The sequence below is a fragment of the Loxodonta africana genome, chromosome 4, assembly GCF_030014295.1.
Source record: "Loxodonta africana isolate mLoxAfr1 chromosome 4, mLoxAfr1.hap2, whole genome shotgun sequence".
NCBI lineage: Eukaryota > Metazoa > Chordata > Mammalia > Proboscidea > Elephantidae > Loxodonta > Loxodonta africana.
Window position 1 is genome coordinate 10,880,277 of NC_087345.1, and position 120,829 is coordinate 11,001,105.

Sequence of the window (120,829 nt, forward strand, 5' to 3'; positions counted from 1 at the left end):
AAAGGAACAAATTAATGATACACGCAACAACCTGGATGAGCCTCAAGAGAATTATGCTGAGTGAAAAATCCTATCCCAAAAGGTTACATACTATATGACTGCATTTATATAATATTGTTGAAATGACAAAATTATAGAAATAAAGACTAGATTAGTGGTTGTCAGGGGCTAAGGAGGGGAGGGGCAGGAGGGACGTGGGTGTCACTATAAAAGGGCAGCATGAGGGATGCCTGTGGTGATAAAAATGGTCTGTATCTTGATTGTATTAATTCAGTATCTTGGCTGGATACTGTACTATAGTTTTAGAAGATCTCACCACTGGGGGAAACTGGGTAAAGGATACACCTGACTTCTCTGTATTATTTCTTAAAACTGCATGTGAGTCTACAATTATCTTAAACAATCTATTTTCTGTTTCTATGGATTTGCCTACTCTGGACATTTCACATAAATGGAATTATATAATATCTGTTCTTTTGTCTGGCTTCTTTCACTGAATATAATGTTTTCAAGATTCATCCACGTTGTAGCATGTATCAGTACTTCATTGCTTTTTACTGCTGGGTAATATTCCATTTTATTTATCCACATTTTATTTATCCATTCATAAGTCGATGGCCACATTTTGGCTATCATGGATAATGCTGCTATGAACGTTTGTGTAGGAGTCTCTGTGTGAACAAATGTTTTTATTTCCCCTGAGTAGATACCTAGCAGTGGCATTGCTGGCTTACATTGTAAGTCTATGTTTAACTTTGAAAGAAACTGCTGAACTGTTTTCCATAGTGACTGCACTGTTTTACATCCCCACCAGCAATGTCCGAGGTTTCCAGTTTCTTCGCATTCTCATCAACACTTACTATCATCCTTTTTACTATAGCCTTTCTAGTGGGTGAAAAATGGTATCTCATTGTGGTTTTGATTTGCATTCCACTAATGACTTTTTTTTTTAATGACTTATGAGATGTTTCAACAAACAGATGCAGCTCTGAAAGTGCTCACTTGTCTATGCTAAGAAATTTGGAAGACAGCTACCTGGCCAACTGACTGGAAGAGATCCATATTTATGCCTACTCCAAAGAAAGGTGATCCGACCGAATGCAGACATTATCAAACAATATCACTAATATCACACGCAACTAAAACTTTGCTAAAGATCATTCAAAAGCAGCTACAGCAGCATACCAACAGGGAACTGCCAGAAATTCAAACTCGATTCAGAAGAGGACGTGGAACCAGAGGGATCCAGGCTGAAAGGAGAGAATACCAAAAAGATGTTTAAAAAAAAAAAAAAAGATGTTTACGTGTGTTTTATTGATGCAAAAGCATTCGGCTGTGTGGATCTTTACAAATGAATAACATTGTGAAGCATGGGAATTCTGGAACACTTAATTGTGCTCATGAGGAACCTGTACATAGATCAAGAGGCAACTGTTTGGACAGAACAAGAGGCTACCTTGTGGGTTAAAGTCAGGAAAGGTGTATGTGAGGGTTGTATCCTTTCACCATACCTATCCAATCTGTATGTTGAGCAAATAATCCCAGAAGCTGGACTACATGAAGAAGAACGGGGCATCGGGGTTGGAGGAAGACTCATTAACAACCTGCGTTATGCAGATGACACAACCCTGCTTGCTGACAGTGAAGAGGACTTGAAGCACTTACTGATGAAGATCAAAGACCACAGCCTTCAGTATGGATTGCACCTCAACATAAAGAAAACAAAAATCCTCACAACTGGACCAGTAAGCAACAGCATGATAAACGGAGAAAAGATTGAAGTTGTCAAGGATTTCATTTTACTTGGATCCACAATGGACACCCACGGAAGCAGCAGTCAGGAAACCGAAAGACACATTGCTTTGGGTAAATCTGCTGCAAAGGCCCTCTTTTAAGCGAAGATGTCACCCTGAAGACTAAGGTGCGCCTGACCCAAGCCGTGGTGTCTCCATCAGCTCACAGGCATGGGAAAGCTGGGCGACGACCACGGAAGCCATCTGTTGGGGCTACCCAAGACGTGGTTTGCAGGAACGAAGAACAGCTGGCACCAAGGCCGCGCAGGGCCGTGTCAACGCGGCGGCGGCGGCGGCCGAGGCGCCATTATTTGCCTCAGCCGCCGCCTCGGGGCCCACAGCCCGCGCCCGGGGAGGTGACCGAGGAAGCTCTTCGCGGCCTGCGCGCCCACCGCCGCTACCAAAGGGAACGCTGCGCGAAGTTCGGCGGCCGAACGTGGCGGAGGCCGCGCGGAAGCTCGCGGCCCAGGGCGCCACCGCCCTCAGACCCGCCGCCAGCGTAGGGCCCGCGCGCCCCCTGGCGGCGGCGGCGGCCTCCCGGCCCTACGGTTAGGACGTACCACAGTGGAGCCTGTGTTTCTGCGGGTGAGCATGCGCAGCCTCCACCAGCTGTTCGCCCGCTAGAGCGGACCCTTCTAGCCAATCAGAGAGCCCGAGAGCCGTCCTTCCGCCCACCTGTGAATTTAGGGGCGTGACGGTCAATTTTAGCCAATGAGAAAAGACTATTGCCCTTCGGCAGCGCTCCAGGTCGAAAAGGGGCGGGGTTAGGTGGTGTTTCTTTAGCAAGATGGCGGCGGGCAGCGTTCAACGGGCTGCTGCGGCGGCCAGCACGTCCGTGAGACCGATCTTCAGCCGGGACCTGAACGAGGCCAAGCGGAGGGTGCGCGAGCTCTACCGTGCCTGGTATCGGGAGGTGCCGAACGCTGGTGAGAGGCAGCGGGTCACTTGGGTCCCTGAAGGCAGCTGCCCAAGGTCGCAGGCGCCGGGCCTCGGGTTTCTCCCGGGCGTAGCTGAGGTCACCAGCTCGGGCAGGGGCGACTCCGGGTGCGTCAGGGAAGGCAGGCCACCTAGGCTTATGGCGGACTCGACCTGCGGTAGCGCCGCAGTCAGGCCAGCCGTGCCCAGCATCCGTCCGGCGCTTCTAGGCGCCCTTGGCGCTTTGTCTGCTTTTATCCCTGGGAGGAAGGGCAGGAAGGGTCAGGAACATGCGCGGTATATAGGTGAGGCAGCTGAGGTCCCTAGAGGCGAAGTGACACTCTCAGATCTAGCCCGTGGGGGATGTGGAACGCACAGCCAACTCTACAACCCCAGAAACATTTGCAGATGATCGTTAGATTACAAAACCACAGTGGCTGTAGGAGCTCCCTCACCTCCCGCAGGAAAAGAACCTGAACCAGAGAAGGGAAATGACTTTTCCAAGGTCATCCAGTAAAGTTAGTGTGCCCTTTCCAGTCATCCAGGCAGAACGGCCTCCCCAATCCCCCTATCCTGTACAGCCTCCTGGGCCGTGCTCACTAGCTCTCTGTTGCTGTGTGTTGGCAAGTCGATTCCGACTCATACCCGACCCATAGGGCAAAGTAGAACTGCCCCATAGGGTTTCGAAAGCTGTAAATTTTTGCAGAAGTGGACTGCCACATCTTTCTCCCGTGGAGTGGCCGGTGGGTAAGAATCGCCTACCTTTTGGCTAGCAGCTGAGCACTTAATCAGTGCAGGACCAGGGCTCCTTCTCTAGTTCTGCCTGCAGCTAATATTCCTTGGAACTCTTCCCTAAGCCCTGCTGCTTCCGCTTTCCCTACCTCCCTCTTCTGGACTGCTCCTTTCTACCTCAGAACCCCTGCCTTCACTTAGATGTCAGAGAACCAATCAGCTTACCTGGAGAAGTAACAGGTAAGCTGCTCCCAGAGTGCAAAGACTTTTCTTATCTTGGCGTCCCTTCAGTGCTGCCCAGTGTACCTGATGAAAGAAGGGTTGCTATCTAAACTATCGAGGGACTGTCAGTATTTTGTTATTTTGTTTATTCGATTTAATGTGTTTTAAGGTGGGTCTTCACTGCTAATGTGAGAGGGAGGCTGCCACCTCTTTACCTGTGTGTGAGAAGCAGTGGAATGTTGTGGTTAGGAACAGAGACTTTTTCCAGGCTCTGCCTCTTACTAGCTGTGTGACCTTGGGCAAGTTATTTCATTTCTCTGTGCCTCCTTTCCTCATTCTCTAGAGTGTACCTGTATGAAAAAAAAAAAAAAACCTGTATGAAATAGGTTATATTCCCAAGTGCTTAGAACGGGCCGGGCACTTAGTATTCATTAAATGTTGCCAGTTGCTGCTGTTATTGTTATTATTTATAGGGCTTACCATAGCTGGAGCCTTCTTGCAAAACCTACTTCTTTGATATATGGGGACTGTGGGACTGTGTCTGCTTCAAAGTTCCCATACTCGAGAAGCTGACTTTTTGTAAGGTTGCTAATGACCAGAATGTAAATCTGCAGTATACTAGGGACGAGGATCTTGAGCTATCAGCTGGTTCAAAAAAAAAAAACCAAACCTTTCGCCGTCGAATCAATTCTGACTCATAGCGACCCTATAGAACAGAGTAGAACGGCCCCATAGGGTTTCCTTGGAGTGCCTGGTGGATTTGAACTGCCAACCTTTTGGTTAACAGCATAGCCCTTAACCACTATGCCACCAGGGTTTCCTCAGCTGGTTCAGGGGCTGCAAGTTCAAATGCCTTCAGGGAACAGGCGAACAATAGATGTAGAGGGGGACAGTAGGAAGTGGGGTATGTGTGCATTCCAGTTCAGGTGTTTAGAAACATAATGTTCCTGGCAGAGTACTTCTGTGAGTGCCAGAACCTCTGTGTTTCAGGAGGAAGGTGTGGGGGTAAGTCAGGAATGGTGGTTGCCCAGGGTCAGAGTTAATGGTTGAGCTGGGGTAGAACCCAGGTACCCTCACTCCCAGCATCCAGCTGTTTGTTTCTAAACCATCCCTCAATCACTGCCAGGACCTTCTAAAATACTGTTTGGGAAGATAATCCCGGAGTGAGAAGGGCCCTGAGAGGAAGAAGAGAAGGCCGGGGCTCACAGGAGCGTAGACAGCAGGGGGAACAAAGGGAAAAAAGGAGCCTAGGAGGTGTACCCCCTTATGCTGAGAATGGGTGATCTGTAGTTGTCCAAGTGCTCAGCCCTGTGGCTACACTGGTCTCATACTATCCATCACTGGGGCTGTAGCTGAAGAACCAACCAAGGATTGCTAAAAAGTCATAGATAGTAATAATAACTAACATTTATTGAAATGCTTACTTATGGCCCTGCAGTATACTAAATGCTTTATATTGCTTTATTGTAGGGTGCATTCCAATTGTTTCCGTCCTACACGTGAGGAAACTGAGGTACATAACTTGTCGCAGGTCATACTGCTAGTAAGTGGAAGAGCCAGACTTTAGACCCTGACTGTCCAGCTCTAGTACCTGGCTCTCAGATCCCACTCTAGTTCCATGAATCTTTCCCACCCAGTTACGCTGTGGTCTGCAGAGTAGAGCACTGTTTGTCTGGTGGGATTCTGCCTTTGAAAAAATGTGACATGCCATTTGCTGGCCACAAGATAGCAGGAGACTTTTCTATCCCTGTTCATTCAGTTTCCATTCATTGATTTAATTCTCGTTGGATTGGACCCCTCTTACATAACAGTCAGTACCAGATGCCTAGTGGGATATAAAAGTGAATAAAACATGGCCTTACCTTTAAGGGTTTTTATGGTCTAGACAGGGCTGTAGACATGTAAGCAGAAAATTAAACCCCCAGTGTAACTGACGTATGGAAAAGAGTACTGAAATTTTTAACAGCACTCGTTCGCACTTTACCATCTACAGAGGTTGTCGTTGCTTCTGACCACATCCCTGTAAGAGAGTCAGGTCAGAGGTGAGTCACGTCAGAGGTTATTTTCTTTCCCGTTGTTTCAGAAGAGGAACAGGAGGTTGTGCCCCAGACAGGTCTGTAATGGTGTGGAGACCTCACCTGGCTCATTTGGCCCCTGAGCCCCTGCTCTTTTCTGCTGTACCACGTTGTTGTCATCTGTCAAAGGATCTCCCAGTGCCTCGTGTGAATGCTCACAAAGGGAATTGGCGCAGACAGCTAAGAACCTGATCAGTGTCATTCTTCCTAGTCTTTCAGCTTCTTCCTGGCTCCGGAAAGCCTTAAGTCACTTTGAGAAAGTACGTAGAGCCTGGAAGAATCCCCTTCACCCAAGAGGGGCACTATCATATCTTCCTTTTGAGCCTCTCAATTTTTTCAAATAGAAATTTTTTTAAATATAATTTTTGATGTTGAGAATATACACAGCAAAACATTCAGCAATTCAACAGTTTCTACATGTACAATTCAGTGACATTAATTACATCCTTCGAGTTGTGCAACCATTCTCACCCTCCTTTTCCAAGTTGCTCCTCTGCCATTAACGTAAACTCACTGCTTCCTAAGTTTGGTGTCTAACCTTTCGTGTTGCTGTTGTGGATTTGGTCCCTTACAGGTAGATCTTAATAGAGCACAATGCTTAAAACAGACATTCTTTACTAATTAAGCTAAATTATTTTTTGGTTTTAAGAAGACTTCAGGGGATATTTTTGGTTTAAGGTTTAAAGATTATCTCAGGGCAATATTTTCTAGGATTCATCCAGCCTCCATGGCTCCAGAAAATCTGGAGTGCATGGGAATTTGAGATTCTGTTCTGCATTTCCCCCCTTTTGATCACTATTCTTCTATAGAATCTTTGATCAAAATGTTCACTAATGGTAGCCGGGCACCATCCAGTTCTTCTGGTCTCGTGGCATTGGAGGCACTTAGCTAGATATTCCATTTCCTTCCTCTGTTGCTCCGGACAAATAGAGACCAATTATTGTACCTTGGATGACCACTTGCAGACAGTTTAGGACCATGATTTCAAGGGACATGCCAGTTATTTGGCCTAATAATGATTTTTGTGCTTCTGTTCTGCCTCCTAGTTCCTTACGTAGTGCCTGGGGTCTCAAATAGAAATTTAAATATTCAGGATTGAAAGAATAAGCCAGAATTCTGAGAGGTGGGAAAAGCCAGTTGGAATTGATCTAGCCAGGGTTCTCAATGGTGGCATACTGGGCTGGATAGTTCTTTGTTGTGTATCAGTCCCGTGCATTGTAGGATGTTTAGCAACATCCCTGGTCTCTACCCAGTAAATGCCAGAAGCATTCTCCCCTAATTGTGACAACCAAAAATGTCTCTAAACATTGCCAAGTGTCCCCTGCGGGGCAAAATCATCCCTGACTCGAGAAGCACTGGTTTATTGGAACCTTTATGAATTCGCATGTCATCCTTGCACAGGGGCTGCGCTAATCATCTCTGCATGGTTCCAGTTTCAGTATAAAACCAAAAAACCAAACCCAGTGGTGTCGAGTCGATTGCAACTCATAGCGACCCTATATATGTGCTGCCAAAGTGAGCCTGAGACCCACTGATTTAGACCAGAGGACGATTCAGCAGGCTGGAGCATAGGCTGTTGTCGTTTGCCTCCGTGCAGGCTCTCTTACTGGTGGAGGGGCATGTTCAGGGGGATTCGATGGGAGGAACAGCCTAGGACAAAGCCGTGGAGGAGCCTGTCTCTAGAGAAAGGGGACCTGACCTAGTAGGGTGAGCATTCAAGGATCTGTAACCTCCTGAAGTTGTAAGCAAACTTTGCATTCGTGCATGTGAACATTTTCCTGAGGAGAAGATTCATACCCCCGGTGTGTGGTTCAGGAGATCAAGAGCCATCTGGAGGTGCCGACAGGCTCTAGCTCCTCACCAGCTCCCGTAGGTGTGCCCAGAGGCACCTTGTCTTTTTCTCCCAAGAGTAGGCAGGAATTCAATATAAAAATGCTGGAAAGGTGATTGCTGATAGCAGATGCAGTTTTTTCAAATTCCTGTCCTTAAAAGAGCACCAGACTGTAAGTTAAATAAAAAAAAAAAAAAAAAAGTTCTTTGATTCTAGGCCTGCATTTGTCAGGGACCAGTTGTATGAGTTTAGACAGGTCACTGCTGTGCTCTAGGCCTCACTCTGCCTCAGTGGTAAGATTCTGAATTCCAGGTTCCATATTAGTTTTCATTTGTTTTTTGTATCTCTTTGTTTTCTTATTGTCCCCCCCCCTTTTTTTTTTCACTCTTTCCTGAAATTCCTAATATGCCAACCATGGTGTTAAATAATCAGCTTTCTGGCAGGAAACCTAGAGTTACAGTGTTTGCCAGTTCCCGTGATGTAAATACCCCCACCCTGGCTGATCTGAAGCTACCAAGGTGAAGTCACTTGGGAAGAGATGTGCACAGCTAGCTCACCATTGGAGCTAGCTCCAGCACACCACTGGGTACTGAGTTATTTCTAGTACAGGTGGACACTTACCCATAAAAATTGCTTATTTCCTGGTCAGTTCAGAATTTCTATCTTTGCAACATGGCATGGGAGTTTTCTCAGCAGAAGTTTTCATTTTTCTATTACTGTCCTCAAGTTAAAAGACTCAAATATTATTGTTGATTCATTCAAAAATGGCCCTCATGATTTTCAGAGCTGGTTTGAGAGCCTGTAGACCAGAGTGGACGTGTCATAGGAACGGCCACAGCACAAGGTGCCCTTTACCAAATGAGCCCACTGGGCTCCTTCTCAGCTACGATGCCCATCCTGACCTCTGAGCCTCACCTGGGCCGCCCCCTCAGCCTGGTGTGCCCCTCTCTCCCTCTCCATATTCCACTCACGGCACGAGACGTTCACACCATTGTTGTCAGCACATCCACTGAAGGCTGGCAGGGCCAGGGAAGGGAAGACAAAGGACCAAAGCCTTGTTTTCAGGGGACATCTATATGCCTCATCAGAAGTCCCCGGTCACTGAGTCTGTGCCATATTTGGACATTTAATCAGGGATTGCTGCGTATTGTGATTTCATGTTCTCAATCATGGCTGGCTGTCCCTCCGTTAGGATTTAGGACCTAGTAAACAGGAGTTACATCTTAAACTTCTTTCCCCCATGTAACCTAATGTGGTATTAACTGCCTTTTGGATCGAAGCCTTCCTAACCTATCCAAGCCTTCAGCAGTCTCCCTCAACTCCAAGTTCCTGTGGTGCTTACAGCCTGCACCACAGCGTTTTGCATTAATTTCCACCCTGTCATCTACTTTTACTGATTGTTCCATATAACGGTAATGCTAACATTGTGCCATCTGCCTCTTCAAATGCTGTGGTCTTGTCCCCAAACAAAATGTAAGCTGAGAGCAGTACCACGTCTCACGCTTCTTCATGTCCTCAAGCACCCAGCTCAGGGAGAGGCTGATATTTGGTGAATGGAAGAAGGGACAACCTATACGTGTTCAATGAATATCCATTGACTGAAGTTTTTAAAACCATGTTTTAACATGTCATTTCTACCCTGCATGTTTTCTCTCTAGTGCACTTATTCCAATTAGACATCACTGTGAAACAGGGACGGGACAAAGTCCGAGAAATGTTCATGAAGAATGCCCACGTCACAGACCCCAGGGTGGTTGATCTTCTAGTCATTAAGGTAACTGGCCCTCCCTTAGCAGTTGAGAAACACAGCCAGCGTGTGCAGTGTGTATCAGTCTTCCCAGATGAGCATTTGTCTCTCAAGTTTAAAAAGCAACTACTGGATCAGCAACTGTTGCTCGGTGTTTCAGGGGAGCAGTTGAATTTGGAGGTTATCACCTGGTTAAACAGATTGGAAGGGTGCTCAAGGGAAAAGTCTACTGGGGCTTGCCTTTTATAACTAAAAAAAGATAAAGGGAGTAACGTTCAAACTTCCGTGGGACCTCATCCCTGGAACTTACTGCTTCCTCTGGTTGCCATCTTACTGCTGGGAGAGGCAGGCAGGCAGGTTGGCCATCCGTCCAATGTAAGTGGGGCCAAAACTGGGCCTGATGCTATTTCCCTGGCCAGTCACATTAACATCAATGGGACCTTCAGTGTGGACCAGTAAATAACATGGAAGAAATGTTAAGCAGAAACTGAAGCCAGTCAGGCTAGACAGTCATGGGGTAGAGGCCCATTGACCTGGAAGTCTCTCCTCTTGGGGACCAGTTAACCAGAGATAAGTAATATTTGTAAGGCCTCAGAGGTATTAGGCCAATCACCTCCTTTTCCAGATGCAGAAACTGTTATCTAGACAGAGTTATTATTCGCCCAAAGTCAGTACCAGAGCCGAGGACAGGATCCTGGCCTTGAGTGTTGTGTTCCTTCCACTCAGCCACTTTGACTGAAGACCTCTCCCCTCACTTGTGCAGGGAAAGATGGAGCTGGAGGAAACGATTAATGTGTGGAAGCAGCGGACGCATATTATGCGGTTCTTCCATGAAACAGAAGCACCAAGGCCAAAGGATTTCCTGTCTAAGTTCTACGCTGGCCACGACCCTTGAAGCCACTCAGTGGAAGGCGCATGTGATATTTAATTATTTCAGAACACAAATAAACTCCTTCCGTGACGGTCAGTTCCTGACAGAATTCGTTGGTGAAGCGATGGGAAGCCCTGTTGCTGCAGCGTCTCTCACTTCTTGCCTGAACAAGTGGGGTCTTGGTGTACACACCACCTGTTCTTTCCCTTTTCCTGAAGTGTGATGTTTCCTGTAAACTAGATCGGATCCTTTTTCTCAGAGCCTTGCATGTTGATAAACAGGAAAGGATAAGGCCATCTGCTCAGAAACCGTCATTCTGGGTATGAGGCTGGATGACTTGGTTAATTTAGCTGTGTTTCTACAGCCTCCAGGATTGGATAGCTTGGTGTCAGGGCACGGATTATCCAAAATTAGCCAGCTCTTGCTGTCAGAGAGGGATCAGGGCAGCACTAAGAGGCACAGCAGCAGAGGCAACAAGCTGGGCGATTTTCCCTGGGCTCTGAGGAATATGGCTGCTCAGGCCTGGCTCCTCTACTTGCAACAAGCACCAGTTCTTAAAATAAAATTCACTTCCCAGTTAGGCACCCTGCTAGGGACACAGCTGTTGTGTGCACACAGACAACAGAAACCTTCCTCCTGTTTTTGCAAACCCTGGTGTGCGACACGAGAATAAATGTTTGTTGACCTAGGTTAAAGAAATGACCTGTTTGGTTTGGATGAGTTCTCTTTCCTAGACAGTCCCGATGCTGGAGAAAGGGCTACAGTATCTACAAGTGCCAAAGTCCCCAACATTTCAGAACAAAGGACTCCTGTTTTACTGTCTTTTCACGTAAGGAACCCAAGTTTTGAAAGAATCATTCTAATAATGACAGTTCTTAAGTAGTTTTAAACTAACAACCAAAGCTCGGGATGACTAACGTGATAACCAGCCAGTGTCACTGAACACAAAGAAAGCTTGAGGTTTTAGTTAACCCGTGCAGCTTTTCTGAGGGAAAAGAAACAATTTCTGTTGGGCTTTTGCAAATAATAAGTCCCAGGCCCCATAATTACCTTTGTGGATCTGACCCCGGGACGGATCACCCAATAAGCCAGGTACACAGAGGCTTACTTGTGCTTACTTATCTGTAGTGCAACACTTCACCTGGTTTTCACTGAAATTGTTCACTACAGATTAGTAAGTAAACACAAGTAACCCTGTGTATACCGTGCTTACAGGTTAACCCACTCCTGATCTGCCCCATAGGGGTTTGGAGAGGCTGGGTTGTGAATCAGTGGCCCATATGTTCAGCTCATAGAGAAAGGACAGCAGAGACAAGAAACTGGCGTCTAGAGCCTGCTCACATTGGGAAGCTTCAGCCACAGAAATACTCCTAAGTGCCTATCGTTCAGTAGTACAGAACACAGCTGAGGTTTATCATGTTTATTCATAACTGGACTGCTTGTTTTCCAGCACTCAGTGCACAGCACTTTGCAGAAAACCTCCCAGAGCGTGGGGATCTGGGCGATGGTCATGAACCATGCAAGAGGCCTCATGGAGTGAGGGAGGCTGAGGGCTTTCCCTGGGTCCTTCTGCTGAGAGGGAAGGAAGAGAAGCTGAGAGCATCACCATTGCTTAGTGTTTTCTCCTTTCTGTACTTCCTCCATGCCCTGTAAGAAAAGAAAAAGCAGCAGTGAACTGGGCAGCCAAGCAGTCCTGCATCCACGTACTGGCAGAGAACTCCAGAAAGTGGCTCTACCAAACATGGCGGGAGAAAGGCAGTTCTCAGTACATTTGATTATTCATTCACACATTTACTGAGCATTCACCACAGGCAAGGCACTGGAGTCCCAAAGATATAAAAATATGCTCCCTGCCAGCAAGAAGCTCATAGTCTAGTAGTGTTTTGGAGTGTGTGGTGTGTGTGTGTGTGTTTTAAAGCACACAACAAGTGTCACAAGAGAGGTACTAGTCAGTCAGTCAGGAGCAGTCACCTTGAAATGGAGGCATGAGGAAAGACTTCATCAAAGACAGTAGGCATTTGAGTTGGGCTTTGGAGAATGGGTGGAATTAAAGAGCTGTGGGAAAGAGCCTTCTAAGTGGGAGGAACAATGAGCCAGTGCTTGGAGTGGGTAAGAGCATGGGTAAATGGAGAAAGTATGAACGCTGGGAATAGGTATGTGGTTGGGAATATGGAGTAACGGTATGGCCAGATCATGGCGGGTCCTGAATGCCAGGCTGAGGAGTCAGGAGTGTCCTTTCCTACGACAGTAATTAAGAAACTTGGTGGCAGCAGCCCTGGAGCATGTATGAGAGCACAGGGGTCAGCACAGGAAGGCCGAGTGGGAGAGGCACAGGGGTCCGCGGGAAGGGCTGTGGTGCCCATGTACAGGCTGAACTAGCGCAGAGCTTGCTAACAAGCCAACTGTGGTGAGGACTTGCAGTTTCTACATTTCAGTGTAGAGCTGCTGAAACGAAGCTGTTTGTGCTGGGTGTGTAAGGCATACTACATTGTCAAGGAAATCCGTGGGTTGAGAGAATAAGGACATTATCAAGGGCAACTAAATTGCTGGCTGGGATCCTGACCTAGTTGGAAGAGACCCCAAGGAATTTTTAAGACAGTAAGATTGTAACACACAGAAAAGGCAAAACAAAACATTAGCCACCAAATGAGTCAGTTCATTAAAGGTCGGAGTCCCTATTCCCAGGGTCCCAGGGCTGCTACCAGGCTGAACAGTATCACAGTTCAGATGCTGCATTCCCTTTCCTGCTCCTGGTTCATCCAAGGGAAAAGGAAGTCTTACCTGTTTAGTCGTCATCATCATCATCCTCCGGGACAAAAATGTCATGCTCCTCAAGCAGAGCAGCAAAGTTCTTGCTAATGAGTGTCCCAACATAGAGGAAGGGGATCACAATGGAGAACACCCGGAGAAGGCCGAAGGACATCTGCAGGGGGTCAGAATGTGGCTGTGAGCTCCAGGGCCCACGCTGGCAGGACCACAGAAGACCTGGCCCTCTTGGTGCATTCCCTCCTGTGGACCCCAGACCCATCATAAGCAACTTGATTTTAAAGTCCTTGGCCAAATTCAGAGCAAGAAAAATAGAAGAGGAGCTGAAGTGATGGTTTTATGGCCATCGAAGTGGGTACCGAAAAAAAATGTAAAAAACACTCTAGACATCTAAGAATTAGGGCACAACTTGGTAATTCCTTACAGATAGCTACAGACAAATAGGTGAGGAGAAACTACTAAGAGGGTTGAAGGACTAGGCCAATAGAGTTTAGTTCTACTTGAAGATGATAAAATTCATGGAAAGAGATTCCAAGATGTACATGTACAGTGAAGGGGAAGTCTAAACAGTTCATTAAATAACAGCTTCCCTGATGCCTGAGAAATCTGATCTCCACCACATTAAAATTTAGGAACAGGTGTGTTTTGAAAAAGTGGGCATGTCTTTCCACTTGAAGACTAGCTATTTAAGTGGAAACCCTGATGGTGTAGTGGTTAAGTGCTATGGACACTAAGCAGAAGGCTGGCAGTTTGAACCCACCAGGTGTTCCTTGGAAACTCTATGTGGCAGTTCTACTCTGTCCTACAGGGTTGCTATGAGTTGGAATCGACTCTGCAGCAAAAGGTTTGGTTTTGGTTTTAGGAGTATCAGTAAATCTCATTAACATTTCATCTCTTGAATTTTCCTGCTACCTAGGCTTTTTCTGGAGCTCCCCCTCTCAAAAAAAAAACATCTTCAGCTGTGTGCCTTTTTATAAGGCAGCTAACTTCCTCAACATGGACCCTGCACCTTCTTGACTGAAACAACCCTGCAGCCACTTGTCTGTGTACGCCAGCTTAGGCCAGGTTAGCTTTAAAAGAATTTGTTTTTTAACTCCCACATAGCCCTAGAGTCAAACAGCAAACTTGTTTGGTGTAAGGGAATTTCCATTTTACATAGACACACCCAACGGTGGAGTGGGTGCTAAAGGTATGGATAGCATTCAATGTGGAAACGCATGGTACCCGGAGAGAAAGCACCAGGAAGAAATCCGGCTTCCACGACCTAACTCGGCTGCTAGCGTTGGGTACTGGCCTCTCCGCTGAGGCCCTTGAGTCTTCATGGGTCCTGATACTTCCCTACACACCTCTCGGGGTTGCAAATCACATGAATTAAACAATAGGTTCAAACTCAAAAAAGGCAAAAACCCGTCCGTCGTACACTTTATTTACAAAGTCCTTTCACAATTCATGATTTCATTCCATCAACTATGAAGTAGATAGGGCAGGGAGGCTACACGATCTGTATAATGGATTCATAAAGCCCGGTCTTTTGGCTGCAAAGGTAAAGGGCACCACACACCTTACCATAAACCGGGGGGGTGGGGGGGGGACGCCGCCATCGAGCTGATTCTGAGTCACAGCGACCCTACAGGACGGAGTAGAACTGCCCTACAGGGTTTCCAAGGCTGTAAAACTGCCACATCTTCGTCCAGCAAAACGGCAGTGGCTGGTGGGTTCCAACTGCCGACCTTTTGGTTAGTATCCGAGCGCTTTCACCACTGCTTCACTAGAGTTCCTTCGCCTTACCATAAGATAGTGCACAACACCGCCTTTCTCAACTGTGGCTCCCGATTTCCTATCCCCATCCACCCGGTCCAAAACCGCGTTCTAACCCGACCGTTTCTTCCCACCCGTCAAAATTATCCCTTGCACCGCCTTCCAATTTAAAGGGGTCGTATGATTGGCCTTTACTCCTGTCAATCAGCGACGACCCGCACACACTCCCCACAGCGATTGGCCTCGGCCCCTTCGCCCCGCCTCCAGGCAGAAACTCACTTTCACCGGTTTGGGCAAAATGGCGCCGCTGCGGGTTACGATGACTGACCTCGACGGTACTAGGCTCCGACCTGAGCCGCCTCGTACGGCGGAGACATCACCACCTTTCTTCAAGCTCGGCCCGCTCCGGAGAGCCCGGGATCGGACGGTGGCCAAAGCCAGCCAACGAGCCGCTCGGGACGCCATCTCCCAGCCCCGCCCCCAGCCCGGGCACTCGGACCCCACCGACCGGTCTCGGTGACGTCCTTGGGAAGAACAGCGACCTACAAGTCTCGCGAGGCTCTTGGGATCAGATGAGAATTCCACCCTTACACTTGCGCAGTGGACCTAGTTCCTGTTCCGATGGGAAAGAGGGGCCCGCCCGGCGTGGTGACGTCATGGGGAGGAGTCCGGTGTCCCGGCCCCGCCCCCACCCCGGTTCTGGTGGGCGGGGCCGCCAGACTGAGATCGTCCGGGTGGGGCTGTCTCATTTCTGTGCCTGCTCCCGCGCCTGCAACAGCCAGGGCTTGGCAGAGCAGGCTTCAGGTGATTGTTAGAGTAAACTTAAGGAACCGAAAGGAGTATGATAAAAAAAAGCTTTATTTAGTGTTTTAATTGTGTCAAAAGCGCTGCAACAATAGCAAAGATAACAAAGGCCTGTGGTGTCTGTGCAGCGGGCTGTGGGGCTGGGAAGGTGGCCCCTCTTCCTGGGAAACAAACCGGGCAGGAATGGGTCCTGGAGATAAGAGGTGCTGAGCCTCAGCCTCTCTGCCTACTTGGGCCTAGGTCAGGCTACCCAAGGGCACCAGTAAGGGAGGGAGAGGCTGGGAAGGGGCAGATTCTGTGTGTTTGGGGAGCAGTGTCTCTGACTAGGCTCTGCACCTTCTGATCCAGCCACTGCCATCCCCCTAGGGTTGGTCTGGCTTCTGGCTCTATAAGCCCAACCACTTTCCCACCCTGAACAACCAAAAAAAAATACTTGGCCCAGTGCTGGTGAGAGTGACAATGAGGAGTCTGGGCAGGTAAGCCCGGGGTGACAGCAGGACTGTGAAGGAGTTCCCAAATGTTTTCACTGGCACCTTAAGAAGCAGGAACACCTCTTTGGGAGCCCAGTCGGAAGTGAAGAGTTCAGCACACAACACCAGGAATCCTGTGTCCAAGCTCCTAGGATGTCCAGGACAGAGAACCAAAGCAACAGATGGCTTTCCTTGGGAAGCCACGCTGCCTCCTCACTTCTTTAGACTTCCCACTTGGCAGTTCCACCTCCAGAAGCTGGCTGCTGAGGATGGTGTACAGGAAGGGTTTCTGCTGACATAAAAGCTACCAGCCCCTGCAGGGGCAACGTCCAGCACCTTCTGTTGACAGGGCAGCCAGAGAGAGGATGGGGGCCCCAACACGTTCTTAGCAAATCCCCTGTTGGCTGGAGTCCCTCTCCCTCTGAAGTGCCTTACCCAGACTGAAGAATGGGCATCCCCTGCATGATCTTCCCATCACTCTCAGGAAGAACAGGGCCCCAGAAACCCCCATGACATAATGAACCCACTTTCTCTGGCAACGTCAGACCTCAAGCCAATACTGCAGACTACCTCTGGTATTTAAATGCACTCCAGACTTCCACACTGGAAATTGTGGCTACAGAATCTGGTGTGTGGGTGAAAGGTGGGGCAGCTTGTGGCCATGTAACATTTCGCGCTTCCTCCATGTCATTAATATCCTCGGAGAGAGGAGCAGTCTGGTGCAGAGTCAGGAGACCCCCTTTCCTCTTTGGGTCTCAGGAAATAGAGGAGTCGGAAGTAATGATTCTTAAGTACCCTCCTGGCACGAGTGTGTATCTGGAACCTGGAGAAGGCCTCAGCTGCAGGAAGGAGAGAAACCCCCAAAAAGCAACCTTGGAAAAGAATAAACATTCAACTCCCGAAAAAACCCAGGTGTCCTGACCAGCAGGACAGGCAGACCCTGAGGGGCCTGGGCTCAGGGCCTGTCCTTTTTTTCACACTCTGCCTGACCCCCCCGGGCCCTCTGCAGCCAACCCCGCCTCAGCTCCACAATCTCCTGGCCATACCAGTCATGCAGAGTGGAGAAGCAAGAGGTCTCAGGGGACACGGGGCTCTGTCCCCTGCCTAAGAGCAGGCTAGCAGGGCCCTGGAACTCCCACTCGGCCAAGGCCCACCCTGCTGGCCTGCTGCCCCCTTCCTCGGCCATGCCCACAGGGCTGCAGTCCTTGGAGGGGAAGTGACCATTCTCCAGCCCTGGAGAACAGAGGTCAGGAGCCTGGGGTTTATAGCGGCTGGTGCCAGTTTTCTGGGATGAGCGACGATGCAAAGCCAGGGTCTGACGGGCATCACGCAACTGGCCCTCCAGCTCACGCACCACCAGGCGCATGTAGCCAAAGCTTGCCCGTGACAGCGCCTTCACCCAGGCCTCCTGGGCCGCCGGCCCATCTGCAGCCAGCAGATGCGGCCGAACACCAGGGGCGTCGAAGCGGATGGCGAAGGCAAACTCCTCAGGCACGGGAGCCTCGGCCAGCTCCACTGTGCAGCCCTCCAGCACCACCAGGCTCAGCGGGGCCCGGCCCTCACGACTCTCGAAGGAGAACAGCAGGTTGCCCTTGAGGACAAACCAGCATCTTCGGCCAGCGCCACTGGGAGTGGGTGGGGTCCCTGGGCCCCCCCATGTGCGCAGGAAGCCTGTGTGGTCCGCCGGCGAGTCGCTCAGTGCATAGTGGGCCACACTCCTCTCGTTCAGCTTCATGGCTCCTGCAGGGGAGGCCCTTGAAGAACTGTGAGGCGAGAGAGGTGGCCACGGATCAGAGAGGGAGGCAGCTCCTGTGACCCTGTGGGGAAAAGCACACTGGCTCTGGAGGAGACCCTCTCCAACTCACTTGCTCTATGACCTGAGGTCTTAGTGTCTTCATCTGTGAAATGGGCTGATCTCTCCTGCCTTCTCTCACAAAGGGTTGTTGTGGGGTCATGCAAAACAACTGGACATCGAGGACTCAAGAGAAAGGGATAATGCGATTGTATCAGACCAGGAGACATGGCCAGGCTTTTTAAAATGCAAAGAAATGGAACCCCGCTGGGCTGACGTGGACCCCAAACTCAGAGACACAGTTGCACTTAAACCATCCCCTAATCTGGGGGTCCCTCAGCCCCAACCTTGAGGCCAACCTCCAGGGTTTCCGCGACCCCCTGGGCCCTTGCCAGTTCCTCAAGTGGGAATGGCACAGTTGTTCTTTAGTAAGAATCTTCAGCCTTCAGGGCAAGGTGGGGGCAGGGTGGGCCAGCCTCATTCCTCCATAATGTGGGGTTGGACTGGGCTGCTCTGTAAACAACTGTGGGTCTAACACAGGGCATGGCTGAATAGAACCAATCATAACCACTGAAAGTTGGTGCCCCCAAGGATCATAAATGGCACCTAATCCAACCGTGCCCCTTACTCATGGAAAACCGCAGCCTGGAGCAGGGATGGTGAACTGCCCAAGATCACAAGGCCGGTAGGAAGCCAAGCCTGGTCTCCAGATTCCCTCATACCTTCTGGGAAAGGTTGTGGCTGTGACTCACTTACTGGCAGAATTCGCTGAAGGAGGGCAGAAGCACCTTCTCTGGCCACACAGCTCAGCCCTTTGGCCACATGGTTCCTAGGGAGCCTGCAAAACAATTCTCAAACCCAGTCAACCCATCCTAAAGAACGAGAACTCCTACATATTCTTTGGGGCCCAGTGAAACCACCACCTCCTCTGGGAAGGCCTCCCTGACCCCCGATAACCCCCTCCCCTTCCAGGCCAGGCGTTTGCTTTTGCTGTGTGCTGTGGAGTCTATTGTCACTCAGAGTAGAACTCCCCCATAAGATTTCCTAGGCTGTAATCTTTATGGGAGCAGATCACCAGGTCTTTTCTCCCACAGAGCCGCTGGTGGGTTCAACCGACCTTCTGGTTAGCATTCGGGAGCTTAACCACTGCATCACCAGAGCTCCTTAGGACAGGTACGTACACCCTATTTAATGGAAGGAGCTGGGTCCCATTGTCTACACCTTTAGTTCCCTACCCCGTGAAGCTAGGTCAGATCCCTGAGTTAAGTGCCCTTATGGCTTCCACCACCCATTTGTCAGTTTGTCGTACTGTGGCGGCTTGCGTGTTGCTGTGATGCTGGAAGTTATGCTACCGGTATTTCAAATACCAGCAGGGTCACCCAGGGTGGACAGGTTTCAGCGGAGCTTCCGGACTAAGACAGACTAGGAAGAAGGACCTGACAATCTATTTCTAAAACATTTGGCCAATGAAAATCTTATGAATAGCAGCAGAACGTTGTCCAATATAATGCCAGAAGATGAGCCCCTCAGGTTGGAAGGCACTCAAAATATGACTGGGGAAGAGCTGTCTCTTCAAAGTAGAGTCGACCTTAATGACACGGATGGAGTAAAGCTTTCAGGACTTTCATTTGCTGAGACTTTCATTTGCTGATGTAGCATGACTCAGAATGAGAAGAAACAGCTGCAAACATCATTAATAATTGGAATGTGGAATGTCCAAAGTATGAATCTAGGAAAATTGGAAGTCATAAAAAATGGAATGCTTAAAGATAGATATCCTAGGTATTAGTGAGATGAAATGGACTAATATTGGCCATTTTGAATCAGACAGTCATATGGTCTACTATTCCAGGAATGATAAATTGAAGAGGAATGGCATCACATTCATTGTAAAAAAGAACATTTCAAGATCTATCCTGAAGTACAACATTGTCAGTGATAGGATAATATCCATACGCATACAAGAAAGACCAGTAATGCCACTATTAAACAAATTTATGCACCAATCACTAAGGCTAAAGATGAAGAAATTGAAGATTTTTACCAAATTCTAGTCTGAAATTGATCCAACACCCAATCAAGAGGCACTGATAATTACTAGTGATTGGAATCTGAAATTTGGAAACAAAGAAGAAGGATCAGTAGTTGGAAAATATGGCCTTGGGAAAAAAAAATTTTTTTTTTTTAATAGAAGTGACACTGGAGATCACATGATAGAATTTTGCAAGACCAACGACTTCTTCACTGCAAATACCTTTTTTCACCAACATGAATCGTAACTATACATGTGGACGTCGCCAGGTGGAATACACAGGAATCAAATCGACTACATCTGTGGAAAGAGATGATGGAGAAGCTCAATATCATCAGTCAAAATAAGGCCAGGGGCCGACTGTGGAACAGACCCTAAATTTCTCACATGAAAGTTCAAGGTGAAGCTAAAAAAAACTAGAACAAGTCCACAAGAGCCAAAATACAACTGTGAGTATATCCTACATGGATTTAGAGACCATCTCAAGAATAAATTTGACACATTGAATGCTAATGACAGAAGACCAGCAAGTTGTGGAATGACATCAAGGACATCATACACGAAGAAAGCAAAAGGTAATTAAAAATACAGGAAAGAACAACTGGACTAAACCAAAAGCAAAGAAGTTTCCTGAATAAACTGAATGCTTCGAAGGCCAGTGTAGCAGGGGCAGGGGTCTGGGGACCATGGTTTCAGGGGACATCTAAGTCAACTGGCATAATAAAATCTATTAAGAAAACATTCTGCATCCTACTTTGAAGAGTGGCATCTGGGGTCTTAAACGCTAGCAAGCAGCCATCTAAGATGCATCAATTGGTCTCAACCCACCTGGATCAAAGGAAAATGAACACCAAGGACACAGGTAATTACGAGCCCAAGAGACAGAAAGGGCCACATGAACCAGAGACTACATCATCCTGAGACCAGAAGAACTAGATGGTGCCCTGCTACAACCGATGACTGCCGTGACAGGGGACACAACAGAGAACCCCTGAGGGAGCAGGAGGGCAGTGGGATGCAGACCCCAAATTCTCATAAAAAGACCAGACTTAATGGTCTAACTGAGACTGGAAGGACCCCGGTGGTCATGGCCCCCAGACCTTCTGTTGGCCCAGGACAGGAACCATTCCCAAAGCCAACTCTTCAGACAGGGATTGGACTGGACAATGGGTTGGAGAGGGATGCTGGTGAGGAATGAGCTTCTTGGATCAGGTGGACACTTGAGACTATGTTGGCATCTCCTGCCTGGAGGGGAGATGAGAGGGTAGAGGGGGTTAGAAGCTGGCGAAATGGACACGAAAAGAGAGAGTGGAGAGAGCGGGCTGTCTTATTAGGGGGAGAGTAATTGGGAGTATGTAGCAAGGGGTGTATAAGTTTTTATGTGAGAGACTGACTTGATTTGTAAACTTTCACTTAAAGCACAATAAAAATTATATTTAAAAAAATACAGGAAAGAAAAGACCAAAATGGATGTCAGAAGAGATTCTGAAACTTGCTCTCGAACATTGAGTAGCTAAAGCAAATGGAAGAAATGATGAAGAAAAAAGGCCGAGCAGAAGATTTTAAAGGGCGGCTCCAGAAGACAAAGTATTACAGTAAAATGTGCAAAGACCTGGATTTAGAAAAGAAAAAGGAAGAACACGCTTGGTATTTCTCAAACTGGAAGAACTGAATAAAAAATTCAAGCCTCGAGTTGCAGTATTGAGGGATTCTATGGGCAAAATATTGAAAAATGCAGGAAGTATCAAAAGAAGATGGAAGGAATACACAGAGTAACTGTACCAAAAAGAATTGGTTGACATGCAACCATTTCAAGAGATAGCATATAATCAAGAACCAACAGTACTGAAAGAAGAAGTCCAAGTTGCACTAAACACATTGGCAAAAAACAAAGCTCTAGGAATTGATAGAATACCAATTGAGATGTTTCAACAAACAGAGGCAACTCTGGAAGTGTCACTTGTCTATGCCAAGAAATCTTGGAAGACAGCTACCTGGCCAACTGACTGAAAGAGATCCATATTTACCCCCATTCCCAGGAAAGGTGACCCAACAGTATGTGAAAATTATCAAACAATATCATTAATATCACACACAAGTAAAATTTTGCTGAAGATAATTAAAAACGGTTGCAGCAGTACATCGACAGGGAACCGCCAGAAAATCAAGCCAGATTCAGAAGAGGACGTAGAATGAGGTAATCATTGCTGATGTCAGATGGATGCTGGCTGAAAGCAGAAAACACCAGAAAGATGTTTACCTGTGTTAACTATGCAAAGGCATTCCACTGTGTGGATCGTAACAAATTATGGATAACATTGTGAAGAATGGGAATTCCAGAACACTTTATTGTGCTCATGAGGAGCCTATGCATACATCAAGGGGCAGTCAAACAGAACAAGGGGATACTGCGTGGTTTAAAGTCATGAAAGGTGTGCGTCAGGGTTGTATTCTTTCACCATACCTATTCAATCTGCATGCTGAGCAAATAATTCTAGAAGCTGGACTCTATGAAGAAGAACAGGGCATCAGGATTGGAGGAAGACTCATTAGCAACCCGTGTTATGCAGATGACACAACCCTGCTTGCTGAAAGTGAAGAGAGAGGACTTGAAGCACTTACTGATGAAGATCAAAGACCACAGCCTTCAGTATGGATTACACCTCAACATAGAGAAAAGAAAAATCCTCAGCCGGACCAATAAAGAGCATCACAATAAACAGAAAAGATTGAAGTTTTCAAAGATTTCATTTTACTCAGTCCTCAATCAGAACTCATGGAAATAGCAGTCAAGAAATCAAGCCATGCATTGCCTTGGGCAAATCGGCTGCAAAAAACCTCTTTTAAAAAAGCAAAAATGGGCTCAAACATAGCAAAGATGGTGAGGGTGGGGAAGGACTGGGCAGTGTTTGGTGCTATTGTACGTAGGGTCTCTAGAAGCCTGAACCGACTGGAGGGCACTCAACAACATGGTTTCCTTGCTTTTCCATCCAGCCCTTGTCATACATGTATTTGTGAGCTTCTGTTTAAGTTATGTGGTAAGAAGGGCAAGGAGCCCTTGTTGTGCTGTGGTTAAGGCCTCAGCTGCTAACGGAAAGACTAGCGGTTGGAACCCACCAGCTGCTTCTTTGGGGGAAAAACACGGCAGTCTGCTTCCATAAAGATATAGCCTGGGGAACCCTATGAGGCAGTTCTACTCAGTGCTGTAGGGTCGCTATGGGTCGGAATTGACTCCCCTGCAATGAGTTTTTTTTTGTTTTAACCAAAGGGGCCTCCCAGATCACCATATTTGGTGGCCCACCCAACAGCCCCCTCACACAGTTTTTACTCCCTTCCTCCCACAGTGATCTCATTTGCGTTGACAGCCGTCCCACCCTCCCTGAGTCCGTGTTCCATGAGGGCAGGACCCGCAGAGAGACCCCCAACACGCAGCACCACGCAGGCCGAGGGAGGCCCTCGGAAGTACGTGTAGAATTAGCTCGTAATACAAAGTTCCCCGCCCTCAAGGAGCCTACATTCCAGCGGGGGCTGTAAACAAGGAAAAATAAATAACCTAAAGGCTTGTAAATGATAAGGGCTACGGAGAAACAAGCAGGGGCCGGGATGGTCCGGGAAGGCCTCTCGGAGGAGGAGGAGCCCCTGATGTTCGCCAAAGCAGAGGCCTCGCCGGGGGAACAGGGCAGGGTCCAGGCCCGGAGCTGCCCCTGCCTCCCCCGCGCGTGCCTGCGGAGCCCCCTCCCGACGGCGGAGGGTGCGAGGCGGGCGGCCCACCCAGCGCAGCCTCGGGTACCGCCACCTTCCGGGATTCTGTTGTTGGAGGAGAGGCGGGCCGGGGCGTGGGGCCTCCCGGGCAGTGCCAGGGCGGGGAGACCCAGCCCGGCCGTCGCCCCCGGATTCCCCGTCCGCGCCGCAGGGCTGTCCCACCACGTCGCCGCGGACCACACCTTCCCGCGGCCGCCTCCTCCCGCAGCCCGCCGGGCCCGCTCTCACCTCCGCGCCGCCGCGCGCGCCAAAGCCCCGGGACGGCCCGCGGGGTGGGCTGCGGCCCCATCCCGGCGATGCAGGCTCGCGACCCCGCGTCTGCGCCCGCGCCGCCAACGTGGCCGCGAGAGCCGGGAGACCCGCCCGGGCGGCTCGGGTTACGGTCCCCGCCTCTCCCCGCCCAGGACTCACCAGGCCTCGGTTCCACGAAGCCGCCCCTCGCGGGAGGGAAACTGAGGTTGAGAGGGCGGGGACCTGCCTGAGCCCAGGGTTCCACACTGGGCAGCCCGTGAACCTCCGTCCCAGGCTCCCAGCCCACCGCCGGGAGAGCCCGAGTCTGCCCCTCTCCCTCCCTCCTCTGCGGTGATGGGAGGTCTCATCCCCGGGTGCCTCCTCCAGGCGGGCTCCTATCCAGCCCGCGAGGCCCCGCCGGGCAACCCCCGCCGAGCGTCCCAGCCTGCCGACCAAGCCCTACTCCTGGGCCTACTTGGGGTTGGCTAGATCTCGGCCTCTGAGGATTTTCTGCTTCTGCCACCTCCGCTGGCCTGCGAACCGCTCACAGCCCCCAGGGTTCTGCCAGGAACCCGGTCAGCGGCAGGAATGAACAAAAGAACACTAGAGGCTGGGGGTTTCCCGAAGGCTTTGGAAGCCGGTGAGCTCAGAACAGGTGCCCGGGAAACTTGTTGGTTCCCACCTCAGAGCCTTTGCCCTTAGCTGACCCTGCAGCCTGAGCAGCCCTCCTGGCGCAGTGGTTAAGTCGCTGGGCAGTTCAAACCCACCAGCCGCTCTGCAGGAGGAAGATGTGGCAGCTGGCTTCTGTAAAGATTACAGCTTCGAAAACCCTCTGGGGCAAATCTACTTCATTCTATAGGATCACTATGAGTTGGAATCAACTCCACAGCGACAGGTTGGTCCTGCAGCTTAGAACACTCCTTCTCCTGCCCCAACCCTTTGCAGGGCTCCTTTGCATCATTCAGGTCTCAGCTCGAATGTCCCCTCCTCAGGGAGGTGGTCCCAGACCATGCCACCCTAAAGTAGCCCACCCAAGTCTCTGTCACATTCCTGGGTTTTCCTTATAACACTAACCACTATGGGAGACTTTCCCACACTTATGTGTTGATTTTCTGTCTGTTGTCTCTCTCCCAGACTGAACTTTATTCAGTTTATCGACAATGTGGTTGTTATTGGGAGCCAGGGAGTCAATTCCTACTCATAGCAACCCCATGTGACAGAGTAGAACTGCCCCATAGGGTTTTCCTGGCTTCACTCTTTACTGGAGCAGGTGGTCAGGTCTTTCTCCTGCCTAACAGCTGAGTAAGTTTTAACCACCAACGTTTTGGTTTGTAGCCATGTGTTTAACCGTTTAGCCACCAAAAACAAACACACTGTCCTCTGGTTGATTCTGACTTATAGTGACCCTAAAGGGCAGAGCTTCCAAGGAGTGCCTGGTGAATTCGATCTGCTGACCTTTTGATAAGCAGTTGTAGCTCTTAACCACTACTCCAGCAGGGCTCCTTTAATAGACAGTGAACCACAATACATGTGTTCAAAGATGATAGTTGTTGTTAGTTGCCATCCAGTAGGCTCCAGCTCATGGTGACCTTCACTATAACAGAACAAAACATCGTCAAGTCCTGTGCCGTCTCCATGATCTTTGATATGTGGTAAGAAGGTGGTTAAGTAGTGTGGAAAAAATAAAGCAAAGCAAGGCAGATTTGGGAATTGTGAGGGTGGGGAGGTTGCAACTTGCAACAGAATGGTTAGGATAGGCCTCACTGAGAACACGACCTTCACATTTGACAAATACTTGAAGGAGATGAGGGAACCAGCCATGCTGATCTATCTGGAGGAAGAGCCTTCTAGTTGGAGGGAACAGCTTGTGCAAAGGCCCTGAGGCAGACGTATTGTATACCACTTGTATTTGACAAACTGCAAGGAGGCCAGTGTGGCTGGGAGGTGGTGAGGAGGGGTCAAGTTGTAGGGACAAGGTCAGAATGTGTGGGGTGGCCTTTTGTAAGGCTGTGAGGACTTTCACTTTTACCCCAGAGTAAGATGAACAGCTGTTGCAGCGTTTTTGAGCAAGGAGTGATCTGAGCTGTTACTTTTTAAAGGCTCACCCTGGCTGCTGTGAAAAGAATAAATGTAGGTGGGAGCAAGAGACCAGAGAGGAGGCCGTGGTCAAAATCCAGGTGAGATGTGGGAGCTGGGCTGAGGGTGGGAACAGGGAGAGTCATGCTCCCAGTAGCCGGGTTCAAGATCCATTTCAATGTAGAGAGCACAGGATTTACTGAGGGATGGATGCAGGGACGGATCACCCCGTAAGCAAGGCACTCATGGGCTTGGTTGTGTTTACTTACTATTCTGTAGTGCACAATTGCACCTGTTTTTCACCCCATCAAAGATGTGATGAAACTTATGTGAAACTGTACACTACAGATTAGTAATAAACACAAGTAATGGGGTGAAATTGTGGACTACAGATTAGTAAGTAAACACAAGTGAGCCTGTGCCAACCGTGCTTGCTGGTTAATCCGCCCCTGGATGGATGTACTGGTTGTGGGAAAGAGGAGGGAGGACGACTGCAAGGTTTCCCCTGAGCACCTGGAAGGACAGTTGCCATTAACTGAGACACAGAAGGTAGCAGGTGCTAACAGACAAAAACCCAGTTCATTGGTTTAGTGGCTTTTCATGTTTGAGATTGTCACTGGCCATCCAAGTGAAGATAAAAACCAAGTGAAGATACTCAGTATAAAGTGTTGGGCGGAAGTAGTTTCTTAATAAATATTTGATGAATGAAGGACAGAAGGAATATGCAGAGCCCCGGGGCCGGCAGTCCCTGGGCAGGTAAGAGGTGGCCCTGTGTCAGGTGCAGGAGGAGAGCCTCCTGGCTTCTCCGGGAACTCTGTCCTCCACCCGGGCTGCCTTTCCCCACCTCCGGGTGGTGATTATTATCATCTACTAGCATTTTTGAAAGGAGCGCTGGTGGCGCAGTAGTTAAAGAGCTTGGCTGCTAACCGAAAGCTCCGTGGCAGAAAGATGTGTCAGTCTGCTTCTGAAAAAAATTACAGCCTGGGAAGCTTATGGGGCAGTTTTACCCTGTTCTGTAGAGTCGCTGTGAGTCAGAATCTTCCCAGCCCGAGGAATTTTAGTATTTTTGTGCGGTTTACTGTGGACCCTGTTCCTGGGCATTCTCTCATTTCTTCCTAACAAAAATCCTCTGTAGTCATTCCACAGATAGTTATTGAGCACCTACTGTGTGCTGGGCACCATCCCCGCCCTCATGAACCTTGCCGAGGTAACCTGGGCATGCGGGCCACTACGTCCCAACCCCGCTCTGCTCGTGCCCGCCTCGGGAACGCGCAGGGCTGGAGCTCAAAGGGGCGGGGCTTTCGGAGCTTCAGAGGGGCGGGGCATTAGGAGAATGGGGCTCTTAGGGGGCGGGGCATGACGTTGCTAGGGGCATTCTGATAGGTTGCGCCGGGAAGGTTTGCTGGCGTAAGGCCCCGCCCCCCGCGGAAAGGGCTTGGCGAATCAGGTGACTGAGCCAGTAGTCGCTGGAGGCGGAGGCAGAAGGGGCAGTGGGTCTGAGCCGGTGCGAAGGGTTAGTGCGGAGGGCTGGGGGCTCGGGGGCCTCTGGGCCTGCCGTTCTCGGGGGCTGGGGACGGGAACCCAGGCCCGGGGTCGGGGAGCCCGGAGCCTAGCCCCGGCCCCACACCTCGGTCCCTGCTGGGCGTCCTTGGGCCGACCATACCCCTCTCTGACCCCGCCCAGGGGCTCCCCAACAGCGCAGAGAGGGTAAAGTCTAACGTCTAAAGACACCTCGTTTAGTGTTTCTGGAGGGAGAACTCAGACTCCGGGAAGTGCTGGCCTGGGCTGGCGGGGGGCAGTGAGGACGGCTTAGGGGCCGAGCGTGGGGCAAAGGCGGCAGTGCTAGCCAGCCTGTAGTGAGCCCAGTGCCTTCCTAAGGTCTCTCGGCTTCCGGAGGCCAGCATGGAATCCTGGTGGGGCAGTGCTTAGGAGCTTGGCTGCTAACCAAGAGGCCAGCAGTTCAAATCCACCAGCTGCTCCTTGGGAACCCTGTGGGGCAGTTCTACTTTGTCCTGTGGGGTCACTGTGAGTCGAAATCAACTGGATGGCAAGGGGTGTGTTTTTGTTGTTTTTTGGTTTTTTAAAGGCAGACATATAAAGCTGGTGAAGGCAGAGTAGATCTGGTCAGGTCCTGAATTGCTGAGTCCGGAGCAATGCTGGAGAAGACAGGTACCCACACAGGTGGTGTGGCTGGGAGGGTAGGTGACCAGTTGGAGGTGGGGGCTACCTGGAGCAACTTTTAGTCTTTTAGTGTCTCGGCCTCTTTTATGTGGGGAGACTTGTTCCTCTCCCTTATAATTGGAAGAGGGTCAGTTCCTCTCCAAAGAGACCTCTTCCCTTCTCACTTCTCCTCCAGAGAGAGACCTCTTCACTTCTCTCTGCTCCTTCCAAAGTGCTGAGGTCCCATCTTATGTGATACTGACCCTGTTGTAAAGTCAGTATAACAACACTGTTTTACAGGAAAGGAAACTGAGGCCCCAGGGGATAGGGCTGGGCCAGGTGAGCCGGCTGGGTGTAGGTCCAACCTAGCTGACTTGTCAAGCCCTTTTGAGGTCTTTTGGAGAGCTGTGATGGAAAGGAAGGCGCCCTGGCGTCTGGCCACAAAGTACTGACGAGTCCTTTGTGTGCGAGTGGCAGCTGGTCAGGGGAAGACATGACCTCAGGTGTTAGTCTTTGCTAACCAGCACTTCAGTGGCAAGAGCCTGCGGGGAGCCAGGGTGCAGACACATTGCCTTGCACCAGACGCCTCCGCCTTCCCGCCCTGCAGGAGCCAGCAGCCCAGAGGAGCCATTTCCGCCTCAAGCCCAAGAATCTGGCTCCCCTAATGTGCAGGCAGCCAGCTTCGGCAGGGTGGGTGAGAGCCAGGGCTGAGCATGGGAGCCCCTCAAAGTCACACTCTCCCCCTCCCCCCACATGTGGCTGGCAGTGCCCTTGATGGCCCTAGTGACCCACGTGCTGGCACTGGAGAATGGGCTCCTGCAGACGCCACCCATGGGCTGGCTGGCCTGGGAACGCTTCCGCTGCAACATCGACTGTGAAGAGGACCCGAAGAACTGCATCAGGTGAGACCACACCCGGCGTGATGAGCCCCACATCGTGGGGACAGGGAGTGGATGGTCAGCTAGAAGAAAAGGCAAGGCCAGAGCTGCCCACCCCAGAGAGACCACAGTCAGGGGGACTTCTGGAAGGTCTGACACCCAGCCCCGTGACCTGCCTGGGGCCTCTGAGGGGACAGTCAGGCCTGTGGGGCAAAATTCCTGAGTGGATCTAGTCCCTGTGATAATCACTAGGGGATAACTGTTAAGGCCAGACTGGCTGTGGGGCCTGGGGCCAGACCACCCTTTTCGCCCCACCCTGCCTGTAGCTCATTACACAGTCATTCACCCAAGTTCCTGGCTCAGCCCTCACCTGGCTGCAGGGACTCCTCAGAGCAGCCAGTCTACCTCTGAGAAGCTCTGAGGAAGGGACCGGGAAGGCCAGGCTGGGCACTGAGCTCCCCCATCTCCTCTGCCCCTTGACAGCGAGCGGCTCTTCGTGGAGATGGCTGACCGGCTAGCACAGGACGGGTGGCGGGACCTGGGCTACACATACCTCAACATCGATGACTGCTGGATTGGCGGACGAGACGACAGTGGCAATCTGGTGCCCGATCCCAAGCGCTTCCCCAGTGGCATCGCCTACCTGGCCGACTATGTGAGCCCTAGGCCTGGGGACCAGACCACTCATCTCGCCCCACCCTGCTTAGGGCTCACATACACAATCCCTTCCTGAGGACCCACAGGCTGTGGTGGGGTAATGGACAGATGAATGCCTAGTTTGGACCCACTGTGGTGGGTGAGAACCAGGAAGAGCATCGAATCCAGCCTGGGATTCCAGGGGGGACTTCCTGGAGAAGGTAGTTCTTGAGCTGATCCCAGAGAGGTGGCATTTGAGGAAGAGGGGGCGGCAGAAGCAAAGGCCTGGAGGCAAGAAACCACCTCTGGGAGAGGCGTGTGTTTGGGCGGGGAGGGGGTGCGTTGGCGGAGCTCAGGCCAGCTAGCTGGGACCCTCTCCTTTGGGCAGTGGGGAGCCATTGGAGGTTTAATGGGCCTGACCAGATGTGCCCTGAGGAGGCTCCCTGAGGGTCTGTTTCTGACCCTCCACAGGCTCACTCCCTGGGCCTGAAGCTGGGCATCTATGCAGACATGGGCAACTTCACCTGCATGGGTTACCCAGGCACCACACTGGACAGGGTGGTCCAGGATGCACAAACCTTCGCCAAGTGGAAGGTGGACATGCTGAAGCTGGACGGTTGTTACTCCACCCCTCTGGAGCGGGCCTACGGTGGGTCCCAAAGCTGGCTGGGGGTGAGCAGGTATACAGGGAGAGGTGAACTGCGAGGCCCGTGTGCCCACATGGCTGAGCTTGGTCCATCTCTGTGGTCTCTGGGGGGTAGTATTTCCCAACTCCCCTCAACCTGGGGCTTGGGGGTCTTGGCTCCCAGGCTCCCTGAAGATGGGGTGGCTCCATGGCCCACCCAGGAAATATGAGGGCTCTGGGTATAGGGGGAGGAACCTCTCTTTGGGCCTCTCTTACCTTGCACTTGGTTGGAGGTTTGGGCTGAGCACCCCCCAGGCTGCCTCTTGTGCCTCTCCTGTCCTGAAACCTGGGATTTGGGCTTCCCAGGGTACCCCAAGATGTCTGCTGCCCTGAATGCCACAGGTCGCCCCATTGCCTTCTCCTGCAGCTGGCCAGCTTATGAGGGGGGCCTTCCCCCCAAGGTAAGCCATTCTGTGTGCCCACCTGGCAGTGTTCCCCATACCCAGAGATCCTTACCTCCTCTGCCCCAAAGGAGGACCACCACCAATCCAGGGCCCTAGAAAAGAAGTCCTTGTCAGGTGGGCCAGAGGGGCTGATATCCAAGACAGGGGAACCGCATGTGCCCACGCACAGCCCCCAGCAAGTAGTCAGAACCATGGTGTACTGAGTGGGCTAGGAGGGCCAGGAGGCTGTGAGGCCAGGCAGGGCCAGGATCCAGAGGGCCTTGTGGACACCTCGCCAAGGGCCTCTCAGCACTAGAAAGGGGAGGATCAGGCTTATAGACCTCGGGGAGGGCAAAGGCTGGCAGATGGTGGGTATGTGCATGGTGGGTTGACCCCAGGTGGCATAAGAGGGCAGGGCAGGCAGGCTTTTGGCACCAGCACCCAGAAGGGAGGCCCAGGAAGCCCCAGAGAAGGGCACAGCCTCTCAGACCCTTCCCCATCCTGAACAGGCTTCCTGGGGCCTGTCTCTCCCCGAGCCACAGTGCTGGGGGCTAGACTCCGCCTTCCCCGACTTGCAGGTGAACTACACCCTGCTGGCTAACGTCTGCAACCTCTGGCGCAACTACGACGACATCCAGGACTCCTGGAAGAGCGTGTTGTCCATCCTGCACTGGTTTGTGGAAAATCAGGATATACTGCAGCCGGTGGCCGGCCCTGGGCACTGGAACGACCCAGACATGGTACCAGTGGGGAGGGGCGTGCCATGGGCCCACCACCCATCATGGACCTGCCCTCACTGCCCTGTATTCCTTTCCTTTCTGGATGCCCGTTGTCAAGTTCTAGGTCAGCGTTTCCAAAGTGTGTCCCTGAACCAGTTGCATCCGAGTCACCGGGGGAACCGGTTTCCAGGGCCCACCCCCTCCTTTGGATTAGAATGTTCAGGAGGGACCTGGGAATGCCCATTGTTAACAGTCTTCCCAGGCGAGTCTGATGTTCCCTGGAGCTTGGGAATGTGGTCTGATGTTCCTTGGAGCTTGGGAATGTGGTCTGATGTTCCCTGGAGCTTGGGAATGTGGTCTGATGTTCCCTGGAGCTTGGGAATGTGGTCTGATGTTCCCTGGAGCTTGAGAACGTGGTCTGTAGTGACTCTTGGAGGGGTTGTTATTCCTTTGTGGGTCAAGATCATGAATATTCCACACTCTGGACATTCTCAGGGCCAGAACTGCCCACTGCCTCATCAGCCCAGTTAACGCTGGCTCGTCTTTCAACGGCCTGTGCCCCGTCACCTTCTGCGAAGCCCTCCCAGCTCTGCCCTCCTCCACAGGCAGGACTTAGAGCTTTATCGCCATCTCTTCACTTAGGCAGCAAGCACTGACTACCAATGGTGATTAGAATAGTTGCCTGTACGGCCAGGTGGAGGGGCCGCCTGGAGAAACAGCTAGGCCTGCTTTGGAGCTCTAGCTCCAGCTCTGCCGTTGATTTTGGGCAAGCTACTTCATTTTTTTCTGTGCCTTAGTTTTGTCAGTTGGAAGATGGGAATAGTAACAGAGGATACTTTATACAGGGTTGTTTTTTTTTTTTTAATTTTTATTGTGCTTTAGATGAAAGTTTACAAATCAAGTCAGCCCCTCATACAAAAACCTACATACACCTTGCTATATACAGCACACTCCTTCCCTCCACTCTCTCTTTTCGTGTCCATTCAGCCAGCTTCTGACCCCCTCTACCCTCTCATCTCCCCTCCAGACAGGAGATGCACACATAGTCTTTATGTGTCTACTTGATCCAAGAAGCTCATTCTTCACCAGTATCATTTTCTATCCCATAGTCAAGTCCAATCCCTGTCTGAAGAGTTGGCTTTGGGAATGGCTCCTGTCTTGGGCTAACAGAAGGTCTGGGGACCATGACTTCTGGGGTCGTTCCAGTCTTAGACCATTAAGTCTGGTATTTTATGTGAATTTGGGGTCTTCATCCTACTGCTCTCCTGCTGCCTCAGGGGTTCTCTGTTGTGTTCCTTGTCAGGGCAGTCATTGGTTGTAGCCAGGCACCATCTAGTTCTTCTGGTCTCAGGCTGATGTAGTCTCTGGTTTACGTGGCCCTTTGTGTCTCTTGGGCTCATAATCACCTTGCGTCTTTGGTGTTCTTCATTCTCCTTTGCCCCAGGTGGATTGAGACCCATTGATGCATCTTAGATGGCCACTTGCTAGCATTTAAGACCCCAGATGCCACTCTCCAAAGTGGGATGCAGAATGTTTTCTTAATAGATTTTATGATAGTTGACTTAGTTGTCTCCTGAAACCATGGTCCCCAAACCCCCGCCCCTGCTACGCTGGCCTTCAAAGCGTTCAGTTTATTCAGGTAACTTCCTTGCTTTTAGTTTAGTCCAGTTGTGCTGACCTCTCCTGTGTTGTGTGTTGTCTTTCCCTTCACCTAAAATAATTCTTATCTACTATGTAATTAGTGAAAACCCCTCTCCCTCCCTCCCCCCTCTCGTAACCATCAAAGAATATTTTCTTCTCTGTTTAACTATTTCTCGAGTTCTTATAATATTTTATTTTTTATAATAGTGGTCTTACACAATATTTGTCCTTTTGCAACTGACTAATTTCACTCAGCATAATGCCTTCCAGATTCTGCCATGTTATGAAATGTTTCATAGATTCATCTTTGTTCTTTATTGATGTGTAGTATTCCATTGTGTGAATATACCATTATTTATCCATCCATCCATTGATGGGCACCTTGGTTGCTTCCATCTTTTTGCTGTTATACGGGGTTGTTTTGAGAGTTGAATGAGATAACCCTTTAAAATGCCTGGCACAGTGTTCGGCATGTATGAAGCGCTTTGTTAAATTGTTAGGAAAAAGCACGTAATGAGCCCCTGGGTGGCGAAAATGGTTTGGCACTTGACTACCAGCTGAAAGGTTGGCGATTTGAACCCATCCAGAGGTGCCTTGAAAGACACACAGGCCTGGTGATCTGCTTCTTAAAGGCACAGCCTTGAAAACTGTATATTTTTCACACACGGGGTTACCATGAGTTGGAGTCAATTCAGCGGCAGCTGACAACAACAAAGCCCTTCGCAGTGTTGCATTAGCGGTGATTTTGTGTCACCTGTGGACCGGTCCCTCCTTGGCCCAGACAGCTGTGGCTAGGGCAGGTGGGTGGTAGTGGCGTGAGAAGGGACTGTCTAGGCCTGGAGTGGACTTCTCCACTTGCACCGCGTCTCAGTTTATAAATGCTTTAGGCCGCAGGATCCCACTGGATCACCTGAACACCATGTGGCACCCCAGAGCATATTATCACGCCCATTTTCTGGGTTAAAAAACACAGGCTCACGTGGAAAGTGATTCAGCTTTCCCAGGCTCACACTGTTGCAAGTGGTGTTCACTAGGCCGGGCCCCCACCCTGGCTGTCCTCCCCCACCCTGTCTTCTGTTGCGTGGGCCTCTGGTTGAGGCCAGCCCTGTGCTGGCCTCCCTGCAGAGGGCAGAGCTGACTGCCCCTCTCTGACCAACAGCTGCTCGTTGGGAACTTTGGCCTCAGCTTTGAGGAAGCGCAGTCCCAGATGGCCTTGTGGACAGTGCTGGCGGCCCCCCTGTTCATGTCCACAGACCTGCGGACCATCTCCCCCAAGGACGTGGACATTCTGCAGAATCCTCTCATGATCAAAATCCACCAGGACCCCTTAGGCATTCAGGGACGCAGGATTCTCAAGGTACTGGGGTGTGGGGGAGGGAAGGGGAGGGCTGAGGAACTGGGCTTGGGTGGCCTGAGGTTGCATGGGGGGTGGGACTCTGAAGCCTGCCCAGCCCTCCCCAGGGCCACCCCTCCTATTACATGTGGTGGGCGCTTTGCCCCGAGCTGCTCCGACGACCACCTCGTTCCATGTGCCCGAGCGAGAGCTGGGAAGGGAGGCGGCCACCACACAAGTGCCCATGGGGACCTCTGGCCCCTTGCTGTGATGTCACACAGAAGTAGGGCTTCCGTCCAGGTTTCAAGGAGTTGTTTTTGCCAAAGACTAGTACTGTTAGTACTACTACTATTAGCATTACTGTTACTACTACTAGCGGTGACCGTTGACTGAGTGCCTACTGCGTGCTGTGCATCCTAGATACATGTCCTCAGCAAGGGTGGATATTCCCTCCCGTCTTACTAATGAGAAAACACATGTAGTGAGTCACAGGTAACTCTCGCCCGAGGCCACACAGCTGACAGCCGTACAGCAGTGTCTCCTCCAAGCCTGGGCTCTTTGCACACATCTCTGCCTCTGTGACAAGAAATGCCCAGACGGTAGAACTCTAGAAGGCCCCTGTAGAGCTGGTGGTGCCGTCAGAGGAGCTGGTGGTAGAGCTGGGCCTGGGGACCTTCTGGACACTGGAGTGCACCCTCCTGCACCCCTTGAGGCACAGTGCACGGTGCCCACTGGATGACCTCCACCCAGCACCACGGCCGCCTCAGGGCCAACACTCACGTGGTACTCTCCTAACTTCACCGCTTCTGTGTCTGTCCCTCTCGTTTACCCTACGAGCTCTTTGAGGCAGGACCTTATGTGGCATTTGTCTCTGTCGTAGCAGGGGGCCCAGCACAGTAGGTAGGTACGAATGAGCATCTGCTGTGTCAGGGAAGGCAGGAAGGCAGGCTTGGAGAAGTTGGGGTACTGGAGGACTGTGGTGTGCTCCATAAGTCTCTGTGACATGGAGCGTGGGCTGGAGGGACCCAGAGCTCCAGGGAGGCCTGGGGGGGACTTCAGGATCTACCTGAGCAGGGACCCCAGTCAGTAGTCATCTTCTGCATGCAGGAAAAATCCTACATTGATGTGTTCATGAGGCCACTGTCCAATGGGGCCAGCGCCCTGGTCTTCTTCAGCCGCAGGACGGATATGCCTTACCGCTACCGCTCCTCCCTTGCCAAGTTGAACTTCACCGGCTCCAACGTGTATGAGGTGAGGGCCACCGTCTCCTGAGGCCCCCGCCCATCCCTGGGCTTCGGTTTCCCTGGATGGGTGCTGGGTGCTGGGTGCTGAGGGCCATCCTTGCTCACACGTGGCCTTCTCTGAGCTGGGGGCCTTGGCCGTCCTCTGGAGGCTGGCCGTAGGCGGGCTCTAGCTGGTGCTCTGCAGCACTGTCTCCAAGCTGCACAAGCCGACCTGCCATGTATAAACATGAGCCCTGTTAGCCTCTGAGGCCATGCTCATCCTTTGTCGGGTACCCCTTGCTGGCATGCCCCTCAGGGTCCTCTTTGTGGGCTGGGCCTCTCTCACTGCCTCTGCTTGGGCCTCTTTGGCATTGCTGGTGGAGGAGTGATGGGAAATGCCAGGCTCCCACTTCTCTAGGCATAATGGGAGGCCCAGCACAGACAGGCCACAGTCCAGGTTTCACCATCCTCTGAAGGGGTCTCTATGCAGCCATGCTGACGGCACTGGTGATGTCCCTCCCCATTGCAGGCCCAGAATGTCTACACGGGTGAAATCATCAGTGGCCTCCGCAACGAAACCAACTTCACGGTGGTCATCAACCCTTCAGGGGTGGTGATGTGGTACCTGTATCCCACCAAGAACCTTGGGATGCCCCAGCAGTGAGGAACTGGCTATGTGACAGAGGCTGTGGTGGCACCACTGGGCCCCGGCTGTGGAGCCTCAGCTTGGCGAGGGCCAGTGGGCAGGGCTTCCTGCTCCCAGCCCTGCCTGGGTCCTGACCCCATCATGCTCAAATTGTAATCTCAGAGCCAGGTTCCATGCCTTCCCCAAGTGTGAACACATTTGGGAACTTGTCTCAGGGCAACTTCCCGTAGCCTTCTGGCCTTTACCTTGTCTGGACGGCCCCACAGACGTTGCTGAACAATTCGGCCAGCCTCTTGAGCCCCTGCAGACAGGTTTACTCCCAACGGAAGCCCAGCCTCTGACCCTGTCTTTGTTGACTTTGAAATCAGGACTTGGAACATTTCTAGTGGAAATCTGACCTCTGTCAGGGGTCTCCCTGATCTGCGTGATTGGTTTTCCTACCTGGAGAAGGCCTTGCCAACTGGTACTGCATGGAAGTAAAGGTCAAAAAGAGACATGGGTGCCTTCAAGCCATCAATAAAGCTGTTCTTGAGTCCAGTTGTTGTAAGGTGGACCTGGGGCCTGGCCGTCTCCAGGTGTGGATTCTGGGTGGTACTGTTCCGGGTGCCGGTTTAAAGGCTGCCTCACATGGGAGATGTGTGGCATCTTCTGGCCCCTCATTTTCCCAGTGCAGATGGTTCTTTCTAGAAATGCCAGCCTCATGTCAGGGAGCCATTCTGCCTCTGCCCGGCATGGTGGTGGTGTGGCAGGGTAGCAGTCTTCCCAGGCCCCTCTTTGTCCTACATGCCCCTCTCCAGTTCAGATGCCACCCCTACCTCCGCCAGCCACACTGTGAAAGGGCCTGATCTCCTAAGAACTTCGTGTTATTGTCTTAGGCACCTTTCAGCTCATCTATCCCTTTTTGAGGAGTCCCTGGGTGGTACAAACAGCTAAGCACTTAACTACTAGCTGATAGGTTGGTGGTTCAGACCCACCCAGAGATAGCTCAGAAGACAGCCCCAGCAATCCACTGAAAAGGTCACAGCCTTGAAAATCCTATGGAGCACAGTTCTACTCTGCACATGGGGTCACCATGAGTCGGCAACTAACAACAACCCCTTTCTGACAGGGCTTTGTTCAGACAGGTAGTGCTCTGGGGCTGGGGCCTCAGCTCTGCCTTTCTCCCACAGGGACCCCTACAGCCTGTCCTCTGCCCAGCCTTGCCCCCTGGCCACAGCACCTTGACCTGCTTTCTTCTCTCATGGCTGCACCATTAGCCCTTCTCTCCCTTAGCTTCTCCTCTCCCAGAGGAGACTCAAATCCCCCAGCTGTTTCCAAAGACAAGTCCAGGGGCTCTCTGTGCCTTAAGTATGTTTCCTGTTCCCCCTAGGGAAAGGGGTAGCAGTCTAAGTAAAGAAAATGACAGGTCCTTGGCTCCCTCCCTCTGGCTTTCATTTCCAATTTCTGCTCTAGCTTTCCCCTAGTGACACGCTCCCATTTGGAAAGCTAGGTCCTCCTTGAGCCTTGAGTGTGGGAGCACCTAGTGCCCCAGGCCTTGGACTCTCCCACCCTGTGGGATCTCTTGTGGGCTGGTCTCCCTCACTCCCTCCACTGGAGTTTTGAGATCCTTGTATTTAGAGTAGGGTGTAAAGAACTTCCAAGCACACATACCCCATCATTTTATAGTGTCGTTTCAGATGCTGCCTTTCCCTAGCTGATGTCTTGGGCTATTGATTCCCTCAGGAGGGCAGAAGGCTACCTCATCCCAGTCCTTGTCCCTGGAGGCCTGTCAGCTGGTGCACAAGTCCAGCTTTGGGCCTTGGTCACAGTGCTGTTCAAGTCAAATGCAATGGTCTCAGGTAGAAACACCTTTTACCAGCCTTAGGAAAGAAGTCTGTCTCACAACCCTGGGTTGTCATGGAATATAGGAATTGAGTGTATGGACTCTGGAATTAGGGCCAAGATTGAGTCTAGACTCAATACCTTGCCTTCCAGGCCCAGAGATGGTTATGTCATCATTGTTGTATAACTCATCCTTTTGTCCTGGGAGTGCCTGATTGATTCCACCTCTTCATCCTTCATTCTCCCAACACTCAGCTCACCTATCTTCCAGGACATTGCTTCACTCCGTTCTACCTAAGGCCATCGATTTCTTTGCTGACCTGCTACTTTAGCAATCATGATGTCTTTCTCCAGGGACTAATCCCTCCTGGTAACATGTGCAAAGTACGTGAGACTTAGTCTCTCCATCCTTGCTTCTAAAGAGCATTCTGGTTCTACTTCTTCCAAGACAGATTTGTTTGTTCTTTTGGCAGTCCATGGATGATCGATATTCTTTTGTCAACACCACAATTCAAAGGCGTCAGTTCTTCTTCATTCTTCCTTATTCATTGTCCAGTTTTCGCATGCATATGAGGCGATTGAAAACACCATGGCTTGGGTCAGGCGCACCTTAGTCCTCAAGGTGATATCTTTGCTTTTTAATACTTTAAAGAGATCTCTTCCAGTCGATTTGTCTGATGCAATGCATCTTCTGATTTCTTGACTTCTGCTTCCGCGGGTGTTGACTATGGATCCAAGTAAAATGAAATCCTTCACAACCTCAATCTTTTCTCCATTTACCATGACGTTGCTTATTGGTCCAGTTGGGAGAATCTCTGTTTTCTTTATGTTGAAGTGTAATCCAGACTGAAGGCTGCAGTCTTTGATCTTCATCAGTAAGTGCTTCAAGTCCTCTTCACTTTCACCAAGCTAGGATGTGTCATCTGCATAAGACAGGTTGTTAATGAGTCTTCCTCCAATCCTGATGCCCCATTGTCCTTCATATAGTCCAGGTTTTGGTTATTTGCTCAGCATACAGATTGAATAGGTATGGTGAAAGGATACAACCCTGACGCACACCTTTCCTGACTTTAAACCAATCAGTATCCCCTTGTTCTGTTCGAACAACTGCCTCTTGATCCATGTACAGGTTCTTCATGAGCACAATTAAGCGTTCTGGAATTCCCATTCTTCACAATGGTATCCATAATTTGTTGATTCACATAGTCCAATGTCTGCACGTAGTCAATAAAACACAGGTAAACATCTTTCTGGTATTGTCTGTTTTCAGCCAGGATCCATCTGACATCAGCAATGTTATCTCTGGTTCCACGTCCCCTTCTAAATCCAACTTGAATTTCTGGCAGTTCCCTGTCAATATACTGCTGCAGCCACTTTTGAATGATCTGTAGCAAAATTTTGCTTGCGTGTGACATTAACAATATTGTTCGATAATTTCCACATTCGGTTGCATCACCTTTCTTGGGAATAGGTGTAAATATGGCTCTCTTCTAGTCAGTTGGCCAGGTAGCAGTCTTCCAAATTTCTTGGCATAGATGACTGAGCACTTCCAGCACTGCATCCGTTTGTTGAAACATCTCAATTGGTATGCCATCAATTTCTGGAGCCTTGTCTTTCGCCAATGCCTTCAGTGAAGCTTGGACTTCTTCCTTCAGTACCATCAGTTCCTGATCATATGTGACCTCCTGAAATGGCTGAAGGTCAACCAATTCTTTTTGGTATAGTGACTCTGTGTATTCCTTCCATCATCTTTTGATGTTTCCTGTGTTGTTTAATATTTTCTCTGTAGAATCCTTCAGTATTGCAACTCCAGGCTTGAATTTTTTCTTCAGTTCTTTCAGTTTGAGAAATGCTGAGTGTGTTCTTCCCCTACGTGTCTGTCAGTTTGTCATACCATGGAGGCTTGTGTGTTGTTGTGATGCTGGAAGCTATGCCACCAGTATTCAAATACCAGCAGGGTCACCCATGGCAGACAGGTTTCAGCTGAGCTTCCAGATTAAGACAGACTAGGAAGAAGTACCTGGTGGTCTACTTCTGGAAAGAATTAGCCAGTGAAAACGTTATGACTAGCAGCAGAATATTGTCTGATATAGTGCTGGAAGATGAGCCCCTCAGGTTGGAAGGCACTCAAAATATGATTGGGGAAGAGCTGCGTCCTCAAAGTAGAGTTGGCCTTCATGACGTGGATGGAGTCAGGCTTTTGGGACCTTCATTTGCTGATGTGGCGTGACTCAAAATGAGAGGAAACAGCTGCAAACATCTATTAATAATCGGAATCTGAAATGTAAAAAGTATGAATCTAGGAAAACTGGAAATCATCCAAAATGAAATGGAACGCATAAACATCGATATTCTAGGCATTAGTGAGCTGAAATGGACTGGTATTGGCCATTTTCAATCAGACAGTTATATGGTCTACTATGCCGGGAATGACATCTTGAAGAGGAATGGCGTTGCATTCATCGTCGAAAAGAACATTTCAAGATCTATCCTGACATATAATGCTGTCAGTGATAGGATAATATCCATACGCCTACAAGAAAGACCAGTTAATATGACTATAATTCAAATTTATGCATCAACCACTGAGGCCAAAGATGAAGAAATTGAAGACATTTACCAGTTTCTGCAGTCTGAAATTGATCAAACATGCAATCAGTATGCACTGATAATTACTGGTGATTGGAATGCAAAAGTTGGAAACAAGAAGGATCAGTGGTTGGAAAATATGGCCTTAGTGATAGAAACGATGCTGGAGATCACATGATAGAATTTTGCAAGACCAATGACTCCTTCATTGCAAATACCTTTTTTCAACAGCATAAACAGTGATTGTACACATTGACCTTGCCTGATGGAATACACAGGAATCAAATCGACTACATCTGTGGAAAGAGATGATAGAAAAGCTCAATATCATCAGACAAAACAAGGCCAGGGGCCGACTGCAGATCAGACCATCAATTACTCATATGCAAGTTCAAGGTGAAACTGAAGAAAATTAGAACAAGTCCACGAAAGTCAAAGTACGACCTTGAGTATATCCCACCTGAATTTAGAGACCATCACAAGAGTAGATATGATGCATTGAATGCTAATGACCAAAGACCAGATGAGTTGTGGAATGACATCAAGGACATCAGACATGAAGAAAGCAAGAGGTCATTAAAAAGACAGGAAAGAAAGAAAAAAAACTAAATAAATGTCATAAGAGACTCTGAAACTTGCTCTTGAATGTCGAGTAGCTAAAGCAAAAGGAAAAAATGATGAAGTCAAAGAGCTGAACAGAAGATTTCAAAGGGCGGCTCAAGAAGACAAAGTAAAGTATTGACATGTGCAAAGACCTGGGTATAGAAAACCAAAAGGGAAGAACATGCTCAGAAAACTGCTAGAGCTAATAAATTCAGCAAAGTTGCAGTGTATGAGATTGACACACAGAAATCAGTGTGTCCACACACTGATGAACAACCTGAAAAAGAAATTAAAAAACCATTCCTTTTACAATAGCATCTAAGAATAAAATACCTGAGTAAATTTAACCAAGGAGCTGAAAGATCTTTACACTGAAAACTATTAAGCATTGTTGAAAGAAATTAAAGGAGATCAAAATAAATGGAAAGGCATTCTGTGTTCATGGATTTGAAGAAAATATTGTTAAGATGTCAGTTCTACCCAAAGCATCTATAGATACAATGCAATTTCTATTAAAATTACAATAGTCTTTTTTATTTTTTGCATGGAAAAGCTGATCCTCAAATTCATATGGAATTAAAAGGGGCCTGGATAGACACAACAATCCTGAAAAAGAACAAAGTAGGGGGACTCACACTTCCCCATTTCACAGTGTATTACAAAGCTACAATAATCAAAACAGTGTAGTACTGGTATAAAGACATATAAACTAATGGAATAGAATGGAGAATCTATAAATAAACCCATACATTGTTGGCCAATTGATTTTTTATTTTTGATAAGGAGAAAGAAGGTCATATTTTCAACAAGGCGATATTTTCCAACAACCGATCCTTCTTCGTTTCCAACTTCTGCATTCCAATCACCATTAATTATCAATGCATCCCGATTGCATGTTTGATCAATTTCAGACTGCCGAAGCTGATAAAAATCTTCAGTTTCTTCATCTCTGGCCTTAGCAGTTGGTGTGTAAATTTGAATAATAATCGTATTAACTGGTCTTCCTTGTATGTACGTGATAGATATATTTACAAAGAAAAAGAGTAGCTGCTGAGGCTGTTTATGTACAACCAAACATCTCATGGGATTTGGCTCCTTGGTTTGGAGGTTTAGGGTCATGGTTTCATGGAACATCCCAATTAATTGGCCTAATTCTTTCCTACCTCCTAGTTGGTTGTGTAGTGCCTGGGGTCTTAAAAGCTTGCAGGCACCCATCTAGTGCACAACAGTTGATCTCTATTCACCGGGAACAACAGAGGAAGGAGGAGAGTCAGGAATAGAAGGAGGATATGGAATGTGGGGTTAATTGCCTTCATGAAGAACTACCTTCTTTGGCATGAGACCAGAAGAACTGGATTGTGCCTGGCTACCATTACGGAACATTTTGATCAAAGATTCCAAAACCTGATCAAAAGGAGGAATAATGCAGAACAGAATTTCAAATTCTCATGGGCTTCAGACTTCCTGGAGCCATGGAGGGTGGATGAACCCCTGAAATGATTGTCCTGAAATAATCTTTGATACTTGAACCAAAAGCATCCTCTGAAGTCTTCTTAAAACCAAACAATAGTTTAGCTTAAGTAGTAAGAAAAGGTTTACTAGTTAAAAAAAGGTTTGCCTTGAGCATTATGCTATTTTAAGATCTATATGGGATTAAATTGACAACAACTGGAAAGATTGGATGGGAACCTTAGGGGACAGTGAATTTATGTTAATGAGGGAGGAACAACTGAGAAAAAGAGGGTAACAATGGTTGCACAACACGAAGAATGTAATCAGTGTCACTAAACTGTACATGTAGAAACTGTTGACTTGATGTTTTTGCTGTGTACATTCTCAACAAAATAAAACTTAAGAAAAAATATTTTGGAAGTTATTCCCTATTAGTATATTTTCAGTTGCTACATTCTTATTCAAATGACAGATATTTTTTATTGTATTTTAGATGAAGGTTTACAGAGCAAATCAGTTTCTCATTAAAATACACACACATTGTTTTGTGACACTGGTTGCCAGCCCCATGAGAAGTCAACACTCTCCCCTTCTCAACCTTGGGCTCCTCATTACCAACTTTCCAGTACCCTCCTGCCTTCTTGTCCTTGCCTCTGGGCTGGTGTGCCCATTTAGTCTTGTTTTGTTTTGTGTGCCTGTCTTATCTTTGGCTAAAGGGTGAACCCCAGGAGTGACTTCAGTATTGAGTTAAAAGGGGGTCCAGGTCCCATATTCTCAGGGTTCCTCCAGTCTTATCGGACCAATAAGTCTGGCTTTTTGCAAGTTTGAATTTTGTTCTGCATTTTCTCTCGCTTTTTCCAGGACCCTGTATTGTGATCCCTGTCAGAACAGTCAGTGGTGGTGGCCAGGCACCATCTAGTTGTGCTGGACTCAGTCTGGTTGAGGTTGTAGTAGTTTTGGTCCATTAGTTCTTTGGACTAATCTTGTGTCTTTGGTTTTCTTCATCCTCCTTTGCTCCATACGAGGTGGGACCAGTAGACATATCTTTGATGTCCACTCACAAGCTTTTAAGACCTCAGACGCTACTCACCAAAGTAGGATGTAGGACATTTTCTTTATAAATTATATTATGCCACTTGAGCTAGATGTTCCCCGAGACCATAGCCAATGACAGATATTTGGATTGCTTTAGGTTAGTATTTTAGAAGGCACCCCTGACTGGAAGCTGGAGAGGGAAGGGGAGCGCAGGCTCCAATTGAAAGAACCCAGGGTACAGGGGAAAGGTGATAGGGAGGAGGCGAGGGCGGGAGCTAGGGGGAGAGAAGCAGAGAGCTCTGAGTTAGTAAGAGAGGCTAGTACTAGTCACCAACAGCATGCAGGGTGACAAACAGGAGCAGGGTTGAAAACCAGCAAAAGACATCAGCAGGCAACTCACAGAGTAGGAAACATAAACAGCCAATGTTATGGACTGAATCGTGTCCCCCAAAAATGTGTGTTGGACCTCTAACCCCTAAACCTGCTGTGGTTTTCTTTGTTACATTAATGAGGCCATACCAGTGTAGAATGTGTCTAAGCTAATCACTTCTGAGATATAAAGGAACAGATTGGGCGCAGAAGAAGGTAGACACAGGGAAGACTGACACTATCTGAAGATGACGGAGGCAAACCCGTCTGTAAGCCCAAGGATGGCCAGCTAGAGAAGCTGAGACAAGGACCTGACCCCAGAGCTGATAGAGAGCCTTCCCCTAGGGCTGGTGCTCTGAATTCGGGCTTCTAGCCTCCTACGCTTTGAGAAAATAAATTTCTGTTTATTAAATCCACCAACTTGTAGCATTTGTGACAGCAGCACTAAGAAACTAAGACAGCCAATAAAGAACACTAAATGATGCCTGAACTCATGAAGCACAAATTAAAACCATAACTATCACTTCATATCAACATGGGCAAGAATGAAAGCGTCTGACAAGTGTTGGCAAGAGTGTGCGCTCCGGGAAGTCTGGGTCAGGCCCGGCAGGGTGGTTACCTTCAAGGGACACCAAGATGACAAATAAGCACACCAGAGCTTCAATGGTTTGGGTGATGTTCTGTTTAAGTTGGGTGGTAGGGTCATTTATTCTCCATAGCTTACCTATAAATCATACATTTTCTTTTATATGTATCAAATATTTCATATTTTAAAAAAGGATCAACAACAACAAAAAGGAAGCCTAAGGGAGCCCCTCTTCAAACACCATTATCCCCAGTATTAAAGGTGCCTGTTAAGGAGCCCTTGTGGCACAACCGTTAAATGACGGGCTGCTAACAGGAAGACTGGCTGTTGGAACCCACCCAGTGACTCTAAGGGAGAAAGACCGGGTGATCTGTTTCCATAAAGATCACAGCCTAGGAAACCTTCTGGGGCTGTTCTACTCTGTCACGTGGGGTCACTAAGGGCACCGAACAACTACCAGTGATGTCCGGTGGATGACACGTGATGCCTCCTGAGAAATGGCGAGGGCTCTCATGAGCGCCTTGTCCTGACCCAGGTTCTTTAAGGACGAAAGAGGCATTTCAAGGAGCCCAGTGGTGACATTGTCAGACCAATTCACACACAGGGGAGCCCTGGAGCCCCACCCTCCACCATGTTCCATGTTCCCCCTGACTTCTTTGAGGTCCACCTTCCCTGAAAACCTGGGAGCAAGGTGGAACACCGTGTGGGAGGGCTTTGGAAGTGGTAGAGTGTGCACATTCACGATGGGTTTCCAGCACAGGTTAAAAGATTCTTCCTTCAGCACTCCTGGCTGAGACTCAGATTTCAGGAGGGGTCAAGAGCAGGTGTGATAGACGAAGCTACCTGCCTCGTACCCGCTACCCTTCTCATTGCTAACAGAAGATGACTTTGTTCAGAAGGGCCAGGTGCCCAGTCCCAGCCCTGTTTCAGTTTGTCCCCTACTTCCTTGCAGCTAGGAATGGTCATGTGTTTCAGTTTTGACCAATGAGACTGCTGGGGAGTTGTGGGACAGTTTAGTTTTTTGATTAAAAAAAGGCCAGTTGCATTTGGCAGAGCCCTTTGCTCTCCCTTTTGTCCTGCCTTGATTTTGGACATGACACCTGAAGTGAGCTGCCATCTTGACCAGGAGGCAACAAGCCATCATGCTGGGGACAGCAGGACCCAATGGTAAAGGGGCCCTGGATGACACAGCTGACAGCTGCACCAACCTAGACCGCCTGCCGCCTGGATTTTTGTTACGTGAGGAAAATAGCCCCCTACTTATTTAAACCAGTGTAATTGGTTACCTGTGACTTGTAGCTGATCACACCGCTAACTGACAAAGGAGTTTCCTTCACTCTTTCTTTTTCCTTTTTCATCCTGTTTTTCAGACATTCCATCCAGGTAAGGGAAACCACAGAGAAGGCCAGGGACCTAGTTTTATAACCAGAAACATTTTTGCTTCCTCCAAAGAAGTGGCAGAGTGAGGCAAATGATTATTAACAACCGAGACAAGTAATACTAACAACTATTTCCCCTCTTGCCCTTCAGCTCTGACTAGAAAGTTCTTAGAAGACAGGGACCATATTTGGAACAACTCTGCCTCCACGGTACTACGCATGATGCCTTGCACCAAATAATGGCCCAATTCACGTCCTCATGGAGCTCAGAGTTCAGGGCAAAGGCGGACTGGTGAACAGGCAATGACAGCAGACTCTGCAATTGCTCCCAGGGAGTAAGGTACAAAATGCAGCGGGACAGAGGACAAAGTCACTCTGAGTCTGGCTGGGAAGTTGAGGAAGGTTTCACAGAGGGTTTGGGCTGCGATTTAACAGATAAATAAGACTTTTTCATGCAACCACAGGGAACCCCGTATCAGGGCAGGGAGAGGGAGGGGCAGAAAGTACTCTAGGCTCAGGCCTGGTGAAACAGGAGAGCAAGGCCTGTCCTGGGACTCCTCTCCAGACCCAGGAGACGACTGCTGCCTCCCTCTCAGGCTGAGAAGGAAATCGTCCTTTCTTTTGTTCTCAGCTCAACAGCTCAGCTCCAGCGGCCTTTGGCTACGGCATGCAAAGGTTTGTTGAATATTTAGACATTAAAAGCAATTAGCCAACTCTGTTCAATATTAATAGCTACTTACCAATACTCAATTCCACGTTCTGATTATTAATGGATGTTTGGAGGTGTTTCTTCTCATTTTGAGTCCTTGATATCCCAGGCATGAGTGAGCTGAAATGGACTGGGATTGGCCATTTTTAATCAGACAATCATATGGTCTACTATGCTGGGAATGACAACTTGAAGAGGAATGGCGTTGCATTCATCATCAAAAGAACATTTCAAGATCTCTCCTGAAGTACAACACCGTCGGTGACAGGATAATATCCATATGCCTACAAGGAAGACCAGTTAGTGTGACTACTATTCAAATTTACGCACCAACCACTAAAGCCAAAGATGAAGAAGTTGAAGATTTTTACCAATTTCTGCAGTCTGAAATTGATCGAACATGCAATTAGGATGCATTGATAATTACTGGTGATTGGAATGCCAAAGGTGAAAACAAGAAGGATCAGTAGTTGGAAAACACAGGCTTGGTGACAGAAATGATCCCAGAGGTCGCATGATAGAATACTGCAAGGCCAATGACTTCTCCACTGCAAATACCTTTTTTCACCAACATGAATGGTGACTATACACATGGCCCTTCATCAGATGGAATATGAATCAAATTAACTACATCTGTGGAAAGAGACAATGGAAAAGCTCAGTATCATAAGTCAGAGCAGGACCAAGGGCTGACTGCAGAACAGACCACCAATTGTTCATATGCAAGTTCAAGTTGAAACTGAAGAAAATTAGAACAAGTCCACGAGAGCCAAAGTACAACCTTGAGTATATCTCACCTGAATTTAGAGACCATCTCAAGAATAGATTTGATGCACCGAACACAAACGACCGAAGACCAAACAAGGTGTGCAAGGACATCATACATAAAGAAAGCAAGAGGCTGGTAAAAAGACAGGAAAGAAGCAAGACACTGAAACAGATGTCAGAAGAGACTCTGAAACTCGCTCTCGAACGTGGAATAGCTAAAGCAAAAGGAAGAAGTGATGAAGTGGGAGAGCTAAACAGATTTCAAAGGGTGGCTCGAGAAGACAAAGTAAAGTATTATAATGAAATGTGCAAAGATCTGAAGTTAGAAAACCAAAAGGAAAGAACAAGCTCAGCATTTTTCAAACTGAAAGAACCAAAGAAAAAATTCAAGCCTCCAGTTGCAATATTGAAGGATTCTAAGGGAAAAATACTAAATGACACAGGAACCATCCAATGAAGACAGAAGGAATACACAGAATCACTATATCAAAAAGAACTGGTGGACAGTCAGCCATTTCAGGAGGTAGAATATGACCAGGAGCCGATGGTACTGAAGGAAGAGGTCCAAGCTGCACTGAAGGCATTGGCGAAAAACAAGCCTCCAGGAACTGACAGAATACCAACTGAGATCTTTCAACAAATGGATGCAGCGCCGGAAGCACACACTATTCTACGCTAAGAAATTTGGAGGACAGCTACCTGGCCAACTGACTGGAAGAGGTCCATATTTATGCCTATTCCAAAGCAAGGTGATTCAACTGAATGCAGAAATTATTGAGCAATATCATTAATATCACACACGAGTAACATTTTGCTGAAGATCATTCAAAAGCAGCTGTAGCAGTACATTGATAGCTAACTGCCAGGAGCTCAAGCGGGGTTCAGAAGAGGACGTGGAACCAGGGATATCATTGCTGATGTCAGATGGATCCTGGCTGAAAGCAGAGAATACCAGAAGGATGTTTACCTGTGTTTTATTGACTACGCAAAGGCATTCGACTGTGTAGATCATAACAAATTACAGATAAGATTGTGAAGAATGGCAATTCTAGAACACTTAATTGTGCTCATGAAGAACCTATGCATAGATCAAGAGGCAGTCGTTTGAACAGAACAAGGGGATACTGTGCGGTTTAAAGTCAGGAAAGGTGTGTGTCAGGGTTGTATCCTTTCACCATACCTATTTCATCTGAATACTCCGCAAATAATTCGAGAAGCTGGTCTATATGAAGAAGAACGGGGCATCAGGGAAGATTCATTAACAACCTGCATTATGCAGATGACACAACCTTGCTTGCTGAAAATGAAGAGGATTTGAAGCACTTACTGATGATCAAAGACCACAGCCTTCAGTATGGATTACACCTCCACACAGAGAAAACAAAAATCCTCACAACTGGACCAATAAGCCACATCATGACAAACGGAGAAAAGATTGAAGCTGTCAAGGATTTCATTTTACTTGGATCCACAATCAACATCCATGGAAGCAGCAGTCAAGAAATAAAATGACGCATTGCATTGGGCAAATGTGCTGCAAAAGACCTCTCTTAAGTGTTAAAAAGCAAAGATGTCACCTTGAAGACTAAGGTGGGCCTGACCCGAGCAATGGTGTTTTCATTTGCCTCATATGCATGTGAAAGCTGGACAAGGACAATGAATAAGGAAGACGGAAAGAGAATTGATGCTTTAGAATTATGGTGCTGGCAGAGAATACTGAATATACCATGGACTGCCAAAAGAACAAACCAATCTGTCTTGGAAGAAGTACAGCCAGAACGTTCCTTAAAAGCAAGGTTGCCAAGATTACGTCTCACATACTGTGGACATGTTATCAGGAGGGATCAGTCCCTGGAGAAGGACATCATGCTTGGTACAGTAAAGGATCAGCGAAAAAGAGGAAGACCCTCAAAGAGATGGATTGACACAGTGGCTGCAACAATGGGCTCGAGTATAACAAGGATTGTGAGGATGGCACAGGACCGGGCAGTGTTTCCTTCTGTTGTACATGGAGTCACTATGAGTTGGAACTGACTTGACAGCACCTAACAACAACAACAACAACAACACTGAATTCAATTAATCCCCTGTTTTATTATTTATAATAAATACCGACTACGAAAAATCACACAATTTTTTTTTATATTGGTTACTAAATACAAATCTAAACTAATCGAAACCACTGGTCAAATCTATCGACCTTCTTCCTTAGACAGAATCCCTTCTTCCTGACCCGTTTAGGAACCTTCGAAAACCAGTTTATTCTCCAGTGGTCCATGGTTGAGTCTGTCTGTCCCAGAGTCTCCCCTCTCCGGAAGGCACTCCAGGTGAAGGTTGGGATGGATGCCACATGTTTGACTTCTTTCCTGATGGCTAGGTCACCTGCGCAGCAGAATAATTTTTTTGCAGTACATACATGATTGCAAGCAAACAGCCAGGCACTGGGCAAGGAAGGCCAAATCCACGTGAAGGCAAAGGCTTCCATTATCTTTTGTGGAAACCCAAATCCTATGAGATTACGAACAAGATGAGTGCTCAAGGGATGGAGGGGATACCGACTGACAGCATGGCTTGGGGGCAGGGCAGAATCTGGGAGGCTGCAAAAGGAATTGAGATCTGTGAGTCTCAAGGAGTGAGCATTGGGGTCTTGCTTTCCAGCTCTCGGGGGAACGCTGTGTGGTACATGGAATTGAATCCCTAACACCTAGGTTCTAACCCTACCAAAGATTCTGGGGTCACAAGGAAACAACAGTGCTGCCAGACCTGATGGGACTGTCAGGACTGGACAGTGGCTGTTTGAGAGGCAATATGATGACTGAAGGGTCTTCCCCGTATCTTGGTGCCACGTAAGATCTGGATATCTTTGCATAATCTTGGGGGCTTGAGGGAGTCTATCAACAAGACAGGTGGTGGTAGTGGGCTTGGCGACAGAATTAAGTTTAAGGAAAATAAAGACATGTAATGTTTCTTGTACATGTTAATCTGTGGATTAGAAATCACTCCAGCTATACATTTCTCCCTGAGTCCTCAGGAGAATTGAGCAGGCCACCTCTGCTCTAGGTGGGTGAGCATTTACTCACCCTGAAAAAAGGGCATTGGGGGCTTATTTTGTGGGTCCACTACCAGACAGTCCAGGGATAAAAGGCCCTTTTCCGTTCCATTTGTATTCCTAACAGAAAATGAAGAGACAAAGTGGACAAGACAGCAAGAATACTGTATGAGCTATAGTGGGGAAAAGAGAGAGGATGAAGAATAGAATCCACATGGCAGGGAGCTAGTCAGGAAGGAAGCACCCAACATATCATGGGGGCTGAGCAGAACCAGCATGCACGCGCTGAACTGGGCATGTCCTTGGTAGGGCAAGATCTGGGTCCTGCCTCTGCCTGAATCAGGGGAACAACCATACCAGGCAGTGGAAGTAACAGTAGGTATGCCACAAGTGCCACGTGGGGCCAAACTGTGGCTCTGCTTGGTCCTAGCCCCATATACTCACAGTCTTAGGTTGTGTTGGGGCAGCTTGGTGGACTTCGACCAGGAACCCTTTGCTGGAGAACATGATGCAATTCCGCCTTCAGACTTGGGCCTGTCACTCTTTCTAGGTAACTGGACCTCACCTCAAGTTCACCGGGTACGGTGTAACTATAATGAAGAGCAGAAGAGAAAACCTAGTATCTACGCTTTAAGAATTCTAACCTCAAAGTATGTTTCCTAGATGTCAGTTATTTTTTGAGAACCATTCCTCAGCCTTTGACGCTGTTCCCATCTCACCGTCACATTCCAGCAGAAACGGAAAAGCTGAACAGGGGGAACGTGATTCCTGCTCTAGTCTGGAGAATCTCTCCCCCTTTCCTCTCCTTGTCACTTGTGCTTATCGGATAATGTACAGTGGTTAGGATGTGAGAAAAGAAGAAACTCTTACAAGGGAAAAAAAAAAAAAACCTCATCGCCGACCTCCAAAAATTTTAGGGGAAAGACAGTCAGATCCTATGACCTGTTTAAGATCCAGTATAGCCTGGATTCCCGGTTTGGAGCCTTCAGGAAAAGGTTACACCTATGTATTCCAACTTCTTCACTTCATGCCAGTTGCCATTGGCAGTCACTGTGCTGCTGACAGTCCAGCTTCCTGGACCCATGTCTCTATGCCAGTAATTTTTAACAGGAAGCAGCAACTATTTTCTGTATTATCTTATATCTTCTCCAAGAAGATATCCCATTCTTCTCTGTAGGCTGGACATACAGCTACTTGTCTTGGAACGGGAGGAGGAACGGTCTCTGGTTTGTCTTCATTATTGGAAAGAGCTTTAAGGTCTAGTATATTCTGGAAACATAAAGTCCATTCTAATTCTAATATTCCATCACGCCAAAGACTTGTTTCCTAAAGTTTGTTCCACTGAGTAATAGTTTTTTTTCCAAAATGTTAAGTGAACAAAGTATTCTGAGGTCAAATAATTTTGAAAAAAGCTGTATATTTTGAAAATATCTCTCTTTTAAGAGATTTACGATGTTCATTACTATAGCCAAGGCTCTGAGAAGTCCTGAAGTAAAGAAACCAGTTTACTTGGTATCATGGGTTAAATTGTGCCTCCCCCCCAATATCTGTCAACTTGGCTAGTCCATGATTCTCAGTATTGTGTGGTTGTCCTCCATTTTGTGACCTGATGTGATTATCCTATGTGTTGTAAATCCTAACCCCTATGATGTTAATGGAAACCTGGTGGCATAATGGCTAAGTGCTATGGCTGCCAACCAAAAGGTTGGCAGTTTGAATCTACCAGGAGCTCCTTGGAAACTCTGTGGGAGAGCTCTGCTATGAGTTGGAATCTACTGGACAGCAGCGAGTTTTTTTTTTTTTTTTCGGTTTTTATGATGTTAATGAAGCAGAATTAGAGGCAGTTATGTTAACGAGGCAGGACTCAATCTTCAGGATTATATTGTATCTTGAGTCAATCTCTTTTGAGTTATAAAAGAGAGAATCTAGCAGAGAGGAGAGGGACTTCATATCACCAAGAAAGAAGCACCAGGAGCAGAGTATGTCCTTTGGACACAGGGTCCCTGAACCGAGAAGCTCCTAGACCAGGGGAAGATTGAGGACAAGGATCTTCCCTCTGAACTGATGGGGAGAGAGAAAGTCTTCCCAGGGAGTACCCATGGGCGCCCTGCATTCGGATTTACTAGCCTCCTAGACTGTGAGAGAATAAATTTCTGTTTGTTAAAGACAGCTACGTGTGGCATTTTTGTTTTAGCAGTACTAGATAACTAAGACACCTGGGTTTTTCAGATATATTTGGCCCAATAACCCCCTTTTTCACATAATACCCACTAGCATCCACTGGACCTCCTTGGGAAAGGCTGTTTTAAAATGATTGGAAATATAGGAGCGTTTAGTTTCCTAATTGTTAAAATGAGGATCAATCAATAACTGTAACCTGTTTTAAGGAAATAATCCAAAATTCAGAAAAAGTTCTATACACAGAGAAGTTAATCACAATGCTGTTTGTAATAGCAAAAAACTTAGAAACAACTCAAATACATTAAAATAATGATTGAGAAAATACATTATAGTGCAACTGTGTCAAAGAATATTATGTAGCCACTGACACCAATTACGAAGAGTTCTTAAAAACCTGTGGAAGAATGGAATACTATGAAACCATTAAGAAGAACGATTAATCTGTAAAACATCTCATAACATGGAGGAATCTGGAAGGCATTATGATGAGTGAAATTAGTCAGTTACAAAAGGATAAATATTGTATGAGACCGCTATTATAAGAACTCTAGAAAAAGTTTAAACACAGAAGAAAAAATTCTTTGACGGTTACGAGAGTGGGGAGGGAGAGACAGGGGTATTCACTGATCAGATGGTAGACTGGAACTATTTTAGGTGAAGGGAAAGCCAACACACAATACACGAGAGGTCAGCACAACTGGACTAAACCAAAAGCAAAGAAGTTTCCTGAATACAACCAAACACTTTGAAGGCCAGAGTAGCAGGGATGGGGGTTTGGGGACCATGGTTTCAGAGGACATCTAGGTCAACTGGCATAACCAAATATACTAAGAAAACATTCTGCATCCCACTGTGGAGAGTGGTGTCTGGGGTCTTAAATGCTAGCAAGCGGCCACCCAAGATGCATCAATTGGTCTCAATCCACCTGGAGCAAAGGAGAATGAAGAACACCAAAGATGTGCCCAAGAGACTGAAAGGGCCACATAAACCAAAGACTACATCAGCCTGAGACCAGAAGAACTAGATGGCACCCAGCTACCACTGCCCTGACAGGGAACACAACACAACAGAGAATCCCTGAGGGAGCAGGAGAGCAGTGGGATGCAGATCTCAAATTCTTGTAAAAAGACCAGGTTTAATGGCCTGACTGAGCCTAGAGGGACCCTGGAGATCTTGTTCCCCGGACCCTTTGTTAGCCCAAGACTGGAACCATTCCCAAAGCCAACTCTTCAGACGGGGATTGGATTGGACTATAAGACAGAAAATGATACTGGTGAGGAGTGAGCTTCTTGGCTCAAGTAGACACATGAGACTATGTGGGCAACTCCTGTCTGGAGGCGAGATGAGAAGGAAGAGGGGGACAGAAGCTGGTTGAATGGACACAGGGAATACAGGGTGGAGAGGAGGAATGTGCTGTCTCATTAGGGGGAGAGCAGCTAGGAGTACATAGCGAGGTGTGTATAAGTTTTTGTAGGAGAGACTGACTTGATTTGTAAACTTTCACTTAAAGCACACACACACACACACAAAACAAACCTATGAAAGGAATGATGTCACACAAGAAAATGGAGTAGGAAGTCCTAGAGTTTGGTCCCTTCAACAAAACAACAATTGAACTGGAAAGAGCAATTATTTTGGAACTCTGGAACCTGATATGAAACTCAATCAGGGGAGTGCTTAATGAATGGACAGGCTGCTGATCTTTCCTAGGTGAACCATGTGCACCAACCACTACCATCCCCCGTTCCTCAGCCCCCTTGTAGTGGTGGTGACGGCCGCTATATCCCTACAGCAGCCCTGGGATCTGTACTCCAAAGATTTGGGGTTGCACAGTTTGCACAGTTGAGGTGTCTGGCAGTACCCTGAGGACTGGTATAGACAACTGCCACAGGTTCAAGCTTCTTGCAGCAGGGGCTTCTCCTGGTGTATTTTTTCCATCTTCTTTTGATGTTTCCTGCATTGTTCAAAATTTTCCCTGTAGAATCCCTCAATATTGCAACTTGAGGCTTAAATTTTTTTTTTCAGTTCTTTCAGCTTGAGAGATGCTGAGTGTGTTCTTCCCTTTTGGTTTTCTAAATCCAGGTCTCTGCCCATTCCATTATAATACTTTACTTCATCCTCCCGAGCCGTTCTTTGAAACCTTCTGTTCAGCTCTTTTATTGTCATCATTTCTTCCATTTGCTTTAGCTACCTGACATTCAAGAGCAACTTTTCAGAGTCTCTTCTGACATCCATTTTGGTGTATTCTTTCTTTCCTGTCTTTTAAATGACCTTTTGCTTTCTTCACACATGATGTCCTTGATGTCATCCCACAACTTGTCTGGTCTTCAGACATTAGTGTTCAATGCATCAAATCTATTCTTGAGATGGTCTCTAAATTCAGGTGGGATATACTCAAGGTCATATTTTGGGTCTACTGGACTTGTTCTAGTTTTCTTCAGCTTCAGCTTGAACTTGCATAAGAGAAATTGATGGTCTGTTCCACAGTCGGCCCCTGGCCTTGTTCTGACTGATGATATTGAGCGTTTCTATCATCTCTTTCCACAGGTTTAGTCAATTTGATTCCTGTGTGTCTCATCCAGCAAGGGCCACGTGTATAGTCGCCATTTATGTTGTTGTAAAAAGGTATTTACAATGAAGAAGTCATTGGTATTGCAAAGATCTATCATCCAATCTCTGGCATCATTTCTGCTACCACGGCCATATTTTCCAACTACTGATCCTTCTTCTTTGTTTCCATCTTTCACATTCCAATCACCAGTAATTATTAATGCATCCTGATTACATGTTCGATCAATTTCAGGTTGCAGAAGTTGGTAAAAATCTTCAATTTCTTCATCTTTGGCCTTAGTGGTTGATGTGTAAATTTGAATACTAGTCGTATCAACTGGTCTTCCTTGTAGGTGTATGGATATTATCCTACCACTGACAGCTTTGTACTTCAGGATAGATCTTGAAATGTTCTTTTTGACTATAAATGTGATGCCATTACTCTTCAAGTTGTCATTCCTGGAATAGTAGGCCATATCACTGTCTGATTGAAGTTGGCCAGTCCCAGTCCATTTCAGCTTACCAATGCCTAGAATATTGATGTTTATGTGTTCCGTTTCATTTTTGACAATTTCCAATTTTTCTAGATTTGTACTTTGTATATTCCACGTTCTGATTATTAACAGATGTTTGCAGCTGTTTCTTCTTATTTTGAGTCATGCCACATCAGCAAATGAAGGTCCCAAAAGCTTGACTCCATCCACGTCATTAAGGTCGACTCTACTTTGAGGAGGCAGTTCTTCCCCAGTCATATATTGAGTGCCCTCCAGCCTGAGGGGCTTATCTTCCAGCACTGTATCAGACAATATATGCGTCTGTCAGTTTGTCGTACTGTAGGGGCTTGCATGTTGCTGTGATACTGGAGGCTATACCAGTATCACAGCAGGGTCACCCATGGTGGACAGGTTTCGGCTGAGCTTCCAGGCTAAGACAGACTAGGAAGAAGGACCTGCTGGTCTACTTCTTTAAAAATTAGCCTGTGAAAACCTTATGAATAGCAGTGAAACATTAGTCATTAGGGAAATGCAAATCAAAATCACAATAAGATACCCCTTCATAGCTACCAGGATGGCTATAATTAAAAAGATGAAAAATAACCAGTGCTGAAGAGAATGTGGAGAAATTAGCATCCTTGTGCATTGCTGGTGAGAATGTAAAATGGTGTAGCCATTGTGGAAAACAGTTTGATGGTTCCTCAAAAAGTTAACAATAGAATTATATACCCAAAATAACTGAAAGCAGGAACAAAACAGATATACTTGTACACCAATGTTCATAGCAGCATTATACACACTAGCCAAAAGGCAGAAACAACACAAGGGTCAATTCACAATGAATGGATAAGCAAAACATGGTATATATGTGTATATATATATATACACAATGGAATATTACATAGTTATAAAAATAATGAAATTTTAATACATGCTACAATGTGGATGAGACTTGAAGATAGTATGCTAAGTGAAAAAAGCCAGACACAAAGGGAACAGTATTGTATGATTCCACTTATGTGAGGTACCTAAAATAGGCAAATTCATAGAGACAGAAAGTCTCTATGGGACTGACTGGGAGGGGAGGATAATGGGGAATTGTTGTTTAATGGGTATAGAGTTCCTGTTTGAGATGATAAAAAAAGGATGTGGAAATAGTGATGGTTTCACAACACTGTGAATGTGCATAATGCTACATAATTGTACACTCAAATATGTTTAAAAGGGCAAATTTTTTAATGTATATTTTACCTCAATGCAAAAATGTTTGTGAAATAATGTTAGGTAAAACACTATGTACATAGTATGATCTCAAAAATACCCAAAATATGTATAGAAAACATACTGATTTGAGTATCTTCCGAGAGAGTAAGATTGGAACTAGTGCTCCTGAAGCCCTCCTACGATATAACACCTGAAAATACTTGATGTAGTATTTTTAAGGCTTCACTTTTAGGTGACTGGATGAGCCTGCAAAAAAAGTAATGAAAGGCCAGTGAAATTAGGAACCTGGTCAGAGTCGGAGAACAGCGAGCATCGAGAGGACTAAAAATCTTGGAAGAGTCTGGAATAGTCTAGAATAATGTGGTACTTCCCCCCAAGGGGCAATTAGGAAATATATGGGGAAATATGACATTTTATAACATTGTTATAAAAGGGGACGTTCAGTCTAACAGGATTAGAACTCACTGTAGCATGTGCTCCCCTACAACTTGCCTTTCTCATAATAATGTCTTAGAAATTTTTGCATGTGTAGCATAGATGTTGTTGTTGTTAGTTCCATTGAGACAAGATAGACCATAAACCAAAACAAACAAATCCATTGCTGTCTACTTGATTCTACTTCATGGTGACCCCTTCGGTAACATAGGGTTTTCTTGGCTATAATTTTTACAGAAGGAAGGCGCCAAGCCTTCTACTGTGCTGCTGGGTGGGTTCGAATCACCAACCTTTCAGTTAATAGTTGAGCAAAAACTATTTGTGCCACCCAAGGTAGGTGTACCATAGCTGACTTAGATATTTCTTATTAATTGACGTTTAGGTTATTTCTAGCTTTGTGGTATTAGAACCAACAATGTAATGAAAATTTTCCCACGTGAATCTTTGTGCACATGTGCAAGCATTTCTCAGGGAGAGATTTTGAGATGTGAAACTGCTAAAACGAGTAGATATATTTTAACTTTTAGAAGGTATTGCCAAATTTCTTCCTACAAAAGCATACCAATTTACACTCCCACCAATAATATCTAAAAATAACTTTTTCCCCTTCCTAATACTTGAGTGTTTCAATATTTTTAATATTTGTAAATCTGTAGAGATAAAAAAACAGTTTCTCCTTTTAAGTTGCATTTCCCTAACACTAGTCAAGCTGAACACCTTTTCAAATATTTCTTAGCTACCCTATTGCCTCCATTATTGGCAATTCACATCCTTTGCCTGTTTTTTCTTTTGGGTTGATTTGTAGGAATTCTTCATATATATATATATATATATATATATAGTGCTTTAAGTGAAAGTTTACAAATCAAGTCAGTCTCTCATACAAAAATTTATGTATACCTTGCTATATACTCCTAATTGCTCTTCCCCTAATGAGACAGCACACTCCTTCCCTCCACTCTCTCTCTTTGTGTCCATTCCGCCAGCTTCTGACCCCCTCTGCCCTCTCATCTCCCCTCCAGATAGGAGATGCCAACATAGTCTCAGGTGTCTACTTGATTCAAAAAGCTCATTCTTCACCAGCATCTTTTTCTATCCCATTGTCCAGTCCAATCCCTGTCTGAAGAGTTGGCTTTGGGAATGGTTCCTGTCTTGAGGTAAGAGAAGGTCTGGGGGCCATGACCACCAGGGTCCTTCTAGTCTCAGTCAGAATATTAAGTCTGGTCTTTTTATGAGGATTTGAGGTCTGTATACCACTGCTCTCCTCTTCCCTCAGGGGTTCTCTGTTGTGCTCCCTGTCAGGGCAGTCGTCGGTTGTAGCCGGGCACCATCTTGTTCTTCTGGTCTCAGGATGATGTAGTTTCTGGTTTATGTGGCCCTTTCAGACTCTTGGGCTCATAATTACCTTGTGTCCTTGGTGTTCTTCATTGTCCTTTGATCCAGGTGGGTTGAGACCAATTGATGGATCTTAGATGGCTGCTTCCTAGTGTTTAAGACCCCAGACGCCACTCTCCAAAGTGGGATGAAGAATGTGTTAATAGATTTTATTATGCCAATTGACTTAGATATCCCCTGAAACCATGGTCCCCAAACCCCCACCCCTGCTATGCTGGCCTTCGAAGCATTCGGTTTATTTAGGGAACTTCTTTGCTTTTGGTTTAGTCCTGTTGTGCTGACCTCTCCTGTATTGTATGCTGTCTTTCCCTTCACCTAAAGTAGTTCTGATCTACTATCATAATTAGTAAATACCCTTCTCCCCCCCGCCCCCGTAACCATCAAAGAATATTTTCTTCTCTGTTTAAACTATTTCTCAAGTTCTTATAATAGTGGTCTTATACAATATTTGTCCTTTTGCAACTGACTAATTTCACTCAGCATAATGCCTTCCAGATTCCTCCATGTTATGAGATGTTTCCCAGATTCATCACTGTTCTTTATTGATGCTTAGTCTTCCATTGTATGAATATACCATAATTTATTTATCCATTCATCCGTTGATGGGCACCTTGGTTGCTTCCATGTTTTTGCTATTGTAAACAGTGATGCAGTGAACATGGGTGTGCATATATCTGTTTGTGTAAAGGCTCTTATTTCTCTAGGATATATTCTGAGGAGTGGGATTGCTGGATCACCTACATATCTTAATGCCTAGCAAACTGAACATAGTAAAAGTTTCTAGAGTGGGGGAGAGGGCACAGGAAAGTTTTCCTATTCAAAGTATGTTAAAAAAAAAAAAAATGTAGCCCAAGGTCAACCAAGTTATTGGGATTATCCCTACAATTCTACTCCTCCTTTATCCCAGCTAGTCAAGAATTGGCTCTACTTGTAAAATTCAGCCATGGAAGAAAAGCTTCACCTTCCACTGAAGACTGCCCTTCCAAGGCCTAGAATGACTACCCCAGACAGGCCGTGATCACATACCTGAGTCTTCTTTCTTATCCTGACTTAAATTTTAGGGTGCTACTTTGCCTGGGGAGTCTTCAAGGTTTACATCCTAGGAGGTGGAAAATGGGCCTGAGAAGAGGCAGAGGGAAGAAAAGCTTCATGTCCAGGAGGCTGAGCTGCCCTATATCTCTGAGACTGTGCTCTATATCCTACAGACGGGGCTCCATATTCTGGAGGTGGGGCTTCATATCTCAGAGGTGGGGCTTCATTTCCTGTAGGCAGCGTTTCATATACTGCAGATGGGACCTCATATCCTGGAGGTGGGGCTTCATATCCCACAGGTGGGGCTGTATATCCTGCAGGCGGGGCTCCATATTCTGAAGGTGGGGCTTCATATCCCACAGGTGGGGCTTCATGCTGCATAGGTTGGGTTCCATATCCCAGAGGCGGGGTTTCATATCTCACAGATGATGGTGCTCCATATTCCATAGGTGGGGGTCTGATGGGTGTGGGTCCATAGAGAATAGCTGGGAATGATAATGAGAAGAAAATATTTACTCATTTTTTAGAATGGTAACTGCAGACAAGAAAGAAATGAGAAGAAGGAAGAACACAAAAAATAATGTTGAGGCAGACACAAGAAAAGAATTCAGGCAGGATAAGGTTAAAGCCATTTCCTTCAGCCACCACCAGCTGAAGGCTTTATCACTTCCTGGTGTGAAGAGATTTGAATGAACATGAAGATAATCCATACATTACTTATAATTGTGCCCAGATACATATTTTACTTAATAAATAAAATTTGTTTTGATTATGAAAAACTAATACATGCCCAATGGAGAATATATACTTGGAAAATAAAGACAAACAAAAAAAATCATCTATAATCCCATTGCTGAAGACAAACACTTAATACTTTGGTATATTTTCTTGTAGACTCTCTAGGAATATTTTTTATATAATCATGGTCATATCAAGCACATAATTTTTTACCTAGACCTTTCCACTTGACATTTTAAGAAATTTATTTACATTACTTATTTCATAAATTAAATAATAAATTAATTCATAAATTCCCATAAATTTTCCATAATTTCATGAATTAGTTTATATTATAAATTAAAAGCTGGATAATATAACATCATATGGATACTTGCCATTTTATTTATCAATTCCCCTGTTGTTGGATAGCATGTTGTTTCTAATTAATATTACAATAAACATGGGTTTTGCTTGTTTCCTTGGGCAGAGCCCCAACCTGGTTTAACTGGGTCAAGGTGTATAGGCAACTGTAAAGCTATTTTGCTGTAATCTACATCTATGTTTAAGTGATCTACTTAGAATAGTAAATAGGAAATAAATGCATTTGGTTCATTCCACATTGTGGGTCCAGCTCTTCTTCACTAATGCATTTGGTTTGTCTTACAAAATCATTTTTTAAACAAATCCTTTGAGTATTTATTGTAAACAAGATGAACTCAACTGGCAATTTTGATGAAGACCTTGGTGTTCAGACCAGGTAGCTTCAAACAGAATGATGCCAAAAAAAAAAAAAAAAAAAAGGTGTGTCCTTGGTTTAAGACCCTTTCACATTTCCTCTTAAGTTAACAAGCCACGTAAACATAGGGCAAAAATGTAAGGATATCTCAAATTTAAAATGCCCAAGGTAGGACTTTCAGTTTCAGTTCCAATATATAAAAAGCTTGGAAGTCATTATTCCCATTCTCACAACAAGGAAAAAGCTGAGCAATCGAAAAATCAATAACTTTTCTTGGATTCCCGAGAGAATTGAAGCCACAGGGCAAACTGCTACTCCAAAATCCAGAGACATGAGAATATGGAGAACTACAGTTGAGATCAGATTACCAGGAGCAGAAACTGCTGGAGTCAATGACCAGGCTTCAGTATAATAGCAGCATATTATAACTGTGACAGTTTCAAGACACAGACTCTATTTAAGAAGGAATTCTTAGGGAAGCCTAAAGACAAGTGAGGAGGAAAACAAGAAAACTGAATCCTCCTGGTGCCTAGAGCTACAGCAAACATTAAACAAATCCCAGCTCCTAGCCAGATTCACTTATACTTATAGGCTAGTTGCCTTGGTTCCTGTAACCTGATACATCATGTCTACTTTCAACAACAACAATAAAATTATAAGGCAGGCATGCTAAAAGACAAGAAAAAACACAGTCTGAAGAGACAAGGCAACCATCAGAACCAGACTCAGATATGGCACAGATTTTGAGATTCTCGAATAGCAAATTTTAAATAACTTTGATTAAAGTTTAAGGGCTTGTGGGACATCTCAGTCAACTGGCATAACATAGTTCATAAATTTATGTTCTACATCCTAGTTTGGTGAGTGGTGTCTGGGGTCTTAAAAGCTTGTAAGTGGCCATCTAAGATACAACTATTCATCTTTATTCATCCAGAGAAAAAGAGAAAGAAGGAAAACAAAGACTCCAAGAAGAAGCTACTCTACAGGACTGTCTGCATGAACCACACAGTCTCATCTACCCTGAGACCAGAAGAACTAGGTGGTGCCCAGCTACCAGTAACGACCATTCTAATCAGGACCACAATAGATGGACCCTGGTAGAATGGGAGAAAACTGTAGAACAGAGCCTCAAATTCCTAAAAAAAAAAACAAAAACAGGAGGACTCCCCAAGATACTCTTCAAACCTTTAACCAAAACTACCCTCTGAGGTCACCTCATAGCTAAATAACATGCTGGCTCAAAAAATAATGAATATCACCCGTAAGTACTGTGCTCCTTTAAAAAATCACCTACGTGAAACCAAATGGTCAACAATTACTTTAAAGCAAAGGTGACAATGTAAGGGGGCAGGGAAACTAGATTAATGGAAACAGAACCAGAATGGAAATAATGAGGATGTTCACACATTGTGAAGAATGTAACAAATGTCATTGAACGACTTGTGTAGAAATAGTTGAATGGGAACCAAAATTGCTGTGCAAACATTCACAAAAACACAATAAAATATTATTTAAAAATAAATAAGTACAATAAAATTTAAGGGCTCTAATGGAAAAAGTAGACAATATGCAAGAATAGATGGGGAATCTAAACAGAGAGATAGAAACTAAGAAGCAATGAAAAGAAAATGCTGGAAATAAAAAATATTTTAACAGAAATAAATAATTCCTTCGACAGGCTCATCAGTAGACTGGACACAGCTGAGGAAAGAATCAGTGAGGCTGAAGATATGTCAGTACCTTTTAAACTGAAATGCAAAGATAAAAAAAGAATGAGAGGAAAAAAAGCAATAGAATATCCAAGAACTGTGTGACAATTACAAAAGATGTAACATATGCGTAATGCAAATACCAGAGGGTGAAGAAACAGAGAAAGGAACAGAAGAATTTTTTTAAGAAATAATGTCTGAGACTTTTCCAAAATTATTGCTAGACATCAAACCACAGATCCAGGAAGCTCACAGAACATCAAGCAATTAAATACCAAAAAATTTACACCTGTTGTTGCTGTGTGTCATTGAGTTGACTCACAGCAATTCTATATGACAAAGTAGAGCTGCCCCATAGGGTTTCCTAGAGTGAAAGCTTTATGGGAACAGATTGCCAGGTCTTTTCTCCCACAGAGCCACTGGTGGGTTCGAACTGCTGACATTTAGGTTAGCAGGTGAGCACTTAACCATTGTACCACCAGGGCTCCTTTAAATATACACCTAAACCCACTGCCACTGAGTTGATTTTGACTCACAGTGGCCCTATAGGACAGAGTAGAACTGCCCAATAGGGTTTCCAAGGCTGTAAATCTTTACAGAAGCAGACTGCCACATATTTCTCCCATGGAGTGGCTGAACCACTGATCTTTCAGTTAGCAGCTAAACACTTTAATCACTGCACCACCAGGGTCCTCTAAATATACACCTAGACATATCATATTCGAACTGCATAAAACTAAAGAGAAAGAAAATAATTTGAAAGAATTTGGAGGCAAAAAAAAAAAAGAAAACCAAAACACATTACCTACAGAAAAACAAGGATAAGCATTACACCGGACATCTCTTCAGAAAACATGCAAGCAACAAGAGAATGGAGTGAAAATTTTAAGGCGCTGAAAGAAAAAAAACAGCAACACACAATTTTCTGTCTGACAAAATTATCCTTCAAATATGAAGGAGAAAGAAAGGGTTTCTCAAATAAACAAAAACTGAGGGAATTTGTTGTGAATAGATCTGCCTTGTAAGAAATGTTAAAAAAACAAAAAAGCAATAATAAAGAAAAAAGTTATTTGGAGACAGACTTCACTAGATCAATTCAACAGCAGATTAGAGAAGGGAGAAGAAAGAATCAGCAAACTTGAAGAAAGACAATCAAAATTATCAAGTCTGAGGACCAGAAATAAAAAAGGATAAAGAAAAATGAGACCTGTGGGACACTGTCAGGCATACCAACATACACATTGTAGGAGTCCCAGAAGAAGAAGAAAGAGAGAAATGGGCAGAAAAAATTTTTTGAATAAAAAAAAAAAAAAAACTTCCCAAATTTGATGAAAAACACGAATATAAGCATCCAGGAAGCTCAACAAACTCCAAGCAGAATAAACTTAAAGACATGCAAGCTGAGACAAATTACAGCCATCAAAAACCAAAGACAAAGAGAGAATCTTGAAAGCAGCAAGACAGAAGCAAATCATCACATACAAGGCATTCTCAGTAAGATTAACATCTGATTTCTCATCAGAAACCATGAAGCCCAGAAGGCAGTGGAATGACATATTTAAAGTGTTGAAAGGAAAAAAAAAAACTTTCAACACAAGAATTCTGTATCAGGTGAAACTATCCTTCAACAATGAAGAAGAAATGAACACATTCCCAGACAAACAAAAGCTGAGAGAGTTCAGGTTGAAATGAAAAGACAATTGACAGTAAAGCAAAGCAATAAGAAGAAATAAACTGGTAAAGGTAACTACAAAAGTAAATATAAAAGCCAGTATTGTACATTTTTATTTGGAACTCCTCTTTTTTTCATATATTTTACAAAAGACAGACAAGTGAGCGTTTCCAGAGCTGCATCCATTTGTTGAAACATCTCAATTGTTATTCTGTCAATTCCTGGAGGCTTGTTTTTCACCAATGCCTTCTGGGCTTTATGGACTTCTTCCTTCAGTACCATCAGTTCCTGATCATATACCACCTACTGAAATGGCTGAACATCAACCAATTCCTTTTGGTATAATGACTCTGTGCATTCCTTCCATCTTCTTTTGATGCTTCCTGAGTTGTTTAGTATTTTCCCCATAGAATCCTTCACTATTGCAACTGAAGGCTTGAATTTTTTCTTCAGTTTTTTCAGCTTGAAAAATGCTGAGTGTGTTCTTCCCTTTTGGTTTTCTATCTCTAGGTCTCGCACATGTCATTATAATATTTTACTTTGTCTTCTCCAGCCACCCTTTGGAATCTTCTGTTTAGCTCTTTTACTTCATCATTTCTTCCTTTTCATTTAGCTACTCAACATTCAAAAGCAAGTTTCAGGGTCTCTCCTGACATCCGTTTTGGTGTTCTCCTTTCTTTCCTGTCTTTTTCATGATCTCTTGCTTTCTTCATGTATGATGTCCTTGATGTCATTCCACAACTCATCTGGTCTTCTGTCATTAGTGTTCAACGCATCAAATCTATTCTTGAGATGGTCTCTAACTTCAGGTGGGACATACTCAATGTCGTACTTTGGCTCTCATGGACTTGTTCTAATTTGGAAGACAGCTACCTGGCCAACCGACTGGAAGAGATCTATATTTATGCCTATTCCAAAGACAGATGATCCAACGGAATGCAGAAATTATTGAATAATATCATTAATATCACAGCAAGTAAAATTTTGCTTAAAATCATTCAAAAGCAGCTGTAGCAGTATATAGACAAAGAACTGCCAGAAATGGAGAACAGATTCAGAAAAGGCCATGGAACCAGGGATCTCATTGGTGATGTCAGATGGATCTTGGCTGAAGGCAGAGAATACCATAAAGATGTTTACCTGTGTTTTCTTGACTATGCAAAGGCATTTGACGATGTGGATCATAACAAATTACGGATAACGTTGCAAAGAATGTGAGTTCCAGAACACTTAATTGTGCTCATGAGGTACCTGTACACAGATCAAGAGGCAGTCATTTGAACAGAACAAGGGGATACAGAGGTGCTTTAAAGTCAGGAAAAGTGTGGGTCAGGGTTGTATCCTTTCATCATATTTATTCAGTCTGCACGCTTAGCAAATAATCTAAGAAGCTGAACACTGTGAATAGGAAAGGGGCATCAAGATTGGAGGAAGCATGCATTAACAACCTGCATTATGCAGATGACACAACCTTCCTTGCTGAAAGTGAAGAGGACTTGAGGCACTTACTGACGAAGATCAAAGACCACAGCCTTCAGTATGGATTACACCTCAACATAAAGAAAACAAAAATCCTCCCAACTGAACCAATAAGCAAAATCATGATAAATGGAGAAACGACTGAAGTTGTCAAGGATTTCATTTTACTTGGATCCACGATCAACACCCATGGAAGCAGCAGTCAAAAAATCAAAAGACACATTGCTTTGGGCAAATCTGTGGCAAAAGACCTCTTTTAAGTGTTAAAAAGCAAAGATGTCACCTTGAACAGTAAGGTGCACCTGATCCAAGCCACAGTGTTTTCAATCACCTCATACGCATACGAAAACTGCACAATGAATAAGAAGACTGAAGAGGAATTCATGCCTTTGAATTGTGGTGTTGGCGAAGAATATCGAATATACCATGGACTGCCAAAAGAACAAACAAATCTGCCTTGGAGGAAGTACAATCAGAATGTTCCTTAGAAGCAAGGATGGTGAGACTTAGTCTCACATACTTCGGACATGTTATCAGGAAGGATCAGTCCCTGGAAGGAATCATGCTTGGTAGAGTAGATGTTCAGTGAAAAAGAGGAAGATCCTCAACTAGATGGATGGACACAGTGGCTGCAATAATAGGTTCAAGCATAACAATGATTGTGAGGATGGCACAGTACCAGGCAACGTTTTGCTCTGTTGTACACAGAGGTCGCTGTGAGCCAAAACCAACTTGACGGCACCTAATAACAACAACAACATAAAAAAGGTTAAGTGTATAAAACAACAATTATAAATCTATGTTAATGGGCACACAGTATATAAAATGTAATTTGTGAAAATAACAATTTAAAGGGGGATGGAGATATGTAAATGCAGAATGTACGTATACCAGTGTAACTAAGTAGATATTCAAACTAGGTTGTTATAAGTCTAAGTTCTTAATTGTAATCCCCACGGTAACCACTAAGAAAACAATTTTAAAACTACAGAAAATGAAAAGGGAATTAAAAGAGTACACAACAAAAATTCAACTAAATACAAAAACAGGCAGCAATGGAGGAATGTAAAACATAAAAGACACAGAAAACAAATAGCTAAATGACAGAAGTAAATTCTTTCTCATTAATAATTAAATGTAAATGGGTTAAAGTCTTCTATTAAAAGGCAGAGATTGGCAGATTGGATTAAAAAAATGATCCACCTCTATATGTGGTCTACAAAGGACTCACTATAGATACAAAGACAAAAAGAGGTTGAAAGTAAAAGGATGGAAAAGCATATTCCATGCAAATAGTAACCAAAAGATAGCTGGGGTATCTATATTATTATTAGACAATAGGCTTTCTTCTTTCCATGGCCCATATCCAACCATTTCAAGAGGTGGCATATAATCAGGAACCGACGGTACTGAAGGAAGAAGTCCAAGCTGCTCTGAAGGCACTGGCGAAAAACAAGGCTCCAGGAATTGATGGAATATCAATTGAGATGTTTCAACAAACAGATGCAGTGCTGGAGGTGCTCACTCGTCTATGCCAAGAAATATGGAAGACAGCTTCCTGGCCAACTGACTGGAAGAGATCCATATTTATGCCTATTCCCGAGAAAGGTGATCCAACCGAATGTGGAAATTATAGAATAATATCATTAATATCACACGCAAGCAAAATTTTGCTGAAGATCATTCAAAAATGGCTACAGCAGTATATCGACAGGGAACTGACAGAAATTCAGCCTGGTTTCAGAAGAGGACATGGAACCAGGGATATCATTGCTGATGTCAGATGGATCCTGGCTGAAAGCAGAGAATACCAGAAGGATGTTTACCTGTGTTTTATTGACTACGCAAAGGCATTCGACTGTGTGGATCATAACAAACTATGGATAACACTGCGAAGAATGGGAATTCCAGAACACTTAATTGTGCTCATGAGGAACCTTTACATAGATCAAGAGGCAGTTGTTCGGACAGAACAAGGGGATGCTGATTGGTTTAAAGTCAGGAAAGGTGTGCATCAGGGTGCATTCTTTCACCATACCTATTTAATCTGTATGCTGAACAAATAATCCGAGAAGCTGGACTATATGAAGAAGAACGGGGCATCAGGATTGGAGGAAGACTCATTAACAACCTGTGTTATGCAGATGACACAACCTTGCTTGCTGAAAATGAAGAGGACTTGAAGCACTTACTAATGAAGATCAAAGACCACAGCCTTCAGTATGGATTACACCTCAACATACAGAAAACAAAAATCCTCACAACTGGACCAATGAGAAACATCATGATAAATGGAGAAAAGATTGAAGTTGTCAAGGATTTCATTTTACTTGGATCCACAATCAACAGCCATAGAAGCAGCAGTCAAGAAATCAAAAGACACATTGCATTGGGCAAATCTGCTGCAAAGGACCTCTTCAAAGTGTTGAAGAGCAAAGATGTCACCCTGAAGACTAAGGTGTGCCTGACCCAGGCCATGGTATTTTCAATCATATCATATGCATGTGAAAGCTGGACAATGAGTAAAGAAGACCAAAGAAGAGTCGATGCCTTTGAATTGTGGTGTTGGTGAAGAGTATTGAATGTACCATGGACTGCCAAAAGAACGAACAAATCTGTCTTGGAAGAAGTACAACCAGAATGCTCCTTAAAGGCAAGGATGGCGAGACTGCATCTTACATACTTTGGACATGTTGTCAGGAGGGATCAGTCCCTGGAGAAGGACATCATGCTTGGCAGAGTACAGAGTCAGCAGAAAAGAGGAAGACCATCAACAAGGTGGATTGACACAGTGGCTGCAACAATGAGCTCAAGCATAACCACAATTTTAAGGACTGGGCAGTGTTTCATTCTGTTGTGCATAGGGTCGCTATGAGTCGGAACTGACTCGATGGCACCTAACAACAACAACAACAGACTTTGAATCAAAAAAAGTTCAAGAGACAAAGAAAGCCATTATATATTGATAAAAGGCTCCATCCGGCAAGAAGATATAACAATTATAAACATATATGCATCTAACAATAGAGCCCCAAATTATATGAAGCAAAAATTGACAGAGCTGAAGGGAGATATAGCCAGTTCCATAATAACAGCTGGAGATTTCAATACCCTACTTTTGATAATGGATAGAACAACCAGAGAGAAGATCAGTAAGTAAACAGAGGACTTGAAAGACACCATAAACGAATTAGACTTAAGAGATATATACAGAATACTCCGCAAACGAGAACAACAAAATACACAATCTTCTCAAATGCACACAGAATATTCTCCAGGATGGAACATATGTTAGTCCAAAAACCAAGTCTTAACGCATTTTAACAGACTGAAATCATACAGAGTACTTTCCCCAATCACAATGGAATGAGATTAGAAATCAGTAACAAAAGGAAAACCTGAAAATTCACCAATATGTGGACATTAAACAACACATTCTTAAACAACCAATGGGTCAAAGAACAAATCAAAGGGAAATCAGAAAATACCTTGAGGTGAATGACAACAAAAACACAATATACCAAAATTTACGGGATGCAGCTAAAATTAAGAGCAAAACTCGTAACTGTAAATGTCTACATAAAAAAAAGGAAAATCTCAAATCAGTGACCTAACATTACAGCTTCAGGAACTAGAAAAAGCAAACTAAGCCCAAAGCAGAGAAGAAAAGAAATAATAGAGATCAGAGCAGAGAAAAACAAAACAGAGGCTAGAAAAGCAATAAATTAAGCAAAATCAAAAGTTTGTTCTTTGAAAAAAAAAAAAATCGACAAAACCTTAGCTAGACTGAATAAAAAAGAGAGAGAACGTAAATTATTAAAATCAGGAATGAAAGCGGGGGGCATTACTACCAACCTTAAAGGAACAAAAAGGATTATAAGAGAATACTATGAACAATTGTACAACAAAAAATTGGGCAACCTAAATGAAATGGACAAGCTCCTAGAAACACACAAACTACTAAAATTGATTCCAGAAGACACACAAAACATACGGAGACCCATAACAAGTAAAGAGATTGAATAAGTCATCAAAAACCTCCCAACAAAGAAAGCCCCAAACCAGATGGTTTCACTGGTGAATTCTATGAAACATTTTATGAGGAATTAACACCAGCCCTTCACAAGCTCTTCCAAAAATAAGAAGAGAAGGGAAAACTTGCTAATTCAATTTATGAAGCCAACATTACCTTGATGCCAAAGCCAAATACATGACAACAAAAGAAAAGTACAGGCCAATATTCTTTATGAATATAGATGCAAAAATCCTCAACAAAATACGAGCAAACCAAATCCAGAAGCATATTAAAGGGATTATACACCATGACCAAGTGGTATTTATTTCAGGAATGCAAGAGTGGTTCAACATTAGAAAATCAATCAATGTAATACACCACATCAGTGTTGTTGTTGTGTTGTTAGGTGCCATCGAGTCAGTTCCGACTCATAGCGACCCTATGCACAACAAAATGAAACACTGCCCGGTCCTGTGCCGTCTTTATAATCTTTCTTAAGCTTGAGCCCCAAGTTGCAGTCACTGTGTCAATCCACCTCGTTGAGGGGCTTCCTCTTTTCCGCTGACCCTGTATTTTACCAAGCATGACGTCCCTCTCCAGGGACTGATCTCTCCTGACGTGTCCAAAGTATGTAAGACACAGTCTCGCCATCCTTGCTTCTAAGGAGCATTCTGGTTGTACTTCTTCCAAGACAGATTTGTTCATTCTTTTGGCAGCCCATGGTATATTCAATATTCTTCAACAACACCACAATTCGGTCTTTCTTATTCATTGTCCAGCTTTCACATGCATATGATACAGTTGAAAATACCATGGCTTGGGGTCAGGCACACCTTAGTCTTCAAGGTGACATCTTTGCTTTTCAACACTTTAAAGAGGTCTTTTGCAGTTGATTTGCTCAATGAAATGAGTCTTTTGATTTCTTGACTGTTTCTTCCATGGGTGTTGATTGTGGATCCTTGACAACTTCAATTTTTTTCTCCGTTTATAATGATCTGGCTTATTGGTCCAGTTGTGAGGATTTTTGTTTTCTTTATGTTGAGGTGCAATCCATAGAGAAGGCTGTGGTCTTTGGTCTTCATCAGTAAGTGCTTCAATTGCTCTTCGCTTTCAGCAAGCAAAGTTGTGTCATCTGCATAACGCAGGTTAATGAGTCTTCCTCCAACCCAGATGCCTCTTCTTCACACAGTCCAGCTTCTTGGATTATTTGCTCAGCACACAGATTGAATAAATATAGTGAAAGGATACAACTTTGACACTCAACTTTCCTGAATTTAAACCACAGAGTATCCCCTTGTTCTGTTTGAATGACTGCCTCTTGGTTTATGTACAGGTTCCTCATGAGCACAGTAAGTGTCCTAGAATTTCCATTCTTCACAATTGTTATCCACAACTTGTTATGATCCACACAGTCCAATGCCTTTGCATAGTCAATAAAACATCTTTCTGGTATTCTCTGCTTTCAGCCAGGATCCATTTGACATCAGCAATGATATCCCTGGTTCCACATCCTTTTCTGAATCCAACTTGAATTCTGGCAAGTTTCCTGTCGATGTGCTGCTGCAACTGCTTTTGAATGATCTTCAGCAAAATTTTACTTATGTGTGATATTAATGATATTGTTGAATAATTTCCCCATTCTGTTGGGTTACCTTTTTTTGTAATGAGCACAAATATGGATCTCTTCCAGTTGGTTGGCCAGGTAGCTGTCTCCCAAATTTCTTGGCACAGTCGGGTGAGCACCTCCAGCACCGCATCTGTTTGTTGAAACATCTCAGTTGGTATTCTGTTAATTCCTGGAGCCTTGTTTTTTGTTAATGCCTTCAATGCAGCTTGGACTTCTTCCTTCGGCAGGGTCAACTCTTAATCATATGCTACCTCCTGAAATGAGTGAATGTCGACCAATTCTTTTTGGTACGGTGACTCTGTGTATTCCTTCCATCTTCCTTTTATGCTTCCTGTGTCATTCAATATTTTCCCTATAGAACCCTTCAGTATTGCAACTTGAGGCTTCAATTTTTTTCTTCAGTTCTTTCAACTTGAGAAATGCTGATCATGTTCTTCCCTTTTGGTTTTCTAACTCCAGCTCTTTGCACATTTCATTATAATACTTTACTTAGTCTTCTTGAGCTGCCCTTTGAATTCTTCTCTTCAGCTCTTTTACTTCATCATTTCTTCCTTTTGCTTTAGCTACTCGACGTTCAAGAGCAAGTTCCAGAGTCTCTTCTGACATACATTTTGGTCTTTTCTTTCTTTCCTGTCTTTTTAATGACCTCTTGCTTTCTTCATGTATAATGTCCTTGATGTCATTCCACAACTTGTCTGGTCTTCAGTTATTAGTGCTCAAGTGTCAAACCTATTCTTGAGGTAGTCTCTAAATTCAGGTGGGATATACTCAAGGTCATATTCCAGCTCTTGAGGACTTGCTGTTATTTTCTTCAGTTTCAACTTGAACTTCGTATGAGAAATGGATGGTCTGCTTTGCAGTTGCCCCTTGGCTTTGTTCTGACTGTTGATACTGAGCTTCTCCCTAGTTTCTTTTCACAGATGTAGTTGATTTGATTCCTGTGTAGTCCATCTGGCAAGGTCCACGCATAATAGTCACCATTTAAGTTGTTGAAAAAAGGTATTTGCAATGAAGAAGTCGTTGGTCTTGCAAAATTCTATCATGTTATCTCTGTCGTCCTTTCTATCACCAAGGCCATATTTTCCAACTACTGATCCTTGTTCGTTTCCTATTTCCACATTCCAATCTCCAGTAATTATCAATGCATCTTCATTGGATGTTCGATCCATTTCAGACTGCAGAAGTTGATAAAAATCTTCAGTTTCTTCATCTTTGGCATTAGTGGTTAATACATAAATTTGAGTAATAATCATATTAACTGGTTTTCCTTGTAGGTATATACGTATATATAATCCTATCATTGACAGCATCGTGCTTTAGGATAGATCTTGAAATGTTCTTTTTGATGATGAATTCGATGCCATTCCTCTTCAATTTGTCATTCTTGGCATAGTAGACTATATTATTATCTGATTCAATATGGCCAATAGCAGTCCATTTCAGTTCACTAATGCCTAGATATCTATCTTTATGTGTTCCATTTCATTTTTGAAGACTTCCAATTTTCTTAGAGTCATACTTCATACATTCCATGTTCCAATTATTAATGGATGTTTGCAACTGTTTCTTCTTATTTTGAGTTTTGTCACATCAGCAAATGAAGGTCCCAAAGGCTTTACTCCATCCACGTCATTATGGTCGACTCTAAGAAGCAGCTCCTCCACAGCTGTCTTTTGAGTTCCTTCTAACCTGAGGGGCTCATCCTCTGTCACTATACCAATGTTCTGCTGCCATTCATAATGTTTTCATTGGCCAGTTTTTTCAGGAGTAGACTGAGGTCCTTCCTCCAAGTCTGTCTTAGTCTGGAAACTTCACTGAAACCTATCCACCATGGGTGGCCCTGCTGGAGTCTGAAATACTGGTGGCAGAGTTTCCAGGATTACATCAACATGCAAGCCACTACAGTACAACAAACTGACAGACAAGTGGTGGAAAGGACTAGAATCTAGAATATATAGTGAGCTCTCTCAAAACTCAACAGTAAAAACAAACAACCTGGTTAGAAAATGGGCACAAGACATGACAAGACATTTCACCGAAGGGCATATACAGATGGCAAATAAGCACATGAAAAGATGTTCAACCTCACAAGCCATTGTTGTTGTTGTTGTTAGGCACCGTCGAGTCAGTTCTGACTCACAGCAACCCTATGCGCAACAGAACGAAACACTGCCTGGACCTGAGCCATCCTTACAATCGTTGTTATGCTTGAGCTCACAAGCCATTAGGGAAATGCATATTAAAATCACAATGAGATATCACTACATACCTACTGGAATGGCCAAAATAGAAGGATTATTACATCAAATGTCAGAAAGGGTGTGGAGAAACTAGATCATTTATATACTGCTGATAAAATGTAAAATGTTACAACTACTCAGGAAAACAATTTGGCAGTTTTTTAAAAAATTAATTATGATGGGTCTTAAAAGCTTGTGAGCAGCCAGCTAAGATACTCCACTGGTCTCACCTGTTGAGAGCAAGGGAGAATGAAGAAAACTAAAGACACAAGGACTAATGGACCACAACTACCACAGTCTCCACCAGACTGAGTCCAGTACAACTAGATGGTGTCCAGCTACCACCACCGACTGCTCTGACAGGGATCACAATAGAGGGTCCTGGACAGAGCTAGAGAGAAAAATGTAGAACAAAATTCTAACTCACAAAAAAGAGACCAGACTTACTGGCCTGACAGAGACTGGAGAAATTCTGAGAGTATGGCCCCCAGACACCCTTTCAGATCAGTAATGAAGTCACTCCTGAGGTTCACCCTTCAGCCAAAGGTTAGACAGGCCCCCCCAAAAAACGAGACTAAAGGGCCACACCAACCCAGGGGCAAGGACTAGAAGGCAGGAGGGGCAGGAAAGCTGGTAATAGGGAACCCAAGGTCGAAAAAGGAGAGTGTTGACATGTCATGGGGTTGGTAAGCAATGTCACAAAACAATATGCGTACTAACTCTTTAATGAGAAGTGAGTTTGTTCTGTAAATCTTCATCTAAAGTACAATAAAAAAAAATTACTGTGCAACTACCATACGATACAGTTATTGGAGTCCTGGGCACTCATTCAACTCTGACTCATGGCAATCCCACGCGTCATTTAATAAAATGCTGCTCCCATGATCTGTTGCAGATCAGACAATGTTCCATTTTAATCCACTGGGTTTTTCATTGGCTGATTTTTGGGAGCAGATAGCCAGGCCTTTCTTCCTAGTCCATCTAGTCTGGAACCCCCTCTGAAATTTGCTCAGCATGATAGCAACATGCGAGGCTCCACTGACAGATGGGTGGTGGGTGCACATGAGGTGTGTTGGTTGGGAATCTAACTCAAGTCTCCTACTCAGCAACAAAAAGGAACAAACTATTGATTCATGCGACAACCTAGATGAAACTCCAGGGAATCATATACTGAGAGAAAAAAACCTATCCCAAAAGGTTACATCGTTTGATTGCATTTACATAACATTCTTGAAATGACAGAATTATAGAAATGAAAAACAGATTAGTGGTTGCCATGGGTGAAGGAGGAGGAGGGTGTGGGAGGGAAAGAGGTGTGGCTTTTAAAAGGCATAGCAGGAGTGATCCTTGAGGAGATGCAAACATTCAGTATCTCAAACATGCCAATGTCAATATCCTGGTTGTGATATTGTACTATGGTTACACAAGGTGTTACCATTGGGAGAAGCTGGATAAAAGGTACAAAGAGTCTCTCTGTATCATTTCTTACAACTGCAGGTGAATCAACAATGATCTCAAAATTTAAAAATTAATTTAATAATCCTACAACATTTACTTTTAGATTATAAATATTAGATTTTTATAATCCTTTAAAAAAGAACGTAACTATTAAGGTTACAAACAAGTAGCCTTAAGTTGCAGACAAAACTAAAAGCCCACGGACATGCACGCATATCATGCTCTAAGAGGGAACCCAAGAAAAGGGCCTGCATTTGGGGGTCCGTTGGCAGCCTGTTGGGAGATGCCCTGTGGCCTACAAGAGACAGTGGGCCACAATGGAGAATCACTGAACTATCACCTCCCAGGAGCGTGACTCACTAGCACTTGACAGGCACAGTAGTTAATGGTTACAGGGCGTAAACCCCAGGGGTTGAGTCCTCGGTCAGGTTGAAGGGCATGGCCCACACATGATGGCTATGCTTGTGCGAAACAGGGAGAACTGGGCAGGAGCCTGGGTTTTCTGCTCCAACTGTAAGCAGTTGGGAGTTGCCCAGGTATGCTCCATGTTTGTACATAATAGTCAAAAAGTAAACCAGAGACAAAAGCCCAGTCACTTGCTGGCTTGCCACTGGGTTTCAGTCTGGAAATGAAGTCATGGACCCAACCATTTTCCAGCGCCCTAAACCTCCACTGCTTCTCTTGCAGCCACGTTGGTGGCAAGTCTGCAGTGAAGAGATCTCTGGGCCCCTGGCAGACTTTCCATCTCCCAGGAAGAGCCTCCCCCACACCTTACCTTGACAAGGGTTTTCCAGAGTACACGGCATGTTCACCTGTCCAGGAATGACCACATACATGGCCGGCCCGCCATACCAATAATTTACATTTCCAAATGGAATTCCTCTGGCAGCTGAGAAGTTTAGCAAAACAGAAACCCTTTTTATTCTTTTAAGTTAGATGTATAGCAGCTATCAACCAAATAAGTAACCAGGTATTAACCACCATCTTGTACGTGTGCCCAGCAATACCCTCAGACGCAAGATAAAAACACGTACGGCTCTCGTCCCAACCTGCACGCGTCCTGAATGCACAGACTGTGGTTTACTTGGCTGCGCTTCGTCAGAGCCTAGCATACCACCTACCATAACAGGTATTTTGAAAATATTTCCAAGGGAGGATTCTAGGAGTTGGCAAGAAAAATCCATTAAGGAACAATGAAAGGGCAGTGTGGGACAGAAGACACAGCACAGGCTTTGGAGTCAGACGGACCTGGTTTCAAATCCAAGCTCCACCATCTATCAGCTTCATGACCTTGGACAAGTCATGTAAGCGCCCTATTCTGTAAACAGGAAATAACAATAACTACCACAGAGGATATTTGTGAGCGTTTATTAATGATTTGAGTCTCAAATGGTCAAAGCGTTGCAGTGATGACTGTAATCATACACTCAAGCAAGCCAACTGGGGGAGAAGACTTTTCTAAACCGGGGATGGGGTAAGGGGAAGAGGGGAGGGAGGGGAGGTAGGAAGGGGTCAGAGGTTGAGAAACTGATATTGTTCAGAGACACCTGGGTACCAACTCTGCTTTCTCCCCATTGATCAGGCTGTTGGCTTGCTGTTGCTGAGCGTGGTTTAAAAACCAAGAGAACCTAGTGTGTGCAAACACTACCTTAGATGGAAATGCAGAGATTATTAACATACACTCTTCCAGAATAACGATGTAAGCTCCCAGTATAAACCAGGAGTAGCACAGCAAGAATCAGGCACTCCCATCCAGGGAAACCCTACCTTCTGGGGACATTGTGCCATTGAAAGCCATGGGTCTCTGCCCCCATTTATTTATGTCTTAGGATCTCTATTAAATTCCACTAATCATTTCTTGAAAAAAATTTAATCCAATATTGTCTTTTGGTAGTTATTCTTCTGTAAGAGGTTAACAACTTGCTAGGGTGAGGACACTACCTTTCTCTCACTATGACTAGTACTGCAGTGAACACTGGTATACACGTCTGTTCACATCACTGCTTTTAAGTCTCTCGGGTATAGACAGACCTTGGAGTGGGACTGCTGGGTCATATAGTAGTTCTATTCTTAGTTTTCTGAGGAACCAAAACACTGCCTTCCACAATGGCTGTACCATTTCGCAATCCCATCAGCTTCCCCATATCCTCACCAACATTTGTTATTTTCCGTTCTTTTTCTTTTTTTATCTTAGCCGTCCTAGTGGGAGTGAAGTGGTATTTCATTGTGGTTCTGATTCGCATCGCTCTGATGGCTAAAGACATTGAGCATCTTTTCACGTATTTGTTGGTCATTTGCCTTTCTTTTAAAAAACACCCTCTGGTATTATGATGTATTTAACCTGCCAGGTGAGTTTAACTATGGATTTATCAAGTTCAAGGAAAGAATCTCACTGTGTGTGCAAGATTTACATATTATGAATACATAAAATACAAAGAAGGTTGCAAAGTATGTGACTGACAAATAAAACCCAAGTGCTGTGGAGTCGACGGATTCATGGCAACCCCATGTGTGTCAGAGTAGAACTGGGCTCCACAAGGCTGTCTTTTTTTTTTTAATAAACAATATTTTATTGTGCTTTCGGTCAAAGTTTACACAGTAAACTAGGTTCCTGACTGACAATTTCTGCACAAATTGTTCAGTGACATTTAGTCACATTTTTCAATGGTACGTCGACATCCTCTTTCATTGTGTTCTGGTTGTCCCATTGCCAGTGCTCTAGTTTCCCTGCCCACTTATCTTCTCATCTTCGCTTTAGAGTAATTGTTGACCTTTTGGTCTCATACTTACTGGGCTTTTAATCAGCACTGATCACACGTGCTGTTGACTTTGTACAGACTGTCACTTTTATGATAGTTTTCCAAGCCAAAAGCAAAAACAATTTTCATTTATGTTTTTATTTTTTTTAAATAAATCTCATATCCCCTAGTTAATAATAGTAGCTAACATTTGATAAGTGCTTACTGTGTGCGAGGCACTATCCCAAGCCCTTTCATGTATTAGCTTATCTAAATCCTCACAACCCTATAAGGTAGGTATTGATACTGTCCCCATTTAACAGATGAGGAGACTCAAACACATGAAAGTTAAATAACTTGGCCAAGGTTGCCAAAAGGAAAAAAAAAAAAGCTATTGAGTTTTAGAGCTGGGATTTGAACCCAGTAAGTCTGGCTCTAGAGGCCTGGAGTCTGACTCCCTTAGCCACTATGGTATACCACCTTTCAAGTGGTAATTCACCAACAGTTCATGTTTTGTCCCTGTGGTAAATGCAGGCTGTTCTCATTGACTTTCCTAAGTGTGTGTCCCAAGTGTCTAAAAAAAACAAAACACTAATGATTTGTGAGGGTTTGGTTTTTTGTCTCGAAACTTCCACATTGATCTGCTACCTCGACTTATTTTTTATTGGTTTCCGAGTATATAATCATGTCATCTTTGGTATGTTTTTTTATTTTTATTTATTCCATTTCTAAAAGCATTATTTTAATCACTTCCTCATCTCTAAAAGCTATATTTGCCCATAACAAGAATCACAGAGATGACAACTGTAGGTGTTTACTGATGATCTACGATGTACTGCTGTGCTAGAGTCCGGTAACAGAAGTGAAACAGAGAGAGTTCCTTCCGCCTTTTAGAAGCTCACATTCTGCTGGGCCAGGGGAGGGAGATAATAAAGACTGTTACACTGTGTAATACGTGCTTTAATGGTGGATTAAAAACGTACTAGAGGAGCAACCCGAGGTGCAGACTAAACTGTGACAGGACCAATAGGAAAAAGCTTGATTGAAAATGTGACAGTTGAGCTGGGTCTCACTGTAAGACTACGGTTTTGCCAGGTAGAGAAGAAAGAAAAGGCCCTCCAGGAGGGCAGAACATGTGTAAATGCGTGGGGACGTGATGAAGCACGGGGTGTTTGGAGAACACTGTGAAATTCAGAATGGTTAGGGTCTGGAGTGTGTGGAGAACGTGGGAGAGGAGCTGGGGGGATGGTCTGCGACTCGTCAGTAAAAGACACGTAAATGCCAAGCCAGGTCACCTGCGCTTTCTCTGAGCATTCTCCTGCAGGGAGGTACAGCCTGGGGTCATTTTTAGACTTCATCCCAATTTTGATTTAGCATCCTATCTGCCAAACTGAACTTCTTCCTAGTGGATGTTCAGAACTTGGCCCCTCTCATTTGCTCTAGCCTGATGAATGAACTTTGCTGTGTTTAGATTATAACACTATGTGGAGTCTCGAAGTGGTCTAGGCTTGGACTGAAGTCATTTATGATTCTTCAAACCTTAGCCCACGGGGAAATTCAAAAGGTTAGCTAACCTTTGGGGAGTAAAGCCTTCACTTCTCCTAGCTTCTTTATCTGGGGTCCTGGCTGAGGGCTCTTGGGTCTAGTACCAGTATAGCCGTGCTGTCCAATATGGTAGCTACTGGCCACATGTGGCTATTTCATTTCAATTAAATTTAAATAAAATTTAAAATTCAGTTTCTCAGTTGCACATGCCACATTTCCAGTGTTCAATAGCCAAATGTGGCTAATAGTTTCTGATTGGACAGCACTGATAGAGAGCATCCCCATCATCACGGGAAGCCCTACTGGACAGCCCTGGCTTAGAATAAAACAAAACAAAAAAAACGTAGTCCTGCTCTCTGGCCCACTGTCTCCAGGAGACCAGGGGCAGAGAGATGTCCCCCATCCAACCCTGCCCTAAAGGGAGATCCAGGCTCCGCGCCTCCCACAAGCTGGATTGCTTCCACTTTGGGTACTACCACTGATCTTGCTGACCTCTCTGGATCTGGATTCTGAATCTGTAAAGCCCCCCAAAGTTGCCGACTCACTAGGACCCCTCATTCAGTATCGGTCTGTTCACTCATTTGTCAGAAATTAGTCACCCTAGTGCTTGGAGGACTTTCTCAGCAGGGCGTCTTTAACCCATTACAGCCGTGTCCCTAGCAGAGATGGGAGGCCCAGGATGCCAGTCTAGACTCCAAAGGGTGGGTGAGGACTGCAGAGCTGTGTGATGAGGCAGAGGCCTAGACGTTCCTCTGCCCACTACAGGTCAGGATGAGCCCAGGAGCACCTCAGGAACTGGGTCAAAAGGAGGGGTGGAGGGCACAGTGATAGTAGTGTTGGTTTAGAAGCCAGACAGATGAGGGTTCTAATCCCTGCACTGACAACTACTAGCTGTGTAGCCTTGGGCAAGTCAATTTCAGAGCCTAGATCTCCAAATATGTAAAGCCAGGATAACAATACCAACCTCACAGAGGTTGCTATCAAGATTAAAGGTCATGTTAGTAAAGCACTCAGCAGAGAGTAAGAACTGGTAAATGGTAGCCATCATCACCACAAAGAGGAGAGTTGCATATTAACTCTTTAGGGCCACCCCCACCACCTCAAGATGTGTTTACACTAGAAGGGCCACTCTTGGGTTTTATTGAGATTCAGGGAAATTTTCTCACATATCCCTTGAACTGCCTTAAAGCCTATGACAGCCTTGGGGTTGGCAGCCACATCTGCTAACCAGGCTTTCTGGCCCAGGAACCCATGCCTGGGAACAGAGACACCCAGAGATCTTGGAACACATGTAGTCTGCCTGGGGCCTCTACACAGGAATGCTGCCTCCTTCCCGAGCCCAGCCCTGAGCTCACAGTAGCATCTCAAGGCCTGGCCATGCCATGTGATTCCCCAGCAAAAGCACTGTAGAAGCCACCTTGCTGAAGCTAGCCCTGCAGAGATGAGCAGAAGCCTGGGAAACTCCTCAGCTTTAGCAATGCCAATCTCACGACAATTTGTCTGAGGCTGGGGAACCTCACCCAGGGTGAACTCCTGTGAGGCACAGAGAAGTGCATTAAACATGGCTATAACACACACAGAGCCCTTGTGGCACAGTGGTTAAGAGCTCCGTTATCCAAAAGGGTGGCAGTTTAAATTCACCAGCTGCTCCTTGGAAACCCTATGGGGAAGTTCTACTTTGTCTCATAGGGTCGCTATGAGTCGGAGTCAATTCGACAGCAACGAGTTTTTTGTTTTTTTATGAAACACACACCTTGTCTTCAGTATCAGCCTGGACCCAGAACCAGAGACAAAAAAAACACCTGTTCACCCTGAACAATGAACAATAAAGATAGGTAAGTAAAAAAAAAAAAAAAAGTTTTTTTTTTTTTTTAAGTAACATTTATCAAGGGCTTACTATGCACCAGACGTGCTCTATGTGCTTTATACATATTTACTCATTTAATCCTTACAACAACCCTATGATGTACTTGGTATTATTACTCCCATTTCAGAGAAGAGAAAACTGAGGCTCAAAGAAGTTAAGTAACTTGCTCAAGGTCATCCACATAGTCAATACCAGACCTGAGATTTAAAGCCAGAAAGTTAGGGAGATGGGGAAATGGAATTAAAACACATTGATCTGATTTTATTCAAATACGTCTTTCTGATTTCTTCCTCAACATTCAAGATCCATAGCAAAATGAGAGAGGGGTGGGTATGTGACCCTAAAGACTGGGCCACATTATGACAATCTGGGGTGAACTTTGGCTATTCCTTAAGACAGGAAAACACTGTGTGAGGTATTTTACAAATGTGGTCACAATTTTCACAACAACTTTGCAACATATGTGTTTAGTACCCTCATTCTACAGAGGAGGAAACTGACTTCAGAAAGGTTAATAATCAATTGAAAGTGACAGCACCAGGTTTAGACCTCAGGTCTGACTCTAGAACTCAGCCAAGTTTCAATTTCCAGCTTGGACTTAGTATGTCCGAAATAGAACCTGTCTCCCCATTATCTTTACAATCTCAGTAACGGCCCCAGCATTCACCTACTTGTCCCCGCCCCACACCTCTGAGAAGTTGTCCTTTAATCCTCCTTTTCCATTACCTCACACATCCATGCCATCAGCAAATACTATCAGCTCTGCCTCAAAAATACACCCTAATTCGGACCACTTTTCACCTCCTCCACTGATACCAGCTGTCATGGATTGAATTGTGTCCCCCCAAAATATCTGTCAGCTTGGCTGCCATGATGCCAAGTATTGTGGGACTGTCCACCATTTTGTCATCTGATGTGATTTTCCTATGTTTTATAAATCCTATCTCTATGATGTTGATGAGATGGGATTAGCAACAGTTATGTTAGAGACATGACTCAATCTATAAAACTGGACTGTGTTTTGAACCAATCTCATTTGAGATATAAAAGAGAGAAGTGAGCAGAAAGACACTGGGGACCTCATTCCACCAAGAAAGCAGTGCCAGGAGCGGAGTGCGTCCTTTGGACCTGAGGTTCCTGTGCAGACAAGCTCCTAGACACAGGGAAGATTGATAACAAGGCCCTTCCTCCAGGGCCAAAAGAGAGAGAACGTCTTCCCTAGAGCTGGCACTCTGAGTTTGGACTTCTAGCCTTCTAGACTCTGAGAGAATAAATTTTGCTTTGTAGAAGCCATCCATTTGTGGTATTTCTGTTGTGGCGGCACTAGATAACTAAGATACCAGCCTAGTCCAGCCATCATCACCTCTCACCTGGACCACTACACAACCTTCTCTCAGATCTCCTTCCATCTATGCACGCTTGCCCTCCTCCACTCCACTTTCCACATAGCACTAAAATGGATTTCATAAAAATGTACATATGATTATGTTGCTCCCCCGTGGAAAAGTCAGTAATAGCTCCTCACTGCATTTGGAATAAAATCTAAATCCCTGCCCGTGACCTACTGGGCTCTGAATGAGTTCACCCCTACCTACCTATCCATGTTCTCCTCATGCTCCTGCCTCCCTCGTGCACTATGGTCCTAGCCTTTGATCCTCCACACACCAAGCTCCTTCCCATCTGAGGCCCTCGCATATGCTGGTGATTCCTACACCTGGACTATTCCCCCTGCCACACTTTTCTCATGGTTGGGTCTTTCCTATCCTCCAGGTCTCAGATTAAGTATTAGGCATTTTCTAACTACCCAAAAACCAAATTTGTCTCCTTTTCATCGTGGATTCAGAACGAGACTGTATTACCCAGATTCCTTTGCAGTTAGGTATGGCCTGTGGCATCAGTAACACATTATCACAAACTTGGTGGCTTGAAACAACATAAACCTATTCTCTCACAGTTTTGGAGACGAGAAGTCTAACAACAGTTTCACTGGACCAAAATCGATGTGTCCGCAGGGCCACACTCCCTCCGGAGGCTCGAGGGAAGAATCCATTCCTTGCTTCTTCCAGCTCCCGGAGCTACATTCCTTGGTTCACGGCCCGTTCCTTCATCTTCAAAGCCAGCAGTATAGCGTCTACAAATCTCTCTCTGCTCCCATCATCACATTGCCTCTGCCTTCTGTGTGCCTTTCTCCCTCTGCATCTCTGTTATTGGGACACTTATGATAGCATTTAGGGCTTACTCAGATAATTCAGGATAATCTCGTCATCTCAAGACTTCTGCAAAGACTCTTTCTACAAATAAGGCAACATTCATAGGTTCCAGGAATTAGGATGTGGACATTGCTTAGGAAGCCATTATCAGTCTACCACACTGAGTTCTAGCCTGTGGGCCGTGATTAGAAGTAATGCGCACCACCTCCTGGCCGGGCCCATAAAAACTTCCCAGGGGAGATCTTTACTCTCTTCAGGGCAAGGAAGGCTGTTTATCAATGCCTAAAGAGGCCATGGAAGCCACGTGTTAAAGATGGCAGAGACTATGACTCTGGTCCCTGAATAACTATGTGAAACACACTGCCTCTTTTCCCTCTGCTCATTGGCCTTTACATAAGCAACACTATCTACTGTTTTAGCCACTGATAATTTGGAGTTTATCTGTTTCAGCAGCTAGCATTATCCTAACCAATTCGCTATCCATCTAAAGTTGCCCTTCCTACCCATCACCTTCTTCTTCAATATCCTTCAGAGTACTCCCCACAAGAAGCAAATATTTTATTACACATATTTCCTTATTTTTTATCTGACTCTCTCACTAAACTATAAGTCTAATAAGGGCAGGGACCATGTCCATCTCGTTCACCATTGTGTTCCTAACTGACTCACGTAGGGTTTGGGACATAGCAGGTGTTCAATATATATTTGTTACATGCATCAAAGAGCCCTGACAGCTCCCTCTGCTGAGGGGAAGGGAATCTTTCCTGGTCAAACAATCACACCATAAGGCATGATGAGTAATTTCCTCCAAGGGCCTGAAGAAAGCCCATTCCGCAAGCCCTGACTCTTGCTGGGATCAGGGCAGTTCCAGACATTGGTCCAAGTCTGTATGTTGTCGAAATTATTTCCAAGTGGTTGTGCAACTGCTGAGACCCTGAACTTAGCTCTGTACAACAAGAAGTAGATCTTAATGAGGGCTAAAGAGGGACCTCTAAAGTTGCCTGACTCCCTAGCACACAACGGTAAACAGAAACTCTCCTGAGTGTTGTGAGGTTAAAAATAAGAGTGAATTCAAGACCCAGTATGCAATTGTCCTGAGTTTCCCAGATATCTATAGCAAAGAAGGACTGTCCCCCGACCCTGGATTCCCCATCACTATACTCCCTGTCTGCCAGGAAATCTTGTTATCCAATATCAGGCTTCTGGATGCTGTCTGCCCTCTTGGACCACCAAGAGCTGTTGGTTGGGAACAGCTTGTGAACGTCTTGGCTAACTTGGCAGTGTATCATTAAGGGTAACTGTAAAAAACACCCCTTACTCCTCAATCTCCTGTAATCTGGCTTCTCCACCACCTTTCTTCTCCAGCACTTCACTGAATCCTCCCTTGTTAAGACTACCAACAAACTCTAATTTCTACATGCAATGCACACTTTTCAAGTCTTCATTTTACCAAACAGCAGCTGACATGGATGAATACACCCCGTTGCTGGAAACGTTCTCCTCTCGACTTCAGGGATAATAAACTCACTTGACTCTCCTCCTCCCTCTCAGTCTGCCCCTCAATCTTCTTTGTGGAGCACTCCTGCTTTGCCCATCCCTTCAGCACTGAAGCTCCTGGGGCCCTACCCTCATTTCACTAAGTGAGCCTATTACTCACATGGCTCCAAAGATGGCCTGTGTGCTAAGGATTTCAGATGAATCAGAAGCCTAGAAATCAGCCTCTAGATGCAGCTCATTTCCTGAGCTCCAGGCTGCATGTCCAGGGGCCTCTTACATTCCCATGTCCCTCGCATTTAATATGGTACAGGGGTTGAGTGTACGCTCAAAAGGACACGACATCCCTTATGTAGTATTCCTGCCAAAATGTGCTACCTAAATATAATGAGGAAACAGACAAACCCAAATTGGGAGACATTCTACAAAACAATAAGCCTGTAATATTTAAAAAATCTCAATGTCACAAAAGACAAAGAAAGGCTGAGTAACTGCTCCAGATTAAAAGAGACCAAAGAAATATGACTACTAAATTCAATGCGTGATCCAGGATTAGATCCTGGATTTGAAAATACAAAAGTGCTACGTGGAACAGTAGTGGGACAATCATCTGAATCTGAATATAAAATAAATGTTAAATAGTAGTATCTCATCAATGTTAGATCTCCTGAATTTGGTAAGTCCACTGAGGTTAGATATGAGAATGCCCTTGTTCTTAGGAGACACCTGCTCAAGTATTTAGGAATCTCTGTAAGTTACTCCCAAATAATTCAGGAACAACAAAAAAAAAAAGAAGAATAAGATAAAGTGTATGTGGGAAAATGTTAACAATGGGTAAATCTAGATGAAGGGTCTAAGGGAGTTCATTGTAATATTCTTATAACTTTTCTATAACAAAACAAAACAAACTCACTGCTGTTAATTCGGACTCTTAGCGACCCTATAGGACAGAGTAGAACTGCCCCATAGGGTTTCCAAGGCAGTAAATCCTTATGGAAGCAAACTGCCACACCATTCTCCTGCTGAGCATCAGGTGGGTTCGTACGGCTGACCTTTTGGTTAGCAGCAGAGAGTAGGCTTATGGCTCAAATTCTAGTTCCATCACTTGCTAATTCTACGTTGTTGTTGTTGTTGTCAGGTGCCATCAAGTCGGTTCCAACTCATAGCAATCCTACGTAAAATAGAACGAAACGCTGCCTGGTCCTGCACCATCCTCACAATTGTTAATACGTTTGAGCCCACTGTTGCAGCCACTGTGTCAATCTATCTTGTTGAGGGTCTTCCTCTTTTTCGCTGACCCTCTACTTTACCTTCCCTTTTGATTACTCCTAATGTGTATAGCCTTGGGAAATTATATAACGGTCTCTGACTCAGTTTCCCTAGCTATAATCGAGATAATGATAGCACCTACGTCATAAGGTTGTGGTGAGGATTAGATAAATTAATACATGTAAAGGGCTTGGAACACTGTCTAGTATATCGTAAAGATGATTCAATAAATGTTAGCTAGTACTATTATGTCTAAAATTGAACTCATTTCTTCTCCAACACAGGCTGCCTCTTATATTCTTGACCTTGGTTTACAGTGTTATGATCCATTTAGTCTTCCAAACTAGAAACTTTCACTTTATTCTTCCGTGTGTCTCCAGCACATCTTTCACACCTCCGTTAGAGCACATTCCACGAGATATGGTAACATATCTGTGTAGGTCTGTCTGTCTGTCTTTACTATATTTTGAGCTCCTTAAAGGCAGCTCGAGAAGACAAAGTAAAGTATTATAATGACATGTACAAAGAGCTGGAGATAGAAAACTAAGAGGGAAAAACATGCTCAGTGTTTCTCAAGCTGAAAGAACTGGAGAAAGAATTCAAGGCTCAAGTTGTGATAGCGAAGGATTCTATGGGGAAAATATTAAACGACGCAGGAAGCATCAAAAGAAGATGGAAGGAATACACAGAGTCATTATACCGAAAAGACTTAGACGACTTTCAACTATTTCAAGAGGTAGCATATGATCAGGAACCGATGGTGCTGAGGGACTAAGTCCAACCTGCACTGAAGGCATTGGTGAAGAACAAGGCTCCAGGAATTGACAGAATATCAATTGAGATGTTTCAACAAACGGATGCAGCACTGGAGGTGATCACTCATCTATGCCAAGAAATTTGGAAGACAGCTACCTGGCCAACCAACTGGAAGAGATCCATATTTATGCCTCTTCCCAAGAAAGGTGATCCAACCAAATGCAGAAAATATTGAACAATATCATTAATATCACTCGTGAGCGAAATTTTGCTGAGATCATTCAAAAGCGGCTGCAGCAGTATATGGACAGGGAACTGCCAAATTCAGGCCAGATTCAGAAGAGGACGTGGAATCAGGGATATCATTGCTGATGTCAGATGGATCCTGGCTGACCAGAAGGATGTTTACCTGTGTTTTATTGATAAAGGCATTCAACTGTGTGAATCATAACAAATTATGGATAACATTGCAAAGAATGAAAATTCCAGAGCGCTTAATTATGCTCCTGAGGAACCTGTACATAGATCAAGAGACAGTTGTTCGGACAGAACAAGAGGATACCGAGTGGTTTAAAGTCAGGAAAGGTGTGTGTCAGGGTTGTATCCTTTCACCATATCTATTCAACATGGGGTCGCTATGAGTTGGAATCAACTCAATGGCACCTAACAACAACAACATACAATCTGTATGCTGAGCAAATAATCCGAGAAGCTGGACTATATGAAGAAGAACGGGGCACCACGATTGGAGGAAGACTCATTAACAGCCTTCGATATACAGATGACACAACCTTGCTTGCTGAAAGTGAAGAGGACTTGAAATACTGATGAAGATCAAAGACTACAGCCTTCACTATGCATTATACCTCAACATAAAGGAAATGAAGATCCTCACCACTGGACCAATAAGCCACATCATGATAAATGAAGAAAAGATTGAAGTTGTCAAGGATTTCATTTTACTGGGATCCACAGTCAACACCCATGGAAGCAGCAGTCAAGAAAACAAAAGACGCATTGCATTGGGCAAATCGGCTACAAAGGACCTCTTTAAAGTGTTGAAAAGCAAAGATGTCATCTTGAAGACTAAGGTGCGCCTGACCCAAGCCATGGTATTTTCAATCACATCATACGCATGTGAATGCTGGACAATGAATAGGGAAGATGGAAGAACAATTGACGCCTTTGAATTGTGGTGTTGGCGAAGAATATTGACTGTACTATGGACTGTCAAAAGAATGAACAAATCTGTCTTGGAAGAAGTACAACCAGAATGCTCCTTAGAAGCAGAAAGGCAAGACTTCGTCTCGCATACTTTGGACATGTTGTCAGGAGGGATCAGTCCTTGGAGAAGGACATCATGCTTGGTAAAGTACAGGGTCTGCGGAAAAGAGGAAGCCCCTCAACAAGATGGATTGACACAGTGACTGCAACAATGGGCTCAAGCGTAACGATTGTAAGGATGGTGCAGGACCAGGCAGTGTTTCGTTCTGTGGTACACAGGGTCACTATGAGTTGGAACCGACTCGAAGGCACCTAATGACAACAAAGGTGGGGGGATACCTTGTCTACATCTCTAGATCCCAACACAGTGCACGGAAGTAAGTAGGGGCTCTATAAAGATTCCATGATAAGAGTAAATTAATGAATAAATGAATGAGTAAATGAACGAATATACGAGGCCAATTCTTGCCAGGTTCCAAAATGACATATTTTTATATTGCTTGTTATACTAGTTTTATATTCAGATAAACATTCCATTTTGGTAATAATATTTTTTAACCTGGCATTCTAGCTGCTGTGATTTTTCATATAGGGTTTTCGCACCTATTCTCTTAAACAAGACTGCCAATATATTTTCTTTTTTACTATTGTCTTGGTGAGCTTTGGGGATTAAAATTATAAATCGTGTGTGTCTGCAGGGGTTTTTAACCTAGAATCTATGGCTTCAGGCATCCCCTCCATCACACAAATTATAAGCAAAATTTCATTGGTAAAGGTTTTCTTTTTGTGAGAAAGGGTACATACTTTGGTCAGATTCTCAAAGTGGTGTATGACTTAACAACCCATTGCCTTATAAAATGAAGCATAATTTGCTTCGAAATAATGCAGGGATATAGATGAAACAAGATGACCAGAATTAATTCTGTTTATATAGATGTGAGATGTTTTCATAATAAGAAGTAAAAAAGAAAACGAAGATCATTTCCGTCAGCTAAGCAACAAATATTTGAATGTCTACCAAGTTTCAGAAACTATGCTAGGCATTAGGAATATACTGGTGAATAACAGAAATATAATCATTGCCCCACTGTTGTTAGGTGCTGCCAAGCTGGTTCCAACTCATAACGACCCTATGTACAACAGGACGAAACACTGCTTGGTCCTGCGCCATCCTCACAATCATTGTTATGCTTGAGCCCATTGTTGCAACCACTGTGTCAATCCATCTTGTTGAAGGTCTTCTTTTTCACTGACCCTCTGTTTACCAAGCATGATGTCCTTCTCCAGGGATTGGTCCCTCCTAATAACATGGCTAAAGTACGTGAGACAAAGTCTCATCATCCTCTATTTGAAGGAGCATTCTGGCTGTACTTCTTCCAAGACAGATTTGTTCATTCTTCTGGTAGTCCACTGTACATTCAATATTCTCCACCAACATCATAATTCAAAGGTATCAATTCTTCTTTGATCTTCCTTATTCATTGTCCAGCTTTCTCACGCATATGAAAACAAAAGAAACCCATTGCTGTGGAGTCGATTCCAACTCATAGTGACCCTACATGACAGAGTAGAATTGCCCCACCTGGTGTTGCAGTGGTTAACTGTTTGGCTGCTAACCAAAAGGTCGGCAGTTTGAATCCTCCAGCTGCTCCCTGGAAACCCTATGGAGCAGTTCTACTCTGTCCTATAGGGTCGCTATGAGTCAGAATTGACTTGACAGCAACATCACATGCACATGAGGCAGTTGAAAATACCATAGCTTTGTCAGGCACACCTTAGTCCTCAAAGTGACAACTTTGCTTTTTAATATTTTAAAGAGGTCTTTTGCAACAGATTTGCCCAATGCAATACGTTGTTTGATTTCTTAACTGCTGCTTCCATGGGCGTTGATTGTGGATCCAAGTAAAATGAAATCCTGAACAATTTCAATCTTTTCTTCATTTATTGTGATGTTGCTTATTGGTGCCCTTGTGACGATTTTTGTTTTGTTTATGTTGAGGTGTAATCCATACTGAAGGCTGTGGTCTTTGATCTTCATCAGTAAGTGCTTCAAGTCCTCTTCACTTTCAGCAAGCAAGGCTGTGTCATCTGTATATCAAAGGTTGTTAATGAGTCTTCCTCCAATCCTGAGGCCCCATTCTTCGTATAGTCCAACTTCTTGGGTTATTTGCTCAGCATACAGATTGAATAAGTATGGTGAAAGCATACAACCCTTATGCACACCTTTCCTGATTTTAAGCCATTCAATATCCCTTTGTACTGTTCCAATGACTGTCTCTTGGTCTATGTACAAGTTCCACATAAGCACAATTAAGTGTTCTGGAATTCCCATTCTTCACAATGTTATCCGTAATTTGTTATGATCCACACAGTCGAATGTCTTTGCACAGTCAATAAGACACAGGTAAACACCTTTCTGGTATTCTCTGCTTTCATCCAAGATCCATCTGACATCAGCAATAATATCCCGGGTACCACATCCTCATCTGAACCCAGCTTGAATTTCTGCAAGTTCCCTGTCGATGTACTGCTGCAGCCATTTTTAAATTACCTTTAGCAAAATTTTACTTGTGTGTGATATTAATGATATTGTTTGATGATATCTACATTCTGTTGGATCACCTTTCTTTGGAATGGGCATAAATATGGAGCTATTCCAGTCGGTTGGCCAGGTAGTGGTCTTCCAAATTTCTTGGCATAGGCAAGTGAGTGCTTACAGAGTTTCATCCATTTGTTGAAACATCTCAGTTAGTATCCCATCAATTCCTGGAGCCTTGTTTTTTGCCGGTGCCTTCAGTGCAACTTGGACTTCTTCCTTTAAAACCGTTGGTTCTTGATCACATGTTACTTCCTGAAATGGCTGAATGTTGACCAATTATTATTGGTACAGTGACTCTGTGTATTCCCATCTTCCTTTTATGCTTCCTGCATTGTTCAATATTTTGTCCATAGAATTGCTCAACATTGCAACTCAAGTCTTGAATCTCTTTCAGCTTGAGAATTGCCGAGCATGTTCTTGCCTTTTGGTTTTCTAACTCCAGGTGCTTGCATACTTCATCATAACACTTTACTTTGTCTTCTTGAGCTGCCCTTTGAAATCTTCTGTTCAGCTTTTTTACGTGATCATTTCCTTTACTCACTTTAGCTACTCTACGATCAAGAGCAAGTTTCAGAGTGTCTTCTGACATCCACTTTGGTCTTTTCTTTCTTTCCTGTTTTTTTAATGACCTTTTGCTTTCTTCATGTATGATGTTCAAGACGTCATCCCACAACTTGTCCGGTCTCTGGTAATTAGCATTCAATGCATCAAATCTATTCTTGAGATGGTCTCTGAATTCAGGTGGGCTATACTCAAGGTCATATTTTGGCTCTTGTGAGTTTGCTCTAATTTTCTTCAGCTTCGGCTTGAACTTGTGTATGAGCAGTTGATGGTCTGTTCCGCGGTCGGCCCCTGGCTTTGTTCTGACAGATGATACTGAGCTTCTCCATCATCTCTTTCCACAGATGTAGTCGATTTGATTCCTGTGTATTCCATCTGGCGAGGTCCACGTGTACAGTCACTGTTTACATTGTTGAAAAAAGGTATTTGCAGCGAAGAAGTCATTGGTCTTGCAAAATTCTATCATGCGCTCTCCAGCGTTGTTTCTGTAACCAGGGCCATACTTTCCAACTTATTATCTGTTTCCAACTTTTGCATTCCAATCACCAGTAATTATCAACGCATCTTGATTGCATGTTTGATCAATTTTAGACTGCAGAAGTTGGTAAAGATCTTTAATTTCTTCATCTTCGGCATTAGTGGTTAGTGTGTAAATTTGAATAATACTATTGTCTCCCTTGTGGGCATATAGATATTATCCTATCGTTGACAGCATTGTTCTTCAGCATAGATCCTGAAATGTTCTTTTTGACCATAAATGCAATGCCATTCTTCCTCAAGCTATCATTGCTGTCATAGTAGGCCATATGATTGTCTGATTCCAAATGGCCAATACCAGTCCAGCCCAGTAATGCCTAAGATATTGATCTTTATGTGTCCTATTTCATTTTTGACGACCTCCAACTTTCCTAGATTCATGCTTCCTACATTCCACGTTCTGATTATTAATGAATGTTTGCAGCCGTTCTCATTTTGAGTTGTGCAACATCAGGAAATGAAGGTCTCGAAAGCTTGACTCCATCCATGCCATTAAGGTCGACTCTCCTTTAAGGAGGCAGCTCTTCTCTAGTCAGATTTTGAGCATCTTCTAACCTGAGGGGCTCATCTTCTGGTACTATATCAGACAATGTTCCGCTGCTATTCATAAGGTTTTCACTGGCTAATACTTCTCAGAAGTAGACTGCCGAGTCCTTCTTCCTAGTCTGTCTTAGTCTGGAAGCTCAGCTGAAACCTGTCCACCATGGGTGACCCTACTGATATTTGAAATAACAGTGGCATAGCATCCAGCATCACAGCAACATGTAAGCCACCACAGTACAATAAACTGACAGACAAGTGTGGCACTGCCCCATTGGAGCATACATTTTAGTCAGGAAGACAGGCATTAAAAAACAGGGAGACTTAGCCTCATCTACAGGGGTGGAGGGAGCTTCTCCAAGGAACTGATTTTTAATTTGATACATGAAGAATAAGAAGGTTTTAGGCATATTTGACTTGGGGGAGGGGAAACTGGAGTTGAGGGAGAAAGGCAAGGGAGAAGGGAAAGCATATTCCAGGCAGAGCAAATACAGCAAAGGCTCAGAGATGAAAGAATAAGCATATGAGAAGTCCAGGTCAATTGGAGTATAAAAGGTGAGAAAGAGGAGCATGAAGTGAGGCTGGATTGAGTAAAAATATTTCACAAAAGGATTATTTTTATTCAAAATCAGAAAAGTTGTCTGGTACATCCATTAGATCAGTGCTGTAGGGCTTTACAGTACCTTTACCCCTGTCTCATGGAGAAGCAACGGTCAGGCCAAAGAGCCATGCCAGAGGAAGAAGAGCTAAGGCAACTGGAGCTCCTTGACCTGAAGAAAAGACTGCTCAACGGATACATGAGACCAGCATTCCAGTGGACAAAAGACTACCAGGTACTGATGAATTGCTGTATGTTTTGTTGTGTATATATTGCTATAATTTAAAACAAACAAAAGACTACCAGATATAATTAGTTGTTTAGGGGATTAACTGTAAACTCCCACTAGATTGCAAACTCCTTCAGGCCAGGGAGGGGCTGTACAGTATTAATCCTTGTTTCCCAGCATGGAGTATGGTACATGACACATAGTAGGTAGGCTCAGGAAATGCCTGCCAAACACATGTGCAACTACCAACTGCCTGACCATGCAGACCAGAAAGTCTTAACTAACTGGGAAAGAATCCTACTCCAATTTCACAGGCCTCAAAATCTCAAAGTGCTTAATATCTTTATCAGTATTGCTCACCAGCAGCGGCAGCTTGCGTCATCAGCTGGGAAAATTCGATGGCACCTCCTTTCCTGAAGGATAATTTAAAAGTAGCCTGTCCTTCCCAGCCACCTGCAGGAAGAAATGGCACTGTAATGCAGCAAAATGAATTGTCTACATTCATGAGGGATAAGAATCAGGATTAGCACAAAGCTGGTTCCTGTGAGGCAGATGTCAGGTATATCTCTGCATTCCCATTTTCCCATTATTTCTGACACCAGCCACTCCAACCACAACATTCTCTACTTCTCTGCAGGGTTCGATAATTTGTTGCAAGAGCCACGCGGAACTCATAGACAATACAGTTATGTGATCTATTAGGGAAGTAACAGGCTAGGGTCAGGATCAACTTGGAAGTAACAGGAACAACTCAGTATTATTGCCAGGAAACATAAGCCTCCAGTGATCAGAAGGTGTGGCTTCTCTGCCAGCCGCCTCCTCTCCCAGGCAGCTGCCTCAACTCTGCTTCTCTGCCAGGCGGCTGCCTTCTCTGCCATGCAGGCGTCTCTGCCACAAACTGGCCCAGCTCATAGCCAGTGTAGCAGCCCATTCAGCCCTCTCAGCCGCTTCTCTCTGCCTTTCAGCCTCTCTGCCATCGGGTGCTTTGCTATCAGGCTATTGCTATTCACTACTGTCCTCTTTGCCATCAGCCTCTCCACTGCTAACTGGCCCAGCTCACAGCTAGTACAGCAGCTTCCTCAGCTTGCTCAGCCACTGCTCTCCTAGCAGCAGCTCTCCATTGTTGGGCCTCCCTACCGTGGGGCGATCTGCCCGCCATCAGGCTATATACCATAAACCTCCTGCCACTGGTCTCTCCCTTGCCGTCAGGTCTCTGTGCTGTTTATACATCCTGATCCTCATGAGGTACAAAGCGTGGCCTCCATCACCAGACCAGTGTACAATCAATTGAAAATTATCCATGAGATGTCAATCAACTCAGGTGTTATTAATTACCAGATAAACATATCAAACCATCAAGTTGTTTACAGCTTACCCAGAAAATGGCTATCAACCTGGGAAATCCCCTTGGCAAAAGTAACAAACCCTGTAGGGCAGAACACAACCTGGTAGCCACCTCCCCAAGTTACTTCTCCAAAAATCTCGGAAGCTGTTTTTCCAAAGAACCAAGGCAAAAGGCCACATAAAGGAACTAACTTCACCACAGGCACACACTCACTAAGAGATTGACATAGCTGGCAATAGAGAACTGCCAAAAACATTGAGAGAAGCACTACCCAAAGGGGCAGAGCAACCAACATGAGCCAAGTCTGAATCTTAATGCCTCTGAAAGCTTTTGAGAAAAAATACACTTTTGAGGGGGAATACTTACCACCTGGGGCTGCTGTAATGGTTCCTTTAATGTAGTTGGGGGCAAATAGTGGTTGTTCGACAGTGCAGTCCCTTATCAGATTAAATGGCATCATAAAAGACAACATGGGATTGCTGACGGAGTGTAAAGTCAGGAAGATCACCTAAGAGATACAAAAGAAACTTTGGGAAAAAAATGCAGAATTCATTTATGGGTTGAGATGTATCAAAGCAATTCTAAAGGCAACAGTTGCTTTGGCATCCTGGTGTAACTGAGAAGCATCACCCGTTTTCTTCCATTGCTCTACAACACAGAAAATATCAAAGGGCACATGTTTTCAAACACTTTGAAAGTCAATGTCTGACTTCTCTCCATTCCAAGGAAAACAAATGTAGAGTTAACCAGCAGATCAAAGGAGAAGTAGAAATTACCCGGAATGAAGTGAGAAACAACGTCCCCTTCTTTGTACCCCTAAACAGATCAGATTCCCCTGGTTGGTGTGGGAAGGAGAGCACCACATCCTTACACTGCTTCAAGACACTGCAGGAAAGAAAGGGCAGACAGTACACAAATTAAAAGTTATATAAAAGAACACACATAAAGTTCTTAGCACAGCTCCTAGCCCAGAGTAAAACTCAATATTAACACTAGCTGCTGCTACTACTACCACAATTACTGTTAGTACTACTGCTACTATTTGCTGAAGGTAATTTATATGATCTTATTCTTTGACACTTCACTCACATTTGCCTTCTCCCTCTATCCCTGGACACATCTTTTTCTTATCAAACTGACTTCTATTCTGTTTATTCATTAATTCTTACACTTCTTATATACTAAGTAAAATTTACATACCAACCACTAATGCCAAAGATGAAGAAATTGAAGATTTTTATCAACTTCTGCATTCTGAAATTGATCAAACAGTCAATCAAGATGATTGATAATTACTGATGATTGGAATGTACAAGTTGAAAGCAAAGAAAAAGGACCTATAGTTGGAAAATACTGCCTTGGTGATAGAAACGACGCCGGAGATCGCATGATAGAATTTTTCAAGGCCAACAACTTCCTCATTGCAAATACCTTTTTTCAACAGCATAAACGGTGACTATACACATGGATCTCACCAGATGGAATACACAGGAATCAAATTGACTACATCTGTAGAAAGACTTCGAAGTTGTCAAGGATTTCATTTTACTTGGATCCACAATTAATGCCCGTGGAAGCAGCAGTCAAGAAATCAATAGATGTATTGCGCTGGGCAAATCTGTTGCAAAAGATCTCTTCAAAATATTAAAAAGCAAAGATTTCACTTTGAGGACTAAGGTATACCTGACCAAGCCACGGTATTTTCAAATGCCTCATATGCATACAAAAGCTGGACAATGAATAAGGAAAACTAAAGAATTATTGATGCCTTTGAATTATGGTGTTGGTGAAGATACCATGGGCTGTCAGAACAACAAACACATCTGTCTTGGAAGAAGTAAGGCCAGAATGCTCCTTATAAGCAAGGATGGTGAGACTTTGTCTCACATACTTTGGACATGCTATCAAGAGGGACCAGTTCCCAAAGGACATCGTGCTTGGTAAAGTAGAGGGTCAGCAAAAAAGTGGAAGGCCCTTAACAAGACAGATTGACATAGTGGCTGCAACAATGGGCTCAAACATAGGAACCATTATGAGGATAGCGCAGGACCACGCAGTGCTTCGTTCTGTTGTACATAGGGTCTTTATTAGTCAGAACCAACTCAGTGGCACCTACCAAGGATAAGGCACTCTGCTAAGTATTATGAAAGACAGGAAATGTTTCTTTGACTCTGGTAAAGAAGGCAAGGTGCATAGACTGCTCCTATGTCCTCTTGTCATATTGTTCCCTCTGTCTGTTATGTTCCGCCCTCCCTCCCCACCCCCTGCACTATTAACCTGGCCAACTCAGACTCATTGTATCCTCACTTGCAGAATCTTGTTTGGTTTTTATTCTTGCATAGTAGGACTAGAAAACAGTGGGTGCTACAAAATATTTATTCAAAGAATGAGTGAATGAAAACATGAATGCAAGCAATACATGAAATGCATTACAAAAATATTAGAGAAATCTAGTATAAGGAGAGATTAGTTTTGATTGAATTAGGAATGACTTTGTAGAAAGGTTGCAGTTTAAGCTGATTTTGAAAAGATAGGTAATGTTTCAGTAGGCAGAGACAAGGGCAGGCGACAATTCAGATGCGGAGCAAACAGCATTGTTATTGTTAAGGTTATGGGTCAACTTGGCTGGGCATGATTCTCAGTGGTTTGGCAGTCTTATGATGATATGATCACTTCCATGATGAGATTTGATGTAGTGCGATCACTTCCATGGTGGGATCTGCTGTGAGCAGCCAATCAATTGAAAGGGAGTTTCCCTGGGGGGTGTGGCCTGCATAAAATATATAAGTGGACTTTCTGAAAAGACTCATGGGCTTCTGCTTGCTCTGGATCCTGCAGCTGGCTCCTGTTCGTGTGACCTCTGGTTTTTGGGACTTGAGCTAGCAGCTTACCTGCTGTCTTGCTTGCTGATCTTGGGATTCATTGATCTTCACAGCCTGTGAGCAAGAGAGCCCTGCTGTCTGACCTGCCAATCTTGGGTTCACCAGCCCCTGTAGCTATATGAATCAGGAGAAGCCTCTATCCTGACCCGGATTTGGGATGTTCCAGTCCCTACAACCATGTGAGCTGTTTCCTTGATACAAATCTCTCTCTATATATATTTATATGCTTTATTGGTTTTGCTTCTCCAGACAACCCAGCCTATGACATTTGGTACAGAGAGTAGGGTGCTGATCTAATGGATACCTAAAATGTGGAAGCTGTTTTGAAACTTTGAATGGACAGAGTCTGGAAAAGTTTTAAAGTGCCTAACAGTAAAAGCCTAGATTGCCTTGAAGAGACTGTTGGTGGAATTATGGACATCAAAGACAATTCTGGTGAGGACTCGGAAAGAAATGAGGAGAGCTATTACACCGGAGACAGCGTAGATGGTGAGAAGCAGCACCCGAGAAACAGCAGCAGCAGAACCAGGCAACCAGCACAAGACAGTGCTGACACTGACCCACAAAGCGAGAGAGCTGAGTGCCTTTGCACAGGAGGCCTCCCGGTGGAGTGGGGCGCCTCTGGGCACTTATCGGTGAAGCTGGCCTTGCCGACCCATGGAGCAAGAAAGCTGAATGCCTTCCAACTGAAGTTTACTGGTGCAGGGAGGTACCTCCAGGCACTTATCAGGAGAGCTAAAGAGCTTTGGAACACTTGCCCCAGCAGGGCAGGCGCGAGTGAAGAGGCCCAAGGGGCTGAGAGGTCAAGGAACCAGGATGCAAGAGCTGAAGAGAAAAGGAACACAGGAAGTAGAGCTGCCTCAGTCTCAAGGGTAGGGCCACAACCTCTGGGGTCTCAAAGGGTGGAGCTGCCACTCAGATGGACTAGGAGAATGGGGTTGCCTAAAGCTGAGGAAGCAGAGTTGCTGCCCCATGACCCTGGAAGGAAGAGCTGAAGCCCAGGGCTGAGAATCAGGAGAGTGTGGCCAACACCCAGTCTGGAGGGCAGGGCCATCGCCTAAAAGATCTCAAAGAACAGAGAATTATTTTCAAGCCTTGAGAGTTAATGCAATGTATTCTGCTGACTTGCTTGGTGCCTGTTATCCCTTCTTTCCCTCCAATTTCTCCCTTTTGTAATGAAAATATCTACCTTGTGCCTTTTCCCATTGTGCTCTGGAAGCAGATAACTTGTATTCTAGATTTCACAGTTGAAGAGGAATTTCTGGATTTTGGACTTGGAGTTGATTTAAAACATGCACTATGAATTCTGGGGGACCAAAGGGTGGAATGTTACGGGTTGAATTGTGTCCCCCCAAAAATGTGTGTCTACTTGGCTAGTCCATGATTCCCAGTATTCTATGATTGTCCACCATTTTGTCATCTGATGTGATTTTCCTATGTGTTGTAAACCCTACCTCTATGATGTTAATGAGATGGGATTAGTGGAAGTTATGTTAATGAGGCAGGACTCAATCTACAAGATTAGATTGCATCTTAAGTCAATTTCTTTCAAGATATAAAAGGAAGAAGCAGGCAGAGAGACGTGGGGGAACTCATACCACCAAGAAATAACAGCCAGGAGAATAGCGTGTCTTTTGGACCCAGGGTCCTTGTGCTGAGACACTCCTTGACTAGGGAAGATTGATGACAAGGACCTTCCCCCAGAGCCAACAGAGAAAGAAAGCCTTCCCCTGGAGCTGACACCCTGAATTCAAACCTCTAGCCTTCTAGACTGTGAGAAACTGAATTTTTCTCTGTTAAAGCCATCCACTTGTGGTATTTCTGTTATAGCAGCACTAGATGACTATGACAACTGCTAACAGAGGTGCAGAGGTAGACACTGGAAAGCAAACTGCATGCTTGGGAGCAGCCTAGTTGTGTGTGACTTCATTAAACATAGCATGGAGGTGAGGTTGAGGGAAACAGTAAAGGTGGAAAGGTATGCTGGAACTAAAACTTGGAGATCCTAAATGTCATTGTTAGGCAGGCAGGATCTGGGATCCACAGATTTCTCAGTGTAGCAGTCACATGAACAAATAGGTAATGATACTTAGGAGGAATCAGTTTAAGAGTTCCTAAAATTTATAGCCGTTAATTCCTACATTAAAAAAGAACAAATATCTAAAAATCAATAACCTAAACGTCTCCCTTAAGAAACTAGAAGAAGAGAAAAATAAACCCAAAGCAAGCAGATGGGAAGAAATAATAAAGATTAGAGCAAGAAAAAATTAAATAGAGAATAAAAAAGCAACAGAGAAAAGCAACAAACCAAAAACTAGTTATTTGAAAAGATCAACAAAATGGACAAACTTTTAGCTATACTGACCAAGAAAGACTCAAATTACTAAAATCAGGAATAAAAGTGGGGACATTACTACTGACACTACAGAAATAAAAAAGGATTATAAGATAATACTATGAACAACTGCATGTTAACAAATTTGTTGTTGTTGTTGTTGTTAGGTGCCGTCGAGTCAGTTCCGACTCATAGCGACCCTATGCACAACAGAACAAAACACTGCCTGGTCCTGTGCCATCCTTACAATCACTGTTACGCTCGAGCTCATTGTTGCAGCCACTGTGTCAATCCACCTCATTGAGGGTCTTCCTCTTTTCCGCTGACCCTGTACTCTGCTAAGCATGATGTCCTTCTCCAGGGACTGATCCCTCCTGACAACACGTCCAAAGTATGGAAGACGCAGTCTCACCCCCTTGCCTCTGAAGAGCATTCTGGCCGCACTTCTTCCAAGACAGATTTGTTCCTTCTTTTGGCAGTCCATGGTATATTCAACATTCTTCGGCAACACCACAATTCAAAGGTGTCAACTCTTCTTCGGTCTTCCTTATTCATTGTGCAGCTTTCACATGCATATGATATGATTGAAAATACCATGGCTTGGGTCAGGTACACCTTAGTCTTCAGGGTGACATCTTTACTCTTCAACACTTTGAAGAGGTCCTCTGCAGCAGACTTGCTCAATGCAATGCCTCTTTTGATTTCTTGACTGCTGCTTCCATGGCTGTTGATTGTGGATCCAAGTAAAATGAAATCCTTGACAACTTCAATCTTTTCTCCATTTATCATGATGTTTCTCATTGGTCCAGTTGTGAGGATTTTTGTTTTCTTTATGTTGAGGTGCAGTCCATACTGAAGGCTGTGGTCTTTGATCTTCATTAGTAAGTGCTTCAAGTCCTCTTCACTTTCAGCAAGCAAGGTTGTGTCATCTGCATAACGCAGGTTGTTAATGAGTCTTCCTCCAATCCTGATGCCCCATCCTTCTTCATATCGTCCAATTTCTCGGATAATTTGTTCAGCATACGGATTAAATAGATGTGGTGAAAGAATACAACCCTGACGCACACCTTTCCTGACTTTAAACCAATCAGTATCCCCTTGTTCTGTCCAAACAACTGCCTCTCGATCTATGTAAAGGTTCCTCATGAGCACAATTAAGTGTTCTGGAATTCCCATTCTTCGCAGTGTTATCCATAGTTGGTTATGATCCACACAGTCGAATGCCTTTGCATAGTCAACAAAACACAGGTAAACATCCTTCTGGTATTCTCTGCTTTCAGCCAGGATCCATCTGACATCGGCAATGATATACCTGGTTCCACATCCTCTTCTGAAACCAGCCTGAATTTCTAGCAGTTCCCTGCCAGACTTGCTGCTGTAGCCGTTTTTGAATGATTTTCAGCAAAATTTTGCTTGTGTGTGATATTAATGATATTGTTCTATAATTTCCACATTCCATTGGATCACCTTTCTTGGGAATAGGCATAAATATCGATCTTTTCCAGTCAGCTGGCCAGGAAGCTGTCTTCCACATTTCTTGGCATAGGCGAGTGAGCACCTCCAGCGCTGCATGTTTGTTGAAACATCTCAATTGATATTCCATCAATTCCTGGAGCCTTGTTTTTCGCCAATGCCTTCAGAGCAGCTTGGATTTCTTCTTTCAGTACCATTGGTTCCTGGTCATATGCCACCTCCTGAAATGGTTGAATATCGACTAAATTCTTTTTGGTATAATGACTCTGTGTATTCCTTCCATCTTCTTTTGATGCTTCCTGTGTCGTTTAATATTTTCCCCATGGAATCTTTCACTATTGCAACCCGAGGCTTGAATTTTTTCTTCAGTTCTTTCAGCTTGAGAAACGCCGAGTGTGTTCTTCCCTTTTGGTTTTCCATCTGCAGCTCTTTGCACATGTCATTATAATACTTTACTTTGTCTTCTCAAGAGGCCCTTTGAAATCTTCTTTTCAGTTCTTTTACTTCATCAACTCTTCCTTTTGGTAAAGCAAAAGCTGCTCTACGCTCAAGCGCAAGTTTCAGAGTCTCCTCTGACATCCATCTTGGTCTTTTCTTTCTTTCCTGCCTTTTCAGTGACCTCTTGCTTTCTTCATGTATGATGTCCTTGATGTCATTCCACAACTTGTCTGGTCTTTGGTCACTAGTGTTCAATGCATCAAATCTATTTTTCAGAAGGTCTCTAAATTCAGGTGGGACATACTCAAGGTCATATTTTGGGTCTCGTGGACTTGCTCTGATTTTCTTCAGTTTCAGCTTGAACTTGCATATGAGCAATTGATGGTCTGTTCCACAGTTGGCCCCTGGCCTTGTTCTGACTGATGATATTGAGCTTTTCCATCGTCTCTTGCCACAGACGTAGTCAATTTGATTTCTGTGTGTTCCATCTGGTGAGGTCCATGTGTACAGTCGCCGTTTATGTTGGTGGAAGAAAGCATTTGCAATGAAGAAGTCGTTGGTCATACAAAATTCTATCATTCGATCTCCGGCATTGTTTCTATCACCAAGGCCATATTTTCCAACTACTGATCCTTCTTCTTTGTTTCCCTCTTTCCCATTCCAGTCACCAGTAATTATCAACGCATCTTGATTGCATGTTCGATCAATTTCAGACTGCAGCAGCTGATAAAAATCTTCTATTTCTTCATCTTTGGCCCTAGTGGTTGGTGCATAAATTTGAATAATAGTCATATTAACTGGTCTTCCTTATAGGTGTATGGCTATTATCCTATCACTGACAGCGTTGTACTTCAGGATAGATCTTGAAACGTTCTTTTTCATGATGAATGCAACACCATTCCTCTTCAAGTTGTCATTCCCAGCATAGTCGACTATATGATTGTCTGATTCAAAATGGCCAATACCAGTCCATCTCAGCTCACTAATGCCTAGGATATTGATGTTTATGCGTTCCATTTCATTTTTAATGATTTCCAATTTTCCTAGATTCATACTTTGTACATTCCAGGTTCCGCTTATTAATGGATGTTTGCAGTTGTTTCTTCTCATTTTGAGTCGTGCCGCATCAGCAAATGAAGGTCCCCAAAGCTTTACTCCATCCACATCATTAAGGTCAACTCTACTTTGAGGAGGCAGCTCTTCCCCAGTCATCTTTTGAGTGCCTTCCAACCTGGGGTGCTCATCTTCCAGCACTATATCAGACAATGTTCTGCTGCTATTCATAAGGTTTTCATTGGCTAATACTTCTCAGAAGTAGACGGCCAGGTCCTTCTTCCTAGTCTGTCTTAGTCTGGAAGCTCAGCTGAAACCTGTCTTCCATGGGTGACCCTGGTGGTATCTGGATACCGGTGGCATAGCTTCCAGCATCTCAGCAACACACAAGTCCCCACAGTACGACAAACTGACAGACACATGTCTGTCACGTCTGTCGTGTCTGTTAACAAATTAGATAACTTAAATGAAATGGACAAATTCATACAAACTACCAAAAATGACTCAAGAAGAAATAGAATAACTGAATAGACTTATAATAAGTAAAGAGACTGAATTAGTAATAAAAAAAATAACTTCCAACAAAGAAAATGCCAGGATCAGATGGCTTCACTGGTGAATTCTAACAGACATTAAAAGAAGAATTAACATGAAACCTTCTCAAACTCTCTGAAAAAAAAAATTAGGAAGGAATGCTTCCTATGTCATTCTATGAGGCCAGTATTACCCTGATACCAAAGCCAAATAAAGATACCACAAGAAAAAAAAAACTACAAACCAATATCCCTTTTGGATATAGATGCAAAAACCCTCTACAAACACTAGCCAACCTAATCCGGCAGCACATTAGAAGAATTATGCACCGTAACCAAGTGAAATTCATCCTAGGAATGCAAGGATGGTAATTCAGAAACCAATCAATGTAATATACCAGGTTAACAAAACGAAGGAAGAAAAACATGTAATCATCTGAATATATGCAGAAAAAACATTTGACAAAATCCAACACCCTTTCATATTAAAAACACTCAACAAACTAGGATTAGAAAGAAACTTCCCCAACCTGAGAAAGGGCACCTATGAAAAATCGCCAGCTGACATCACTGTTGTTCTTAGCCAGCTAACATCATTGTTGTTGTTCTTAAGTGCCATCAAGTCGGTTTAGATCCATAGCGACCCTGAGCGATACACAACAAAACACCACCCAGTCCTGCACTATGCTCACAATCCTGTTATGCTTAAGCTCATTGTTGCAGCCACTGAGTCGATCCATCTTATTGAGGGTTTCCCTTTTTTTTGCTGACCCTCTACCAAGCATGATGTCCTCCTGCAGGGACTAATCCCTCCTGATAACATGTCCAAAGTATGTAAGACGTAGTCTTGCCATCCTTGCTTCTAAGGAGCATGCTGGTTGTACTTCTTCCAAGACAGACTTGTTCGTTCTTTTGGCAGTCCATTGCATATTCAATATTCTTTGCCAACACCACAATTCAAAGGCGTTAACTCTTCTTCGGTCTTCCTTATTCATTGTCCAGCTTTCGCATGCTTATGATACGACTGAAAATGGCTTGGGTCTGGCGCACCTTAGCCTCAAGGTGACTTCTTCGCTTTTCAAGACTTTAAAGAGGTCTTTTGCAGCCAAGTTGCCCAATGCAATGCATCTTTTGATTTCTTGACTGCTGCTTCCATGGGTGTTGATTGTTTTAATTATGGATCCAAGTAAAATGAATTCCTTGACAACTTCAATCTTCATTTATCACGATGTTCTTAGTCCAGTTGTGAGGATTTTTCTTTTCTTTATGTTGAGGTGTAATCCATACTGAAGGCTGTAGTCTTTGATCTTCATCAGTAAGTGCTTCAAGTCCTCTTCACTATCCGCAAGCGAGGTTGTGTCATCTGCATAACGCAGGATGTTAATGAGTCTTCCTCCAATCCTGATGTCCAGTTCTTCTTCATATAGTCCAGCATCTTGGATTATTTGCTCAGCATACAGATTGAATAGGTATGGTGAAACCATACAATGATACAACCCTGATGCACACACCTTTCCTGACTTTAAACCATGCAGTATCCCCTTGTTCTGTCCAACTACCTCTTGATCCACATACAGGTTTCTCATGAGCACAAATGAGTGTTCTGGAATTCCCGCTCTTTGCAATGTTATCCATAATTTGCCATGATCCACACAGTTGAACGCCTTAGCATAGTCAATAAAACAGATAAACATTTTTCTGGTGTCCTCTGCTTTCAGCCAGGATCCATCTGACACCAGCAATGATATCCCTGGCTCCACGTCCTCTTCTGAATCCAGCCTGAATTTCTGGCAGTTCCCTGTCGATATCTGCTGCAGCCACTTTTGAATGATTTTCAGCAAAATTTTACTTGGATGTGATATTAATAATATTGTTGGATAAGTTCCACATTCAGTTGGATCACCCTTCTTGGAAAAAGGCATAAATATGGATCTCTTCCAATCAGTTGGTCAGGTAGCTGTCTTCCCAAACTTCTTGGCATAGGTAAGTGAGCACTTCCAGCACTGCATCTGCTTGTTGAAACATCTCAGTTGATATTGTAAATTCCTGGAGCCTTGCTTTTCGCCAACGCCTTCAGTGCAGCTTGGACTCCTTCCTTTGATACCATCAGTTCCTGATCATATGCTACCTCTTGAAATGGTTGAACGTCGACTAATTCTTTTCGGTAGAGTGACTCTGTGTACTTCTTCCAACTTCTTTTGATGCTTCCTGCATCATTTAATATTTTCCCCATAGAATCCTTCACTATTGCAATGTGAGGCTTGATTTTTTTCTTCAGTTCTTTCAGCTTGAGAAATGCCGAACGTGTTCTTCCCTTTTGGTTTTCTATCTGCAGCTCTTTGAACACGTCATTATAATACTTCACGTTGTCTTCTCGAGCCACCCTTTGAAATTTTCTGTTCAGTTCTTTTACTTCATCATTTCTTCCTTTTGCTTTAGCTACTGGATGTTCAAGAGCAAGTTTCAGAGTCTCTTCTGACATCCATTTTGGTCTTCTCTTTCTTTCCTGTCTTTTAATCACCTCTTGCTTTCTCCATGTTTGATGTCCTTGATGTCATTCCACAACTCATGTGGTCTTTGGTCATGAGTGTTCAACGTGTCAAATTTATTCCTGAGATGGTCTCTAAATTCAAGTGGGATATACTCAAGGTCGTTGTACTTTGACTCTTGTGGACTTGTTCTAATTTTCTTCATTTTCAACTTGAACTTGCAATATGAGTAACTGATGGTCTTTTCCACAGTTGGCACCTGGCCAACTGATACTATGAGCTTTTCCATTGTCTGTTTCCACAGATGTAGTCGATTTGATTACTGTGTATTCCATCTGGCAAGGGCCACGTGTACAGTCACCATTTACGTCAGTGAAAAAGGGTATTTGCAATGAAGAAGTCATTGGTCTTGCAAAATTCTATCATACAATCTCTAGCACTGTTTCTGTCACCAAGGCCATATATTCCAACTACTGATCCTTCTTCTTTGTTTCCAACTTTCACATTCCAATCACCAATAATTATCAATGCATCCTGATTGCATCTTTGATCAATTTCAGACTGCAGAGGCTGATAAAAATCTTCAATTTCTTCTTCTTTGGCTTTAGTGGTTGAATAATAGTCATTTTAACTGGTCTTCCTTGTAGGTGTATAGATATTATTCTATCACTGACAGCATTGTACTTCAGGATAGATCTTGAAATGTTCTTTTTGAGGATGAATGCAACGCCATTCCTCTTCAAGCTGTCATTCCCAGCATACAAGACCATATCATTGTCCAATTCAAAATGGCCAATACCAGTTCATTTCAGCTCACTAATGCCTAAGATATTGATGTTTTTGCATTCCATTTCATTTTTGATGATTTCCAGTTTTCCCAGATTCATACTTCGTACATTCCAGGTTCCAATTATTGATGGATGTTTGCAGCTGTTTCTTCTCATTTTGAGTCATGACACATCAGCAAATGAAGGTCCCGAAAGCTTTACTCCATCCACATCATTAAGGTCAACTCCACTTTGAGGAGGCAACTCCTCCCCAGTCTCTTCTGAGTGCCTTCCAACCTGGGGGGCTCATCTTCCAGCACTATATCAGACAATGTTCCACTGCTATTCATAAGGTTTTCACTGGCTAATTCTTTTCAGAAGTAGACTGCCAGGTCCTTCTTCCTAGTCTGTCTTAGTCTGGAAGCTCAGCTGAAACCTGTCCACCATGGGTGACCCTGCTGGTATCTGAATACCGGCGGTACAGCTTCCAGCATCACAGCAACATGCAAGCCCCTAAAATATGACAAACTGACAGACACGTGGGGGGTAACATCATAGTCAATGGTAAAAGACTAAAAGCTTTCCCCCTAAGATCAGGAACAAGAGAAGATGTCTGCTCTCACTACTTCTATTCAACATTTGTACCGGAGTTTCTAACTGGGTCAGTTAAGTAAGAAAAACAAATAAAAGGTATTCTTCATTGGAAAGGAAAAACGCACTGCCATCGAGTCGATTCCGACTCATAGCGACCCTATGACAGAGCAGAACTGCCCCATAGAGTTTCCAAGGAGCACCTGGTGGATTCAAACTGCTGCCCTCTTGGTTAGCAGCCGTAGCATTTAGCCACTAGGCCACCAGGATTTCCACCTCTGGAAAGGAAGAAGTAAAAATATCTCTATTTGAAGACGACATTATCTTATGTGTAGAAAATCCTTTTAAAACCCCACAAAAAAAAATGGAGCTATTAAAAAGACTAGTTCAGCAAAGTACAGGATACAAGATCAACATGCACCTACTCCTCACTTATTGACTATCTCAGTATCCAACATTTCTCATTTAGGACAATAGTAAAAAATCTACTATCTGGTGCATTAACTATGTATATCTGGCAGTAATGAATGCCGAGTTGCAAGGCAAAAGTAATGGTGGCCATGCTGGTTAAGGTGGCAACTTGGGTGGGCCATGATTCTCAGTGGTTTGGTAGTTATGGAATGGTGCAATCTGGCAGTTATGTAATGATGCCGTCTTTCTCCATTTTGTGATCTGATCATCCTCCATTTTCACATAACGCCGATTTTTACATAACGACTTGGTCTTTGAAATCTAACCATGTCTTTAAGTGAGAGTGAATGTACAAAAATTAGTTGTATTTATAAACACTAGCAAGGATAAATAAAAAATGAATTTAAGAAAACAATTCTATTTACAATAGCATCAAAAAGACTAAATTACTTAGGAATATATTTAACCAAGGATGCATAAGACTTCTACATTGAAAAATACTAAAGACTATAAAAAGGAACTAAATAAAACCTCAAAAAATGGAAAGATGTTATGTATTCATAGACTGGAAGACTTAATGTTGTTAAGATGCTACTATCCTCCAAAATGATCTACGGATTCAATGCAACCCATATCAAAACTCCAACTGCCTTCTTCGGCTGGAATGAACAAGCTGATAATTCATATGGAATTCCAAGGGACCCAGAATAATCAAAACAATCTTGAAAAAACGGAACTAAGTTTGGGGACTCACACTTCACAGTTTCAAAACCTACTACACAAAGTGTGGTACTGGCTTAAGATTAGACATAGAAGTCAATGGAATAGAATTGAGAGTTCACAAATAAACCGATACATCTACATTGTTGTTGTTAGGCACCGTCAAGTTGCTTCCTACTCATAGTGACCCTATGTACAACAGAACAAAACAGGCCTGGTCCTGGCCATTCTCACAATCGTTATTATGCTTGAGCCCATTGTTGCAGCCACTGTGTCAATCCAGCTCATTGAGGGTCTTCTTCTTTTTCGCTGACCCTCTACTTTACCAAGCGTGATGTCCTTCTCAATGGAATGGTCCCTCCTGATAACATGGCCAAAGTATGTGAGATGTAGTCTGGCTATCCATGCTTCTGAGCAGCATCCTGGCTCTACTTCTTCCAAGACAGATTTGTTCATTCTTTTGGCAGTCCATGGTATATTTAATATTCTTCACCAACACCATAAATCCAAAGGTATCAATTCTTCTTCAGTCGACCTTACTCATTGCCAAGCTTTCTAATGCATATGAGGTGATTGAAAACACCATGGCTTGCGTCAGGCACACCTTAGTCCTCAAGATGACAACTTTGCTTTTTAACACTTTAAAGAGGTCTTTTGCAGCAGATTTGCCCAGTCAGTCACTTATTTTTCACATGTGCCAAGACCATTCAATGAGTAGACAATAGTCTTGTCAACAAATAGTGCCAAAGTGACTGGATAGCCACATGCAAAGAATGAAGTTGGACCTGAGAAGTGAAGTCTTGATACATGTTACAACATGGATGAACCCTGAAGACATAATGCTAAGTCAAAGAATTCAGACACAAAAGGCCTCGTGTTGTATGATTCCATTTACATAAAATATCCAGGATAGGCAAATGCATAGAGACAGAAAGACTAGTGGTTGCCAGGGCCTTGTGGAAGTAGCAAATGGGAGCGATCGCTTAATCGGTACAGGATTTCTTTCGTGGGAGATGCAAACACTCTGGCGTTAGATAATGGTGATGGTTGCACAACATGGAGAACGCACTAAAAGCCATGAACACCCACTTTAAAACGGCTAAAATGGCCAATTTTATGTTATATAAAATTTTACCTCAATTTTAAAAAAGGTTCGTTAGATTATTAAATGTGAAAGTTCAAAAGAAATTTAATTAAAAAGACTGGGAAGAAACAATCCACTGAACTTGTTAACACATTGGATCTGAGAGACAGAAAGATCATTAGAAACCAAAGGTCAGAGTTGCCTCCAAAGAAATGTGGAAATTAGAAAAGAAAAAAAAGCTTACTGGAGGATGGGGACATAAATTTGGCTTTAGACATGCCAAAATGTTCAAGAGCTATATATACACTTGGCACTTTCCTTGTATCATACCCTTGGGTCACCATCATCTATACAGTTTCTCAACCTTGGCACTAGTGACATTTTGGATCAGGTAATTCTCTGTTGTGGGGGGCTGTCCGGAAACCCTGGTGGTATAGTGGCTAAGTGCTACAGCTGCTAACCAAAATGTCAGCAGTTCAAATCCACCAGGCACTCCTTGGAAACTCTATGGGGCAGTTCTATTCTGTCCTATAGGGTCGCTATGAGTTGGAATTGACTTGACAGCAATGAGTTTGGTTTGGTTTCGGTTTCGGGGGGCTGTCCAGTGCATTGCAGGATGTTTAACAGCATCCTTGGCCTCTACCCACCTGATGTCAGTAGTATCCCCCACACACACAACCATGACAACCAAAAGTGTCTCCACACATTGCCAAATGTTCCTGGGGGAGGGAGAAGGCATCAACTCTAGGCTGAAAATCACTGTCCTACAAGGATGACATATTGACTGTAAAAATTCAGTGAAAGTGGACCACAGTGAAACAAAGAATGCACGTGCACTATGTTGGCAAACGGTTTAATGTGGAGAACAACAATGCATTTCTGAGAAAGAGGTAAAAACTGCAGATGAAATTCACAGCACCACTAAGCTAAGTTTATCAAACGCTCTCCTGCCCCAAGCACTACCTAGAACCTCACCAACTGTTCAAGCTCTAGAAGTCAGTGATCGGCATCTGTGTTAATGTCCTTATCATTATTCACTGAGCCTAAATGAAGCAACAGATATTATTTTTTAAAAACATGCTTCATGCCCTGCTTCCAACACACAACAGAAAAACTGAGGCAAATCCATAGCCCGAGAAGACACTCAAACAGCAGATTAGAAATGGTGTCACAGCACATATGACAGCCACGCAGGTCAAAGTGCTCTAGGTCAGCGTGAAGAGACCTCGCAGTCAGAGTGAACAACAGTCATCTCCTGCTATAAAACTGAACCAAGCAGCAGACGTATTTCAGGAGCAAGTGAGGACAAGCTTCACGCTTGTACAATTCTGTCAAGAAAATATTCTAGGGAAAGAAGCATAGAAAAAAGATACGGACATCAGCATTTGATATTGTCCTGGTGGATCTTCCGGACAAACGCGCTCAAACTGACCTTGGTGCTCTGTCTTACTCGAGCATAGAATTCGGGTCAGGCATCTCACTGCTAGGTGAGAGGGGAGCCAAATGAGGGCAAATCACAGCAGAGAGGACAGTATTTAAGAATGGCTAAGGTGGCGCAAACTTTGTGCTCCACTGCTAACCTGTCGCCTTGGTGGGGCAGTGATTAAGCTTTTGGTTGCTAACCAACAGTTCAAATCCACCAGCCACTCCTTGGAAACCCCATGGGGCAGTTCTATTCTGTCCTATAGGGTCACTATGAGTCGGAATCAACTGGACAGCAACGGATTTGATTTGGGGGCGGGGGCTAACCTAACTGGTTGGTGTTCCAACCCTTCCAGCAGTACTGGAGAAAAAAAAGCCTGACAATCCGCTTCTGTTAAGAGTACAGACAAGAAAACCCTATGGAGCACTTCACTCTAGCACATGGTGTCGCCATGAGTTGGGACAGACTGGACACAACGGGTTTGGTTTGATCCTGTGGAAAACTTGAAAGGGCAGCGTTTTGGCCTTAGGTGAGCAAGCTGGCCTCCAGGGTGAAGATGGGCTCTACCCGGCTCAGCCAAACTCACAGCGCAAAGCAGCTGGTGCAAAACTCAAAACGCCACACGAGGCTGAGGGAGTGTTATTCTTTCTAGGTGGTCTCTTTTTTGGGTGCCGTTTTTTTCAGTCAAGTAATAGCGGTATTCTCCCTGGTGGGAGAAAAGAAGAACGGGGGCTTTTAAAGTTTCGAGCATGCGGTGAGGAGAAGGTAAAACCAAGCCACCTACGTTCAAAGTCTTTCCTAAGTGAGCCACGCTCCGTCTCCTCACCCTTCTTCAGGTTCCTCGAAACCCTGAGGGTCAGGGGAGGAGCGCACCCAGGACCCTCCGGGTCGCCGTCGTCCTGCAAACGTCGCGTGCTCCCAACGGCAGCTGCACCGCCACCCAGAGAGGCGGCATGAGTCTCCACTACCAGTGGCTCTGTCGGACCTTGCCCTGCGTGCCCGCCAGGCGGCGCTCTCCCTCTCCCCACTCCACACCGCCAGGCGGCGCTCTCCCGCTCCCCCCTCCACGTCGCCAGGCGGCGCTCTACGGCTCCCCGCTCTCCACGTCGCCAAGCGGCGCTCTCCCTCTCCCCACTCCGCACCGCCAGGCGGCGCTCTACGGCTCCCCGCTCTCCACGTCGCCAAGCGGCGCTCTCCCTCTCCCCACTCCACACCGCCAGGCGGCGCTCTCCCTCTCCCCACTCCACACCGCCAGGCGGCGCTCTATGGCTCCCCGCTCTCCACGTCGCCAAGCGGCGCTCTCCCTCTCCCCACTCCGCACCGCCAGGCGGCGCTCTACGGCTCCCCGCTCTCCACGTTGCCAAGCGGCGCTCTCCCTCTCCCCACTCCACACCGCCAGGCGGCGCTCTCCCGCTCCCCAACCTCCATATACAGAACTTTCTCAAAGCGGTGCGCAAGCCCCCATGCCGGGGGCGGAGCTTCACCGCGTCATAAACTGGCGGGAAAGGCCCTTATTCGCTGCGAGCCGCTGAGGTCTACCCATTCGTCTCCCTACTCTGGCAGCATCCCGGGCTGCCCCCCAGGCACCTTTCACCATAAGGGATGACAGCCCCATGGCGGTTCACGGTGTGGTTCTGATTCACCGCCATCTTGCTCCCTGGCGGCCCGGGCGCCCCTCAGATGGGAAGGGGCGAGGCCTGAGCCGAGCCGTGGGGCGGGGCTCCGAGGGGGCGGAGATTATGGCGCAAGGCCGGGAAGTGAGTGGGCGAGGCGGCTGGCCACGTGACAGCCAGTCAGCGGGTGAGGCGGGGTCCGAGCTAGGAGACGCCCCGACGGGGAAGAGGCGGGTCCAGGGAACTGATGGGCTCCTGGAACGAGCAGAGGCCCTCGCGGGTCGCCGGCCCGGCTGCCCCGCTACCCGCGGGTATGGGCTAGAATTGGCCCCATGCAGAAGCCAAGCTAAAAGCAGCAATCACGGCAATCCCTGCCTGGATTTTCCTACTGCCTCCCGGGCCCTGGTCAGGCAGCTGCTGCCCTTCAGAGAAAGGGTCCAGAGCGATTCCACGCGTCTCCTAAAACGCGCGGGACTTTCTTCCACCCGAGAAACCCGCGAATTGGACCCGGTTGTCTTGTGCGGCAGCGTCCAGGGTCGGGAAATCGAAGGGAATTTGACGCTGAGTGAGGCCATCCTAGCTCCAAGGTGAACCTTTCCTTTCTGTGTCATGATCATACTTGCCCTGTCCCCTTGGTAGAGTGGTTGTGAGGACCCGGTGGGATACATTATATCGGGATTGCTCTGAGCACCAAAATGCTCTACATATTGTTCTTTGCTTTAAACTTAACAAATAGTAGCAGAAGTCTTTAAAGGGATATTAACATTTTCTTGACTACTGCAGTTCATCAAATTTAAGATGCCATCAGTTGTAAGATGCACCTTATTTAATGTATCACTAAGAAAAACAGCTTACCGTGGTAGAAAAGGCCTGGCAATTCGCTTCCATTCAGATTACAGCCAAGAAACCCCTAGGGAACAGTTATACTCGCTAACACGTGGGTCACCATGCGTTGTGATTGACTGACTGCGACTAACAAGCACAAGAAAAAAAGCTGCCAGACAAACTGACATGCCCTCAGTTGTAAGATGTATCTTGATTTCAGAAATGTAAAAAAAAAAAAAAAAGCACAAGACTTAAAATAGATGTAACACACTAGGAGTTGGTGAAGCAGTGCAGAAGCATTGAGATCTTGTCCCCCTCCTGCTGAGGTAACTAAGCGTGCAACCTCGAGCAGGAGGATTATACTCTCTGGACATCAGTTTCCACATCAGTATGAAGGCACTGGACTAGAAGAACTCTTAGTTTTCTTGTAGTTGTGATATCTTATGCTCACCACATGGCTCTATTTTTTCTGTGTGTGTGTGCTTTAGGTGAAAGTTTACAAATCAAGTCAGCCTCTCATACAAAAATTTATAAACACCTTGCTATATACTCTTAATTGCTCTCCCCCTAATGAGACAGCACACTCCTTCCCTCCACTCTCCTTTCCTGACCCTTTGGCCAGTTTCTGATTCCCTCTACCCTCCCATCTCCCCTTCAGACAGGAGATGCCAACGTAGTCTCATGTGTCTACTTGCTCCAAGAAGCTCATGCTTCACCAGTATCATTTTCTATCCCATAATCTGCTCCAGTCCCTGTCTGAAGAGTTGGTTTGGGAATGTTTCCTGTCCTGGGATAACAGAAGGTCTGGGGACCATGACCTCCAGGGTCCTTCCAGTCTTAGTAACACCATTAAGTCTGGTATTTTATGTGAATTTGGGGTCTTCATCCCACCGCTCTCCTGCTGCCTCAGGGGTTCTCTTTTGTGTTCCCTGTCAGGGCAGTCGTCGGTTGTAGCTAGGCACCATCTAGTTCTTCTGGTCTCAGGCTGTTGTAGTCTCTAGTTTATGTGGCCCTTTCTGTCTCTTGGGCTCATAATCACCTTGCGTCTTTGATGTTCTTCATTCTCCTTTGCTCCAGGTGGGTTGAGACCCATTGATGCATCTTAGATGGCCGCTTGCTAGTGTTTAAGACCCCAGATGCCACTCTCCAAAGTGGGATGTAGAATGTTTTCTTAATAGATTTTATTATGCCAGTTGACTTAGATGTCCCCTGAAACCATGGTCCCCAGACCCCTGCCCCTGCTATGCTGGCCTTCGAAGCATTTAGTTTATTCAGGAAACTTCTTTGCTTTTGATTTAGTCCAGTTGTGCTGACCTCTCCTGTATTGTGCGTTGTGTTTCCCTTCACCTAAAATAGTTCTTATCTACTATCTAATTACTGAAAACCCTTCTCCCTCCCTCTCTCCCCCCCCATAACTATCAAAGAATATTTTCTTCTCTGTTGAAACTATTTCTCGAGTTCTTATAATAGTGATCTTATACAATATTTGTCCTTTTGCAACTGACTACTTTCACTCAGCATAATGCCTTCCAGATTCCTCCATGTTATGAAATGTTTCACGGATTCATCATTGTTCTTTATCAATGCGTAGTATTCCATTGTGTGAATATACCATAATTTATTTATCCATTCATCTGTCGATGGGCACTTTGATTGTTTCTATCTTTTTGCTGTTATAAACAGTGCTACAGCTAACATGAGTCTGCGTATATCTGTTCATGTAAAGGCTCTTATTTCTCTAGGATGTATTCCAAGGAGTGAGATTGCTGGATCGTATGGTCATACTATTTCTAGTTTTTTAAGGAAGCACCAAATAGATTTCCAAAGTGGCTGTACCATTTTACATTCCCACCAGCAGTGTATAAGTGTTCCAGTCTCTCCACAACCTCTCCAACATTTATTATTTTGTGTTTTTTGGATTAATGCCAGCCTTGCTGGAGTGTGAGATGGAATCTCATTGTAGTTTTGATTAGCAGTTCTCTAATGGCTAATAATCGTGAGCATTTCCTCATGTATCTGTTAGCCGCCTGAATGTCTTCTTTAGTGAAGTGCCTGTTCATATCCTTTGTCAATTTTTTTAATTGGGTTATTTGTCTTTTTGTAGTTGAGTTTTTGCAGTATCCTGTAGATTTTAGAGCTCAGATGCTGATCAGAAATGTCATAGCTAAAAGATTTTTCCCAATCTGTGGGTAATCTTTTTACTCTTTTGGTGAAGTCTTTGGATGAGCATAGGTGTTTGATTTTTAGGCATTCCCAGTTACCTGGTTTCTCTTCTGCATTGTTAGTAATGTTTTCTATACTGTTTATGCCGTGTATTAGGGCTCCTAACATTGTCCCTATTTTTTTCCCATGATCTTTATTGGTTTAGATCTTATATTTAGGTCTTTGATCCATTTTGAGTTAGTTTTTGTGCATGGTGTGAAGTGTGGATCTTCTTTCATTTTTTTGCAGGTGGATATCCAGTTATGCCAGCACCATCTGTTAAACAGACTATCTTTTCCCCATTTAACTGACTTTGGGCCTTTGTCAAATATCTGCTGCTCATATGTGGATGGATTTGTGTCTGGATTCTCAATTCTGTTCCATTGGTCTATGTATCTGTTGTTGTACCAGTACCAGGCTGTTTTGACTACTGTGGCGGTATAATAGGTTCTAAAATCAGGTAGAGTGAGCCCTCCAAATTTGTTCTTCTTTTTCAGTAAAGCTTTACTTATCCGGGGCTTCTTTCCCTTCCATATGAAGTTGGTGATTTGTTTCTCCATCTCATTAAAAAAAGTCATTGGAATTTGGATCGGAATTGCATTGTATCTATAGATCACTTTTGGTAGACTAGACATCTTTACAATGTTAAGTCTTCCTATCTATGAGCAAGGTATGTTTTTCCACTTATGTAGGTCTCTTTGGGTTTCTTGCAGTAGTGTCTTGTAGTTTTTTATGTATAGGTCCTTTACATCTCTGGTAAGATTTATTCCTAAATGTTTTATCTTCTTGGGGGCTACTGTAAATGGTATTGATTTGGTGATTTCCTCTTCGATGTTCTTTTTCTTGGTGTAGTGAAATCCAACTGATTTTTGTATGTTTATCTTGTATCCTGATCTTCTGCTGAACTCTTTTATTAGTTTCAGTAGTTTTCTTGAGGATTCTTTAGCGTTTTCTGTGTATAAAATCATGTCATCTGCAAATAGAGATACTTTTACTTCTCCCTTACAAACCCGGATGCCCTTTATTTCTTTATCTAGCCTAATTGCTCTGGCTAGGACCTCCAGCACTATGTTGAATGAGAGTGGTGGTAAAGGGCATCCTTGTCTGGTTCCAGATCTCAAGGGAAATACTTTCAGGCTCTCTCCACTTAGGATAATGTTGGCTGTTGGCTTTGTATAAATGCCCTTTATTACGTTGAGGAATTTTCCTTCTATTCCTATTTTGCTAAGAGTTTTTATCATGAATGGGTGTTGAACTTTGTCAAATGCCTTTTCTGCATCGATTGATAAAATCATGTGGTTCTTGTCTTTTGTTTTATTTATATGATACCAAAAAAAGATAGATTACATTAATTGTTTTTCTAGTGTTGAACCATCCCTGCATACCTGGTATGAATCCCACTTGGTCATGGTGATTTTTTTTTTTTTTTATCATGTTGTTGAATTCTCTTGGCTAGAATTTTGTTGAGAATTTTTGCATCTAAGTTCATGAGGGATATAGGTCTGTAATTTCCTCTTTTTTTGTGGTGTCTTTACCTAGTTTTGGTATCAGGGATATGCTGGCTTCATAGAATGAGTTTGGGAGTATTCTGTCTTTTTCTATGCTCTGAAATACCTTTAGTGGTAGTGGTGTTAATTCTTCTCTGAAAATTTGGTAGAACTCCGCAGTGAAGCCGTCTGGGCCAGGGCTTTTTTTTATTGGGAGTTTTTTGATTACCTTTTCCATCTTCTTTTGTTATGGGTCTTTTTGTTGTTCTATCTCTGTTTGTGTTAGTTTAGGTAGTGTGTTTCTAGGAATTCATTCATTTCTTCTGAAATTTGTTTGAGTATAATTTTTCATAGTAATCTGATATGTTTCTTTTAATTTCAGTTGGGTCTGTTGTAATATCGCCCATATCATTTCTTATTCGGGTTATTTGCTTCCTCTCCTGTTTTTCTTTTGTCAGTTTGGCCAATGGTTTATCAATTTCGTTAATTTTTTCAAAGAACCAGCTTTTGGTCTTGTTAATTCTTTCAATTGTTTTTCTGTTTTCTATTTCACTTAGTTCTGCTCTAATTTTTATTATTTGCTTTCTTCTGGTCCTAAGGGCTTCTTTTGTTGCTCTCTTTCTATTTGTTCAAGTTGTAGGGATAATTCTTTGATTTTGGCCTTTCTTTTTGTATGTGTGCATTTATTGATATAAATTGACCTCTGAGCACTGCTTTCGCTGTGTCCCAAAGGTTCTCATAGGAAGTGTTTTCATTCTCATTGGATTCTATCAATTTCTTTATTCCATCCTTAATGTCTTCTATAACCCAGTCATTTTTGAGCAGGGTATTGCTCAGTTTCCAAGTGTTTGATTTCTTTTCCCTGCTTTTTCTGTAATTGATTTCTACTTTTATGGCCTTATGGTCAGAGAAGATGCTTTGTAATATTTCAATGTTTTGCATTCTGCTAAGGCTTGCTTTATGACCTAATATGTAGTCTATTCTGGAGAATGTTCCACGTGCATTAGAAAAGAAAGTATACTTGGCTGCTGTTGGGTGGAATGTTTTGTATATGTTTATAAGGTCAATTTGGTTGATTGTGGCATTTAGATTTTCCGTATCTTTATTGAGCTTCTTGCTGCATGTCCTGTCCTTCACCAAAAGTGGTGTGTTGAAGTCTCCCACTACAACTGTGGAGCCATCTATCTCACTTTTCAATGCTATTAGAGTTTGTTTTATGTATCTTACAGCCCTGTCATTGGATGCATAAATATTTAATATGGTTATATCTTCTTGGTGTATTGTCCCTTTAATCATTATATAGTATCCTTCCTTATCCTTTCTGATGGATTTAACTTTAAAGCCTATTTTGTCAGAAATTAATATTGCCACTCCTGCTATTTTTTGATTGTTGTTTGCTTGATATATTTTTTTGCATCCTTTGAGTTTTAGTTTGTTTGTGTCTCTAAGTCTAAGGTGTGTGTGTCTCTTGTAGGCAGCATATAGACGAATCATGTTTTTTTAATCCAGTCTGCCACTCTCTGTCTCTTTATTAGTGCATTTAGTCCATTTACATTCAGCGTAATTATGGATAGGTGCGAGTTTAGTACTGTCATTTTGATGTCTTTTTTTGTGCGTTGTTGGCAGTTTCTTTTTCCCACTTAATTTTTTGTGCTGAGTAGTTTATTTTTGTATATTGTCTTTTCCTCTTATTTGTTGTTGTTGATTTTGTTTCTGCTGGGTCTCTATTTTTTCTTGTATTTTATTTTAATGAGTAGGATAGTTAGTTTCCTTTGTGGTTACCTTAATATTTACCACTATTTTTCTAAGTTTAAAGCTAATTTATATTTCTTTATATAGCCTTGCCTTCTTCTCCATATGAAAGATCTATGACTACGTTTCTTAATCCCTCTTTATTGTTTTAATGTTGTCTTCTTTTACATAATGACATCGCCATTTCCTTGTTTTGAGCGTTTTTTAATCTTGATTTATTTTTGTAATTTCCCTGTCTAGGTTGACATCTGATTGTTCTGTCCAGTGTTCTAGTCTTGGGTTGATACCTGATATTATTGATTTTCTAACAAAAGAACTCCCTTTAGTATTTCTTGTAGTTTTGGTTTGGTTTTTATGAATTCCCTAAACTTCTGTTTATCTGAAAATATTCTAATTTCATCTTCATATTTGAGAGACAGTTTTGCTGGATATATGATTCTTGGCTGGCTTTTTTTTCCTTCAGTGGTTTATGTAAGTCATCCCATTGCCTTCTTGCCTGTGTGGTTTCTGCCGAGTAGTCCAAGCTTATTCTTATTGACTGTTCTTTGTAGGTGACTTTTTGTTTATCCCTAGCTGCTCTTAAAATTCTCTCTTTATCTTTGGTTTTGGCAAGTTTGATTATAATATGTCTTGGTGACTTTCTTTTAAAATCTACCTTTGTGGAGTTTGATGAGCATCTTGGATAGATATCTTCTCATCTTTCATGATATCAGGGAAGTTTTCTGCCAATAAATCTTCAAGAATTCTCTCTGTATTTTCTGTTATCCCTCCCTGTTCTGGTACTCTAATCACTCGTAGGTTATTTCTCTTGATAGAGTCCTACATGATCCTTAAGTTTTCTTCATTTTTTTTAATTCTTTTATTTGATTTTCTTCAAATATATTGGTGCCAAGTTCTTTATCTTTAAGTTCACCAATTCTGCCTTCCACATGCTCAATTCTGCTCCTCTGACTTTCTATTGTCTAATTCTGTAATTTTACTGTTAATCTTCTGAATTTCTGATTGCTATCTTTTATCTATCCATGGATTCTTGCAGCTTAGTAAATTTTTCAGTATGTTCTTGAATAACCTTTTTAATTTCTTTGTCTGCTTTATCTGTGTGTTCCTTGGCTTGTTCTGTGTATAGCCTGATCTCCTTCTTGATGTCTTGAAGAGTTCTGTATATTAATCTTTTGTATCCTGCATCTGGTAATTCCAGGAAGGCACCTTCATCCAGACGATCCCTTGATTCTTTGTTTTGAGAGCTTGTTGAAACAATCATGGTCTGTTTCTTTATGTGGTTTGTTATTGACTGTTGTCTTCGAGCCGTCTATAAGTTATTGTATTAGTTTATTTTATGTTTGCTTACTGTATCCTAGGTTCTTGCTTTGTTTTGTTTTGATATGCCCAAATGGGTTGCTTGAGTGAGTGAGCTTGACTATTTTTGCCTTTGGAGCTCTGACGTCCTGTCACCAGATGGCTACAGCTATTATCAGGAATGTGAGCTTATGAGTCCGTTCACCATTCTTGTGTGGATTCAGCTCAGGTGTCCAGGTAGCTGGTCATCAAGTGTGTGGTACAGGCTCTGTCCTACAATCTTAGAGGAGCAGGGGGTGTTTGCTGTAGGACTTGGTATCTGGGTGCAGCAGGGGGTCACGCTCTGAACAAGGCAAGGGGGCTGAGGACTGTCCCCCGAGTGTCTCTGAAGAAGGCACATCCCTCTTTCCTAGAGCGTACAGGTGGGTGGGTTCT

The 120,829-nt window shown here is 44.4% G+C and overlaps 5 protein-coding genes and 1 non-coding gene across 18 annotated transcripts; 2 read left to right on the top strand and 4 right to left on the bottom strand.

The window, feature by feature from the left end:
• Nucleotides 1–2,562: 2,562 nt before the first annotated feature.
• On the top strand, nucleotides 2,563–10,282 carry NDUFA6 (NADH:ubiquinone oxidoreductase subunit A6). Its single transcript, XM_064283435.1, has 3 exons — nucleotides 2,563–2,719; nucleotides 9,227–9,342; nucleotides 10,079–10,282. Exons 1-3 carry the CDS (start codon nucleotides 2,581–2,583, stop codon nucleotides 10,208–10,210), a joined length of 387 nt encoding a protein of 128 aa, XP_064139505.1. The 5' UTR covers nucleotides 2,563–2,580; the 3' UTR covers nucleotides 10,211–10,282.
• On the bottom strand, nucleotides 7,094–7,197 carry LOC111747617 (U6 spliceosomal RNA). Its single transcript, XR_002783599.1, has one exon. It is a non-coding gene; the product is annotated as a U6 spliceosomal RNA (small nuclear RNA).
• A 79-nt stretch (nucleotides 10,283–10,361) lies between the features above and the next one.
• SMDT1 (single-pass membrane protein with aspartate rich tail 1) lies at nucleotides 10,362–15,255 on the bottom strand. Its single transcript, XM_003419731.4, has 3 exons — nucleotides 14,990–15,255; nucleotides 12,968–13,109; nucleotides 10,362–11,833 (listed from the first exon to the last, which is right to left on the bottom strand). The coding sequence occupies exons 1-2, from the start codon at nucleotides 15,173–15,175 to the stop codon at nucleotides 12,972–12,974; spliced, it is 324 nt and encodes a 107-aa protein (XP_003419779.1). The 5' UTR covers nucleotides 15,176–15,255; the 3' UTR covers nucleotides 10,362–11,833; nucleotides 12,968–12,971.
• Nucleotides 15,256–15,550: 295 nt separating this feature from the next.
• On the bottom strand, nucleotides 15,551–24,167 carry PHETA2 (PH domain containing endocytic trafficking adaptor 2). 7 transcript variants are annotated; one of them, XM_064283429.1, is made up of 4 exons: nucleotides 23,982–24,167; nucleotides 18,533–18,614; nucleotides 17,850–17,962; nucleotides 15,551–17,747 (listed from the first exon to the last, which is right to left on the bottom strand). In XM_064283429.1, exon 4 carries the CDS (start codon nucleotides 17,717–17,719, stop codon nucleotides 16,940–16,942), a length of 780 nt encoding a protein of 259 aa, XP_064139499.1. In that variant the 5' UTR covers nucleotides 17,720–17,747; nucleotides 17,850–17,962; nucleotides 18,533–18,614; nucleotides 23,982–24,167; the 3' UTR covers nucleotides 15,551–16,939. The 7 variants fall into 7 exon arrangements, with proteins under 7 accessions (XP_064139499.1, XP_064139502.1, XP_064139503.1 ...); XM_064283432.1 differs by lacking the exon at nucleotides 23,982–24,167 and adding an exon at nucleotides 23,799–23,899; XM_064283433.1 differs by lacking the exon at nucleotides 17,850–17,962.
• A 3,130-nt stretch (nucleotides 24,168–27,297) lies between these two features.
• Nucleotides 27,298–36,718, top strand: NAGA (alpha-N-acetylgalactosaminidase). Of its 3 annotated transcripts, none has more exons than XM_003419733.4 (10): nucleotides 27,298–27,390; nucleotides 27,964–28,046; nucleotides 28,804–28,939; nucleotides 29,399–29,570; nucleotides 30,023–30,200; nucleotides 30,543–30,637; nucleotides 31,198–31,359; nucleotides 34,139–34,336; nucleotides 35,420–35,563; nucleotides 36,065–36,718. In XM_003419733.4, exons 2-10 carry the CDS (start codon nucleotides 28,031–28,033, stop codon nucleotides 36,197–36,199), a joined length of 1,236 nt encoding a protein of 411 aa, XP_003419781.1. In that variant the 5' UTR covers nucleotides 27,298–27,390; nucleotides 27,964–28,030; the 3' UTR covers nucleotides 36,200–36,718. The 3 variants fall into 3 exon arrangements, with proteins under 3 accessions (XP_003419781.1, XP_023415646.1, XP_010597601.1); XM_010599299.2 differs by having other exon boundaries at nucleotides 27,363–27,381; XM_023559878.2 differs by lacking the exon at nucleotides 27,964–28,046 and having other exon boundaries at nucleotides 27,355–27,390.
• Nucleotides 36,719–38,697: 1,979 nt separating this feature from the next.
• WBP2NL (WBP2 N-terminal like) lies at nucleotides 38,698–112,931 on the bottom strand. Of its 5 annotated transcripts, XR_010321675.1 has the most exons (9): nucleotides 112,807–112,931; nucleotides 96,221–96,274; nucleotides 95,797–95,905; nucleotides 95,387–95,528; nucleotides 94,036–94,128; nucleotides 76,284–76,397; nucleotides 59,847–60,337; nucleotides 50,986–51,131; nucleotides 38,698–49,874 (listed from the first exon to the last, which is right to left on the bottom strand). XR_010321675.1 is itself a non-coding variant. In XM_064283425.1 (7 exons), the coding sequence occupies exons 1-7, from the start codon at nucleotides 112,866–112,868 to the stop codon at nucleotides 59,913–59,915; spliced, it is 999 nt and encodes a 332-aa protein (XP_064139495.1). In that variant the 5' UTR covers nucleotides 112,869–112,931; the 3' UTR covers nucleotides 51,138–59,912. The 5 variants fall into 5 exon arrangements, 3 of the variants coding, with proteins under 3 accessions (XP_064139495.1, XP_064139497.1, XP_023415647.1); XR_010321674.1 differs by having other exon boundaries at nucleotides 38,698–51,131; XM_064283425.1 differs by lacking the exons at nucleotides 38,698–49,874; nucleotides 50,986–51,131 and having other exon boundaries at nucleotides 51,138–60,337.
• Between the last annotated feature and the right edge of the window lie 7,898 nt (nucleotides 112,932–120,829).

Excerpts from the sequence above, each read along its gene's own strand:
- NAGA (XM_003419733.4), top strand. Across the intron at positions 31,360-34,138 it reads ACTGGAACGACCCAGACATG|CTGCTCGTTGGGAACTTTGG; the intron begins GTACCAGTGGGG and ends TCTGACCAACAG. Across the intron at positions 34,337-35,419 it reads AGGGACGCAGGATTCTCAAG|GAAAAATCCTACATTGATGT; the intron begins GTACTGGGGTGT and ends TTCTGCATGCAG.
- PHETA2 (XM_064283433.1), bottom strand. The coding sequence starts at position 17,719 with ATGAAGCTGAACGAGAGGAGTGTGGCCCACTATGCACTGAGCGACTCG.
- NDUFA6 (XM_064283435.1), top strand. The coding sequence starts at position 2,581 with ATGGCGGCGGGCAGCGTTCAACGGGCTGCTGCGGCGGCCAGCACGTCC. Across the intron at positions 2,720-9,226 it reads TCGGGAGGTGCCGAACGCTG|TGCACTTATTCCAATTAGAC; the intron begins GTGAGAGGCAGC and ends TTTTCTCTCTAG. Across the intron at positions 9,343-10,078 it reads TTGATCTTCTAGTCATTAAG|GGAAAGATGGAGCTGGAGGA; the intron begins GTAACTGGCCCT and ends TCACTTGTGCAG.
- WBP2NL (XM_064283425.1), bottom strand. The coding sequence starts at position 112,868 with ATGGCGGTGAATCAGAACCACACCGTGAACCGCCATGGGGCTGTCATC. Across the intron at positions 95,529-95,796 it reads TGTTTCTCACTTCATTCCGG|GTGATCTTCCTGACTTTACA; the intron begins GTAATTTCTACT and ends TGTATCTCTTAG. Across the intron at positions 60,338-76,283 it reads TCTGGAAAACCCTTGTCAAG|CTATTCTCTATGGACCCACA; the intron begins GTAAGGTGTGGG and ends TATCATTCCCAG.
- SMDT1 (XM_003419731.4), bottom strand. The coding sequence starts at position 15,175 with ATGGCGTCCCGAGCGGCTCGTTGGCTGGCTTTGGCCACCGTCCGATCC. Across the intron at positions 13,110-14,989 it reads TTTTGCCCAAACCGGTGAAA|ATGTCCTTCGGCCTTCTCCG; the intron begins GTGAGTTTCTGC and ends GACCCCCTGCAG.